General features: G+C 41.4%; 7 protein-coding genes and 2 non-coding genes across 21 annotated transcripts; 3 read left to right on the top strand and 6 right to left on the bottom strand.

Moving 5' to 3' along the window:
* Nucleotides 1–10801: 10801 nt before the first annotated feature.
* On the bottom strand, nucleotides 10802–31517 carry PRPF3 (pre-mRNA processing factor 3). 3 transcript variants are annotated; one of them, XM_054575279.1, is made up of 16 exons: nucleotides 31393–31517; nucleotides 29058–29244; nucleotides 28294–28424; nucleotides 26138–26284; nucleotides 24515–24598; nucleotides 24104–24324; nucleotides 23178–23484; nucleotides 22394–22560; nucleotides 21380–21459; nucleotides 19561–19704; nucleotides 18355–18454; nucleotides 18069–18182; nucleotides 16957–17075; nucleotides 15907–15990; nucleotides 14574–14665; nucleotides 10802–11282 (listed from the first exon to the last, which is right to left on the bottom strand). In XM_054575279.1, exons 2-16 carry the CDS (start codon nucleotides 29200–29202, stop codon nucleotides 11136–11138), a joined length of 2082 nt encoding a protein of 693 aa, XP_054431254.1. In that variant the 5' UTR covers nucleotides 29203–29244; nucleotides 31393–31517; the 3' UTR covers nucleotides 10802–11135. The 3 variants fall into 3 exon arrangements, with proteins under 3 accessions (XP_054431254.1, XP_054431256.1, XP_054431260.1); XM_054575281.1 differs by having other exon boundaries at nucleotides 14574–14635; XM_054575285.1 differs by lacking the exons at nucleotides 29058–29244; nucleotides 31393–31517 and adding an exon at nucleotides 26925–27020 and having other exon boundaries at nucleotides 28294–28381.
* An 8121-nt stretch (nucleotides 31518–39638) lies between these two features.
* Nucleotides 39639–50373, bottom strand: MRPS21 (mitochondrial ribosomal protein S21). 3 transcript variants are annotated; one of them, XM_054575261.1, is made up of 3 exons: nucleotides 50316–50373; nucleotides 49756–49870; nucleotides 39639–39940 (listed from the first exon to the last, which is right to left on the bottom strand). In XM_054575261.1, the coding sequence occupies exons 2-3, from the start codon at nucleotides 49836–49838 to the stop codon at nucleotides 39760–39762; spliced, it is 264 nt and encodes an 87-aa protein (XP_054431236.1). In that variant the 5' UTR covers nucleotides 49839–49870; nucleotides 50316–50373; the 3' UTR covers nucleotides 39639–39759. The 3 variants fall into 3 exon arrangements, with proteins under 3 accessions (XP_054431236.1, XP_054431252.1, XP_054431244.1); XM_054575277.1 differs by lacking the exon at nucleotides 50316–50373 and adding an exon at nucleotides 50193–50285; XM_054575269.1 differs by lacking the exon at nucleotides 50316–50373 and adding an exon at nucleotides 50077–50214.
* A 3925-nt stretch (nucleotides 50374–54298) lies between these two features.
* On the bottom strand, nucleotides 54299–58645 carry CIART (circadian associated repressor of transcription). 3 transcript variants are annotated; one of them, XM_054575026.1, is made up of 6 exons: nucleotides 58576–58645; nucleotides 57572–57996; nucleotides 57335–57410; nucleotides 57036–57114; nucleotides 56828–56939; nucleotides 54299–54923 (listed from the first exon to the last, which is right to left on the bottom strand). In XM_054575026.1, the coding sequence occupies exons 2-6, from the start codon at nucleotides 57935–57937 to the stop codon at nucleotides 54399–54401; spliced, it is 1158 nt and encodes a 385-aa protein (XP_054431001.1). In that variant the 5' UTR covers nucleotides 57938–57996; nucleotides 58576–58645; the 3' UTR covers nucleotides 54299–54398. The 3 variants fall into 3 exon arrangements, with proteins under 3 accessions (XP_054431001.1, XP_054430993.1, XP_054431010.1); XM_054575018.1 differs by having other exon boundaries at nucleotides 58522–58644; XM_054575035.1 differs by lacking the exon at nucleotides 58576–58645 and adding an exon at nucleotides 58522–58571 and having other exon boundaries at nucleotides 57572–57743.
* Nucleotides 58646–60258: 1613 nt separating this feature from the next.
* On the bottom strand, nucleotides 60259–71322 carry CUNH1orf54 (chromosome unknown C1orf54 homolog). 3 transcript variants are annotated; one of them, XM_054574988.1, is made up of 7 exons: nucleotides 70778–71322; nucleotides 68081–68145; nucleotides 64606–64689; nucleotides 64179–64237; nucleotides 63369–63521; nucleotides 61010–61111; nucleotides 60259–60315 (listed from the first exon to the last, which is right to left on the bottom strand). In XM_054574988.1, the coding sequence occupies exons 1-6, from the start codon at nucleotides 70795–70797 to the stop codon at nucleotides 61013–61015; spliced, it is 480 nt and encodes a 159-aa protein (XP_054430963.1). In that variant the 5' UTR covers nucleotides 70798–71322; the 3' UTR covers nucleotides 60259–60315; nucleotides 61010–61012. The 3 variants fall into 3 exon arrangements, with proteins under 3 accessions (XP_054430963.1, XP_054430972.1, XP_054430980.1); XM_054574997.1 differs by having other exon boundaries at nucleotides 61010–61108; XM_054575005.1 differs by lacking the exon at nucleotides 70778–71322 and adding an exon at nucleotides 68576–68629.
* Nucleotides 71323–71679: 357 nt separating this feature from the next.
* APH1A (aph-1 homolog A, gamma-secretase subunit) lies at nucleotides 71680–75519 on the top strand. The gene is made up of 7 exons (XM_054575258.1): nucleotides 71680–72009; nucleotides 72569–72739; nucleotides 72907–72980; nucleotides 73214–73336; nucleotides 73490–73617; nucleotides 74041–74164; nucleotides 74490–75519. The coding sequence occupies exons 1-7, from the start codon at nucleotides 71897–71899 to the stop codon at nucleotides 74552–74554; spliced, it is 798 nt and encodes a 265-aa protein (XP_054431233.1). The 5' UTR covers nucleotides 71680–71896; the 3' UTR covers nucleotides 74555–75519.
* Nucleotides 75520–75797: 278 nt separating this feature from the next.
* On the bottom strand, nucleotides 75798–82247 carry CA14 (carbonic anhydrase 14). Of its 3 annotated transcripts, none has more exons than XM_054575237.1 (11): nucleotides 81671–82247; nucleotides 79448–79468; nucleotides 78336–78396; nucleotides 77811–77953; nucleotides 77467–77562; nucleotides 77222–77288; nucleotides 76871–77028; nucleotides 76660–76777; nucleotides 76399–76419; nucleotides 76191–76275; nucleotides 75798–76081 (listed from the first exon to the last, which is right to left on the bottom strand). In XM_054575237.1, exons 2-11 carry the CDS (start codon nucleotides 79451–79453, stop codon nucleotides 76018–76020), a joined length of 819 nt encoding a protein of 272 aa, XP_054431212.1. In that variant the 5' UTR covers nucleotides 79454–79468; nucleotides 81671–82247; the 3' UTR covers nucleotides 75798–76017. The 3 variants fall into 3 exon arrangements, with proteins under 3 accessions (XP_054431212.1, XP_054431194.1, XP_054431202.1); XM_054575219.1 differs by having other exon boundaries at nucleotides 78336–78515; nucleotides 81671–82246; XM_054575227.1 differs by lacking the exon at nucleotides 81671–82247 and having other exon boundaries at nucleotides 79373–79468.
* On the top strand, nucleotides 81635–119704 carry ANP32E (acidic nuclear phosphoprotein 32 family member E). 3 transcript variants are annotated; one of them, XM_054575256.1, is made up of 7 exons: nucleotides 81635–81748; nucleotides 107704–107853; nucleotides 108758–108880; nucleotides 110891–111056; nucleotides 112124–112290; nucleotides 116492–116561; nucleotides 117460–119704. In XM_054575256.1, exons 2-7 carry the CDS (start codon nucleotides 107794–107796, stop codon nucleotides 117528–117530), a joined length of 657 nt encoding a protein of 218 aa, XP_054431231.1. In that variant the 5' UTR covers nucleotides 81635–81748; nucleotides 107704–107793; the 3' UTR covers nucleotides 117531–119704. The 3 variants fall into 3 exon arrangements, with proteins under 3 accessions (XP_054431231.1, XP_054431232.1, XP_054431222.1); XM_054575247.1 differs by lacking the exon at nucleotides 81635–81748 and adding an exon at nucleotides 104661–105030; XM_054575257.1 differs by lacking the exons at nucleotides 81635–81748; nucleotides 110891–111056; nucleotides 116492–116561; nucleotides 117460–119704 and adding an exon at nucleotides 104650–105030 and having other exon boundaries at nucleotides 112124–112273.
* Nucleotides 102534–102640, top strand: LOC129072041 (U6 spliceosomal RNA). The gene has a single exon (XR_008529331.1). It is a non-coding gene; the product is annotated as a U6 spliceosomal RNA (small nuclear RNA).
* A 3481-nt stretch (nucleotides 119705–123185) lies between the features above and the next one.
* LOC129072047 (small nucleolar RNA SNORA81) lies at nucleotides 123186–123336 on the bottom strand. Its single transcript, XR_008529333.1, has one exon. It is a non-coding gene; the product is annotated as a small nucleolar RNA SNORA81 (small nucleolar RNA).
* Between the last annotated feature and the right edge of the window lie 1911 nt (nucleotides 123337–125247).

The following is a 125247-nucleotide window of genomic DNA, read 5'->3' as shown; positions in this document are numbered from 1 at the left end:
TGGCATTAAATATGTGATTCTGGGTTCATGAGAGAGGTTTAGTTAGAAGATATCAATTTAAGGATTTTCAGTATAGAGATGATCTTTAAAGCCATGAGATGGATGAGGTTGCCCAGGAAGTGAGTATAGGTAGAAAAAAAGTCCAAGGACAGACATATCAAGAGCAACTTGAAAAGGAGTAACATTGAAAGGAGAACCCAGAGAATAATGCCTTGAAAGCCAAGTAATGAAAATTTGTCGAGAAGAAAGGAGTAATCAATTGTCAGGTGTTGCTGTGTAAATTGTGTAACATGAGGAATGACCATTGGATTTGACAACCAGGTGGCTATTGGGGGTGTTTGACATGGGCTGCTTCCAGAAAGTGAAGTGATCAAAGAGAGTTCCAGAGAGAATTGGCGTAATGGAGATATCACACATATACAATTCTTTCACGAAATAAAATGGGAAACCTGTGCACCCCACCCCACCTTTGCACCCCCTCCTGTGCGCCCTCCACACATGTGTACCCCACCGAATCTGTGCACCCACCCACGTGGTCTTTTCCCAGTCCTAGGAAGAAAAAGAAAGAAAATGGGAACAGAGAAATGGAGCTGAAGCTGGAGGGAGGAAATGTGAGATCAAAGGATCATTTCTTTTTCTAAGGTGGAAATTAATTGCATCTGATGTAAATGATACATTGGGGGAAAATACTGATAAAGGACAGAAATGGGACAATTTATGGATTCATTTCCTTGAGAAGGTAGGAGAGGTTAGGGTCAAGTGATAGACCCACAGACATTTCCTTTCTTGCAACAGCAAGGTAGAGAATCTAGGTAAAGATTTAGGTGGCTTGGTAGATTTGCTGGTGAAAATGTGCAGAAATTCTCTCCAGTTGCTTCTCTTTTCTCAGTGAAATATGTAGGCCCTATAGAAGGTGCTGAGGAAGAACCCTCTTAAAAGACACCAATGATCCATTAATTGCCAATTCTAGTGCACTGATTACAGACTTAACTTTTACTTTTCTATTCCATAGTGTGACGTTAAGAGCAAGACATGTAGAACCAGACTGTTCAGATTCAGGCTCTGCCACTTGCTAGCACCAACTTCAAGTAAATTTCATAATCTCTCAGTGGTTCTAGAATTATTAAATGAGTTAATGCATGCAGAGTGCTTATTTAGAAGTAGAGTCTGACTTAGTAAAGGCTGAACGATGTCAGTTATTATTACATTTCAAACTTAAAATTAATTTCCCTTTGCTTCTGTTAAGCACAAAATCCTTAATCAGTTTCCACTAAATTAATGGTTCCTTTCTCTGCCCATTGCTTGTTTTCTCACCCCTTGTGTTTGCCAAAGTTTCATTTTTAGCCCTTCTCTTTCTCCTCATTCTGTCCCAAAGATTAAATTTATCACCTACATTCAGATTTATTTAAGTTGGGTATCCTAGTTACCTTTGATTCCATAACTTCCATCTAGTTATCAGATCCCATAGACATCTACCCAGAAATCTCTTGCATAAATTCCCTTCTTTCCATTCCCATTGCCTTCTACCTACTTAATGTTCTCATTACCATTCTAATGAACTGAATGTTAACAGCATCACAATCAGTTTCCCGGTCTATCTCTTCAGCTTATATACCATTACCAGATTAATCTCCTAGTTCTCCTCCACTCAGAACAACAACAGCAACAACAACAATAAACAACACACACACACACACACACACACACACACACACACACACACACACACACACACACACACACGTTCATCCTTACCTGCCAAGTGAAGTAAAAGCTCTGGCTTTTAAGATCCTCCACAACGGTGATGATCTAACTTCCCAGTATTGTCTTGAATGCCTCCCAACTGTAGTTCCTTGGACACTAACCTGTTGTTTTCCTTAAGTATATTCTGTAATTTTCTATTTATAATTAATTCTGTTCTTTCTGCCTAAAATGTTCTCTTCTATTGTCAAAATTCTACCCATCTTTTAAGCACTACCTTAAATTGCCTCTTTCATGCAAACTTCTCTGATCATTCCAAGTGGATGGAATTTCTCTTTTGTACAATAGCATCTTCTGCCCTGCATAAAATTATTTGCATTCTCTTCTTACCTCCAGGAATATTGCATTGAATAACATGTAAAAGCACCTTAAAACTGTACATCGTTAAACACTGTTAATTATTACTTATCTAAAAATAGTTATTGGGTACCGATAGTCCATTGTTCAAGATACTTTTTAAGTATATTTTATTGATTATGCTATTACAGTTGTCCCAGTTTTTCCCCCATTGACCCTCTCTGCCCGGTACCCCGCTTCCCTCCAGCAATCCCTGCCTTAGTTCATGTCCATGGGTCATGAGAGAATATTTCTAAAAATTCTTTAAGGTATGCCATATACAGGGAGGAAAAATCTATCCAATTACTTTATAGTCACATTAAAATAGAACACAATAAAAATTCCCAGACTCTTGTCCATGTCCGTGCATCATTCATACATGTTCTTTGTCTAGTCCGTGGGAATTGATTGTGGGAGTGGGGGGAGGGATGGGCGGAGGAGGACAAAGGAGAAAAAATTGGGACAACTGTAATAGAATAACAATAAAAGAATGACAAAAAATAAAAGCAAACAAAGAAAACAAAACAATTATCTCTCTTGATCATCTCATCTTATTTTATTCTCCATTGTAAATTACAAATGACTTTTAAACTTCTTTCCAGAATTCTCCAGAGGACAAATAACTGCCACTAACTAAAGATTTCATCCATATTTTGAAGTAGATTATAAAAGAAATTACTATTTTAAGTGACAACAGAATTCCAAGACAGGAACTGTCTTGACACTAACATTTATTTGAGAGCACATCTCTTTCTACCACCTTACTTCACAAACGAAGCAGCACATACAGGGGCTTAAGTGTTTGGGCTCTAGTGAGACAAACCTGGGTTCAAATCAGCTCCACCACTTACTAACCATAACCATGGGGAAAATTACTTACTCTAAGCCTTAGACTTCTTGCCTCTTAAATCTACTTTTCCTGTAAAACAGCAATGCTTATTGAATACGATGCTCAATATAGTATGGGGTCAAGAAAATTAAAAAACAACAAAAACCACTTTGAGGTACAGTGAGATGAAAGATTGCTCAAGACAGGTGTAAGTCTCATTGTGAATACTTTATAATGAACAATAGTACAGTCATGTCCTGCTCAAGGATGTTTTGGTCAAAGATGAATTGCATATATGATAGTGGGCCCAAAAGATTATCATAGAGCTGAAAAATTCCTATTGCCTCGTGATGCCATAACCAACATAATGTCATAGTGCAGAAGCATTACTTATTTGCTTATGGTGATGTTGGTGTAAACAAACCTACTGTGCACATATAATTACATACAGTCCATAATACTTGATAATGATAATAAATGACTGTGTAACTGCTTCATGAATTTACTACACTATATTTTTAATTATTATTTTAGAGTGTATTCTTTCTACTTATTAAAAAGGAAGTTTGAAGACCAGGAAAGGGAGAGCAGGGTCTGGGTGAAGGTGGACCAATGGGGGAAGGAGGGACATCTGCAATAGTGTCAGCAATAAAAAAAAAATTTGCTGTACAACTGTGCTGGTGTGCTGGCAGCAGCCTCACACATCTCATGTTTACTGAGTCTCTTGATTGCATCATTTTATCTTGTGCTTAATTTAATCTCATGTTCATCATGGCCCCTAAACGTACACAATCCATGGCTAATGTTCCCCATAAGAAGCCACACTGAGTAATTAACCTAGAGACAAAATTAAAAGTGATTAAGGACTACAAACGCAGAAAATCAGTGATGGTTTTTGCTCACCAGTCAGGCATGTCCTGTTTCACCATAGCGATGATCTTGAAGAACAAGAACAAAGTGATGGAAGATATTGAAGGATCTGCTTCATTGAAGGCAATGAGACTAACAAAACTTCAAGAAGGGCCTATATTAGACATGGAGAAACTTCTAATGGCCTGGATTAAAGACCAGACACAGTTTATGCCTTTAGCACCATGACCGTCACAGCCAAAGCAAAAAGTTTATTTGCAATGTTGAAAGAAAAAACTAAGCCCAGTTATGATGTTAACTTTACTGCTAGCTCTGGGTTATTTAAAGGATTCAAGAATCATTATTCATTAGTGTGAAAGTGAGCAGTGAGTCTGTGAGTGCTGATGTGAAGGCAGCTGAAGAGTATTTTTAAACTCTAGATAAGCTGATGGTGGAGGAAATTTACTTGCCGGAGAGGGTATTCAGTATGGATAAAACCTCCCAATTCCGGAAATGGAGGCCAAGTCAATGTCAGGTTTCAAAGCTTTTTTTAAAAATCTTGTTTTAATTAAATTTTTTCAATGACAGTTCACATTCAATATTTTTTATTTATTGACTATTTTAAACAATTTTTATTTTTATTTATTTTTAGAGCAAAGGAAAGGGAGGGAGAAAAAGAGGAAAAGAAACATAGATATGGTAGAGAAACATCATTGATGGGTTGCCTCTCACACATCCCCAACTAGGGACTTGGCCAGCAACCCAGGCATGTGCCCTGACGAGGAATCAAACCAGTGACCCTTTGGTTTGCAGGACAATGCCTAACCCACTGAGCCACACAAGTCAGGGCTGTTTACTGATTTTAGAGGGAAAAAGAGGAGGGGAGTGGAGAGAGAGAAAGAGATTGAGACATCCATTTTTTGTTCTACTCATTTGTGCCTTCACTGGTTGATTCTTGTATGTGCCCTAACCAGGTTTCAAATCCTCAATTTTGGCACATCGGGACAATGCTGTAACCAACTGAGCTACCCAGCCAGGGCCCTAACTGGGGCTTTTCATTTGAAGACTGTTATTAGTGAGTATGAACACGTGGTACTTTGGCCACATTTTCTGTTTCACGTAGTTCACAAAGTGAAATACCTGGCCAGGGCTACATTCAGTATTATTTTGTATTACAGTCAAACATCAGTTATTGGATGTTTCCCATCTTGAATAATTTAGTTCTTGATCAATTTGTTCATGGGAGAAATGTATCAATTGCTGAACAAAAGTTTGGTTCTCCACCAAACTGCCCTTTCATGTGGATAACTGCATGATCTGTCACCTGTATAATTCGGTTTTTGGACAAATCACTTCTCAAACAGCCTTTCAGAATGAATTGAGTTTGAGAACCGAGGTCCCACTGTAGTTTCAGGTGTACAGCATAGTGGTTGGACAATCATGTACTTTATAAAGTTTTCCCCCAGTGTCTCCAGTACCCAACTGCCACTATGCATACTTATTACACTATTCTTGACTATATTTTCTACATGTTATTTTCCATTTCCATGGCTATTTTATAACTACCAATCTGTAATCCTCAATCCCTTTACCTTTTTTGCCCAGTCGCCAAATCCCTCTCCCCTCTGGCAACCATCAGTCCGTTCTCTGCATATATGGGTCTGTTTCTGTTTTGTTTGTTTATATTTTTTAAATTTCACATACAAGTGAAATCATATGGTATTTGTCTTTCTCTGATTGGCTTATTTCACTTAACGTAATACCTTCTAGGTCTATCCATGCTATGGTAAATGATAAAGTTTCATTCTTTTCTATGGCTGTTTATTATTCATATTTTTTTATTTTTTTCTTCTTCTTAAAGAAGATCTTTAACATTTCTTGTAATGCTGGTTTGGTGGTAATTAACTCATTTAGCTTTTTCTTGTCTGGAAAGCTCTGTTTCTCCTTCAGTTTTAAATGCTAACCTTGCTGGGTAAAGTAGTCTTGGTTGTACATCCTTACTTTTTATCACTTTGAATATTTCATGCCAATTCCTTCTGGCCTGAAATGTTTGTGTTGGGAAATCAGCTGAGAGTCTTGTGGAAGCTCCCCTGTAGGTAACTAACTGTCTTTCTCTTGCTGCTTTTAAGATTCTCTCTTTGTCTTTAACATTTGCCATTTTAATTTTGGTGTGTCTTGGTGTGCACCTCTTTGGGTTTATCTTGTTTGGGGCTCTCTGAACTTCCAGGTCTTGTGTGTCTTTTTTCTTTACCAGGATAGGGAATTGTTCAGCCATTATGTCTTCAAATAGGTTCTAAATCCCTTCCTCTTTTCTTCTCCTTGTAGTACCACTATGATGCGATGTTGTTTAGCTTCATGTTGTCCCAAAGGTCCCTTAAACTATTCTCATTTTTTAAAATCCTTTTCTCTTTTTGCTGCTCTAATGGGGTGTTTTCTGCTATCTTGTCTTCCAAATCACTGATTCGATCCTTTTACTCATCATTCAATCTACTCCTTATTCCTTCTAGTGTATTCCTCATTTCAGATTTTGTATTCTTTATTTCTGACTGGCTCTTTTTAATGGTTTCTATGTCCTCCTCTTTCATGCTGCTGAAGTTCTCTCTAAGTTCCTTGAGCACCATTATAACCACTGTTTTGAACTCTGTGTCTGGTAGTTTGCTCACCTGCTTTGCATTTAGTTCTTTTTCTGGAGATTTCATCTGTTCTTTAACTTGGGACCTGTTTCTTTGTCTCCACATTTTGCTTCTCTATGTTTGTTTCCATGTATTAGGTAAAGCTTCTACCTCTCCCAGACTTAATAGAATAGCCGTTGGTAGTAGGTGGCCTGTAGGGCACAGCCTTCCCAAGTACCTGAGCTTTGCATTCCAGGTGCACCCCTGTATGGGCTGTGTGCACAGTTCTGTGGTAGTTGAGCCTTGCTTGTTGTTAGCATCACTGGCAGGGAACGACCCCCAGGCCCATTGACTGTGAGGACCAGCTGTGACTACAGTGGAGGAGCTGCTGTGCAGGAGTTGAACCTATGGAGCAGGACTTGCTTCAGTGGGCTTTGGTGCTCACTGAGTCTGCCCCTTAAGTATCACTTGTGGAGGTGGTAGCGTTATAATCTGGTGTATTTGAAGCTGTCCACTGGGTGCACTGGCTCTTGGGCCTCCCAGTAAGTTTAAGATAAGCTGCTGCCTGTGCCCTGCCTCACGCCACCTGGCACAAGCTACAGAATGATCTGCATATAGCTGCTGCTTGTGTTGGGCCTGGAGATGCCCAGAGAGGCCAAGCTGAGAACCTAGGCCAGCTGCTGCTAGTGCTGGGCCTGGGGTCACTTAGCAAGATGTACAGGGTACACAGAGGCCAGATGCTGCTTTTTTGAGAAATATTAGGAAAGTTCAAAGCATGAGGCAACAGGACATTTGTATGGAAAAGCCACTGGATGTGACTTGGGTGCGCCCACAGGTTGGGTGGAGCAGAGTCTTGGAATCTCCAGGGTGAAGCAAACAGAGTTAGCTAGGTTGATGGAGACTCAGGTATGGCACCCACCTGTGGCTCTGTTGGGGGAGAGCTCAGAGAGGGAACAATGGCCTCTGCCAGAGCTTCTGTTTGGAAGAAAGCTGCCCCTCCAGTTGTTGCCCTGATGCCAGACAACTCAGTTCCTCCTGGTATGTGCCTGCTGCCTTGTGACCTGCTTCCCCTGTGCTGGAGATTAGACCAAGTGAGCCTGAATAAGTGTGTGTGCAGGCCCTTTAAGAGGAACCCTAGGACTCTAGCAGCCCCAGTGGTTTTTGCAGCCAGAAGTAATGGAGACTTCTCTTCCCAGCTCTGCAACCCTGGGCTGGGGGTCCTGGTGTGGGGCTGGGACCCCTCACTCCTCAGGGTGTACTTCCACAGTCTAGCTATTTCTCCTGATTTTTATCTGCTACATGTGGATGTGGGACCAGCTCATTCAGTATCTCTACCCCCCTTACCAGTCTTGTCTCAATGTATCTTCTTTATATCCTTAGTTGTATAACTTCTGTTCAGCTATATTCAGTTCTGAATAATTTTTCTAGTTTAGTTGTAATTTTGATGTAGCTGTGGGAGGTTCTGAGTACCATGCTTACCTATGTGCCATCTTGACTGGAACCCCTTAGGTTTCAAGGCTTTTAATGATAGGGTATGTTTTGCTTGGAGGAAATGTTTTGAGCTATAAATTAAAACCATTTATGACCTGGCAGAGTGAGAACCCAAGAGCCTTCAAGCATATTAATACACACACACTGTCATCATAGAAGTCGTGGACGACACAACCCCTCTTCCAAGATGCCCTCCTGAATTGCTATGCCAGCAAAATGGGGAAATACCAGTTGGAGAATAATATACCTTTCAAGATTTTGCTTATTGTTGATAATGCTCCCAAAAATCCTCCTTTTACTGGTGATTTTCATCCCAATAGCAAAGTGCTGGTTCTCCCTCCAAACACCATCTCTTTGACCCAACCAGTGAATCAAGGAGTTTACAACAGCTTTTAAGGCCTACTACTGGAGGAGGAGCTTTTCCCAGGCTATTGCTGCAACTCAGGAAGAGACTGAGAAGACACTAATGCAGTCCTGGAAGGATTACATCTATGACTGCATTGAGAACTTTGCTTGGGTGTGGGGTGATGTTACCAAGGAGTGTTGTGAATAGCATCCTTAAGAAGACAATAAACAAGTTCACTTATCCCTGTCAAGGCTGTTGGTTGAGCATTGTCCTGCAAGGAGAAAGGTTCCTGGTTTGATTCCTGGTCAGGGCACATGCCTGGGTTGCAAGACTGCTCCCTGGTTGGGGCGCCTGTGAGAGGAAACTGATCGACGTTTCTCTCACACATCAGTATTTTTTTTCCCTTTCTTCCTCTCTCCATTTCCCCACCCCCTTCTCTAAAAACAAATAAAATGTGTTAAAAAAAAAAGTTAACCTATGATGTCAAAGTGCAAAGGATGAGGTTACAAAAATCAACAGTACTATGGTTTAAACAGTAAACAACTTTAACCTGGGTATGGATGAGGATGACCTCGAGGAGCTCCTAGAGGTGATTCCTGAGTAATTGGCTAATGAGTTTTTGGAAGTTCAAAAACACAGACCCCAACATCAAAAAGTTTTTATGGAGAGGCATATTCACGGTGCATTATCTGTTCACAAGCAAATCTATGGTAGGAAAACAACAACAAAAAACAAAAACAAAAACAAAAAAACCCCAAGCAAACCATCATGGACAAATTTCTAAAAAGAGTGACACCTCAAGAAGAGCCTTGGACAGGTCCTTCAGGAGGCATTTCAGAAGGCAGTTACCATGGACAGATGATGGCTCCATGCGTTATTGCCCCTGAAGATGCGCCAGGGGGAAAAGATGTGGAGGTGGAAGACAGCAATACCTAGGCTAATGTGTTGTTTTTATCCTAGTTTTTAACAAAAGTTTAAAAAGTCACAGTAATTTAAAAAATAGAAAAAGGCTTATAGAATAAGGATATAAAGAAAATTTTTGTACAGCTGTACAATGTCTTAAGCTGTTGTTACAAGGCAAAGTTTTTAAGAATTTGTTTATAAAGCAAAAGTTACAGTAAGCTAAGGTTTATTATTGAAGAAAAAATTAATGTAGTCTGTGTGTATTTATAGTCTACAATATGGTACACTAATGTCCTAGGCCTTAACATTCACTTACCACTCGACTCACCCAGAGCAATTTCCATTGATGCAAAGTACCTTTTAATATTTTTATACCCTATTTTTACTGTACTTTTTGTTTAGAGACAGATACTCAAGTACTTACTATTGTATACGTTTCCTATAGTATTCAGTATAGTAACATGCTATACAGGTTTGTAGCCTGTGTGAAGGCTGTATCATGTAGATTTGTGTTAAGTGCTGTGATGTTGAGCGACTAAATCACCTAATGACCCAATTCTCAGAACACATCCCTATCATTAAGCAATATGATTGTAACCTGGCTTTTCCAGAGTTCACCCTGCACCAGAAATTAGTAACTTCACCTGCCTGGGTTATAGTTTGCATATATTGCTTACATAATTTTGCTCGTTTTCCTTAAGCTCTTTTGTACTCGCTCGTCTTTTCCTACCTCTTTTATCCTAGTGCTCCCTACTATTGCCTTAAAATTGGAACTCTAACCAGCACCTCAAAGATAAAAGGGTTAATCTTATAACAGAATGTTTTAACTTCTGGTGAAGTACCCAACAGTACTTTCTAGTAAGCTCCAACTACCAGTTACTGTGAGCTCTAAGGGCTACTGGTTCGATTCATTTGTGCCATTTCCTCAATAGGCAACATGAAATACATAGGTATGGTAAGAATTCGACTTTAATGGATACTTACTGACTCGAATACTCCTAAACCAGAAACATTAAATATTTAAACAGAATATCTAGATTCTTGTAGGGGAGGAGGTTGGGGGAACAAAGCCTACATGATGTCTTTTAGAAAAGGATTAAAAAAAAAAAAATCATTAAAGTGAGGAAATAGGCTAAATTCCTATTCTACTTTACAAACTGACCCGTAACATCCTCCTTGGATTTTCCGTGTCCACTTCACCTACAACATTCTCATATATGCACCCATTTGAGGAACTGAGTTCTTGTTAGGAATGCTTAGCCCTGGCTGGTGTGGCTCAGTGGATTGAGTACTGGCCTGCACACCACAGGGTCACCGGTTCAATGCCCAGTCAGGCACACGCCTGGGTTGCAGGACTGCTCCCTGGTTGGGGGCGCTTGAGAGGCAAGCACATATTGATGTTCTCTCCCTCTTTCCCCTCTATAAAACCTTTAAAAACAAACAAAAAACCCACTTAGCCAGGTAAAGAGGTAATCTACCTACCTCCTGATTCTATATATTGAAAGCTGAGAGATGGACACTCGTCTGTTCCCCCCTCACCCACTTAACACCTCTTTTCTGCTTCAGTCTGCTCCAGGAAAACGGTTTCATCACTCTTGTTCCAAGATGAGGTCAGAAAATTTCCATTACACTTCAAAAATACATACCCATTCATTCTTCCATCCATTCACATATACATAAACATCAATGACTTAATTTGCTTTTTCCACAGCAATTGCTAGAAGTCTGGAGAAAAGATCACCTGAAGACCCAAAACTCCAATACCTATGAGTGTGTGAAAAATACCATACAAACTTTAAAAATAACTCTTTAATCATATGCACATAAGGGGAGTAAAGGGCAGCACCAGGCTGACAGGGGAAGGGAGCACTGTGTTCTCCCTTTGTCCCGATGTCGGCTTGGCATAGTTCTGAGATCACACACACAAGTGGGCAGGGTTGGGAAGTAGAATAGGGAGAGAACTGAAGAAACATAGGCAAGAGGGTGGAGGCAAGGGCTTGCAGTAGTCTCAGTCGGTGCACTCCAACACAGATTCACTTAGGGCAAGGTCCCAGTAGTGCTCAGCCCCGTGCTTTTTGAAATGCTCCCGAGCCATGTTTTCTGTAGGGCACTGTTTGAACTTCATATCCCCAAAGCTCCGGTCTTTGGCTGTACCCTGGGAAAGAGACAAAATATGTAGTAAAAGCACCGCAATTTCTAGTTTAAATCAGATATAGTGGTGATTTAACAGGTGTGCTGTGCCTCAAGAATTTTTAAAACATGCAATACCTGACCTGTCAGGGGCACTGACCTTTTTTCCTCAGATTGTCAAATTAAAAAAAAAATGACAATAGTCAACAACAAAACAATAGTCATCCAGAATGAATCAAAATTATATTTCTTTTTGTCAGACCAGCACAAAATATATTTTTTGGTGTGCTGCAGAGTTTCAGTAATTAGTTTATGTGACCATGAGGTGAAATAAATGGAAAATCACTGAGATACAGTTTTCTTTTATAAAACTGAATAATGCCTGTGTAGCAATGAGCTTAACTGAAAGTGATTTTATGGTGAAAGCAATTCTTTTTTTCCTTTTTAAATTTTATTTATTTTTAGAAAGAGGGGAAGGGAGGGAGAAAGAGAGGGAAAGAAACATTGATGTGAGAGAGAAATATCAATCAGTTGCTTCTCCTACGTGTCCCAACCAGGAACCGAATTTGCAATCCAGGCACGTGCCCTGACTAGAAATTGAACAGGCGACCTTTCGGCTTGCAAGCTGATTCAATTCACCGAGCCACACCATCCAGAGCTGGTAAGCGCAATTAGAATCTCCACCTCCTTGGATGTGTGAGTTTTCATGAATTTATGCATAAGGATTTTTTTCTTTTGACTGAATGGAGAATGAGGGTTCTGTGGCCTAGTGACTGGGTGGAAGAGCAAGTCAAGAAGGACTATGGAGGGTGAGATGGAATGAACTTGTCTCCCACGAGGCCCCAAGGACTAGTATTTGGGCTTTTCAAGAGAAAGGCATTAGAGAATCAGAGGTTGAAAGGACTCTTTTCACAAAACTTAGTGAGACCCTATGTACAAGGAGGCGGCTTGGGCCTAGTGATAAAGAACAATAAAGGGACAACGGGGAGGGGAAAGGAGGAGCCAGGGGGCTACCTCCAGAGAACTATAATAGAAAAAGATACAATAACTGGGTGGAAGCATATTTTCACCAAAGGCACCAACAGCAATGACAGTCATAAAATGCTACCTCAAGTCTTTCAGGGATCAGATTCCAATAAGGAGACTGAAACAGAACTCAGCTTGTTTCTGAACCTGAGGATGCAATTCTTGAGGACACTCAGAGATAAATGGAAGAGAATTTGAAAGAGATGAAGAGACTCAGATATTAAATATGCAGGTGGGAACTTCCGAGACCAATAAATAGGTATTATGGTTATTACAACTGAATATTGATGCATAAATTAGAGGAATACAGGATGAGACAGAAAGCTGCATGTAAAAGTTAGTAGCAGTTACCCATAAAGTGTGATCTTAAAGAATCAGGGAGCCCTCACGGGTGTGGCTCAGTGGACTGAGTGCTGGTCTGTGGACCAAAAGGCTGCCGGTTTGATTCCCGGTCAGGGCACATGCCTGGGTTCTGGGTCAGGTTCCAAATTAGGGGCATGCAAGAGGCAACCAATTGATATTTCTCTTGCATATTGATGTTTCTCACCCTCTCTTTCTCCTTCCCTTCCCCTCTATCCAAAAACAAATAAATAAAATCTTAAAAAAAAAAAAAAAAAAAAAAAATCAGGGAATCAAAAGAGATTTCAGTGCTTCTTTTTGTTGTTAGAATTCATTTTAATAAGCATTCACTACCTTTTTTTTTAAATATTCACTTGTTTATTGATTTTAGAGAGAGAGGAAGGGAGAAAGGCAAAGAGAAACATCAACATGAGAGAGAAACATCAATCAGCTGCCTCTTGTATAAGCCCCAACCATATGTACGAGATTGAACCTGCAGCCTAGGTATGAGCCCTGACTGGGAATCCAACCCACCTTTTGGTGCACGGGATGATGTTTCAACTGAGCTACCCAGCCAGGACAGCATTTACTACTTTTGTAATGATGTAATACTTTTATAATAAAGAACTAGTTACTAAATACTAGCACATTAAAAAAATAGAAGATACATATGAACACAAGAGAATATAAAATGAAAACAATAAACACAAAGGTAAAAAACACTTACAATGTATAAAGTATATTTTGGAGTGGAAATAAAAAGATTACTGTACTATATCAGGATAAGTTACTGAGAAAAGAAACTTTTCATGCTTCCTTGAGAAACACTTATTCACAAATTGGCCTGGATAAGCCTATTAATTCATTCATTCATTCTTCAGAACCAATGCTGGTTCACTAAGATTTCAGGGATGAAAGAACTGTATAACCACAAAAAAAGTTCCATTTGAAGAGTGATTTAATTACTTTTATTAAGTATCATTATATAATAATCTAATTAGGTTCTCAAACAAATAACCTTTGCCCTGGCCAGCATGGTTCAGTTGGTTGGAGCACTGTTCAATAAACCAAAAGGTGGTGGGTTGATTCCTGGCCAGGGCTCATGCCTAGGTTGTGGGTTCAGTCCCTGGTTGGTCCAGGTATGAGAGGCATCTGATCAATGTTTCTCTCTCACATCAATGTTTCTCTCCTTCTCTCCTGTCCCCCCCACCAAAATCAATTAGCATGATCTCCAGTGAGGGGGAAACCCCCCCCCCCAAAAACCAACTCTCTGACAACAGGGAGGTAAAGTTATAACCACATTTTATAGGCAAAAACAATAGTACTGAATTTTAAGTACCTTGTCCAGTTACGTAGCTAACTAGTGGTACTGACCAGACTCACAACTTCATATTCTTAAATTTAGTACTATACCCAAAGAAAAACCCAACAATTAATTTCCCTATTTACAAGCCTGATCTATGACTATGAAATAACTCAGCTGAGAATTTGTAACCTTGCCATTGGTTTTCCAAACTCTTCTCCAGATAGCAGATACTAACATACTTACCGAGTTAAAATATAATGACAAGAATTTGCTGCCAAACATTTAACAGTGAATTCTGGGCAAGGGTAGGGGGCCACAAATTACTTAAGAGATCAGTCATTATTTAATTTTACCATTCCATTGCTCCATTTGAATAGTCTGAACAATCAGGAATTAGCTGAAGTTTTGCTTCACAGTTTAGTAATGAATCACCGTGCTGGCCCTGGCCAGTGTGGCTCAGCTGGTTGAGCATCAACCCATGAACCAAAAAGTGTGCTGGTTTGATTCCTGGTCAGGGCACATGCCTGGGTTGTGCACTTGGTCCCCCTCGGCGCACATGTGAGAGGCACCAATCGATGTTCTTCCCCCTCTTCCTCCCTTCCCCTCTCTCTATAGGAAAAAAAAAAAAAAAAAGGAATTACCTACCTCCCAGACTAGTACACATTTGTTGGTTTTCTTCACAGCTTCCTCATCGGATTCCTCGTCATCTGGAAAAGACAATATAGCTAAATCTTGCTCTAGATTTAGAATAGAGACCAAAATTTAGGTTCTAAACAAACAGTATTCAAGTCTACCAAAATTCTTTTAAATATCGTCACTCTTTACCATGTATTGGGATCAAATGTCTTGTTACTCTTTACCCCAAATTAGACTGGAAGTTTACATAGGCAGGGAAATTAATTCAACAAACATTTATTGAACACCTAGTATGTGTCAAGAGCTGTGCTGGGTACTGGGAGTAAGTAGATAAATAAAAGACAAGCCACCAAAATAAAACTTGTCCTAAGCACTTTGGGAACAAGGCTTCAGATGCCAAACGATAAGAGTCCATTTTCAAGGATGTTTTAGTCTAATGGAGGAGGGTAGATCTACCAAATGAAAATAGGAACACTTGTGAAACAAAATACAGGCCAACTGTAAAAAACATACTACTTTGTAAGGTTATAAATACTTTAAGATAAACCAAGAAGTGTAACAGGGCAAAAGTGAGGTTAAAAAAATCTCTCCCTGGCTAGTGTAGCTCAGTGGATTTAGCGCCGGCCTGTGAACCAAAGGGTTGCCGGTTCAATTTCCAGTCCAGGGAACATGCCTGGGTAGGGGGCCGGGTTCCCAGTAGGGTAAGCATGAGGCAAATGCATATTGATGTTTCTTTCCCTCTCTTTCTCCCTCCCTTCCCCTCTCTAAAAATAAATAAATAAAATCTTTAAAGAAAAAAAGTCTCTCTGTATATGTTAAATTCTAAAAGATATTTTCATTTCAAAGAGAAGAACGAATATTGATGGAAGAATGACAGCCAAGAGGATGTCAAATATATATATTTGATAAGATAAAGTTGGGCAAAAGAATGAAAAGTACATTTTCTTGAACAAAGCAGAAAGCTTTTTTTAAAATCTCAAAACCTTCTTTTGCCTTCAACTCTTTTAAAAAATGTTTATCAAAAAGTAATGCAATGTACATGAGTGCATAGTGTGCTGAATATTCACAAACTAAATACTCTCATGTAATTAGTAGCCAGATCCAGGGTGGACAGAGAAACTTGTAGAAAACCTGAAAAAATAGGCAGAAAAATAACTAACGCTCATGCACTTGATCATATAATAAATACTGTATGAATGTCTAGCATGCTCATAATTCAAATGGGTCTTTCTAAAATTTCTGAACATTATCCAGTGTTAGCAGAATGTCAGAGGTAGGGAATAGATGAATGTACAGAATACCACCCCCAACTCCCACTCAATCCCCTCTAACCCCCATTCACCATCTCCCTTTGTGTTAGATGTCTGTTCATCCCACTTTATCCGATGCAGCATAAGACGCTTAAATTTCTTCTGGGACTTGGGGCCTGGAAACAGAAAAGGAGAATTTTGCCAGGGTTGTGGAAGATGGTGGTGTGTAGCAAGAACCTGTGAGCTCATTAATGCTCAGACATTAATATGGTAGTTGAAGCAATCCCAGGAACCATAGCTTAGGTCCTTTTACTCCAATAAACATGGAAACAGAGGCCCAGAATGTTATGAGTTCTGTCTGGACAAAGCCCAGCCATTGTTAACATGATGAGAAGGGTCTGCGCAGTAACAATGTAACTTAGCAGCCAAGGAAAGTGAACTGGAATGCACACGTGCGAACAATGACAACTTCACTGCGCTAGTCAGTGGGAGTGGCAGACGCCACTGAGTGGGCAGGTGTACTGTACGGCTGTCACATTCAAAATGACTGAGTGAGTAGAGCAACGAATCTACATCAAATTTTGCGTTAAGCTTGAACATTCCTCCATGGAAGCTAGTCAGATGATTCAGAAGGCTGCAGCTATGGGCAGCTGGTGATTGGCAACTTCATCACAATATGCCCGCTCTTGCACCACATCTTGTGCAGTTTTTTTGGTGAAGCATCAAATAACCCAGGTGACTCAGACCCCCTGCAGCTCAGACCTGGCAGGCACCCTGTGACTTTTGGCTTTTCCTAAAACTAAAACCACCTTTGAAAGGGAAGAGATTTCAGACAGACAGAGATTCAGGAAAACACTATGGGGCAGCTAATGGTGACTGGGAGAACTGTGTGAGTTCCCAATGTGCCTGCTTTAAGTGGACTGAGGCATCGCTGTCCTGTGTACAGAGCGTTTTGTATCTTGTATCTTCTTCAATAAGTGTTTCTATTTTTCATATTACATGGCTGGATACCTTTTGGACAGACCTTGTACACCCAGGTATGGTTCTAAAATACTGCCTTTTCCTCCTTTCTCCCACCATGCTAATGACTTCAAGGCCTAGAGTTGCCTGGGGACAACCTCCCTCAATTTTTTCAGACTCACCCCCTTCCACTACTACCACGTTGACATCCTTGTGCAGTACCACCACCCCTGTCAGGTACAGTTGCCCAGCATTGGCCTCAATCTTGAACTTCTTGGCTGGATTGCTCAAATTTCGAACTCTGGAGAAGGGAAAGTTTAGTTATGGCTTTCATTTAGCATCAGAAGCTGCCTGAATGGAATGACACATAAATAGATGAATCCAAAATGATTTTCTCTCTAGAAAAAAAGATCTTTGGAGTAAGCAAATGTACTGATGCTTAAAGGCAGAACTGATGAGTTCAGAAGTATTTACACTGTCTTACACCTCTTCCAAGTCTAGCACTTGGACACTTTACAACAAATAGCAGGTAATTAAAATTTACCCAAGAATGAAAGAAAGGTATTTACCATCATCCAAAAATACTTAATTGTTCTTGCCAGTATAAAAATCAACATTCTTTACCCTTATATGCTTAGAATGTAGTTACAATGCTATCCGTAAAAAATTCCTAGGATACATGAAAAACTGTTAGAAGCAATCACCCTAAAGCATCTAAAGCATCAAAAAATAAGAAGGGAGCTTCCCTTTAAGTGCCCTTTTGTATTGTCAGAATTTTTTTTATCTTAATAAGGATTCACTACTTTTATAATAAGTGTACCACTATTTATAATTAAGAACTAGTTATTAAACATGAACTTGTTTTAACATAAGAGAATGAAAACATTAAATCAACACAAAAGTAAGTGTATAAAGTGCAATTCGGAGCAGGACTAAGGATTACTGCAGTTCATCAGGAGAAATAAGGTACTTTATGCTTCAAAAAGCATAAATGATCCTTAGTTCACATCTTGGCCTGAACAAGTATACTCGATGAATCGTTTGTTCATTTGTTCATTCATTCATTCATTCATTCTTCAGAACGATTATGGGTTCACTAAGAAGACCTCAGAGACATAAGAGTCTCATCATTGTAGAAGATTCATTAATTCCTTCTTCACACTAGGGTTATTTAAAGAGATTAGGGGCTGATGATGTTAGAGGTATGCTTTTGAACCACAGTAATTCTGCCTCAAGAACTCAGAAAATGTTTTGATATTTTGAAGGGAAAAGTTGGCCTAGTTTGGACACCTACCTATATACAGATATGTGTACCCCCTGTGAAATGTCTTCTTTAAGTTTTTTAATTTTCTTGACCTTTCTCTGTTCTGCTGTAAGTTTTCGGGCAGCGTTGGCCTCTTCATGCGCTCTGTCGTGACAGGAAGGACATCCACAAGTGAGAAAGGCATTGAAGATCAGAGGCAGGGCTGAGGGAAAGAGAGAGCAACGGAGGACTCTCCCCTCCCTTCAAATATGGATCCCCCAGAAGAGTCTGGGAAAGATACTTGCCCTGGGTTTCCACCCAATCCCATGGCACTTACTTCTGCCTTTTTGCCATCTGAGCTCTGACATGGGCTTCTACCTTCGTGGGGTCTTGAACAGCTTCTGTTCCTAATACTCGCATCAAATTAGAAATTCTTACTGCAGCGGAGAGAAGGAAGAAATCAGTCTCTGAAATTGCTTCTCCAGCTGGGATAACCTATCTTCTCTTCTCTACCAATTCATATTGTTTACCTATTTCAACTCTGCTCAAAACTCACCTCTTCCAAAAGCTCCTACCTTGAAAAGCCCATAGAGTTTTAACTCAACATTAGTGGCAATTCACACAATTAATCTAAATAGTTGGTATGCATTTATTTACATTACTTGAAAATTTTATGAAAGACAAGGAACTTATATTTTTTAAGTGTTCTTGTTTTATATTAAAAAAACTGTTTTTAATCCCCACCTGAGGATATTTATTGATTTTAGAGAGAGGAAGGGGGTGGGGGAGAAAGAGAAACAGTGATTGGTTACCTCCTCTAAATGCCCTGACTGGGAATAAAACCCACAACTTTTTGGTGTACAGGAGGATGCTCCAACTGAATGAGTCACCCAGCGAGGGCTATTTTCCTTTTTATTTTCAAAATTTTAAATTGAAATTATTGGGGTTACATAGCTCAATAAAATTATATAGGTTTCAAGTGTACAATTCTACATCATCTGCACACTGTCCTGTGTGCTCACCATCGGAAGTCTAGTCTCCTGTCACCATTTGTCCCCCATTGACCCTCTTCCACTCAGGGAACTTAATTTCTTTGGTATTTTTATTCTGATGAAAGCATTTAGTTGAAAGATCCTATACATAACAGGGCTAACTCAAAATATTACTGAATGACAATGGAAACTATAAGTGAGGTTTCTTTTTAACTGTATTTTCATTCTTCAAATATTAAGAATTACGCATAAGCCACTCTCTGCGAATAATGCTACTGTCTTCATAAACTTCAAGACTATTATTCTTCCAGGAAGATCAGTGTGTTATGTGATCAATAATGCTTAAAATAAACCTTAATTACCTCCACAATGAATACATTGATCTTTTTTAATAAGGAGAGTAAAAAATTTAGGAAAGGAAAAAAAAACCAACAACCCCCCAATATACAATTCTTAGAAACAGAAAGCACCCAAGTACAGACAGATGCTGAAGTTCCTCTAGAATTACAAAGATCAACAGGCCACTCTTTCATCCCTCTTAAAACATGTACCTTTGGGTTCCGGAGGAGGCATTAGGCCCAGCCTGACTTTCTCTTGTAGCTCCTTCTGTGCTTCCCTCCTTGTTTGCCTTCGAAGTTTCTTCTGTTCCTTCTTGGTAAGATACACCCCCAGAGTAACTGGTGTGTCATTGTCGACTGTTAATCACAGAAATGAGCAATAAGCATATTAGAGGAATGCAGATGTTGTATCAATCACATTGAAAGAATCTTTAATTGTTTTGGTTATTTTTAGGTTGTGATAGTGGTAGTAATGTTTATTTTTGAAAAGCAGTCTATCTTTCATGAGTAGTGTTCTAACTTGATTTTCTTTAAACAACTGAACCCTTTATCAACTGAAATGTGGCAAATCCAGAAAACAAAATTAGAGCTCCTCTGGTCTTTCTGCTTGTGGATTTTCGGGGGGGGGGGGGTTCGGTATCTAGAATCCTATTTGGATCTTACCTCCTGACCCATAATGTTTCTATGTAATACAATTTGAAAACCACTGGCTAAGATGATAAAATTTATAATTTCAGAGCTACAGGAAATGAAAAAGATCACCTGGACCCCCAAAGCAGGTTTACATAACTTTTTAAAACAAACACTCCCCTCTGCCCAAACATTCTTCTAATGATTCACAATGACGACAGCTAAGTAGATTCTGGTTAAGTAAAATTCAATGATTATTATACCTTGTACTAGCTCAAGATCTCAACCTATTTTTCTGAAGTTACTAGAGATACTAGCAAGCAAATTTACTAACTGAGGTATTATCTCCTCTGTTCATCCCAAACCTGATGAAAACACTGAAGTCTTTTATGATGCACATAACTCTTAAAGAAGGCTTTTCAGTTAATATTATCTGTACATGAGAAAATTCTGTGTCCTAAGTGATTTACCCAAGGGATTCACCTAGTTAAAAACACAGCCTATCTCTTTTGGCTGTGCTAATAGACTGTTTTTTATTAAGATGGGGGGAAAGTATTTTTTATATGTATATTTAAAGATTTTATTTATTATTTTTAGAGAGAGCAGAAGGGAGGTAGAAAGAAAGGGAGAGAAACATCGATGTGAGAGAGAAACATTGATCAGCTGACTCTCATATGTGCCCCAATTGGGGACCCAGCTGGTGACTTTTCATTTTGTGGAATGACACCCAATCTATTGAGCCACGTGGGTCAGGGCTGAGCAAACAGACTTTTGCTTCAAAAACAATAGGGAAAGAGAAGACTATAGACAAAGAAGACATAAGGGCAGGAATTTAGAGGTGATATACAAGACTGGAATTGGGAATCAACACTATGGCAAAAGCCCAACTTGGACCAGACATCAATGAGGTCTACTTTAGATTAGGCCTCAATGCTCTACAGCTGCACTGTCCAATACTGTGGTCACTAGTCACACATACTATTTAAATGTAAATTAATTAAAATTAACTAAAATTAGTCCTACTGGTCTAACTCAATGGGCTAGGCGTTGTCTTGCAAACTCAAAGGTCTTGTATTCCTAGTCAGGGCACATGCCTGGGTTGCGGGCCAGGTCCCTGGTTAAAGGTGTGCGAGAGGCAACCAATCGATGTTTCTCTCCCTCTCCTTCTCTCTCCCTTCCCCTCTTTCTAAAACTAAATAAACAGAAACTTTTGTTTTTAAAAAACTGAATAAAATTAAAAATTCAGTCCCTTAGTTGTATTAGTGCAAGTCAGTTTTCAAGTGCTCAAGAGTCCCAAGTGGACAGTGGCTACTCTATAGACAGTGCAGACAAAGGACAGGTCCATTATCACATTATCTACTGGATAATGTTTCTGTGGAGCCCTGACTAATCGATATATTACCTGGAGGGTTGAGCTGGGCTGGATGTTCAACAAGATTTGTGATTCCAAAATAATCCTCTCTCTTGGGATTTTGCTCTGTACTAAAATTGGAGGAAGAAGAGAAAACAGAGTATGTGGGTAGAGATGATTCCAAGAGAGGTGTCAGAAACACAGTGAAAAAATCCATTCTTTTTAATGCACTCAAGCACTTTTTAGTATCTGCATATCTATAATATGTAATTATATTACACAGGATTTTCAAGATAAGAAAACTCAGTCCCACTAAGGTTAGATAACTCTCCGCACCAGATATTTGCAATCTTTTTTCTGCTCTGACACCATTGATGGATATATCACATTCTCTCATTAGTAACAATAATTTCCTAGGAGAATGGGTAACAAAGGAAGGGTAAGAAAGGCTGAGACACACTCTCCTAAAAGCCATGTATCAGAATGATAGAGCAGATATAATTAATCCTCTTCTAATGTTTCCCTTTTATTTTTAAATTAAATTCATTGGGGTGACATTAGTTAGTAAGATTATATAGGTTTCAAGTGTACATCTCCATGATACATGATCTGCATACTGCACTGTCTGTCCACCACCCAAAGTCAAATCCTGTTACCATATATTTGGCCCCCTTTATCCTTTTCCAAGCATTTCTTATATGTTTTACCATTCTTTCTCCCATTGACTAAGGATCTTGTTCTATTCTAGAACTAGATCTTTAAGAAACATAAATACCTATTTTAAGTAACAAAAGAATGTAAAAAGACAACTATGGTAAAAACAAATAATGTAAAACAAAAGCAAATAATTTATAGATCTGCTTTTAAATTATTTGTGTCTATTCCTCCCATATTAACCCCAAAACACTAAAAATAACCCATACAACATATTCTTTACAAATATATGAGCTTGTATACAGTTACCTATTTCTCTTGGATTTTAAGAGTTAACTTAATGCTTCAATATCATTCATCTCTCCCATTAAAACTCTGGTCTTATTAAAAGAAATTAACTAACAAACTCACAGGTCAAAGCCATTGGGGATGATATAAGAATCCCACCACTCAATTTCAGGAATATCCCCTTCTTTTAACTCCTTCTTAGGAGCAATGAGGGCCAGCCTAGTTGATGCGTGGATGCCTGTTTTTCGAGCTGCCTGTGAGATTTCTGCCTGCAGCTTCTCCAGTTGAGCCTAAAGACAAGATAAACGAAGATCAGAAGGTAACTTGGAGTCACACAAAGCATGTAAGTAGTAGAATCCCAAATTTTAAAATATTCCCTTGTTGAACTCTTTACCTCTAATGAACTAGTTCATAATGGCTGAATGCTTAGGAAAAAAGCCATTCATTTTTTATCCTTTACTTAGTTGATTTATGCACATCTCACCGTCATCTCTCTCTCTTCACCCTACAGTGCCTGCCTGCAGCAAATATGCACAAATGAAATTTTATGAAAACCTCATTCTGAGAGGATGAAAACGAGAAGGCAAAAGTCCCTGAATATAGTCAATCTAACTTTCATGGTCAGAGGATTGTCTGCAGTAAATTTTCACATCAGGATAGCTTTCATCAATCATCCAAAGGGTTCTTAATTGTCTCCTCCCACTGCTATTTGGATGTGGAGAATTTTCAAACTCAATTTTATTTCTACCTAAGTAGAATGTAATTAAAGAAACAAATGAGCTAAAATTCAAGTCTAATTGCCTAAAACACAGAGAACTGAGTTGACAGTATTTTAGGACTGTATTCAATTTCCTCTGTCACCTTCCTAACATCTTTGAAGTTCTAGGTTATATTCTAGGCCAGATACCTTTGTCCGTAATCGTTGGGCAATCTTCTCAAATTTGCCCTTGTCATGGAATTTAAAAGTGCGTCTCTGTCGCTGGGAGGGGGCAATTGAGACTCGGGGATCAAAATAGGTATTGGACTCCATGTCTTCTGATGGCTTTTCTTTAAGCTGTTGCTTGAATTGTTCCCTCTTTACAGCACGAATATTGGCCTTCAGAGTAGGCATGCGGTGTGTCAGCTCAATCTCCTTGCCTGTTGCATCTACAGTGCGACCCTGCTCGTCGAGAATCAGTGGTGTAGGTTTAGTTTGATCTTTTAACTCCACCTTCCTGAAAAATAGTCCACAAAGAAATAAATTGCATATGGAACAATAAGACAAACAAAAAACAAGCAGAAAATAAAACAAATCAAAATCCATCTATGTTAGGATGATGCTCAACCAAGCGAGCCACATTGGTCAGGGCCTTACCTAATGGGGTTTAATGGATAGAGCTGAGTTAAAAACCAGGACACCTGATCCTATTCCTAGCTTCAGGATTAGATGAATAATCTTAACCTCAGTCCTACCAATATAAAAAGAATATAAACTCTGCAATAAGGAAGCCAAGGGAATACATTAAATTGATATTTATTCAGCATATGTAAGAAATAAGTAACTGTAAGAAATGATTTAGGTTCCTTGGACAAAAAGGATCAATAACATTCAAAGAAGCCCTGGCTGGGTAGCTCAGTTTGTTAGAGCGTCATCCTGATACACCAAGGTGGCGGGTTTGATTCCCAGTCAGGGCACACGAATGAATACATAAGTGTAACAACAAACTGATGTTTCTCTCCCTCTCCCCACTACCTTCCTCTCTCTTTAAAACCAATTTTTAAAAAATTGTGCTCACTTAGAAAAAAAAAAGCCTTCAAAGGTATTTATTGCTTCTCAAGCTTCAAGATACTCACGGGGGAGCAATGCCCATGGCATGAAGATTGGCCAGCCCCACCATGTTGGCATTGCCAATGAGCCCTGGCTTTAGTGCCAGCTGGGCTTGGATGCGGGCTTGCAGTTCAGCTGCTTTCCTTGCCTTCTCAATGGCATCATTCATGAAAGTGGCGGCCTGGGAAGGCTGAATAGTGTTGCCAATTGGAAGTCGCTCTGGTTGAGAGGAAGAAGGAGTCTTTGGCTGTGACACAGAGAAAAAGAAATCAAAATTAGATGGATTAGGCAGACGGACAGGCACACACACTCACACAGAATAGTAGACTGTGGAATGGAGCATGCAGTCACTTTTGGACTCTCATTTGAAAGTATGGCAAGAAATTCTGTGCTAAAGATTGTTTTTTTTTTTTTTCAGAGTAATTTGGGTACAATACCTGAGGTGTGGGGGGACTGATGAAGCTCAGTTGTTTTTTCCTCTCCTCAATTTGTCGTGTTGCTGCCTCCATCATCTGTTTGATCTGTTCTCAGGGGTGGGGGAGAGTTGAAAAATTATTAATGTCTTTTTTATTTCTCCCAAACAGGTTCCTAAATCCTAAAGGCTTTCAGGACTAGAGAGCGAAATTTTTTTGAATGACTACATCATATTATACCTGTATCATCAGTTAGGAAATTTAGTAAAGATAAAGCTACACACCTGAGCACCGAAATTTTTCAACCCATCTTCCCAAAGCAGGACTGGCATGTTAGGTAGTAACACAGCTTGATGACTAAGACTCTGGAGTCAGAGAGACTTGAGTTTGAATTTTAACTCTGACACTTAATGCCTGTGTGACCTTGGACATATTTAATCCTTAAACTTCCAAGAGTCTAAAAGGGGTAAAAATAGTAGTATCTACCTAGCAAAGGTTATTGTGGGCATTTAAATAATACATGCAACATTCCTAACAGAACCCACACAAATCACTATGTCTTAAAAAAAAAAAAATTATGTTATCGATCTCTGAATTCCTAGTTTGGATAACCAGAGACAATACAAAGACCTGCTTCACAGTTTCTGTAAACCCCTTCTATCTACAGAAGTTCAGGGTGATAAGCTTTGAGGATATGATCACATAACTCTTCTCAAATTTTCCAAGAGAACTGGTGTCAAGGGGCTCCAAGATATTTTTTAAAGTTTATTTTTAACCTTTTCTGAGTAGGTGATAGATTTATATAGTTCAATATGTTAAAAGTTCAAAAGTGTATATATAGTGAATTCTTCCACCTCCTTCTCTATTAAAAAAATAATGATCAATTTCTTTCCTTTCAGAAATATAAGCAAACCCATCCACCCAAACACACATACACACACATACACTCACACACTCTGAAAGAGAGAGAGAGAGAGAGAGAGACACACACACAGAGAGACACCTCTTCCCCCCAAGAACAGATACTGCTTATGTGGAAGCAAAATTGTTTAACAGTGCCCATTTTTTTAAAAACCAGATAATTCCTATTAAAAAAAATACAAAGTCAACTTGAGGTTAAGTGGATGAAACCTTCTCTGAATTTTGTGGAAATTCCTCTACCATCAAGCTGAGCTCTGATTATTTCAATAATTTTCTCAATGACCCTACGAGGTATATAACTGGGCAAATGAAGTATGTAACACACCTTGCTTGCCACGTAATAGGTATTCAGTAAATGCCATTTCATTAACCTTCAACTCGAATACTCCTGGTTAACCCAAGGAATGATGAAACATAAAACAGGAAATAAAAGTTCCCCAGTACTGCCCTGGCTGGTGTGGCTCAGTGGACTGAGTGGCTGGCCTGCGAAACAAAGGGTAGCTGGTTTGATTCCCAGTCAGAGCACATGGCTAGGTTGCAGGCCAGGTCCCCAGCAGGGGGCGTGAGAAAAGCAACCACACACTGATGTTTCTCTCCCTCTCTTCCCCTCTCTAAAAATAAATAAATAAAATCAAAAAAAAAAAAAAAAGGTTCCCCAGTATTACAGCAAGCATCTCTTGCTTCTTCAACCCACAAAATCACTATTTCCAGTTTTTGATTACTAACCTGGAGTTTAGTCAGCATGCCAGGGCTCTCTGAAGGAGGCCCAGGGATCACTTCTGGCTCCTCTTCCACCTCCTCAAAACGTGGTATCCGTCGCTTCTTTACTCCTGATGATTCCTTGGAGATCTCAGAGTCATCACCAAAAACTTCCTAAGGGAACCCAAGATGAAAGAAGAGTTGTATCCCTGCCCATGGGAGAAGAGAAGAATCATCCTAGTTCCTATCAGCATGTTGTGGCATTTCCCAGAGTCTTCTAGACCCTCCACCAAATGGACCATCTCACCCAACTTCATCATTCTCCCACTCCAGTCAAGCAAATTTCATCCCCATAGCCTTATAAATGTGCCCATTTCACAGTCTTTGCAAATGCTACTGCCCGCATGTGTAATGATCTCCCTCAGCTTTTCCACAACCCCTATTCTAAATCCTGCCTAAAACTCACCTCCTCCAGGAAGTTTTCCTCATTAATAATCTCATCCCACTTTGATCAAACTGTTGTTTTGCCTCCACTTTAGCACTTAATAGTTTGGTTCATACTATTATGAATATATATGTAAAATACATTCTATTTGCCAGGTGTTAAGTCTTTCATTGTTAGTACTGTCTCCCAACTACAGTCTAAGCTCTTCCAGGACAGGGGCTTTCTCTTTCTTCTTCTGTATTCCCCAATAATACTTCCTTCTTATCAAACAATGGGAACTCAAATATGTTGACTAATTTGCAAGGTGAATTTAACAGGACCAAGAATGGCCAACTGGAAGGGACAATGGGAAAAAGCAAATGTACACACCGGTGGTAGGCTTTGGGTGACATCCCCTCTTCACTAGGAGGGCTCGTGTTTTGCAAGGACATATCCTCGGCCAGGGGCGAGCGCTTCCTGGAACTCCTACAGTTCAAGAAAAAGGACTCTCCCATAATATATTGTGTGGGGTGGGGACTTGAATGGACCAAAATGGGACCCATATCCCAAGGCTATCTAGATACCTCCTTCAAGAAACCATTTTTTATTTATCCCACCCCATCTAGTCACTTCATTCACAGCATGCCCTCAGCACTTATACAGCACCATGCCCTGTCAAAACTGATCTTCTTTCTACAGACTGGTGTATATTGTGGATCAAGTATTCCCCTTTAAACATAATAAAATTCAACAAAAGTTTACACTCAACCCTAAAATTTACATGAAATTACTATTCAGATTTTATAATTTGTGACTATATTCTGTTGTGTTCCCCCACCCCCAATCCTTAAATTGCAAAATATTTTAAGGCAAGGACTATCTCTCATTCCTCTGATCACCTTCCAATGCCCTAAACACAAAGAACACATGAATATTTATTTCTCTTGGTTCCATAGCCTGGTCAGATAACAAGACATTGCTTATTCACCCTTTGTGCCTCAGGAAAAGCAATGGGATAGCCAAGGTATCAAAAGCACTTTGGAAGGTTTGATGGCAGTCACAGAAAAGGTATTTTTAAGAGAGAGAGAGAGAGAGACAGAGAGACAGAGAGAAAAAAGGTTGACAGATCAGCTATGATATTGCAAATACTCCCAGGCCATGACCAATCAGCAATCGCAGAATAAAAAGTAAAGTAGGTAAGGGAGTAATAACGGTCCACTTAAGTACTCTACTTATAGGGCCAGATGACCAGCAATATGCTATATAGAAAAATGGCAGCTCTCCAGGCATATGCTAGATAGTAACTGTTGTTAGGTATCGCTCTGCAAGGCCACTGCAGAGAAACCTCTATAAAAGAGCAACAATGAGGTCTACAGCTCAGGTAGCAGTGCAGTCACATTCTGAAGCAATCTATTAGGTGTCAAGTAAATCAAAACACAACATCTTAGATCAATCAGTTTGTAGGTAGTAGTAAAGGGGACGAAAAAAGAGACACGAGGAACAAGAGAACCCAAAGTCCTAACTGTATATGAAAAAACCCCCAAAACTATCAGTTATTTCCTTGGACTGTTTCTACACATGAACTTAGGTAGTTCATTACCATAAACTGGTGATAATACAAGTACATTTCATCCCCTCTGCTTTAAGGTCTAAGTACCTCTCTTGATAGTGGATATCAAAGTGTGAGCCAGGTAAGCTCAGCAACTTTGTTACCATTCGAAACACTCCCAAGTTCATCAGATAGTTAACGGTAACCTACCTTTAGCTCTCGTTTTCTGCTCCTGTCACTGCTAGACTTGGAATGTCTAGAACTTCGCCCTTCCTCCACAGCCTCAAAAAGTTTGTCCACAAATCGGAGAGTAGAATCATCAAGAAAAGGTTTCAGATGGTCTGACAGGAAAATAAGAGGAGGCAGGGTTGAAAAGGTAAGAGTACTTCAGTCCACTACCAAGCATATAACAAACACCAACACTGGAAATTTATCCCTGGGGGAAGGGAAATGTTTTCTTAAGGTTGTTTTTTTGTTTTTTGTTTTAATAGGATTCCCATAAATTCTCTTACACTGAATGATTTTACCCTGTGAGGTAAAAATACAGTTATAATTTTTTTTAGAGAAGTAGCAGCATAGCCAGAGCAAACTTTGAGATTAAAAATCTCCCTAACTCTTCCCAACTAACGCATTGTAGGAGATGACTATTAGTAAAATCTGTCTCCCTCAACTTTTTCATGTATTTTATAACAACTTCTATATGTTCAGATGTCAACTTGAATCTGAATGTACTCATCTTACTCTAACATATTTCCTAAGTAAATATAACTTAGGTAACAGTATGGTGATCAACAGCAGTCAGTCTGAAATTCGAACTGTCAAATTAAAAAATTAAAGAGCAAAATTACTTATTCGGGGTATTTTCAGTATAATGCAAGAAAAACTAAAATGTAGCTTGACCCTTTTGGGAAAATTCAAAGCAATGTTTGGGGTCATCCTACGAGGTAAGTCAAAAGATTCAGAAAGGTACATACCAGCTGCTTTCTTCTTGTCCATGCCCTTCCCCACACAGTTCAGTGCTGCTGTGACCACTGTTGGCTCTGAGAAGCCCAGTACCCTCTTCACTGTCTTTTCTACCCATGGTTTCAGCTCATCCAGCTCCCTCTTGGACAGTGCCATTCTTCAGGAAAAGGACAGATCAAATGGGATTCAATACTGCACCTAAAAAGGAATCAGGAAAGACTTAAGTTAGAGGACAGAAAGAGACCAAAGTGGTTAGTACATCAGGAATGTCTTCCCCACCCCTATTCTCAATCCTTAGCCAAGTTCCTCCACTTCATTTCAAGCCCAATCCTTTCCTAAAACCCATACTTCACAGCAGAAAGAACTACATTACACTTGATTTTTAACCCTAACTCAGAATAGGTCAATGAAATCTGTGGAATAAACAAACCTTGAAAATAATCTAGTCTGAGAAAGAGTTCTATTTTTTTTTTTGATCTTGTCATATCAACAAGGACTGGCAAACTTATAACCTGAAAACAAAACTTAAAAAAGTTCACCTAGAGGCCATCTTTTCTATTCCTCCTACTTCCCAGCAGGCATTCCTTAACTCAGTCTTGACCTACAGGTTTCCTTTCTTTTAAGGGATGCAAATAAGAGAGATCAGTTATTCTATATTAAAGCTCATAATCCTTAAGACTATTCTGTCACATTTCTCTGAAGTCATATTCATCCCAGTGAGAATTCTGTACCCAGATAATTCTTTCTCCCTCAGGGTCTAGGTTAATTGACCTGATACAAGTAATCCCTCAGCTCAGAAAAGAATACTCTCATTTTGGATGGTCTCTCTCTTTGCCTTTCACCTTTATTTTCCTACTTTTTAGCTTAGCAGAGAAAACACTTCCATAAAGAACTCTCTATAGCTCCTTAATTTGTTATTTAATGCAAGTTATTATAATTCTTAAACATTATTCAAATTTACATTTTGATCTCCTACCCGTATCTCCAAACTCCTCATGAGCATAGAGAAAATTTATTTCCCCGATTTTCTCCACAATACCTACAAGTCAATAAACTGCATTGACCTCAATTTCCAAGCTAACCTCCTCCCAGCAGTGCCACATATCAGGGTTTGATCTGCGAGTCAAGCCTTCAAGATGTTTTAAGGCATCTTTTCTCCCAAAAGATTCAGTATGATTAACTTCTACATTCTTGGCAGGTTTATCCTTGTTAGGACCTGCTGCTAAACAATGTATTTAATTTTAGTATAACCGCATGAAGCTAGTAAGGTAATGAAACAAGGAAAGACTTTATGCCTCAGTGACACAGTATATGAACAGTTCTATGGTGACTCTATTCATCCATCAGGAGATAGCAGTATAATCTATCAATCTTTACATATTTAATGTGCACCGCTCAAAAGAAACATATTCAGGTACCACCGAGAGTGAAGAAAGAGCTCACACTGAACAGTTACAACACTGAGCTCTACTATTTAGCAGCCTTTGGGCAAGTGATTACTCTGCAACTCAGTTTACTCATCTTACAAAATGAGGGCAACTGCCATACCTACATTGTACTCAATTCATTCAATAAATATTTATTGTGTAATTACTAAGTGTCAAGCAGCATGCTGGGCGCTGAGCATACATACAGCAGCGAACCAAACAGACAAGAATCCTCATTTGAACAGGGCTTATATTCCCGTAGAATTAAATCACAGGCAAGTAAGTGTAAGCAATTTGAAAAGTTCAAAGCAATTAAGTTAGGTGCTGCTCTATTAGATGAAATGTGTGTTCAAGCACTATACGAACAGATGTATTCGAGTTCAACCCAATACTCCAAAAAGTAATGTGCAAATTAAACAGGCAGTGGGCAAAAATCAAAGTTTCAAACACTGACCAGCTTTGTCACTAACCAAATGCTGAACAATAACTGCGTGGGGCGGGTGTGTGTGTGTGCTATGGTGTGGAAAGGAAGGCAGTATGATCTCTGAATGAGCTAGTAGCAGAATCCAATCTTCTGAATTTCCTTATTCCCTGTGCTCCTTCACTACAACCTGAGTTACCTCCCTGAAGCCCCCATTCTTCTCTTTTTGCTCTTTCCGTATCTCCGACCGGCCCCTACCCCACCATGTTCTACCCAAACTCCTCATCTCTGCGCCGGTCTCCCCACCCCGTCCCCTTCCCGCCCCCGCCCTTTTCCTCTCAATAATCTCATTTCAACCCGTTCTCCCGCGGAACCTTATTCTTCTCTCAGCTGCCTTCCCACTGAACCTTCCTGCTTCGGTCCTCCTCTTGGACTGAGCCCTAGCCCCAGGCGCCCGAACCCGAGGATACCCTCTCTGGGCCCGGGGCCACTACTCACCTCACAAACTTCAGCCCCTGAGACGGAGCCCGAACGTTACACCGGAACCGGAAACCTTCCGACCGCCCTACGGCCTGCCGTCGCTACCGCCACCACCATCGCCGCTTCCACGCAGCGGTCCTCCGACACGTGACGGGGAAGGCCGGCCCGCCGACTCGCGCAGCCGCAGTAGCCACTTTCCTGGAGGCGCAGCGCATGCGTAGTGGAGTCATGAAGTTGCACGATACAAGTTCCCGCCAGCTTCGTTTTCCCCAGCTGAATCCATTAAATAGATTATTGCAAAGTAATTGTGGACTGAAGCAGAAATTGGGCTGCTTGCAGTGTGTAGAATAAGTGCGCAAAAGTTACGCTAGAAACTTTAAAGTCGAAGGTGAACGGCGCCTTTCTGGTAGAAACTCAACCCTCCGAAAGAGTCGACAGCATCAGCATTAGCCACGTCTCCTTAACTTTTCTCCCCTAGTTAACAGTGCCAGAGACCAACCACCCGAAAAAGAACCCCAACAAACCCAATATGGGACTTTGAAGATAGCAGCTCCCCCTGCCGCGCCTTTTATTATTTCATTCATTAACTGACGGAGCAAATAAATATTTATTGACTGCCTACTAGCATGTGCCAGGAACCCTCCGAGAGTCGATGATTTTTAATGATTAAGTGAGAGCATTGGCTTTAAAGCCCGACTGCTTCGATTCGTATCCCGGTTCTCCCACTCATTAGGCAAATTACTTTAGCCCTCTGTTTCATCACCTGTAAAAAAAAAAATCCATCTCATGAGCCTGCTGTGAGGACAAAGTGACTGAGAGTAATGCACTTAAAATAATGCTGCTCAGGGTTCAATAAAACTACATGATATATAAGATGTCCAATTGCCTACATAAATGTATGGTAGACATCTCTATTATAGGTATGTTATATATTACTTATATATGCTATATAGACATGACCATTTACACAATGAAAATTAAACTCAATTCTATACCCTCTCCCCTTAAAAAAAAAAAAAAAAAAGACACCCCCGCTCCCAATACAATCTTGCTCATTCTAAGTTAATGGCAAATCTATTCTTACAGTTATGCAGGCCAATAATCTTGGAGTCATCCTGGATTCCTCTGTACCATTGGCCCTTCTTTCAAAATGTATACAGAAACTCTTCTGTTTCTCACCACCTCCATTTAAATCACTTTCATGCTTGGATTATTTTAGTAGTCTCCTAACTGCTTTCTCTTGCTTCCACTTTGTCCCGCTTTAGTCTCATTACATGAACATAATTTCCTAGTACTAGTAGACAGGTACTGCTATAGTGATCATGTTAACACATCAGAAAAGCCATATTACTTCCGTGCTCAAAACCATCCTCTCTGGCTTTATATTATCACCAAGTAAAATGATCTCCAAGATGTGCCCTCCTCCATTACCTCTGTAGTCTCATTTACTGCTACTCTTTTCTTCACTCATTCGGCTCCAGAATCATGACCCCTTATTGTTCCTTGGACATGCAAATAATGCCAAGCTCAAGGCCTTTCCACTTGTTGCTTTCTGCCTAGATTGCTTTTCACCTGGATATCTATATGATTTGGTCCCTCATCTCCTTCAGACTTTTATTCAAATGTAACTGCAGTGATACCTTTCCTATTTAATTCTGAAGCCTGTTTGGCACTCTTGAGTCCCCCAATATTTTTTTTTCCTTTTTCCATAGTCCTTATTACCACCTATTGTACTAAGTAATTTATTCCATTTACTGCAAATCATCTGACTCCCTCTGTTATAACATTGCCATTAATATATCTTAAGTGTTTACAATAGCATTTGGCACAATTAAATAAACATTTGTTGAATTAAAGACTGAATCTTTTCTTGCAGTGGATCTTAGAGGCCTCACAGCCTGTTGAAGTCTGGTTTTTAACTAAAGTATGGAAATTCTTTAAGGGCAGGAATTATATCATGTTGTCTGTGTACCTCCAGGACTTAGGATAGTGTCAGATATAATAAAGGCTCAATAAATGATAAATGAGTAAGACTTTTGAGACTCTTCCTCATTCTATCAGTAAGTCTGTATTTTTCTCTTTCTTCGTAGTAAGGCTCTAAACCTTACCTGACCCTTTAAACTAGTGATTATGAAAAGCATGTGTGTGGGCAAAGTATACTTGGAATAAGCATATCCAACATTATGATATAATTTCATTGGTAGGAAATGACAAAATATTCCTTTATATCAGATTACAAACTATAGAAACTAAAATTCCAAGATGTCTTTTTATTTTCTAGGGAGGTTTTTAGAATTTCCCAGGGAGCACACAATTGTTGTATGTAAAGATTAGTTTTTATGAAGTTTGAGAAATACATACCAAAACTACCTTCCCTGATCATTGTGCAGTAGACATGAGGGAGTAAAGCCTGGCTTTGAGGAACAAATGGAGGGAGCTTGAGTATGGCGCTCAAGCTATTCATGCCTTAGTTTCCTCATTGTATCTACAACTCCTAACACGAATGTCTCACTTAATATTCACTCAAGAGTCCGCTGAATGGGTCAGTGAGTTCCAACTCCGCAGAGTTGTAAGCTTTTTTGTTTTAGTGCTTTTAACCATCTGGGTTCAATTCCCCAGAGGGAAATGTGTTTCCAAGAACTGATTTTATTTCCAATATTTGGAATTGGATGGGTTTAAGTCCTTAGTCTCCCAGTTACTTTGTGATTCCTTCAAATAGTTAATTTTGAGGTTGTTTCCAAAATCATAAAATGAGAAGAATCTCTACTTCAAGAGTATTGTGAGGATTAAATGTTACACATTTAGTATGTCACTGGAATACAGATAGACATATAGACCAATAGAATGGAATTGAGAGCCCAGAAATAAGACTCACATATATGGACAGTTGATTACTGATAAGGATGCCAAGGCCATTCAATGGGGAAAGGACAGTATGTTCAACAAATGGCCCAGACAAAACTGGATGTCCACATGCATAAGAATGAAGATGGATCCCTCCCTCACATCACACACAGAAATTGATGCAAATTGGATCAACGACCTAAACTTAAAAGCAAAAACTATAAAACCCTCAGAAGAAAATGTAGAGGAAAACCCTGATGATGCTGAATTTGGCAATAATTTCTTGGATATGATACCAATGGCAGAAGCAATAAAAAAATAGATAAATTGGACTTAATAAAAATTTAAAACTTTTGTGCATCAAATGACACCATCAAGAGAGTAAAAAGACAATCCACAGAATGAGAGAATATATTTGCAAGTCATGTATCTGATAAAGGATTACTGTCCAGAATATATTTTTAAAAAAACTCTTACAACTCAGCAGCAAAAACAACCCAATTCAAAGGAATAATAGGCCAAGTACTTGAATGCACACTTCTCCAATATGGCCAATAAATATTTTAAAAGATGCTTAACACTGTCAGTCCTCAGGGAAGTGCAAATCAAGACCATAAGAAGATATTACATCACATTAGGATTACTACTATTTTTAAAAAAACAACAGAATATAAAAGAGCTAGTGAGGATATGGAAAAATTGGAACGCTGTGCACTGTTAGAATGTAAAATAGTGCAGGTGCTATGGGAGTCAGTATGGTAGTTTCTAAAAAAAAAAAATACAATTACCATATGATCCAGCAATTCTCCTTCTGGGTATAAACCTGGGAGAATTGAAAGTAGAGGAGTCTCAAAGAGATATGATCCATGTTCAGAGCAGCATTATTCACAATACATAAAAGGTGGAAGCAACCCAAGTGTCCACTGACAGATGAATAAGTAAACAAAATGTAGTGTATGTACACAATAGAATAGTATTCATTCAAAGGAATGAATTTCTGATACATGCTACGACATGGATAAGCCTTGAAAATATGCTAAGTGAAATAAGCCAGACACAAAAGGGCAAATATTGTATGATTCCACATATGTGAGGAATCTAGAATTGACAAATAGAGACAGAAAGAGTAGAGGCTACCAGGGGCTGCAGAGAGAAGGGGTAGAGAATTATTGCTCAATGATTAGAGTTTGTGTCAGGTGATAGAAAAATTTTGGAAATATAGTTGTGATAAGCATGCAGTATTGCGCATACACTTAATGCCACTGAATTTTACACTTAAAAATGGTATGCCCTGGCTGGGTATCTCAGTTGGTTAGAGCATTGTCGCAATCCACCAAGGGTGTAGGTTCAATCCCCAGTCAGGGCACACACAAGAATCAACTAGTGAATGCATAAATGGAACAACATATCAATGTTTCTGTCTTGTCTTTCCTCTCTTTAAAAAAAAAAAAAAGTTAAAATGGTAAACTTCATGTTTTTTATATTTTTTTTTAATTAAAAAAAATTTAGTGCCTGGTGCATAGTAAGGCTCAATAGGTCACTGCTATTGTCATATATTCCTTGAAGAAATCCCTATCTATTGAGCACAGAAATGCTGGACATTATCCTAAGCACTAGGAATATAGTGGTAAAAAAGACAAAGACTCAAGCCTCCAGACAACTGCAAATGTAATGGGGGAAGAAAGACGAAGAAGAAATAAATCACAACAGATTATAGAAATAAACTATTATTACAGAAGTAAACATACAAAGGTAAACTCAAGACACAAAAAGAGTAAACAAAACAAGTACACAAACAAAACCCCCAAACACTCACAGAGGCAAACAGTTTGGTGGCTACCAGGAGGGAAGTAGGTTGGGGAGGGCGAGACAGGCAAAGGGGGTCAACTGTGTGGTGATGGATGGAAACTAGACTTTTGGCAGTGAGCATGATGCAGTATATACAGATGTTGAATTATAATGCTGCACTCCTGAAACTCACGTTTAAACAAATGTTACTGCAATTTTTTTTTAAAAAAGACACAATAAAGATAATACAGGAAGGATGGCTGGTAAAGGGATCAGGGAAGGCAGCTCAGGGAATATCCAAACTGAGAGCTGGTGTAAAGGCAAGGAGAGAAAACATGTTCTATCATCCAGAAATGCATTTAGGGGACAAATGGCTAGAGAGAAAAGCATGTCTCAATCTTGAAGGGCCTTAAAATGCCATGCTAAGTGGTTTGGACTTCATCCTGAAAGCAATAGGAACCAATTACCAACATAAGCAGGAAAGAAGATCAAGATTGCACTTTAGAACAATCGTTCTGGCCAAAATGTAGAAGGGCTGGAGGCAGGCAATTCTAGTGCAAAATGGCTACATGGCTGTTGCAGTAATCCCGAAGACTTACGACTCTAGCTGGGACCAGGGGTGTGGCAGTCAATCACTGAGACAGCCAGAAGGGGTTAAATGGAGGCTGGTGATGATTGAGTGAGAAGGAATCAATCATCAGGTTTCTGGCTGACACAACTGGGGGATTATTTTGTTAACATTTACTGAGTTCTATGTGCCAGACACTATGCTAGTTACTTGACAGGCTTTAACTCAGTTACAAACCTGTAGATACAGTTATGCTCATTTTACAGGACAAACAAGTTTATGTTAAATAATTTGCCAAGAACATGACTGAATCAGATCTTTCTGACTTGAGTAAAAACTATAAATGTAGGTAGCTGGCACATATAATGGAAGCTCCAATATTCTCCTTTCCCTTCAATTACTTACTTATATTTACCACATCACAACATTATTACTTTACCTTGCTAGTATACAGTGAGTTATTCTTTTCTATTTTCAGTGAACGTATAGACAAACTCTCATTTTGTACTTAGTGTACTTCGGAAAACTTTATTTTTTTATTTTAACTTTTTAAAGATTTTTATTTCTAGATAGAGGGGAAGCAAGGGAGAAAAGAGAGGGAAACATCAATGTGTGAGAGAGACATCAATCAGTTGCCTCTTGCACGCCCCCAACTGGGAACCTGGCCCACAACCCAGGCATGTGTTCTTGACTGGGAACCAATGTGGTGACCTTTCAGTTCGCAGGCCGGCACCCAGTCCCCTGAGTCATACCAGCCAGGGCTCACTTCTGAAAACTTTGAAGTACAATGTCAAAGTTACTCAACAGTCCCAATTTTAAGGGATACCTGTTCCCAGAACACTAAACGTTTTAAGATCCTTAAACCAGGATTGGAACAGGCCTGCCAGAGGCAATCCAGTGAATGGCTAAAAGATGTCACAGGTGCCTAAGATCAGAGTAGGAAGTATTGTATCTCTCACCCATTAAGTGGGTGATTAACAAACTGTCCTCTCCTGAACCCAAGGCAGAGATAAAAGGATGAGGGCAATCCCCTTGTCATATGACCAAGAGTCGTCTTCTGACTTCCCAGACCAGGAAGTGGAAGGTCTTTCTTCCGGCCACGACAGGACAAGCGGACTAGAATTTCAGCCAGCCAGTTACCCTCTTTACACAGGTGGCCTCTCGGACTAGCTGCTAAAGCCCATCACTGGCCCCTGATATGTGGGACATTGACAATGGTCAGGACTGGAGATTAAGACAAACATGGGATAATTTCAGAACAAATTAAATTCTAGGTCTTAGCCACACCTTAGCATTTTGGAAGGGGTTTCTAAGCAACTCTAACCCCAGAGGAATTCTGCCAAATACCAGGCCTGGTGCTGCCACCACAAACATACCCTACCATTCTGGCAAGGGTCAGGCTTTCATTCCTCAATTGCAGGAGCAATTGGCACAGGACACCATGGTGTGGCTCAGAATCATAGAAAAACGACGTATTAAAAACCAGATTGAGAGATTGAAAGATGATTCATAAGTATCAACATCTAATTTGTTAACTTATTAAAACAAGGTTGTACAAAGGCGACAAAGCTGAAGACTATCTGTATACAGAATTTCTCCAACTACAATGTAAGTTTCCAGAGAGCCAGGACCAGATCTCAGCTCTTTCTATGCAGCGCCCTATGACATGCTTTCCTCAGCATATGGCTGGCAAGTCGAAGACAGAGGATCAAGCCCTGAGAGGCAAGGAACAATGGTTCCAGGCTATCTTCTGGCAGGCCTGCTTACTCATTAAGTGTGGTATTTGTGAAAGGGAGAAATTAAGGCCAGTAATCCGGAGCCATGCTACTACACCACAAGGGGGCAATGTTTGAACACTAGCAATCTTGAGAGGTAGGGGGCTTGGCCCTCTGCTTCTTTTTTACTTCTTGTTTACACACCATGGCCGAAGGGTCGCAGCCAGGTTGAGATGAGGTGAGCTAGCAGCTGCTGCTGACCCTCTGTCTTCTCCCACAGTGCATGGCACCGACTCTCCTTGCATCAGCAGTGTAGCTGTCTGGGGAACAGCACCAGAGAAAACATGCCACAGGGGAGGAGGCAGAGCACCTGGTCTTCCCAGTGGTCAGACGCCCCCAGTGGTTACTCACAGACCCAGGAATGCCTGTTGGGGAGTAGGGGTCGTGGTGGGGTCTCCACCTGGAACCTCTTTTGGGGTGTCTATAGAGCATCTGAATCACCTGCAGGGCTTTAAAAAATATATTACTGGGCTCCAACCCCACTTTCTAATTCATACAGTCTAAAGTACAGTTTCAGAATTTGCATTTCCAAAAATTTTCTCAGGTTATGTGGATGCTGCAGATCTGGAAACCACACTTTGAAGAACTGCTGCTGTAGGTATTTCTGGCTCTGTCCCCTTCCATTCCTCAACACTAGCCTGTTCCCTTTCCTACCATCTCTCCATTAGCCTCCATTAGGAAAACTAAAAGAGGGAAAGCAAGAGTGAATGTTGAGAGATGTCTTAAGGGTTCCTTTGGGCAAGGATTCCAGCACTTCAGTCTGCTTGATGGGTGTTTCAGAAGCAGAATTTATTCCAAACACATACACGCTTCCTTTCCTTCTTTTACCCAACAGTTGGTGGGCAGTTCGTTAGAACTCATTAAGTTCATTAACAGATGCTTTTCCAATAAGATCCTTTGTGTTTCATAAAACTTGGGTAGGAAATGGTACATATATTCCACCACATTTTGGAAAATTTCCTCATCTCTCCTAGACCACTTTCAAAAGTTTATTATAGTAAAATATACATAAGGTCTACCATTTTAACCATCTGAGTGTACAATTCAGTGGCATTAAGTACATTCACAGTTTTGCAACGATGCAACTACCACCCATCTCCAGAACTTCTTCATCTTCCCAAATTCAAACTCTGTACCCATTCATCAGTAATTCCCCATTCCTCCCTCCCAACCAGCCCTTGGCAACCACCACTCTACTCCTAGACTACTTTTTGATTCCGTTTCTCTGCCACTTAATAAAAGAGAGGGTCCACTGCTGACTAATGGGATCGTTTCTACATATGCAGGCCTTCTTATATATGTGATTGAGTTTATTTGCAAGAAATGGCAAGAGAAAATGGGGTTGCAGAAAGAAAACTTGGAGACACAACTGGATAGAGGTTTTCCTACTGGGCCTACTATCCACAGGCCTCAGCAGCCCTGCCAAGGATCCGGCCGATTCTTTCGCATCAAGAAGTTGATCTTGCGTGTCATTTCCATGTTATAGATCCTCCGGCAGGTTTCATAGCTCTCCCTCTGTCGGCGGCGGCAGGGCTTCTCGTAGTACCGGCGTCGCTTGATGTCCTCAATGAGCCCGTCCATGGCGAGGATTCTGTATTAAGGCAGGTAATGAAGTTACAAGTTTGGACTCATTATTATTCCTTTCCTATGTTATAGATGGCCAGAAGTCAACTGACCAAACAATGATGTCTGTAAAAATTAGGGTGTGAAGTGGTGGCAATAGAGCATTAACTGCCTACTTATAGAGGCCCCCAATAAGAATTCTGGGGGAATAAAAAGCAGTAAATTATGCAGTCCTTGCTGTTGGGGAATTTATAGTCGAGGTCATGTTCTCAACCTTTTTTCTACCACAGCGCGCCAGAGGGAAAAGACAGTCCTGCAAGGACGGTGGCTCCATATGGCAGTGATTCTCAACCAAGGGGTAATTTCAGAGTCTTCGCACGGGGTGAGTCATTGTAGTAGCAAAAAAAAGAAAATCAGTGGGGGTATTCCTACTTGATGTTTAGTGGAGAATATAGTTCCACAATTATTGTGTTTAAAAATTGACATAGCTGAAGTCAGTAGGTCTGAGAAATCTCTGGGTCTACTTAATATAGGGAAAGAAGAGACTCATCACATCTGTGATACAAATGGGAACATTAAAATAACAGCCTCACCTATCAGTTTTCCACGTTCCACATGTTCCAACCTACCACTTCGCTGACTACTCCCTGAACACACTCTTATACCAAGTCTTTACTCACGCTGCTTCCTGTGCCCTAGAATGCCACCTTTGACCCCCAGCTGCCAAACTTTGGACTGAAATTTTCATCTTTTTCATGCCAAATGCAGATGTTACCTCTCCACAAAGCTTTCTCATCTTCTTTAATTAGATAAAACCATTTACTTTATTGTAGACCTATTTAGCAATTATTACATTCTGGTCTTCCATTATTTACTTATATAAACATTTCCCTCATTAGACTGAAAATCCCCAAAGGCAGAAACCACACTTTATTCATCTTTAAGTGTCCATAAAACTGAGCTCTGTTTTTTTTCTGACCCCCTACCCCCCTGGCCAGTTCCGTGCAATGCAGCTTCTCCTGTTGGGTTTATAACGCACCTAACTCAAGCTCACCTCTTTGTTTTGTTTTGTTTTGAAGATTTTATTTATTTTTTAGAGAGAGGGAGAAGGAGGGAGAAAGAGGGAGAGAAACAGCAATGTGTGAGAGAGACATTGGTTGCCTCTTTTGCACGCCCCCTACTGGGGACCTGGCCTGCAATCCCAGGCATGTGCCCTAACTGGGAATCAAACCAGTGACCTTTCAGTTCGTAGGCTGGTTCTCAGTCCACTGAGCCATGCCATCCAGGGCTCACCTTTGTTTTTCCTAAGCCAAGAAGACATGGGGGCTAATTCTATAATCTAATCCCTAGATTCCTGAGAGCTCTGGCTCCAATGTAATTTGTCTCTCTTTCTCATTATCAGTTGACCCTGAGGAGATCGCAGGCACCTGCTACTGCTGCCCTCCATTCCTGGCATTGTTTAGGTGGCCCCATTCCTGCTTTCCCCGCCCTTTCATTACAAGTAAAAAGGCATAAACACAATTGGATATAAGGAGGTTGAGATGTGGCTATTATAATTGGAAGAAGGCGGACACAGGAAGAAGTTATTAAGAGAAACCAGCAGCTACTTCTGCCCAGTAGGAAACCCTATTTACTGCTGCTATGTTATATTACAGAGCCCAAGATAACAACAGATTGAATGTGGACTTGAAAAGATTTGAACTTTGGGTAAATTACACATGTGAATAGACATGGGAACCACTGTACCAATGGGATCCTCTCCCAGACTCTTGCTGTTTAATATCAAGAATTGTTTGTAGGCTATTAGAGAATCATATTTGTAAAAGTCAGTTTGTCTAGGTTTTAGTGGCAGAGAGATGACAGTCTAGGGAATTGCTGGGAGGAAACTCCCAGGAGAAGGAGAAGCAGATAATTTGGGTTCTGATGGAAACATTGTCATGCCCAGAAGTCATGTGGGCCCAACACTGGTCTTTCAATAGAGAAGTCACTAAAGACCAAAAGACTCAGTATCTTGGCCGATAACGGGTCTCCTTTGCTGGCTTTCTTCCTCAATTTACCCTTAAATATTGGCACCCTTTCAGATTCTGACTATAAACCATGTCGTTTCTGATTATCCGTGATCTTACCCGCAACCAGTGAGCCTCAACCATGATGCACAATGGAACCACCCCACACATGGCTTTTAAAATGTACTGATGCCTAGGGCCCATTCTTCAGAGATTCTGACTGACCCGTCTAGAGCGGTGCTATGCCCTGGAAATGTTTTAAAAGACCCCCAAATAATTCTAATGTAGAGGCACAACTGAGAACTGATCCAGCACTCCTAAATCTCTATCTCTAACCCCAATCTTACCTGAGAGCTAGATTATTTCCAATTGTCATAAAACCTACAAAAAGCAAATGTATTGTCTCCTCCTAAAATCTATTCCTCCTCTTCTACACCCTGTTAATGGTATCAGCGGTTACTCAAGTTAAAAATCAGTATAATCCTGGACTAGGAGTTCCCCTTTATCTTCTACATCCACAGGATGTTACCATATCCTATAAATTTTGTATCTTGAAATGGTTTAGATCTCGTCCTTCTCTCCTTTCCTATGGCCATAGCTCTAATTATGGTCTTTATTACCTTGTACCTGGAGTACTGAAATAATCACCTAACTGATCATTTAATCAAAAAGTATTTATTAAATCCCAGTTCTGTACCAGACACTGCATTAAATGCTAAAGACAAAAAAACTTAAGACATGGTTCCCTAACTCTGAGGTCTAGTAGAGGAGACAGTTATACAAGAATTACAAGAATGTGATACGTGCAAAGATAAGGGAAACATTGCTATAGACGCACACAGGAGAATCATTTAAACTGGACCTGAGAATGAGAAGGTGGCTATGAAGCCTTCCTAAACTTATTTGAATTGTGAAGGGTAAGTAGGTTGCCCTATTTCCATTCTCCTTCTCCACACCAATTATTGTCCTAAAACATAAACTGGATCATGTCACTCTGATGCTAAAAAATCTTTCCCAATATACAAAATAGTCTAAGCCAGTGGTTCCCAATCTTGTCTGCACATTACAATCACTTGGGGATCTTTTAAAAATTCCACCCCGTAGGCCACCCTCCAGATATATTCAATCACGAGGGGAGAGGAACACAGTGATTCCAATGTGCAGGTAAATCTGAGAACCACTAGTGTGAGCCTGAAGCCCTGAGCAATTGAGCTTCACCCTATTTCTCTAGCTTTATCTTTTAATAACTTGTCCCATAAAGCCTATGTTCTAGTCACACGGAACTAGGTGCAGCTCTCCAAACATACTGTATATCAACTTTTTACCTTTGCTCAAGATGTTCTCTTTATTTGGAATTTCATTCCTATATTTTTTCTGTTTTATGAAATCCTATTGATACTTTGAAGGCCCAAATCAGTAGTTTCGTCTATAAACTCGTCTAGGTGAAATTAATCACTCCTTCCCTCTGTTCCAAAGCACAGTGGTTCTCAATCATTATCATGTAGCAAAGGAAAACTTGTCAAAACACAGACTGCCGGGCACCTCCAGTTTCTGATTCCATAGATCTAGGGTGAAGCCCAACAACAGGCATTTCTAACAGTTCCCCGGTGCTGCTGACAGTCCCGGGGTAGCCAATACCCCGGAGAGCACTCTGTTGATGCCTCTTTTAAAGTATTACTCAGACAGTGCTGTATTTAACCGTGTTTTTTGTTATTGTTGTTTTAAATCTCCCTTACTGGGTTGAGTGCTTAAGGTTAGAGATTAAGCTTTTATCAGTAAATATATGGCAAAAATGAATCCTCTAGGTGACTGACAAATGCCCACAGAGCAAGGGATTAAGTGACTTTATAACAGACAACAGTTCTTGGGAATATTGGCTCAGAGAGCCACAATATTACTTTTATTAAGATGGCACATTAGATTTTAGATAGCATTTTTCACTCCCATGATCTTAATTACAAGACTCTGAAATTGATTAAGTATGTAATGTCACTTCTTTAAAGATTAGGAACCTGAAGTTCAGGGAGGCTGACCTGCCCAAGACCCCAAAATGAAGCTAGAAATAGAATTCAGGTTTTCTAGTGCTGTGCTCCACAAAGTATTCTGCTTCTCAAACAAAATCCACTGAGGTTCAGAAGACATATTACAGCAGTGCTCGTGGGCAAAGGAGACAATGAGGAAAAAGAGCTGGGCGAGGCTCCTTCATCAGAGGAAAGATACGGAAGCCAAGAAGACATGGCTCACTCAGGAAAAGGTTTAATCCAAACATCTAAGCATTTAGCTCTGTCTAGACCTCTTTTACTACTGTTTAATGAAATCCACATTTTGGCTAGACACTAGTCTATTAGAGAAAAAAAAACAGAAAAAAGTCCCTAAAAGAAAAAAAAATGTATATATAATATAAAAGGACAAGGAGAGTGACTGAATTTGAGGAGTGACTTTAAAAAGAACAGAGACCCCTGGATGTGCCTTCACCTAGGAAGGGGATCCTACTGGAGTGACAAAGACGATTTAAAAGCAGAATGAAAGAAAACTGCAAAGGGAGGAGGGAGTTTAGACACATACTCAGGTATCCTACTGGAGTTTCAAAAGGGATTTGAAACAGAAGTGATCATCTTACCAGTAATGCTTGTGTGGTGAGGCAAAAAAAAAAAAAACACCCCAAAACAAAAAAACAACAAAAAACAAGACAAGAAAGAAGTAACAGAAGAATAAAAGAGTGGAGGAGGGAAAAGAATGAAAAGATTGGTGACCCCTAATGTAAGTATGGGGTTGCTAATGGTGTTCCCTGGATGGTTCTAACTTATTCCTAAACACAGACCAAATAAATTCCAAGATTCCAGACAGAGATTCCCTCCCCTACTCTGCACTTTCTAGTTATCCTAAAAAGCACAGATTATCTTCCAATGCTCCACAATTCCTATGGCAGAGGCATCTACTCAACTCATTTTTAATAAAAAGGATACAGGAAGAGTTGTGTAGAACTCATGAAGTAAATAGAGAGGGTGTTAACTAATGATGTTTTTGCTTCTAAAGGTAATTCAAGGACTAGAAGACCAGAAGACCAAGAGCTTTGGTGTAAACAGATCAGCCATGAGTTCAGGTGCCTGGTAACGTAACACTAAAGGTGAAATCAGCTGCCAGTTTCAGTGAAATTCAACAGATTATGTAAAGGGAGCCGGGGGAGGTTGGAGGTGGCAGACTCACATGTCAGTGTGGCTAGCCTATGTCATGAGCAGGACTCGCCTACCAGAAATAAAAGGGGTCATCTGGGCACTGGTCCGATGTGCTTGCCTTTCCTTGCTTGGGGCCGGCCAATCATGCAGGGCTTCCTAGCAGCCCTCACTCTCTATCTCCTCATCCCAGGGCACCAATCAGGGCCCTCGGTTATATAACAAACATTTTGTGGTGATCTCACTGGGCAGACACATAGGCTGATTTCTTTGTAAGACTGCCTCTGCCCTCCAAACATGCTAAAGTTTTAACCACCTCCCTCTCCTCTCATTTGTTCTCTGTCTACTATTGTAATTAGATCACGGAACATATAATTTATTTTAAACTACCAACTGTCAGAAAGCTGAGGGAGATAAGAACCCTGGTATGTAATAGATATATACAGAAAAGGTGGCCAGAGAGAGGGAAAAGCAGAGAAAACAAGTGAAGAAGCATGCATCAGAAAATACTGTGTCTGACAGACAGCAAGCCTGGGACACACCAAGACCAGCTTGCCCATATCTGCATGCATAAAGGTCCTTGCCTAGAAAAGTATTCTAACAGCAAAACAATATAGATTAAAATATCATTTTATTCCTGAAGTTAAAATACAACTTAGGGGATATACATCTAATACTTCAAGATGAAAAGGAATAGAAATGCAGCTTCCTAAAACCTAAATTGACAAAATAAGGATTCCCCCCACAGATAATAAAAATCACTGCCACACTTGCCCAAAGCTGGCTCCTTCCAACCATGTGCCCTTCCTGCACTGCTTCCCTAGGTAATCCCAGCCACAAAGTTCAGCTTTTCCAACTCGTAAGGAAGCCGAAAAGACATCATCACATGTCAGGACCTGAGTCTCTGAGACTTGAATTTCTTCATTTATTTTTCTGCCTAACCACTCCTCTTCTTCCTGATTAAATTCTTTTTAAGCATTGTAAACAGGTTTTCCCCAAACCTATTCCTACATTGGTGTTTTAATCCCTGAAGTGAAGAAAAAGCAATGCCACGTTTCGTAACTACGATAACTGACAGAGTGCCCAGGGTACTTACCATCCAGAGACAAAAGTCTCTGAATAAACTTGATGCATCTACCTGGAGCAGCAATTTTAACGTGAGTGGGGGTGAGGATGCTAGCCCTAAAAGAGATGTAATGGCAACCAATCTTTTAAAAACCACCTAAAATTTTATTTAAAAAAAAGAGACAGAGAGAGAGAGACTTCGAACACATTCCATGTAGTTTTTGCTTGTGGAGGCAGAAGTCCCATACAGGCATATCAGAGATATTGCAGGTTCGGTTCAAGATCACTGGAATAAAGTGAATATTGCAGTAATGCTAGTTGTAATCTTTTTGCTGGTTGGTGGGGGTGGGGGTCTTGCCTTGATTTGTTAAAAAAAAAAACCAACAACAAAACCCAACACCTACAAAAACAAAATGAAGTGCAATAAAACAAGGTATGCCTGTGGTTCCTTCATTCTCTGCTGTTAAGGATCCTTCAGTGGAAAGGTTTGACAAACACTAAAGCAAAGGACTGACAGAGATAAAAGGAACATTTACATTCGTTAAGTAAGTATTTACTAAGAGCTTTCTATGTGCCAGACACTTTGGTAAGTGCAAAGGATATCAAATGAAAAAGCACGGGTCTCCCTCCTTAAGAAGCCTATCACAATCCTGGCTGAATGTTAAAATCTCATGGGACATTTTTAAAAATGCTGCTGGTTAGATGCCACTATCCAGAGACTCTAATTTAGTCTCATGTTGTGCCCTGGCAGCAAAAATTTTTTTAAAAGGTTCCCAGGTTATTCTAATTGGCAGCCAGGGTTGAAAACCACATGATGTTGCAGTGACCAATCTCTTGCTGTTTCTGACTACAATAGACCCTTAAAAGAAGTATGGGGCTGCTGTTTAACAAAAAGGAGAAAGGACGAAAGAAACAAATTGAGAGATATTTGAAAAGAGCCTAAGAACAAGGGCTGAGATAGTGCCAGGCCAGGTTAGATGGCAAAAGGTATCCAAACAAAGGAGCCTCACCTTCTGCCATTTATTTATTCTTTCCTCACCTACCACCCACCTAGGATCAGGAAGGATTTTCAGATAAGAGGAGAAAAAAAAAACCAAAACCACCCAACAGAAAAAGCAAAACCCTATAGCTCCTCCAGGCAGGAAATTAGAAATACCTTGTTTTCCAGGTTTTAAATTTTTTTAAGTGGAAATGGGGGATGAGAGAGAGTGCATACAGAGGAAATCGATACTGTTATTTTAAAGTGAGATTATGAGAATAAATAGGAGGAGCCTTGGTTGAAAAGTTATCACTGTCTATACAGAAACGCTATTTAATACCAATAGCAAAACAAATCCTCATGACAAAATAAAGCTGAATTATTTTCTAATTTTCTCATCTCTAGGTCACCTTGAGCATAACTTGATGATCAAGGAGGACAGAGGAAAAACCACTACAGCAAACTCTCAATCTCTCAAAATAAACAAACTGCCCACAAAGCCAAACTAAAACGGTAAAAACTTCCTTAAAATAGGTTCCAAATTATAATAGCTAACACATAATGTCTACTATGTGCCAAACACTGTTCTAAGCACCTTAATTATAAGAAATGAATCCTCACATCAGCCCTGTGAGGGTACTATAAAGCTCCACTTTACAGATGAAAAAACTGAGGCAGAGAGACATTAAGTAGCTTACTATAGATCATGAAGCTAGTGAGTGGCAGAGCTGGGATCTGAACCAGGGAGTCGGCTTCAGAGTCTGTGCTCTTAACCTCATTTATATGAAAAAACTATTTTCAGCTGTGGCTTGGCCAAAAGTACTGAAGTTGCAGCTACCTTCTTGATTTTTAAGAAATGGTGTAGTAAGTACAATAACACTGCAACACAAATTATTTCTGGTTTTTGTCAAAGTAACTAATTGCCTAATGACAAACTTCTTGCTTTTGTGTTATTTGCACTTCAGGAATAGAGGACGTGAGGGATGCTACAGCTGAGACTTTGAAATCTGTTTTACCATAACTAACAGCTCCCGTTTGCCATTCCTCAATAATACAAACATCTCAATCACCCTGACTAGAAGGCCCACCAAAATATATCACACAGAGAAAGACTTACAGAGAGAAGTCAGAAAAAAGGTGGAGTAATCTGCAAGACTTCCTTTCCCCAAATTTAGTATTTCATCTCACTACCTAATTCACTACAGAGTCAGTAAGACTCATTTTTTGCTTTCAATTAGGGGCAGCAAAAAGTCATTAAACACCACAACCCTCTCACAGACATGCCACTAGAAGGAATAAAATAGTAGAGGTGGGAATAAGCAGCAAGAGAAAAAAATGAAAGAGGGTATCTTACCACCAGGTAGGTAGGTACTTGATTACCTTCCCTTTCAACATAAATGGTAACACAGAGGGAACAGCTTCTGCCTGAGGAAACAACTGGCACGCACAGACACAGAATGAGGAAATAGGGCTGATCCAACACCAGATTCGTTTTTAAAAGACACACAAGCCATCCTGAGCCAGCAACTGCTTTTCATTAATACAGCTTCTGACAACATCTTTGCCCTCATGTACTATGGTTTTCTGCCATCCAGCCAATCACACCTAGAACTTTTTGTTTTGCTAAGAACTAGGTTCTCTCCCATTTACCCTCTCAGTCCCCAAGAACCCCACCAATGTTTAAACCCAGTCAAGTTAAGGATTCCCAATTGGAAAATGACTGCCATAGGTCTCTCTTATTTCCAGAGAAACTAGTAAATAATCTAGTAACATAGAGCAAAGAACACTGCTCTAGAAAGATGGGTTTTACACTCCTCTCCATCATTCAATAATTGTGTGACCAAGAAATTTAATTTCATCTTCCTAGACCTCCCTTACCAGTAAAATATAGCTACCACCTTACTGGCATTAAGGTAGAGGGCCGCCTCATAAAATCTCTTAAGATCTCTTTCATCAATTCTTTGATAATTCAACTCAACAAGAATTTGTTTCTCCAAGCTCTGTTTCACACAGGAGAGAGAAAATAATGAATGAGCCATGCCATAAAGTCTAAATCCTTATAGCCACGGGAAGGCTAAGGAACAACTTACTTGAGAAACAACAGTAGTAAGGCATTCCTCAGCAGGGTCATTTCAATATAGCTCCTCCACTCCAGCCAGTACACTTCCATCGCTACGTTTCTGCTTATGTAAGTAACCTTCCTCTAAACCTACAACGTCCTTCATCTCTTGCTTCTCCAAGATCTGAAATCTGAATTCATCTTTCCCATTATCTTTGTCCCATACCGACCCCTGGGTCAGTTTTCTATGCATCCGTGTACAATGTTCCTGCTGCGTTGGTAACTTTATAACTTGATTTTCCCTTTAGTTCTATTTGAGGTCTTGGATAGAATTCAGGTTCACCACCAAAGGAATGACTGCTGATGAATAACTTCATACAGTTAGGTTTTTCAGAACTTCATTTCGAAGACAGTAAACTGAGGGGTGGATAAGTTTCAAGACTACGAACACCTGGGCGTGCCGCTGGTTTTACAACAATGTGTGGCAGGGGAGGGGAGAGAACCACCACCGCACTTCTCAAGAGAGTGATCTAAACATGATTCTGGTCCCTTAACAGTTACCTGTTTAGGGTCCTGTATGCACCATCCACGTTCCCTTCCTGCACCATCACAGTCCTGGCAATGAACTTCAGATGTTTTGCCATGACCTTGGAATTAAGTCTTCACTCTGTAGGACCTGAAGGATGATGGAGAACAGGGAGAGAAAATATAGAGACCAGGTCAGAAAAAGAAACAGAATACACGCTCTATCGCATATTCAGTTTCTGGATATGCAACGTGCTCAAGAATAAGACAGGGGCACGTGCAAGTACTCATAGCCTACAAATCGCACGCGAATCGTTATCAAGACTCCCTCGTTCTTTTTGCCAATACGAGCCCTACCGTAGAGAAGCAAAGAGACGGTAGCAGGCTGTCACCACGGGGACTGACGTGGGCGAGCACGAGAGGATCAGAACGCGCTGCAGAGACCTCCCCACCCCGACCCCATGACTGCTCACAGCTCCAGGAGGGTTGAGGTGGGAGTTGGGAACCGAGTCTGTCTCAAGGGGGACAACTGAGCGCAAACGTGCCCTCCGGCTGTACCGGCCTTCCTTTCCCCACCCCCGGCAACAGTTCCTCACCCGGCGCCCGCCCGACCCAGACGTAGCTGAGCCCGCTCGCAACCGGAACCGGAAATACGTAATCCTCTCGCCCGTCAAGGAAACCAGGACTGAAAGGAGAAAAACTACGCGGAAACCATGGCAACGTTCTTCCAGGCCCGGTGGACTGCCTCTCCAGCCGTCTCCACCAGACCCCACCCCCCAGACTCCACATCTGACAAAATACTCGTTGCCTTAAATTCCCTGCAGACAATTTCTTCACCATCTCGGGGTTGTTGTCCTAAGGCTCCTGAGATCGGCCCGATTTTATACCCCCTAATCCTATAAAGTCTTTTATAGATATTTAAGCCATTTCTTCTTTCGGAAGGAAAATGAATTAAATAGGCGAAGCTCCCAGGGCATGCTTCCTGTTTTCTCGTCGCAAAGAACACGGATTCTTTGAGGTCTGCTCTCCGGATGAAAACAGCGTCACACCCCCCATCTGTCTAAAAACTAAGGAAAAGAAGCAAAATGAACATATCTTGAGTTTCCTATAACATCATCTTTCAGCTGCGTCACTAAAGAAATGGGAAACACCTGCAGGGCTTAAAATGGAAGACTCTTTTATGTCATTTTGCCTCCTAGTGAGACCTAGAGAAATATATATTTTTTTCTTTCTCACTATGGAAACAGCTTTCCTTTTATTCCTATGTCACTTCTACATATCCATTTATGGTTATTCACATAAGTTCACATCGGGTGGCTACTGGGAAATAGTAAAGAATGGCTCAAAAGAAGAAAGAGGTCCCAGCCAGGTACTTGTGCAATAAGGTTCTTTGAGTACCTCCTCTATGAAAGCGTGCGTACCACACACACATGCATCTTCATCAGTTTTACTGATTATTTCGGAATAAGCCAGGCTCAAAATAGCATAATAGAGCTAGACTGGGACATCATTATGCTTAGCAACAAAGTTTTATTGAATGCCTACTCTGTCCCAGGTACAGTTGATAACATCCAGAGCCCCTTGGACCACCAGAAGACAGTATGTAGACATAAAAGATAAGTAATACAAGGTAGCATATGATAAATGGAAAATAAGTTATATAGCCTACAGCGTAATGTGGTGGAAAAGCACTGGAATAGAAGCCAGATCTGGAGTCTGTCCAAATTCTGATGTGAGGCATATGACCTCAAACAAGTCACTTAAACAAGCAGTCTGCAAATTACTGCCTACAAGTCAAATCCACCATTGTTTTTGTAAATAAACCTTTATTGGAATATAGCTGTGCTCATTTGTTTATATATTATGTATGGCTGCTTTGGGCTACAGTGGCAGAGTTGGATAGTTGCATCAGAGATGCATGGCCCACAATGCCTAAAATATTTACTACCTGGCTCTTGCTGATCCCTGACTTAAACTCCCAGTCTATTTCCTAATCTGTAAAATGGGACTAATATCAGCCCTCAATCACACAAAATTTGTCATGGGTATCAAGTGGGATAAAATATAAAAATACTTGAAAGAAAGGAAGAGAAAAGTAATTTTTGAGGGTCTACTATATACCATACATTGTACTAGTCATTTTATGTACTTGATCTCATTTTATGGGCCAAAGCCTGACCTACATATATCATGTTTAATGGAGAGAATAACTGGAAGAATTTGAGTTAATCATTGGAAGAACGGTAGGGTTTAGTTGACAGAACCAGGAAAGACTGGGCAAAGTGAAGAGCATGAATGTGAGTTCAGAGGCAAAAAGGCTTACAGTTTTCAGGAACAAACAAGAAAACTGGAACAGAAGGATCATGCAGGGGAGCATAGGGATCTTGACTAAAGGTTTTAGGCTTTTAAAGCACTGGTGAGCCATTGAAGATGTGAATAGGGAATGACATGCATAGCACTATTCTAGGAAAATTTATCTGGTTATCAGTGGTAAGGGATTCGAGGTAAGGAAAACTATCACTACAGTCACTTTTGACCAGAGAGGTGGCAATGGAATGAATGGGAAGAAATGAATTTTAAGATATTCCAAATACAGAATAAAAAGGATTTGGTGCCTGAATGACACCAAATTTAAAGCCTAGCTATCAGAAAAAGTGATGGTACCATCGACAGCACTAACAGGAGAAAAAAAGAACATAAAAGGGCAGAACAGAACACCTTTAAAGGAAAGATAATTTTGAGTGGTGCGCACTGGAAAAAGCATGAGACTATAAACCAACCATTCTGTACTAACGTGTTCTTGCACAGGACACCTAAGTTTCCTCATGTATAAAATGAAGGAGTTGGACCAGATATAAATGGTACCTCCTGGCTCTAAAATGCTGAAATTTTCAATAAGGGTTAAGTGTTGGTAACATGTAAATAGAACTCTCTAGCAGGAAGTTAAGACATTCAGTATGTCATCTCAGGGGAAAGACTGTGACTGGAGATGAAGTTTTTACAGTCTTCTAAAATTGAGGCAATAATTAAAGCCATGAAAGAAGATGAAGACTTTAGGTGAAAGAATGTTGTCAGAGAAGAGTCACTGTGTGAGCCTAGGGGAACACCCACACTCTGGAGTGGGCAGAAATGGGGCCATTACGAGTTTATAGGAGTTGTTGCCAGACAGGTAAGAGGAGAATTTGGCTGGTGTGCTGTCATGGGATCTAAGGGAGGAGAGTTTCAGTAGGCAGCATCAAGAGTGTCAGGTGATAGCGAGAGCATGAAGTACGTAGTTTTTGTAAAGGCTCCCTGGACCTCTCTATTGATTGGGTGGTAACTACACTATAATACTCTAATTCTGTGAGCTCATTAGTGACTTGGGAGGGTGTAGCAGAGTGAGAAAGTGGAGGCTAGGCTGCAAGAGGTTAAAGACAGGGGTTAAAAGGAGTCAGAAAGAGTACAGACTACTCTGCCAAGAATTACGGAGAAAAAAACGAGAGAGGGCAATCAGGCTCAAGAGTGGTTTTCAAGACGGGGGCACCTAATCAAACCTGTAGGATAAATAAGTAATAAATAATTCAGTAACAAATTGAAGTTACAAGAGGAAGAGGGGATAAGTGATGTAGAAGTGAGAGTAACCAGAAGTACAAAGGGAGAGGTTTGCCTTAGAAAGGAGGTCATGTTCTCTGAAATAAAAGGTAACAATTATTCAGTGAACAGAGGACTTGAAACATAGGGGAAAGGTATATAACTAGCTGTGAGAAACATGCTCAGTAGCCAATAAACAATAACTAAAATGACTGCATAGCCTCATATACTGCCAAGACTTAGAATTGGGGAGGATATGGTTTTGGTGGAAAGTGAGACAAATCACAAAGAGTGCTATATGGAGAAGAGTAGATACAGGTAAATTCATAGACCTAACTTTTGCCACTTTCTAACAGTGGGTAGGCAGCCTTCCTTACTCCAACATACAAAGGTTGGAAAAAGTATGCTGACACTTGTTTGTAATAAATACAGTAATACAGTAACAATTTAGCAGCTGCAGCTTTTTAGGCTGAGGCCCATTTTGTGCGGGGACTCCCCATTGTAACAGTTCTAGGGCACCCCTTCCTCTTCAAAACTGGCAACCACAGTGCCTGCTCTGGCTCTTGTATCCCACCTCTGATGGCAGATTATATATGCATTTATCCACAGTATTAACAGTTCCCATTAAGGCAAAGAGCTATCGCAAAGCAGAAGAACCTGCTAGTCTGGGCCAGCCGGATGACTACACCAGTGAGAGACACAAAGGGAAATGTACTAGTCTCTGAGCCTGAATGACAAACACCGTCAGCTCAGCCCTGTAACTGTCTCAAGGGTGTTCCCTAGGAAGATAGCAGCAGAGTCCCTCTCCCTCTCCCACAGGACTTCTGTTGTTCCATCCAGACCTCTAACTTGGTGAAGCTCAATTTCACAAAACTTCCCATCCTTTCTTCTTTTCTGCAGCTCAGAGGATAAATGTGGGTATTTGAAACAGAAGTTTTCAATTTCCCCCCAATCAGCAAAGTGTTTAAATATAAAATTTCTTTAATCAGAAAGGATTTCTATTCCTTCAACACAAATGCACACATTGAAAGTTAAATATATATATACACACATACACATATATAGACATGTATTTACACAAATTAGAAATCACAGTCTCAAGTCCTAGATTAGGGGTTGAGAGGATGGACATCAGGAGTAACTAGAGGATGGCTTCTCATCTGCTCTAGGTGTCCCACAGTTGTCTCTCTGTCCATGCTGGGTAGATCACGAAGGGATAGGGTACAGCTCCAGTCTGATGGCAAGGTTACTGGTAAACTGTGGCAACGAGGTCCCTCTCCAGATATTTTCTTAGGATAACCAGGGATGCCAGGAGATGCTGTAGTAGGTGGAACTGGAGTGTTCGGGGCAGAGTGGGTGAAGGGCTGCTCTCTATGCTGGAGAAAAAGGATGACACCAACGCCGGTTCCAGTGCCTAAAGGACCATGGCTAAAGGAGATGGTACTTGGGGAACTGAGAGGAGGGTTGCAAATTGGAGTGGTGTGGATCCAAGTGAGGTTCATAGGTGGCAATTCAGTGAGATGCCAAGGCTGCTTTGGTTTCAGTACTAAATGTCCTAGCTGTGTCTGGTCCATCTTTTCCACAGGACGTGCTAGAGAAGAAGTAGCTGGATAACTGTGGTGGCTTGGAAAATGCTAGGGATGAAGAGAAAAGAGAAAAGAAATTATGAGAAAGTTTTCAGATTAACTCTACACATTGCTCAAAACTTTGCTTTCCTTGGGACCTGTTTGCAAAGCAAACATACCTTGTCTTATGCAACAGATAATTTCCTGCCAGATCATAATTAAGTAACAGTTTTAGTAACCAAATTATACTTTCATTTATTCAACAAATACCTGAAGGCCCACTAAGTACTACATACTACATTGGGCCCTGGATATTAAGACATATACAAAAACAAAACAGTCCCATGGGTTGTACTGCTTATAATTCATTTTAGAATTTCTTTTAATTGGAATCATTTTCCAATTTCTGTATTTTAAATTCTAATTTCCTATTTGAATGCTTTACAAAGTATAAGTTAATATGCAGGCAAGATCTGCATGCTTTTTTAAATTTTTTTTAAAATACAATTTACATTCAATACTATTTTGTATTAGTTTCAAGTGCACAGTATAGTGGGCAGACAATCATATACTTTACAAAGCGGCCCGCCCATATTTCCAGTACCCCCCTGGCACCATAGTTATTACAATACCATTGACTATCTTTCCTATGCTGTACTTTACATTCCCATGACTATTTCATAACTGCCAACGTTAATCCCTGTACATCTTAATCCCTTCACCGTTTTCATCCAGTCCTCCAACCCTCTCCCCTTTGGCAACCATCAGTCAGTTCTCTGTATCTAAGAGCCTGTTTCTATTTTGTTTGCTTATTTCTTTTGTTCTTTAGGGTAGGCATATGAGTGAAATCATATGGTATTTGCCGTTCTCTGACTTATTTCACTTAGCATGATACTCTGGACAACATCCATGCTGTCATAAACGGTAAGGTTTCATTCTATTCCTCCTGCTTATTTTTAATTGTTATGTGAAGTTTTTTAAAAAACAGATTTTAGAGAGGGAGAAAATGAGAGAGAGAAACATCAATTTGTTGTTCCACTTATTTATGCATTCATTGGTTGATTCCTGTTATGTGCCCTGACTGAGGAGCAACCTTGGTGTATAGAGCCAACTGAACTACCTGGCCAGAGCACTTCCTGCCCCCCCCACCCCAAACCATTAATTTTTTAAAAAGAATTTGAGAGAGAAATACTGATCTGTTGTTCCACTTATTCATGCATTTATTGGTTGACTCCTGCATGTGCCCTGACTGGGGACTCGAACCAGCAACCCTTTGTGTAGTGGGATGATAATCCAACCAACTGAGCCACCTGGCCAGGGCCCCTGTTTATTTTTAAACCAATTATTCTCAGAGTGGTAACTGTGGTTGATTGAAAACAAGGACTATCTATTATCTATAGGAAACTTTCTCCTCCCTATCATTTGAGTGCCCCTTAAATACCCGTAATATGAAGGCCCAGAAAATAGGTCACTTTCATACTAGGTCTGAGCTCTATCATCCAACACTCCCCCATGGGTGCCCCACAGCTGTCTTCCTCTCTCCCAGTGATGTACTTCTTACTTTTGATGACCAGTCCATAAACCCATGCTTCCACAGGGTCTGGTACAAGGATACTTGGGCAGGAGTAAAAAGGAGAAGGAACACATATCAGGGGCAGCAGAGGAGCAAGAATTTGCAGAAGGAAGCTGAAGCGTCTTCCTGCATGAATCATGTGTCCAAGTAAAAAGCTTTCTCTATCTATGCAGAAAGCAGATTAAACTGCTACATGGAATTCTTTGTAGTGATAGAGCCAAAAAAAATATCTAAGAATCAAGACAATAAAGGAAGTTTCATCTTTCCCTTCCCTGAAAAGAAACTTGTTGAAAAGATGAAAAGACTCAGAAGGAAATGAAAGAGGGAGCCCATTCTTAAACGTATACTTCATTTCCTTGGTTATTCTCCCATCTCTCCTTGAGATTTTTTAAGTTCTTACCTTGGTCAGCTGGTGCCTGCTACTACCCAGTGATGACTTCTCAGCAGCTATGTGAGGAAACCAAGTCTTTAACATTCCTTCTACCTGTAGCAGGGTTCCCAGATAACGCTCTCTGTACAAAAGACATTAAAAAAAAATTAAGTGTGACAAAAGCAAGATGACAGGATTGACGATATCTCTTTTTTTATGAGGAACCAAGAGAACTTACCCCATCTGTGGCTTCTGCAAGACACCTACGATACGCTGGATCCTGTCCATTGCCACACTCTGCTGAAAACTGCTCAATCCTGGGTTCAGGGAGTGAGAAAGAGATCAAGGACTGAAATTCAAGAATTTACTCTGATAAAGGACAGAGGGAGGTTAAAACGGATTCCCACAAAGAAATTAAGTGACAGAATTAAAAAAAAAAATCCAAGACCCAAACAAAGACTTAAGAGAAATACACATTTAAAACATATTTTGAGAGAGGAACCTAGCTCAGATGAATGCAACTAATCAAATAATTACCTCTTTCAAAGCGGCCCATCTTCAGCCCATTCAGCAGGTCTGTGAGAGGACGTATGAATCCCTGGAGCTCTTTACACTGTAGGAAAACAGGTCAAAGGCTATAAGATGACCAAGCATTGCCCGCACTACTACCGTTTTCTTGCAGCTTCAAATCTGAGGGCCAATACTATCCTCACAGGGTCCTTATCAGCCAGCAGGGTACTCCAGTAGCGTCTTCTTTCCCCGGCTTTCTCTTACCTTCTGGGCAAAGAGCAGGTCTCCTTCTGTGGTACAACCATGGATGTTTAGACTGGAATCCAATTGACGATCTCTTGATCTTTTGACCCCAGAGCCCGCCATAGGAGAAGCTAAGCCTCGCTGTTCCGAGTGCGATGCTGTGTCTTGATTACTGGAAGCCTTGGGTCGTTGCCTGCAGCGAATAGGACCCGGGCTGGGCCGAGAACCTCCCCTCTGCCCAACAGTGTCTGGCCGGGGGCCACGGGCCCCTTTGTCCTCCCCGTCACTATCGGAGGGGAAGCCCAAGTCACTGTTCCCTGATGAGGTGGAAAAAGAGGAAGGGAGCGAGGAGGAAGAACAGGAAGAAACGCTAGACGGGGAATCCATAGGTTCGGACGCAGGGGCTGGAGAGCAGCTCCTGGAGTACTCAAAGATCGGACCTGCAACTGAAGAGCAAAGCGAAGGAGTTGGAAACCAGCGCCTGAGAATTAGGAAACGGACTGGGAGACTGGGGTGCACTGTACGGGGTATCTCTTCTCTCTCCCCCCCAAATTACCTGTCTCAGGCAAAATAGAAAAGCCATCTCCCCCGCCTCCATTAAGAACCCGGGCTGCCTCTCTGCTTCCGCAGAGCAGCTCTTGGCCTGACAGACTCCCGCTCCATCTTCCCTCACTTCAGAGTAAATACCTGACTTAACACCTACCCCAGTCTGGTCCTTTGTTCGCCTGATCCCACAGCAAGCCTCTCCATCTGAGGTCGCACCACCCGCGAGCGTTAAATCTCCGGCACCGGAACCCACCTAGTGACTCCGCAGGAACCGCCTCCCTTAGAGACCCCTGGTCACCCCCACCCCGCAACACACACACCGCCTCCTCCAAGTCTTTCTAATTAGGATCCCTCCTCCGTACTCTTTTGGGTCCCTCTGCCACCTGATACGATCGCTCCGAATACCAAGAGGGCCCTAAACTCACTCTCTCCGGGGCTGATCCCACGCACACCGCCGCAAGTCCTTCGGTTCTCCTCACCTGTGTGGCTCGGCTCGGACCAGGCTCTCTCCAGCTTCTCACACTCTACCGGTCTCAGCCCCCAACCTCCGCCTCGCTCCCTGTGGGTCCCGCCCCTTCCCCCTCCCAAACACGTGCAGCTCCGCACGTGCCTTCCCCTGCGTACACAGACCTCGCCCCCTCATTGGCCGTCTAGCCACTGGCACGTGACTGTAGCTGCTGAAGTTCATATCCCATTTGCTACAGGGTATAGGGGCTCGGCCAATAAAGAGGCATTCAGGTGGCGATTGGCTGGAAGGGCAGCATTCCGTGCTCCGCCCCTACATGCGGCTCGCGGAGAGGACCCGGTGATGAGAAAGGAGGAGGATGGAGAAAGAGTGGAAAAGAAGGGAGGGGAGGAAAAAGGCGGAACTCGTGACCTTAAATAGGATGGTGGTGCGCCGGAAACGCTTGGTTTTGGTGTGCCAACTGGTTGTGTGACCTAAGGCGCGAGCCTCGAGATATGGGGCTCCTTACTCCTTGCGAGTCGGCCCTTCTGTTCCCTCTTTGAGCGCCTCCGCTCACGGGTGCAGCACGTGGAACCATCAGCGACTTGCTTCTGCAACGTGTGTTAGAATGGAGGCGTGCTACTGTGTATCCTCACCCCTCTTGGCGGCCCAGCCCTCGTGATTCCTTGGTCTCTGTTTCACCGTACCCTCCTCTTTCTCCTACCAGTTGGGTGCCTCCGGCCCTGCTGGGCGAGGAGGGTGGGGACTGCTGCCGAGAACATCGCGTCCTCTCCCGGGCTCCCGCTGGGGCGGCTCCTTCAGCCCTTTCCTTACATAACCCGCCGTGCACGTTACCAGCTCAGATGCCAGCCCGCCACGACACTAGAGGTCAAAGCTGAACTCGATTGTTCCAGACTTTTCCACCCGGGTTCCTCGGGCTCTGCGCCCTGAATTCTGTGATTCCTAGTAAAGGAACGGAGTGGGGGAGGTCCCTTATCTTGTAGATTATGTGTTTGTTCAGCTTCAGTTTCATTTGTTCCCTGGAGGGATTCGAAAGGCTTTGAAGGCGGGAAGGTGACAAGTCCAGAGTTTTACTATTTGCTACCCCTCGCAGTATTGATATCGTACAGTGAAAAGGTGATGGGGCTCATGGACTGTAGGCTGATTGAGGCTGTGACATAGAAAAGACCGCAAGGGGGCAGCCCGGTTCTGATTAGGGTCTCGAGGAGAGAGGGAGAAAGAAATAATAAACAAACAAACAAATAAAGTATATCCCTGACTGCCCTAATTAGTAACAGGAAAAAGCATGTTGTTTGCGAGTGGGGGTGTTGGGGTGGAGAATGGAGGAGGGTGTGAATTTTTAAAATCTATTTTAAGTAGATTTTGATATTTTACATACGTTTAACAATGTGCTTATTTTATAAAAAGAAAAGCGCTTTGAGTAAATTTCAACTCCCCCCAAACACAGTTTTAACACCATATATAATAAAATAAAGCAATAGATTTAGAAGGAATTATGGGTTGTGAACGAATCTGTTTTCTGTGGGTGGTCTCCATTCTTCCCAAAACCCAACTCCCTTTAATATTATTGTCACCTAACTCCCTTTCTTAATCTACTCATCCCACCCCCATATCCTCGTGCTCTCTTGAGTGTTACCGCTTTAGAACAGACTCACGAAGTAGAAAGTAACCAAATTATTTCATTTATTTATTTTATCTTCCAATTTCCTCTTCCCAAGTCCCCATCCAACAAGTCATAGCAGCCTTCTCTTTCCTAAGAAAGCAAAGAAAGGGAAAAAACAACCACCACCAGGTTCAGGGGACTTAGGGAACCCCCCTGGCCCTGCCACCCTCCACCTTTGTGAAGACTCCTTGGATTTCTTGTTTTGAGCTAGATTTCTCCATGACATCTCCTGGAAGGTGTGTCCCCTCCTTTTTTCATCCCTTTCTTCTGCTAAAGCTCTGCACTGCCTCTTAGTTATTTAGAATACCAGCTTAAGTTCCTTCCTTGTAATACAGATTTCTATTCCCTACTCCTTTCCCCCAACCACCTCTCCCCTACTTTATGGATCTGCCAGCACTTTCTGCCTCTGAACTTTGCCTCCAGACTCTGCCAGGTTAGAGGGCCCCTCCCATTTTGCCCTCTGGCACTTGCCATGCCTTAAACTGCCTTCAAGCTGGAACCACATTTAGTTCCTCAAGGCAGAACGGGAACCTGGAGAGGTTTCTTCTCCATTCCACCCGCTTCTGTTCTAGGAAGTCCTGAAATCCTCCCAGTTCAGAAAAAGTAATGACCTTTATTACTAAAGTCTTTGCCTTGATGTTTCCTAAGGTAGGGAATAAGATTTTTCTAAATGTGACCCCTCTTCTTTTAAGCATCTGAGAATGGACCAGGCTGGAAAAACTAGCTAGACATAGTGATAAAAACTGCTTCATGGACTCCCCAAGGCTAGTGGCTGTACTCTCACCTTCTACATGAAATACATCCACCCCTGAAGAAGGGCCCAGAACAGGAGGAGGGTAACAGGACTCTGCAGACTGGATACAGCATTGTTCATATCTGGACTCTGCTAAAATACAAATGTCACCCCACAGTAGGACAGCATTATCCATCCTACTGCCCCTTCCCCTTCTGGAAAGATAACCATCTGTTTATACTAACCTTTGTCTCCCTTCCCTCTGAGTGTAGAGGAAGATCAGCCTTCCTCCCCATCACTATAAATAATCCTTCCCTCTGAGACTTTAAGCCATTCCTGACCACGCTAGGGAGGCCCAACTCGATTTAATATGTATTTTTTATTTGTTAGGTACTGGTCACTGTGCTGCATGTTACAGGAGGCATATATAAATATGATTAAGACATGGCTCCTACTCAAGGAATTTATAATATAAAGGGAGTCTACTATATACTTTAAAATATTTGTCTGTCCTTGTTGTCAATCATCAGTTTTCCATTTCTACTGACTCCTCTCATCTGTGTTCAACTATATTCATGCTGCACTTTGGTCCTGTTGCCTTTTTTTTTTCATTGCCAGATTTCACAAATGGTTGGTCTATACTCTTCCACTTCTTTACAATGTACTCTCTAATTCCACGAAATCTAGCTTTTGCTCCAACCACTCACTTAAAACTGCTTTTTGGGGGGTTTATGAATAACCTCCTCCTTGGTCTCTTGGCAGCTTTTCATTGATTATATTAAAGTTTCTCTTCTAGACTTTCTAATACAAACTTGGCTAATTTCCTTGGCTGATTCCTCTTTCTCCTTCTACAGGCACAGGCACTGGTCTTTGGTCATCTGTGTGCACAGGCTCTCCTGAGCTCACCTACTTTCATAAATGTGACTTGCTACTTAGAACTGCAGTCCTGGCCTCATTCTGCTACTTTCAGGATGGCCAATACCAAATTTATAACCACTTCTAAACTACTCTGACCTCTCACTTACCACCTTGGTCAACCATTTCCCCAGACATCCATGTTTAAAACTTTGTAAGTTATTTTTTTTTTTAAGATTTTATTTATTTATTTTTAGAGAGGGGAAGAGAGGGGGAAAAAGAGGGAGAGAAACATCAATGTGTGGTTGAATTTCACACACCCTCTGCTGGGGACCTGGCCTGCAACCCAGGCATGTGCCCTACACTGGGAATTGAACTGGCGACCCTTTGTTTCGCAGGCTGGTGCTCAATCCACTGAGCCACACCAGCTAGGGCATAAAACTTATAAGTTATTTTAATTTCCTCCTCATTTAGTGCTTATATGAAATTATCACTGAAACAAGGTTTTTTTTTTTTTTCAAAATATTTCTTTTTTTTTCTTTTCATTCAAAATGCCACCATCCTAGTCCAGGCCTTTAATGGATTGTTTTGAGAATGATGCAAATCTCAAGAATCTCTCTTTATTCCATTGCATCCTGTGTACAACCATACAAATTTTTTTTCTGAAGTAATGCTTTAATTGTGTCTTTACCACCCTGAAGAACTTACTAGGCTCCCTATTTCTTGTAAGTCCAAACTTCAGCATGATGCTTCAGATTCTCTATAATTTTGCCATATCTTCCCATATGTGAAATTACTAAGCAAATATTAAGAGTCTTGTGAATTTTTTCCTTAATTTCCCACTAATCCTTTCCATATACCCTCTCCTTCAGTCATAGCTCATCCACAAAACATGCCAAGCTTGTTATGTCCCCGTCATCAATGCAGCTCTTTCATTCTTGGAATAACTATTCTTCCTAATTGCTTTCATCTTTTTATGACATTCCATCAATCAAAAGTTCACCTATTCTTCTAAGTGTATCTCAAGCACAATCACTTTCTAAAAGTCTTCCAGACAACTCCTGTACTGATCTCTTTCCTTCCACTGCCTAAAGCACTTGTCTATGTCATATGTGCTGAAATTTGTATGTAATTTAACATTGTTATAAACCTTTTCATTTAGTTCTAAATGTTTTGTAAGTGTAAACTTTTATAAATTTTATAAAATACTTTGAGGGCGATAACAACATCATGGATTTGTTTTTCATCATCATCAGCATCCTTAGCTGCTTTATGCATGGGTTACATACACATAGGTTACATGCATTACATATTGAACTGAAATTTAACTGCACACATCTTCCCAGGGTTCTGTATACAGGGTTAGTATTAAATCTCAGTGAAAGAAATGATGGTCAAGCTGAGATGAATGCCTGCATTGCAATACTAGTTATTTGGTTCCCCTATCCGCCAAAGCTCAGTGCTTCCAATCCTTCCTCTGTTCCATGTCACCAGCCCTGGGGTATCCAGGATAAGGGATGTCTCATCTCCCTCCAACCTCCCCCAATTAACTCACTGGTTTCGTTGTCACTGGTTTCATTGTCACTGGTTTCGTTGTCATTGGTTCCATTGTCACTGGTTTCACTATTGGCCTCTGGCGGTCTGTGTGTTCTGTTTCATGACTAATGGTAGTCTCTTCTGCTTTCATTACTTCTGTATCCAACCTGTTCTGCTCTCAGAAGGATTAGGAAACAAAGAGTTATCACAGTTTCCATCCAACATCCTCATAGATTCTCTAGAGTTCTTCTCTCCTTCACCTCTCCTGGCTCCTCTCCCACCCTTCCTGCCTGCTCTCCAAGACTTAAGCTCAGGGACCCTCCCTCCCTTACATTTGCATGGATTGTGTACCCATCCCATTTACCAACTCCCTTGACTCAAGGACTACCCTTCCTTCTCAGTGTCTTAACCTACTGGGTTCTGGCTTCATTCTTTCTCCAGCTATAACAGGTCTGTTTCATGCCCACTACCCAGTTTCACTTTACCTAACTCATTTAAACAAATTTTTTTAATTTATTGATTTTAGAGAAAGAGTGGAAAAGAGGGAGTAGGGTGGGGGGAGAGAGAAAGAAAGAGAGAGAGAGGGAGAGGGAGAGAGAGAGAAACGGATTTGTTTTTCTACTATTAATGCATTCACTGGTTGATTCTGGTATGTGTCCTAACAGAGGATTGAACCTGAAACCTTGGCATATTGGGACAACAGTCTAACCAACTTAGCTACCCCTCCAGGGCCCAAATTCATTTTTATGTCTACTAATGATTTACATTTCAACATTGCCCAGTTTCTTTTTCACTGTTACCTATCCTGATCCTTTTAGATATCACTCACCAGCCTCTCCTCTGACTCAAATATGGAGTAATCAAAAGTGAAATTTGCACCAAAGTCATCTGGGGAGGAGAAAATAATTAGTAATAACTAAAAAGAAAGGTAGTACTACACCTAGAAATGAGAAGAGGAAGAAATTGCTCAGAACACTTCAACTTGCTCAAGTTGTAAAATTTACTGTTATAATCTAATACTAATGAACTTTAATGTGGAAAAATATTTGTGAATGTGTATGCATTTACAATCTAATATCTAAAATAAAGAACTGAAAATTACTACCTTGAGAAGTAACATCATGAGCCTTGTTAGTCTTTGCTCATAGCAAACCTTCTCTCTGACCCAGTTCCCCTGTTGCAAAGGAGAAGGCAAACTGTGTCTACCACAAACCTCTCTGCATCCTGCTAAGGGTCAGAGCGTTATACATACTCACCATAATTGGGGGTGACTGTGTAATAATAGATCACCTGATAATAATCATCCTCTTCCAGTCCTCCTTCATCTTCATACTCTTGTCCTATGAGGACAAGGACTAGAGGTCAGGGGGCATCGGAACTTCTTAGCAACAAAAGGACACCTGAGGTTGACCTCGGCTCTATCAATTTCCTTTCTCTCTGCCTCACTTCCAAGGGTCAGACTATCTTTCTATCTATGCACCTCTAAACTCTTCTCAGTCATCTGGGCTCCATATCTGTGATGAGGCTTGTTACTCTATGCCCTTTCAATCCAATCCAGGAACTCCCAGAACAGAAAATAGGTCCCTTCACATACTGTAAAACCAAAACAATAACTAAATTTAAGAAAAACAGGAAGCGTGCCCCGACCGGTGTGGCTCAGCGGATTGGGTGTCATCCTGCAAACTACAAGGCACATGCCTGGGTTGTAGGCCAGGGTCACCAGCTGGGGTGTGCGAGGGGCACCCGACCTCGATGGTTTCTCTCCCTCTTTCTCCCTCCCTTCTCCTCTCTCTAAAAATAAATAAACAAGTCTTTATTTAAAAAAAGGAAAAAAAGGTAGGAAGCAGAGAGAGAGAGAGAGACCAGAACTTAAGAAACTGAAATTACTATTTGTCATGTTCCAGGCTATACTGCATTTATGAGAGTTCTCTAATCAGTGTCTCTCACAAATAATGAACACACACACTGTTAGGCTTTGGATTTGTATTGTAGTTCTAGTTTCACTATTAACTAGCAGAATAACTCTGAACAATCCATTTAACATCTGCTTTTTTTTTTTTTTAATGAGTCAGCTGAACCAAATGACCCATCTGTGTTCATTTTTCTTCCTTCCCTGGACTGAAAATATGTGGCTTTGACATGACTAGATCAAGAACTGTAGGCCTCCTGCTAAAACTCCTCTCTAAGCTCCTTGAAGGCTCTCCCTTAACCACAAGGAATGACACAAGAATCTGGAAGAAAAGGAAACAATAAGAGCACCTGGCAGACTTCTGGCCAAGATGGAGGTGTACGTAAATATGCTTGGCCTCCTTGCACAACTAAAAGAAGGACAACAACAAATTTAAAAACAAAAAACAATCAGAACTGTCAGAAAATCAAACTGTATGGAAGTCTGATAACCAAGGAACTAAAGAAGAAACATTCGTCCAGACTGGTAGGAGGGGTGGAGCCATCCCCTCAGCCAGGGTGGAGACAACGTGTGGCAAGGTAGCAGCTGGAGGACCAGGTGGGAAAGGCAGTGGCTGGGGGACCGGGTGGTCCCACAATTGCATGTGGATAAGCCAGAAGGAGCAGCTGGGGAGTCTGACAGATGGTGCAACCCAGGGTTCCAGTGCAGGGAAAGAAAGCATTAAAACCTCTGGAGGTAAAAACCTGCGGGAGGTTGTAGTAGCAGAAGAAACTGCCAGTTTCACAGGAGAGTTCATTGGAGAGACCCACGGGGTCCTAAAATGTACACAAACCCACCCACCTGAGAAGGGCTCAATTTGCTGTGGTTAGTGGGGAAGTGACTGAAAAGTGGGGTGAGAGCTGAGCAAGTAGCATTGGTCCCTCTCTGACCCCTGCCCCCACATACAGCACCACAGTGCATCAAAGTGGGTTGCCCCACCCTGGCAAATACCTAAGGCTCTGCCCCTTGTAACAGGTGCATCGAGACAAAGAAATATGGCCCAAATGAAAGACCAGATCAAAACTCCTGAAAAAGAACTAAGCAATGAGAAGATAGCCAACCTGTCAGGTGCATAGTTTAAAACACCAGTAATCACAGAAATGATTGAGTACAGATTCAAAATAGAGGAAGTGAAGGCTATACAAAGTGAAATGAAGAAAAATATACAGGGAACCAACAGTGGAGGGAAGGAAACTGGGACTCAAGTCAATGATTTGGAACAAAAGGAAGAAATAAACATTCAACCAGAACAGAATGAAGAAACAAGAATTCAAAAATATGAGGGAAAGCTTAGGAACCTCTGGGACAACTTTAAATGTTTCAACATCCGAATCATAAGGGTGCCAGAAGAAGAGGAGGAGCAAGAAACTGAAAACTCATTTGCAAAACTAATGAAGGAGAACTTCCCCAATCTGGCCAAGGGAACACACTCCCAGGAGATCCAGGAGGCTCAGAGTCCCAAAGAATTGGGACCCAAGGAAGCACACACCAAGGCACATCATAATTAAATTACCCAAGATTAAAGATAAGGAGAGAATCTTAAAAGCAGCAAGAGAAAACAAGACAATCACCTACAAAGGCATTCCTGTAAGACTATCAGCTGAGTTCTCAAAAGAAACGTTGCAGGCAAGAAGAGGCTGGCAAGAAGTATTCAAAGTCACAAAAGGCAAGGAGCTACAGCCAAAATTACTCTATCTAGCAAAGCTACCATTCAGAGTGGAAGGGCAGATAAAGTGCTTCCCAGATAAGGTCAAGTTAAAGGAGTTCATCATCACCAAGCCCTTATTATATGAAATGTTAAAGGAACTTATCTAAGAAAAAGAAGATGATCAAAACTATGTACAGTAAAATGACAAAAAACTCCTAACTATCAACAACTGAACCTTAGAAACAAACAAACAAACAAACAAACAAAACCAAACAAACTGAGCAAACAACTAGAACAGGGACAGAATCACGGAGATGGAGATCACATGGAGGGTTATTAGCAGGGAGAGAGATGGGGGAGAATGGGGGAAAAGGTACAGGGAATGAGAAGCATAATTGGTAGGTACGAAATAGACAGGGGGAGGTTAAGAATAGTATAGGAAATGGAGAAGCCAAAGAACTTACATGTACGACCCATGGAGATGAACTAAGGGTGGAGGGAATGCTGGTAGGAGGGAGGATGCAGGGGGGAGGGGGGAAAGGGGAGGAAAAAAATGGGACAGCTGTAATAGCATAGTCAATATAATATACTTAAAAACAAAAAAAGCACCTAGCAGACTGGCAACAAAAAAGGGAAAGGGCCAAGCTACTTTTCAGATTCTGTCCCTGTAGGCACCCAGTTCTTCACTACCCTAAAAGTCACCCTAACTTGTATCTCTTTACTAATACAAGATTTTTTTCCTCCAACATTCTCAGAAAGAAGATATGCTGGCTTCCCTCACTAGTTTCAGACTGCTTCACTTTCAGAGTCCCCGTCTCTCCTTCGCTTTCACATTAGTTCCTCTCCTCTGGTTCGACTCTGGTGATGGAGAGCTGAGTTCCCTCTTGTTAGGACCTCCCCAGTTCTGGGGCTCCATCCCCATCAGCTATCTCTTCTTTGACAGGACTCTGCTTTCCTCCCCCTCTCCCAGCTCTATTTCCTAGATTCCCCCCAACCCCAACACTGGGCTGTAGCACAGATGAGAGACCGTTATCACTCCCCATCGAATTGCATCTCTCCCCCTCTCCTCATTTTTTCTCCCGCTCTATTTATGATAGAAAACCTGGCATTAAAACTTGGAGTGAAGTGAACTTACCCAGGATAAGTGGCACCGCAAGGATGGCTACAAAGAGGACATCCATTCTGAATACTGCACTATTACTGTGAAAGTAAAAAAAGGAAATTACAGCGTTTCCCACATAATTTACCCCGCCTCTGGCCTGCCTCCGGTCCACCTCTGGCCCTCCTCCAAAGCAGGGAAGAAATTGCAGCAACTTTTCTCTCAGAGGTTGGAATTCCTACTTGCTAACTAACTCTTCAGAGCATCAGTTATTACGGTGTTATCCTCATTGAGAGCTGCGCATATTAAGAGAAGCAAAGTGGGTTTCGATGGGAACATGTTCATTGAGCTCCCCCAGCCTAGATTAGATCCATTCGGGATTCCTGCTGCCACTGAAGAAAACAACAACAAAACAACCCCCACCCTCACTACTAAGAAGCTTCTCTTAGTAAGCCCTCTCCCCTCATTCTCCTTCCCTCTCTCTCAGTCCTCACAAAATGCTCACCTTCCCTCTCACTGTCCCTAACTTACCATCACCATCCACAGTTGCCCCTCTCTCAGGCTTAATCAAAATCAGTCCTTTTCTTTTTTCTTTTCTTTTCCTTTCCTTTCCTTTCCTTTCCTTTCCTTTCCTTTCCTTTCCTTTCCTTTCCTTTTCTTTCCTTCCTTCCTTTCCCTCTCTCCCTTCTTTCCTCCTTTCTGATTTTATTTATTTATTTTTACAGAGACAGGGAGGGGGGAAGAGGGAGAGAAACATGGATTGCTTCAACCTGGGACTGAATCTGCAACTCAAGCATGTGCCCTGACCCAGAACAGAACTGGTGACCTTTGGCTCTGTGGGATGATGCCCAATCAACTGAGCCACACCAGTCAGGGCCCAATCTCTTTCTTCATAGTTGATATGTTCTGAGGAAGGAATGAGCATTTTCTGGACTGAAAATCATCCCTCTTTTCTGCCTGTCTGGGACTGTGAAGTATGGGAGCAATGTCAACGTCATTGTCTGATTCTAAAAGCACCTGCTACATTGTTTTTGATAAAAAAAAAATCTCTTAGACAAAGTCAGTTATTTCCTCTCTGGTAAGTACTGACCTCACCTCACCTCTTTCTCAACTTCCTGGATACAGGATAGAAGAAGGAAGAAAGCAGATAGTCTCTTTCCCTGCGGTAGGTGCCACATCTCTTCCCCTTTCAGTTACTTGGAGTATTCCCTTCATTCCAGCCTACAAAGGTAGAGTCATCTTATTCTTCTCTCTACTTTTGTATTTCCCATTTTCATTGAATTAGATTCAGAAACATTTAGTGACATACATGCTAGGCACAAAGTGCTAGGCCAAGTCTGATAGGCAGTTCAGGATTTACAGGCACAAGAATAAGAAGAGAATACAGTGTTGTGTTTTATTTAAGGGAGGTAATAAGTATCTTTCAACATCTACTGTGAGCCAGGCACTATGCAAGTCTGTGGAACCACCCAGGAACCAGATAGGTTTGGTGCCATCAGGAGATACTGTGGTAACAGCTCAAAGGAGGCAGGAAGAGTTGTCTTATATCCATCTTTCCTGATTTGGCTCAGAAGCAAGACACACTAGAGTCCTGAGCACTGGCCAGGATGCTCCCACCCTCTCAACCATATTGGGAGAGGACTTGCTTGGTGACTTTCCATGTAAATATAAACAATCTATTCTTTCAGTTCCTTTACAGAATTTCCTGAAGAAAAAAAAAGTAAAATACTTATGCGGCTATGTATGCATTAAAACATAAATCACTTCCAGGAAGGAAAGGAAGCCTGGTTCTCTTTGAACAACGTCTATAGTTTTTCGGTACTTTGATTACTGTCTTAAAAACAGTATTCCAGATTTCCTCACTTTCTCATCCTGGTACTTTTGCCTAAATATCCTCCCTAAGGACTAACCCCACACCCATCCAAAGGAAGGTACAATATCTCCTCTCCTAGTCTTTCTTAACACTCTAATATACAACCCCTGCATTTCCCCCCAGCCTGAGATAAAGACAGGACTGAGGTTCATTTCAGGAAAGAGAGGAAGTAGGACATGAAAGGAACTGAGTGACTTTGTTGGGGGGGGGGGCGCGTCATTTTCCTTCAATCTCACCATTCTAATTGCTTTTTACAGCTTTAACTCTGAATCCCCTATAATCTCCTTCCTAATGTTGCTCTCCAAGCTCCTCTTTCTTCTCTCTGACTCTCGTCATTACAGACGAAGGCTTCATAAATGATATACTACACTGTATTGCATGTTTCTTATACTAGCCTGTTCAAAGAGTTCCTACTTTTAAGTTTAACCTTCATCTCTTAGGCAGTAGCTCTAGCCCATTTCCTCTCATTCAAATAAGAACAATACCCATGCCTGTCTCTCTGCAACGTCTATCCTGTTCTTTCTTTGTATTTGTCTTTTAGGTTCCAACAGGATCTTCCCCCCTCTGCAGCAATTCAAGTTGAGATAGGATTGCTACCACTTTGTCACAAGCGTATTCTCGTGACGTAGTCTTTTCTATAAGTCAGCCAGGCAACTGCTTGGCTAACTGCCTGCTGAGCAGCCCCACGCCAAGGAATAGGCAAGAGTCTCACACACGATAACTATGCTAATCACACAGCTTTTATTGAATGTAGGTTCACTCAAAGTAGAACATCAACACACATTAATATCCTTCTCACACTCTAACAATCTAAGAGAAATATAACATACACACACAGCAATCAATAGGGGTTAACAAACCTGAATCCCAGAGTCTCCATCTGCAGGTCCAGGAGAGAGCACGGTGGGCAAGGGAGTTGTCAGCGTCTTGTAAGGAAGAATCTCTGGAGTCAGGTGGGCAGCAGGGCAGGTGAAGTCCTCAGTCCAGGAGGGCACAGCCTCTGGTGGCCAATGCCAGAAGAGATCAGCGTGGCGTGGAGCCGCACTCTGGTGTGTGGAGCTTGCTGTCTCAGCAGCAGTCTGGAACTTGCCTCCGTTATATGTTGAAAGTGGTGTGTACTCCACCCTTCTGGGACTTTTTGATAAATATCGGGGCATCCTCGATGCCAAGTTGGGAATTTGCCCAGGAGCCTATCTACAGTTGGTCTTGCTCTGCAGACAGGGCTACTCTGACCACATGTGCAGGTATCTTAAGTGTGTCTCCTTGCCAGAGGTGTCTGCGCTGACCACGTGGACAGTTATGTCTCCTTGCCAGATGTGTTTACTCTGACTTAGGTAATTTTCCTCTTGAAACAAAGTGTCATGGCTGACAGCCGTTTTAGTTGACAAAAGTGACTCCACTTTGTTTTATGTGCTTTATGATATCTTAATTGGACCTATGCCATTTTATTGGTCCTGCTCTCCACATTTCTCCACAAAATAAGGAAAGGAAATCACCGCTAAGGACCAACGGAACTCAGAAACCCGTGCCCAGCACAGGCTCACCCCAGGCCCATTCCAGGAACACTCCAGGCCAATTCCCTTGAGCGTGCCTGACCCACTCCGAGCACCGAGGTTGAGGCAGGAGGACTACAACTCCCAGGCAGCCGTGCCTCCCCGCCCCCCACGTCTCCGCAGCCCCGCCCCTCCTATTTCCCATTGGCCATGGGAGTGGGGGTGGGGAATTAGGTGGGAGGTGGCCACAGGGCTGCGGCAGGGGTTTTGCCCTCCTCGGCTTCCGTAGAGGAAGTCGCGCGGACTTGTACTTGGGGTTTGGGTGCTCCCCCCTTCCCCTTCCCCGGGGTCCGGGGGTGACAGTGCACCGCGCCCCTTACGGGGTCGCGTCGCCCCCCCACAACGACTCTCTAGCTGGGGCGCTCTTCCCATCCGCCTCCCTTGGCCAGGCCTCTCCCCCCGCCCGCCTGCCCAAGCTGCCAAGCAATGGGGGCCGCAGTGTTTTTCGGATGCACTTTTGTCGCTTTCGGCCCGGCCTTTGCGCTTTTCTTGATCACTGTGGCCGGGGACCCGCTTCGTGTCATCATCCTGGTCGCAGGGTGAGTAGGGGTCGGGAAGACTTAAGAGGGCGCCGAAGAGAGAAATCCGGAAGGGAGTGGAGGAACTGGGGCGATTCTGGGAGTCTGAGTTGGAGGAGAAAAGTCGGATGTGAAGACTGGAAAGGGTTGAGTCAGTCGGGGGTTTAGGTGATTTCCCATTTTCCGAGGTTGGTTTCCGCCTTCCAGGGATCGCACAGATTCCTTCTATACTTCTTCCGGCGACGTCAGAGGAGGGCCCAAGGCCAAGACTCGGGAGGGGGCTCTGGTGACTTCGGGCGGCCTTAAGGGAGGATCCAGGAATGGATACCTCGTCCTACTGTGCTCGTACACTTGACTGTCATTGCTCTGCAGACTCTTCAATCAATTTCTACGATATCCCCTGCGTTCGGAACCCTATAGATTCCCTTGGTGGAAACACCTACCTAATCTACTCCTTGTCTCCCTGACCATCCGGAAGTTTAACTTCCACTTTTTATGCTGCAGCCTTGGTTGATTCCTTTCCTTGATTTGTGCGGCTTCCCCTACCCTTGCCTGTCTAATCGCCCCTGTTTTTCCTCAGGGCATTTTTCTGGCTGGTGTCTCTGCTCCTGGCCTCTGTGGTCTGGTTCATCTTGGTCCATGTAACCGACCCATCAGATGCCCGGCTCCAGTATGGCCTCTTGATTTTTGGTGCTGCGGTCTCCGTCCTTCTACAGGAGGTGTTCCGCTTTGCCTACTACAAGCTGCTTAAGTAAGAAGATGGATGTTCTGGAGGGGAGAAAATGCGCTATGAAAAGTGGGGCAGCCCCTGGGTGGTGGTTTGGAAAAGGAGGCACTAAGGGAGGATATAGGAGGGAAAGGAGTATTTCTGCTTTCCCTCATGTTTCCCCTACCCTACCTCACCCCACCTCACCCCAGGAAGGCAGATGAGGGGTTAGCATCGCTGAGTGAGGACGGAAGATCACCCATCTCCATCCGCCAGATGGCCTATGGTGAGCCGAGGGAGAGGGACTGGAGGAGGGTGCTGGACACCCGCCTCTCCCAGGGAAGTCTGTAAACATCTGCATATTCTAACAGCTGCTTGTTTCCTTCATATCTGACTTCCAAGGAGAGGTGGTCTGGAGGGAGAGTAGGTGTGGGGGAATTGTTACTGGGAATGGGGAGGAATCATTGGTAATCAGGTTATCGTGATCTCTGACATTGATCAGACCCTCCCTCCCTCCAGTTTCTGGTCTTTCCTTCGGTATCATCAGTGGTGTCTTCTCTGTTATCAATATTTTGGCTGATGCACTTGGGCCAGGTGTGGTTGGGATCCATGGAGATTCACCCTATTACTTCCTGACCTCAGGTAAGATCCACTTTCTATCTTGCCTTTGTGCCCTACTGCTCCCTGGCCCTGATCTTATTTATTGGCCTGCCCTGGGAGACTTCTGTGGCTGGACATCTTAGGAGGCTGGGAGAAGGTGAGGGATTTATTTCTTCCCCATTGTCCTCCCTGCAGCTTTTCTGACAGCAGCCATCATCCTGCTCCATACCTTTTGGGGAGTTGTGTTCTTCGATGCCTGTGAGAGGAGACGGTACTGGACTTTGGGCCTGGTGGTTGGGAGTCACCTACTGACATCAGGACTGGTGAGTAGGGGACAGGGGCCTGAGTCAGAAAAGAGTTTAATGGTGAATTTGATGGAGGGGAAATAGATCTTCACTTCTTAACATTTTAAGACTTACTGTGGGAGAAGGCAGAAAGGTGAGTCTTTAGAGGTCTCTCACTTCAGCATCAATTGTGTAACCTTCTGTGGGGATGGTCTGGGAAGGAGCCGGAATGGATTGGTCAAACTGCAATGCAGGTGGCCTGAGGTGAGCACGCGTGGCAGACACCTCTGAGGAAGTTGAAAATCAGAGATCCCTTTAACCTCAAGATATTGGTGCTCTGAAGGAAAAGACTTGGGGATTCGAGTGAGAAAGCTGGGGGAGGTTTGGGTCAAAGGCCCAGAGCACATGGGGATTAGGCAGAGGGAGAATCTAACCTCTTTTTTACTGTACTCCTATCTCCAGACATTCCTGAACCCATGGTACGAGGCCAGCCTGCTGCCCATCTATGCAGTCACTGTTTCCATGGGGCTCTGGGCCTTCATTACAGCTGGAGGCTCCCTCCGAAGTATCCAGCGCAGCCTCTCGTGTAAGGACTGACTACTTGGACTGATCACCTGACAGACCCCACGTGTCTGCCCACTGCCCATGACTGAGCCCAGCCCCAGCCAGGGTCCATTGCTCACCATTCTGTCTCCTCGTCGGTCTGTCCCACCACCTTCAGGGTTTTGTTTTGTCCACCGGTGACCTTTAGGCTTTACCAGGAGCAGCCTGGGTTCAGCCAGTCAGTGACTGGTGGGTTTGAATCTGCACTTATCCCCACCATCTGGGGACCCCCTTGCTCCCCAGGACTTTCCATGTGTCAGTGCTCTGCTTTCACCCTGCCCAAGACTCACCTCCCTTCCCCTCTGCAGGCCGACGGCAGGAGGACAGTCAGGTGATGGTGTATTCTGCCCTGCGCATCCCACCCGAGGATTGAGGGAACCTGGGGGGGGACCCCTGTGCCTGGGGTGCTCCCTGATCTCCTCGCTCTGTATTTCTCCATCTCCAGTTCTGGACAGTGCAGGTTGCCAAGAAAAGGGGCCTAGCTTAGCCATTGCCATGAAGATGAAATTAATGGAGATTCAAGGGTAGATGAGCTCTGAGTTTCCCAATATTCCCTCCCCAGACTGGACATCTTGGTCTTTTTATTTGGTCTTTTTCTCAGGTCCGAGGGGAACCATTTTTGGTGTGTTAAAGACCCAAAACTGCCTTTTTCTTTTCTTTGTTTCTTTCTTTTTCTTTCTTTCTTTCTAAGAAGAGGAGGGAGGAGATGTGTTGGACTTCTAACCTCCTTGGACTATATTTTCCCCTCCTGACATTGCTCCTTATGCTTGAGCTCCTATCTGTCCCCCTTCCCCACTGTCCTAGGCCTTGAGAGAAAGGAAGTGCATGTTTGGGAACTGGTATAACTGGAACTGATGTTTTAAGCTCCCTGACCACCAGCATCCCTCCTCTCCCCAAGGCGAAGTGGAGGGTGCTGTGGTGAGCTGGCCACTCTAGCGCTGCAGTGCCACTGGAGGAGTCCGCCTACCATGACATCGCAGGGAAAGAGGGCAGATTTTTTTTTCTAGTTTTTAATTGTGTGTGTGTGGGGGGGTGAGGTGGGGAAGTTTTCTATAAACTGTATCATTTTCTGCTGAGGATGGCATGTCCCATCCTTTTATTCAAGGTGATTGTGATTTTGACTAATAAAAAGGACTTTATAATTGTAGGGGAATGTGCCTTTTAAGGAAGGGGATTACATGTTAGTTGAGATTTCTGTCCTTGCGTCTCTTTTCCAACCTTCTTCCTAATTTGGCACCTCTGATCCCTCCCTAGCTGAGGTTTGGTGCAAGGGCAGAAATCTGGACTGGTGGTGTACCATGTGAGAAACTTTGGGCTAAGCATTTTCCAGGGTTTCCTCTTCCAGGACTGGAGTAAAAGAAGTTACTCATCCATTCTCTTTCCCTGTCCTTTGCCCACCTCTGCCACCCGCGGGATTAAGGAACTCTCCCACTCTCAAAAGCCCCAAAGGCAAAGCCAGATGTGGGTCAGAAACTTTAATTTCCAAATATATTGGGCAAAAATACAACCCCCCCACAAAGCAACCCTGTTTCCTAAGGGAATATCTTGCCCACATCTAGGCAAAGCGACATAAAGGAGAGGGGGTGGGGGACTTTGAGGCACATACAATTAAGCACAGTCTGTATTATCAATGGAGAGGAGTCTCCTGATCTCCTACGTGTTTTGAGAGACCGAAGGCTTGGCTGTTCTTCGTTGAATGAGAACCTGTCCATGACCAGAGGAAGGAGAGGTGTCTGCCTGCTACATCTACCGGGTTTGCGGCCAGTCTCTGCACGCAGTTCTGGAAGCTCCCTGACAGGTGTGATGGGAAGGCATCCATGATGTCTGAGACAGAGTCTATGCCTCAGTGACTCTTGCTGAGGTGAAGGCCACACTCTTTTGGTTTCCCAGTACCTTCTTCCTGGAAGGGGGAATCGTTCATGGACATTACTGGTGGTGGTATCTGAGAAGTGGAATAGGAGAATGCTTTTCAGTAGAAGGGACTAGAGGAATGGGAAGTGGGACCTCACCGAATCTTCCTAGCGATGAGATAAACAGCTAGCAGAAGGCAGAGACAGCCAACCAAGATTCCCACTCCCAGGCTGAGCATTTCACCTGGGGGCGGGAGAGAGGGACGGTGTCAGCCTAGGACTAATGTGGCCATTGAACCCTCCCCTTGCTCACCGAGGAGCCACCGCCCCCCTGCCTCCCCTGCAAACTTGGGTAGGGCTGTCTCACCTGTGGTATACGAGGATTCCGCTGTAAGGGAAGAAAAGGTGGGTCAGTGGCACTTCAGACCCCCACCCTAGTTGGGAGCAGTACACTGCCTCTTTACCTGGGGAAGTCACTTGGCTACTCAGGGCTGGGGGCTGGTTCCCAGTCCAAGCGAGTTCCAGAAACCCTTACCCTCAGCCTTCTTTTCCTTCCGAGGAGCTTCCTGGTTCCTGCTGTTGAGGCCCCCAGTTTCCCATCCCCTTTTCTCGAGCCTTGTATAGTTACCTTGGATGAAAGAAGCAAAGACTGTCCGCTGATTGAGAGGCTGTGGGGCTCGGTAGTTCTGTACCAGGAGCTGAGAGGTCTCCTCTGCAGAGAACAATGTCTCCTGAAGCTTTTCCAGCTAGGAGAGTGGGATTAGAGAAGTGTCACTTAGGAGTGGGAAAGGGTCTGGGTTACAACTACATCTCTGCTGCCTCACCTGTCCACCACTCACCTGTTCCATTGAAATCTGTGCCCTTCTCCTGAAGACTGTCCAGAGCACACTCTGGTAGCACGGGGGCGTGGTGAGCGAGCCATTGTAGCGGAAGAAGTGCGCCAGCATGGTGGGCAGCAGCTCTCTCACGTTGAAGGGAGGCACTAAGGTATTCTGATCTAGGGGAGGACAGACCAGGGTCACCTTCCTCGTTGTGCCCTGGCTCACCTAGACGGGGTTCCCAGAAGCGATACTCCTACCCCTAACTTACTCCCTCATCCCAGGCCTCTTAGTCTTTTTTTTTTTTTTTTTTTTGGATGTTTCCCTGAAGTCTGACCTGACTTCGTTCCAAGATAGATTTTTAGGGCTCACCTTTATATCTGATTTCGTGCAAGTGACTCAGAATGTGTTCATAAGCCGGGTTCTTAGTCTCACCCACCTGGAAGGGAAGGAAAGCAAAAGTCTGGTGTGAGTCCATGTTTGGAGTTAGACATTTATGTGAAGAATAAGTGGTCAGTGGTTGCTGACTCGCCTTGGGAGGGAGACCAACAACAGACATGGGCATGAGGGAAGCAGAGGGAGTGAAGAGAGGCCTAGCAGGAAGTGGGGGCACTAACCTCAATGAGGATGCCCAAGACGGCCAAGCCCTGAGGCATCTGAGCAGCATCACTCAAGCTGTTATAGGTATCAGAATCGTAGTGTACAATGTGGAGCTGAGGGGAGAGGGCACTGAATCATTCAGCGTTTCTCCGTCCTCTCCCACAGGCTTTGACCCTAGCCGCCGCCGCTGCCGCCACCACCACCACCACCACCACCACCACCACCGTCAGCATGCCCTAAATCTGTCCCACAGGATTGGCATTATCCTCCAAATACAATTTTTCCCAGTTTCCAGATCCTCCTTTTCCCTAGCACCAACCATGCCTGTCAGTGTCGTAGACTAAGCCTTGCTCCCTGGTACCTCTGCAGCGGTGGCTTCACTGTTGATCTGGTGCTCTGACCCCTTCGGGGATCCTTTCTGCCCCCAGTGCAGGTGGAGCTGGGCAGCTACGTATTTCCGGGGAAGTCCCTCCAGATGCAGGGTAGGGGGCAGAGAGAGTTGCACTGTGAGGAAAAGGGAGCCAGCTAAGGTTGGTGGAGGGCTGTGGACACATCCCCACCCCTGGGTTGCCACCAATTCTTGGGAGACTTGGCCAGCATTTTCAGTCTCCCTCCACCGATAGCATCCAGTTCTTCCTGCAGGCCACTGCTTTTCTAGCACATTTTTCTCAGTGAAGATCAAGTCACTGCTATTATACTAATCTACCCGTAGAGCTTGGTTATAGACATTGAGCTCCCGCTCTTGGCTACAGAAGGCTCATCCCCATCTCACATCTCCAGATTTATAGAGGGAGCCTTGTCAGAATTCAGAAGTTAGAACCTTTCTTCCCCCAACCTGTAAGGCTGCAACGGAAGTTTTCACCTCCTTAGAGCCTGGGCATTTTACCTGTGTGGCCATTATTGCGCAGCTCCAAGGGCTCGGTGCCAGGCTGGTCATATCCGTGGGGCTGCAGAGGGAGCAACTCCGGGTCAAAAGTCACACTGTCTGTCTGGATATTGATGGGGGACTGGGCATTGCTTCCACACTCAGGGTAAGAGTCTGGCCAATGGTGTTGACCATGTGGGCCTGGTGGGGGTTACCACAGACATTTGTCCTGCCCTCTAGCCCCAGCCACCCTTCAGCAATCCCCCACCAAGCTATACATCTGGGTGGAAGAGGAGAAGTGACTTTTCCTTCTGTCCCATGTGAGACCCCAGCTGTGTGTGGCTGGGTGAGGTAGGAGTCCCTGCCAGACCTGACGCTTCTGTTCCCTCCAGCTACCCCGAGGCAGTGATGATTCCCCAGCTTTCCTGATACATGGGGGACAGTGGCATTTACTTACCTGTAGTTTGAGGACAAGAAAGCTGAATGAGAAGAAGAGGGGCTAGAAAGAATGCCTGCATACCCAGCAAGGGGGGACTAGAACAGGAGCCATAAAACTGGGGAAATACAATGATCCTAGAGAGGTAGGGTCACAGAGGGGCCCCCTGCTAAGTGGTATTCAGATCTGCTGACTTTCTCTCTCTTGCTTTTCACCTTCACCCTGGACCTTGTATTGACTCTGGAATTCAGTTAAGTTATTAGTCAGAAGTTCAAAGGAATTGAGTTCCACCTCCACCAGGATCACAAACTATCCTGCCAGCTTCTTCTTCACCGTTGATCTTAAATTCTGTCCCAATTCCAGATGCAGGTTGGGGGCAGAATTGATTAGAATAGAAAGAGAGAGAGGAGGTGAACTGGTAGTTAAGCTCCTGGGTCATTTTCCCCACCCAATTTCCTTTCCACTCCAACTCCCTCATCCCACAAACTGAGGACGTAACTGGCTTTTCTGCTGAGTCAGGAGGTGTGGGATTTGATGGTCTGGGAGTCACACACACAAAGTCTAGGGCATGGGAAGGTGGAGAAGGGAAGGAGCTAGGGCAAGAAGCTAAAGGAAACCATACAACATAAATCTTCCTGCCAGGTGAGGAGGTCCCAGTGTGAAAGGGGTGTAGATAGGCCTTGGGTTCAGCTCTCACCCTCATATGTCCAGTGGTGACCTGCAAAGCAGAGTAATCTGAGTTACAGCCAGTGCAGCCTGGGGCAGGGCCCTCCTTTGGGCACTGTGCGCCGCCCCACCTCCCACTTCTGCTTTCCCCTCCCTGTGCTCCAGCACTTCCCAAAGGAAGCCTTGAAACTGGACACCTCGGTGGAAAGGTCGGGGGTCTATTTAAAATCACCAGCCTGACTGTGCTTGTGATTGCTGGGTAAAGGGGGAGGAGATATGAAAAGAGATAAAGCCTGGAGACTAAAATTAACCTGAATCCAAATGTGCAGTCTGCCCAGCCCTCACTTTTCTCCAGCCTGTGCCAAAGCCACCTAACTCTTAGAAGGTTGGGGGTGAGGTGAGGGTGTGGGCAGAGGGTTTGGAGGAAAGGAATGAACAAGGGAGGGGAAAGAAGTTCAGAGTTGGGGGCAGTGCTGATGAGGGATGAAGGGCGATTATGCCTTTGCTTTGAAGCACTGCAGGAATCAGGGCACTGAGCTGGAAATGATCACTTAACTTCCTCCCTTGGTTCCTCCCTGTGGTCCCAGTAATTTTAAGGGAAGAGTTCCCCATCACCAGAGCCTCTGCTCCCTAGATTCCCAGATGGCTAGGAAAGGTGGGAGTCAGGCCAGGGGCCACTCTACGTTGCGGGTGGTGGGTGGGCACAAGCAGCCCGGCTGGCAAGGGCAGGATGAAAGTGAAGCATTGTGTGTGGAAAAGAGAGCTGCCAGCTGGGTCACATGCCGGACTCTCGTGCAGCCCGGCCTGGGGCTGAAGGGCAGGGGTCTGCTAGCCCAGCCCTCACCCAGGACCAAACTACTTCAAAGTTTACTCAAATCACTGGAAAGTTTGGAGAAACATCCTAAATTCCTTCCTCTCTCTCTCTCTCTCATTCTCTTAAATTTCTTAGACTTCCAAGATATCGTTGATCTCAATCTTGGGCTCTTGCACTAGTCCAGTGATTTTCAAACGTTTTCGTCTCATGGCACACATAAACTAATGACTGAAATTCTGCGGCACCCCCCAAAATTACATTTTTTGCCGATGTGACCAAAAAAATAGGTATAATTTGATTCATTCACACCGACACCATTGTAATGTTGGCTATTGTTATTTTTTTCTTATTTGATAATCTAAGGGAAAAGAGGTCAGTGCCCCTGACTAAATAGTCAGGTATTGCATGTTTTAAAATTTTTTTGCAGCTCGCCAGTTGAAAACCACTGCACTAGCCCATCCCTTGGTTCAGACAACGGTGAAAAGCAGCCCAAGGCGGGGCTGGAGGCAGCCTCTCGTTCAGCAGGGCAGTGGGGCAGCCCAACAACTTGAATCCCTGGTTCTGTGGAGGGACAGCCGTGCCCTTCCCCTAACCAAATCCTCAACACACTAATTCTGCGTCTCTTCCTGGGGACTCTTTCCCTCCTTTTTTCTTTTTCCTCAGAGGCAAGTTGCAGCCCTCCATGTGGCTCCCCTGTCATCCTCTCTGTGTCCCACTTCTGCTCTCCAGACAACCCCTCTCACCCTGTTCTTCCAACAAATCTTAATTAGATACCTACTGTGTGCTGGATACCGCACAAGGCACAGGGAACATAAAAATGAGGGATGCGGCCCTGGGAATGCTCCGGAAGCACCTCAGCCTGTTCTCCCAAGAGTCCCTCCTCATCTCCTGGGACCTCCTGAAAGTCCCTTGTAAATTATAAGGGGTCTGACAGCATTGACTGTTATTGCTATTGTTTTCAGGGAAAAACTGGGAAATTAGTCATTCCATAGACTCAAAGGGAAACTTGGCCATGGTCATAGTTAGAACAGCGGCAGAGGGTATGCATCTCCATGCCATCAGTCCTTTATTGTCTCCCTCCAGGGCTCTTTGGCTTCCTGACTGGAGGAGTTAGTAAATAAAGAGGGCCAGCAGGGCTGCCTGGGACGAGGGCAGTGGGGGAAAGAGCTCTGGAGAGAATCTGGAGCTTGCACAGAGATTCTGGAGCGTGTGCTTGCGTCCTGGCGCACCACCCCACCCTCACCCGCCCCAGCTTTGCCCCATCCTCACTAACAGTAAGGCTGGAAAGGCAAAGCGAAGAGAAGGAAAGTGGTCTCCTCCGCACCCCTCTGCTCTTCTGTCCTGTAGGCTTCCTTTTACACTCCGCCCCCCACCACCTTAAGCTTGCATAACGACATGTGGATAATCAGCACAGAAACACAGACATTCAGATACACCTACCCCCGAATGCAGCCATGATCCAAATCACCTCCAGCAGGAGCGTGAGGAACATCATGGTATCCTCAGAAGGAGAACAAGGTACTGGGGTTTTGGAGACTAGAGGACTGGGGCAGAGAAAGAGAGGGAGGGAAGGAGAATCCTGAAGTTGAATGTATTTATCTCTTTTTCTCTTGCTGTCTTCGTGTCTCTGTGCGCTTCTAGGGTAGCTGGTTTTCAGTAGGGTATTGTGGGTTTTGGGGTCTCCAGGACAAATCTTGCTGCTTTCTCTTTTATCTCCCTCTGCAGTCTTCACTCTACTTGCTGGCCAAGGACTTCACAATTGACTCCTGCTTTTAAGGTGGCTCTGGACGGGTGTACGTGGGGCGGGGGGGCTGCCTGGGTTGCAGGCCAACAGCTCCTTAAATAGCCAATTAGGTATGCAGGATGGCCCCGCTCAGAGCCCCAGCACGCAGCGGGCTTCACAGGAGCCCTGGCCCTGGCTCAGGAGCCCAGCTGGGGTGAGCTCTTCCTTCCTCTGCCTTTCACACAGACACTGTTCAGACGGGTGTCCCCTGGAGCGGGAGGGGCAGGGAAGGAGGGCTTTGGGGTCCAATCCAGCCTGCTCAGAGGGACACTGGGTTCTCATTCCCTCGCTGGCTTTTCTGAGGAACAACTCTCCAGGTGGTTTGGGGCAGGTGGTGGGAGGACCTGTTCCCAATCTCCTGCAGAATTTGAGCTGCTGTGGAATAGGAAGAGTCCAGAGTTCGGAGTCAGGGAATGAGGAGTTGGGAGAGTCAGGGTAGGAAGTCAAGGACTAAAACCTGGGTTGTGGAAAATAAAGGAGAGGCAAGGCGAAGAGAACTTGTCAGAGCGCCTGTCACCACCCCCTTCCCACGGTGAGGCCTGGTCCACGTGCCTGTGTGGCCTTGGTGGGGGGATGGTTTTGTTTGTTGTATAAAGACCATTTGTGTGTCCAGCGGGGGAGGGGCTGCAGCAGCACCATGGAGAGACAGCGGCTCCAACTGCCAGACCCAGCCACCTCCCTCCCCAGGGAGTCCAGATCTAGGGCGGCTTTTGTCACTGAAAAGGACACTAACCCCTGGCAGGGAGGCCAGGGCAGGAGGAGAGATGGGGAAACCTTAGAAACAATCACTACCATCATCCAAAAAAAAAAAAAAAAAAAAGGCGGGCTCCAGAGAAAGACGGCGGAGGGCGGGACGGGGGACGGGGCGGGGGTGGGGGGGGGAGACTGACCATGTGATCCAATTGGAAGAGGGGCCTGGGGTCTTCCCTTCTGCCCAACAAAGGGCTGAGCAGGACATGTGGGACTAAGAAACCTGCCACCAGGGAGCTGGGCGAGCTGGGCTGTGTCAGGAATGTGGACTGCTGCTTGCTACCCCACGGGACTCGAAATCCCGATCGGAATGTACATCCTAAATCCCTCGTTAGGGAATGTGAAACTCACAGACAATTTCAAACCAGACATCGAAACCTTTCTCCTCCCTATTCTAACCAGTCACCAGCAAGGAGGATGCTCCCCATTTGAGCTCCCTCTGCCCTCCTTGCTCCTGCTAAATAGCAATAAATAGCCAAAACAAAGAGAGCAGAAGCTAAATATGGGAGAGGGATAACAGCCAAATGAACAGAATAATGCATGTGCAGGATTATGGACGCCTGCAGAGTCAGGAGCCCGCCATGCCTTCCTGTGATTGATCTGTGAAGCCAAGCCACTTTGCAGATATCATTTCCTTTTTAATTTTCATCACCCTCTGAATTTTTCCCTTACTGGCAAGTTTCTTGTTTTGTTTTAAACCTCACCCAAGGACATGACTATTGACTTTAGAGAGATGGGAAGGGAGGGAAGAGAGAAACATCGATTGGTTGCCTCTGGTACAACCCCTACCAGAGACAGAACTGCAACCTAGGCATGTGCCCTGACCAGGAATGGAACCCGTGACCTTTCAATTTACTGAACGACACTCCAACCAACTGAGCCACACAGACCAGGGCCCTTAGAGGAAAGTTTTGTTTTGATGTTCCCCCAAAGTCTCCACCCATTCCATCTAAGAAAAATAAATAGTAAAGAGTAAATTAGACTTCCTTGAATGGGGATAGTTATCAGAGGAACAGGGAGAAAAAAACAGAGAAGAAATAAAGAAAAGAAAAGAAAGCAAGCAGAGACATCTTGTGTATGATACAAAAAAAGAAAGAGAGAGAGGGAAGGAAGGAAGGAAAGAAGGAAGGAAGGAAGGAAGGAAGGAAGGAAGGAAGGAAGGAAGGAAGGAAGGAAGGAAGAAGGAAAGAAAGAAAGAAAGAGAAAGAAAAGAAAAGAAAAGAAAGAGCATGAAGAGAATGACCTCCGAGTCCCGGAGAGAGCCTGGGGCTGCGAGTCACCCTCTCCCGGCAGGTGGTGTATCTTGCCAGGCGCCACCTCCTGGTTGTCTGTGAACTTTCTAATTTTTAAAATGGTAATTTAAAATGTTTTGTGTGTGATTCCTTTTGGGAAGTGTTTCACCTCTGGTGGGCTATGGGACTCTTGTATACACAATTGAACATTGTTTCACAAAGATGTCTTAGCCCTAACTCAGCACTTTCCCACTTCCGACTGCACAGCTCCTCTCGACCCTCGTGTTTCTCAAAAGAACAAAGGCCCTGGTTTCTAGGAGAGAGAGAGAGAGAGACAAAGCTAAGTCCTCTAGAGGCTTGCCTTTATTTTCATCTTTGGCTCCACTATGGATATTTCTGGTGTCATCAGGTTGATAGGTGTTCAGGGGAGCATTATATGTTCCAAAAAAAAAAAAAAAAAGGAAAGAAAGAAAGAAGAGAAAGCCTCTCCCCACCTCCCCTTTAGCTGATACTCAAACTCTGGCACCTTTGCTTTTATTCCTACTTCTCCCTCTCCGGCCCTTGCCTGCCTTCCTCGGGGTTGGCTAAAACCCTGCAAAAATCAAGGCGCTCCACTGCCTTCTGGCGCCATCTCCTGTCCTTTCAAAGGTAGTGAAATGTGAACAGGTCAAAATCAAAAGTGTCCAAGTATGGTGACTTTTTGGTTTGTTTGTTTTTTTCATAAAAGGGTCTTTTTGAAAGGATATTTAAACTCACTTAATATCCCAAATAGTCTAAAACACCTTACAGGAAACCACCAAGTTCTCTGAGTTTGTATGGGGAATATAATATATGAGTTCAGTGAGGAAGGGAGACAGATCAAAAGGAAAGAAGAATGGTCAGTACAGGAACTTACTCAAGCAGTACAAGTGATAACTAATAGCTGAGGAGAGAGAATCAATGAGCACACAGGATTAGATGGGATTCAGTTTCTTAAAAGTGCAATCAACTTTGTTCCATGAAGTAATATAGACCCAGAGATAGTCTAACTTGGCAGGTAATCACATTTATTATAACATGCTTGTCTTCTAACACATTGGTACTGAAGTCCCTTAAGTGAACACAAAAGCTTCCAGGAATTAAAGTCAAAGTAAGGCCCTTGCAGGAGGGGGTGGTCAGAACTCTTTGGATCACTTTCTTCATTTTCCATTTCACATTGCAGGACTAATGCAGTATGAGACTGTTGTAGACAGAGGACAGGTACAAATTTGTGGTCTGAAATGTTGCAACTTTAACTAAAAAGGAGTAATTTTGTGTCATGCATTGATTCCATGCCCAGAGCACTGCCTGGTACATAAATATTTGCTGATTGAATGAATGAATCTAGTCATTGGGACATTTATTTACTTTCTTTCTACCTTTGGTATTTTGCAGAATTTTAAACCAGAAGGGTCCTCAGGCATCATTCCAACTTCCTTGCTTACCTTGTAAAGACTGAGTTTTGAGGGATTTGGGGGATTTTCCCATGGTTTGTTATAGAGTTGCTAAGCTGAACCAGAGAAAGGACACAGGTGCCACTGAACTTTCTCCTGCAGCACTGCTTCTCAAACGTCACTGTGCCTGAGTCATCTGGAAATCTTAAAATACAGATTTCTGGGGCTTTCCTTTCCACAGCCTCTGATTTTATAGGTCTGGGGTATGTCCAGAGATTTGCACTTTTAAGGTGATGCTGAAGCTATTGGTCTGAGGGACCACAAGAGAATAACTGCCCTACATCAACTGGAGGAGCAGAGGCAGTAAGGGGTTTGCCATTCTTTGCAGCGATTCCAGACACCTGGCCTTGTTCTTTGCAATCACTTTTGTAGACTTAGCAACAATACCTTCTTTAGTTACAAACATGTATGGTGTACTTCTAGGTGCTAGGCACCATGCCAGACCCTAGAAATAAAAAATGAGTAAGACATACTCCCTGCCCTCAGGAACTTCTCAGTTTCTTAGTGGGTGCAGGTACCTTACCCAATTACTGGAATACAATGGCAAGGAGTTCTAAACAGTGGTAGAGCAAAGGGTTTATGGGAACAAAGGCAGGTGGACAATTAGCAGTGAGATTTTCTTTACCTAATCTTTCCACAGGATGGGAGCATAACCAGGTTCTATAGTTATGTGTAAGAACATAAAAATTGCCACTCCAAGGAAGGCAGACTGATGCTTCACTGTCTTTGAGGATGACACCAGATTTGACATCAAAACAGGATTCTCCTTAATATAGTTAATAAAGTGCTTCCTGTGCAAGGAAGAAAGGAAAAGGATATCATGGTGCTCTGGAACTAATTTCTTGCTTCATCTGCTCTGGTGGCTGCCTCCTTCTACCTACCTTCTCCCTTTTCTTCTTATTCCCTGCCATTCATCTAACTCAAATGGTGGTTGCTTACCAACTCACGCAAAAGACATTAACACTTCTACCACTAACCTTCGATGGCTTAAAGATTTAAAGAATATTTTTTTCTTTGTTTTTGAAAAAAATGTATGTCTGAGTTGTTGTAGAAATAGAAATTAGAAGATACACCAAACTCTTGTGATGATGGGTAGCTTATTACTGGTTTAAATCATCTCCCAAATAGTAAGTCTGTTCTCAGATCAGACTGTGACACATGATTTGGATTTCTCTGAAACCTTATTTCATTGACATTTTGCTCTCAAGATACCTATACATTTTTCTAAAGGATATGAGTCTTGAAAGGTAAAGGGACTTGGCTGAGGTCTCATAGAAATATTAATAGAACAGGGAATCAGGCACTGACCAACCCCTCATCCAAAACATGTTAAAATACTTAAAAAACAACAACTTTTAAAGAAAATAGAGGGCATCTCTGGCTCAGTTAATTCCCTGTAGTAGTTGAGGAGGAACTGCTCTGAGGAGGAAATCCAAATACAAAAACTAATAAACCTTTCTTTTAAGCTTCAAGTAATTTCTAAGGCAACATCTGCAACAACGAAATACAATTATTAATGAGCTCATAGACGCTGCATTCTCCCCATTGTTTTCCCATGTAACTTGCTTGTTGTTTCATGAATTATATATATTTTATTTAAGTAGCACTGTCATAGGTTGGTTATAAATCCATGTACTTTGGGAAGAATTGATCTTTTCGCTCCTTTTTAAAAACAATAAAAAAGAAACAGTTCTTGGAGTTCGGAGAACAGTCAATAATGTCAGATCTTGGCAGTGGCTTGTCACTTTTCCTCTTAATTATAAATTTTAAATTATAGAAGTAATACCTGATTATGGCAAATAGAAAATTTCAAAAAAATCACTCGAAATTTTCACAATTAAAAATAAGCACTATTAACATTCTAATATCTTACAAGCTTTTTTCTATGATGCTACATCTAAATGCATATATTTTGTGTGTATAAATATTGTATTTTTTAATAAAAATAGGACAATACTATGTGCATAATTGGCCTATAACCCTTTTATCTAACACTGTTTTGTGAACATTGTTCTATGTCAAAAACATAAATCCATGTCATCAAACTGCATAGTATTATATAGTAGTAACCTGATGTATTTAACCAGTCCTCTGCCTTTGGATTTTTATGGGTTTTTCCCCACCAGTTTTTACTTATGACAAACAATACTTCAGTTAGAATATTCTTGTTCATATATATTTGCACACTTGTCCAGCTGTTTCTTAGAAGTAGAATTGCAAGAGGGTATATACTTAAAAAAAAACAGCCTTCTAACTGAAAAAAAAGTTCAAATTCATTCCTTTTTTAAAATCAAGTTTATGGGGGTATGACTTACCTACAGTAAAATTTACCTTTTTTAGTGTACATTTCTATGAATTTTGATAAATACATACAGTCATGTGACCACCATCACAATCTAGACGAAGAGGGGTTCCCCCCTCCCTGCACCCTCCCCACCATAATTCCCCCGGCCTCTTCCTAGTCAGCTTCTCTTCCCACACTCATCCTTTGGTCATGACTGAGCTGTTTTCTGACTCTATAATTTTGTCTTTTCCAGAATGTCATATATATTATATTGTACATACAATATGTGGTCTTTTGAGCCTGGCTTCTTTCAGTTTGCATTCGTTCATTTGTTGCATATCAAAACTGGTTTCATTTTGTTGCTGAGTTTTTTCATTATATAGATGTACCAAGGTTTATTTGTCCACTTACCAACTGAAGAACATGTGGGTTGTTTCTAGTTTTTGGCATCCATGAATAAAACCACCATAAACCTACAATTACAGGTTTTTTGAGTGAACTTAGGTTTTTTTGTTGATCTTGAGTAAATACCTAGTAGCTGGGTTGTATGGTCAGTATATGTTTAACTTTGTAAAAATCTGCCAAACTGTTTTTCATAGCGGTCGTATGCTGTTCATTCCCATCAGCATGAGAGCTCCAGTTTCTCCAGCACTTGATATTGATAGTTACAAAAAAAAAAAAAAAAAAAAAGAAGAAGAAGAAGAAGAAAGAAAGAAAGAAAGAAAAAAGTAGCCATTCTAATAGGCCTGTAGTGAAACTCTCTTTTGTTTTTAATTTGAGATGTGCCTCTTTTTAGGGTTTTTGCTCCATTTATTGCCACGTTGTCCTCCATAAATGTTATACTCTTTCAGTAGTATAGACATGAGTTGTTGTCTTTTCTCCTTTCTTTGGAGAGATAAACAGAGGACCCTACAATTGGTGTTCCACAACAAGGCAGAAATTCAGTATTTTTCTTTCCCTCATGACCTTTTATCTATCACACAGAAATATCAATAAAATTAATTTGTATCATGGTTAAGTTTTCATACAATGAATCCCATCTTCTTGTGGATTTTTCAGTATAAAGTGAGAGATATGTTCATTTGGGGGAAATTTAGGCTTAAAGATGAGTAAAGTCTGCATTAATGAATATAGTGAGTTCTTTAAGGACACAGAGAGTCTTAAAAACAGCAAGAGAAAGGTAGAGAGTTACCTACAAAGAAGTTCTATATGACTATCAGCTGATTTCTCAAAAGAAACCTTGTAGGGGAAAAGGGGCTGGCGAGAAGTATTCAAAGTAATGAAAAGCAAAGACCTACATCCAAGATTACTTTATCAGGCAATGCTATCATTTAGGATAAAAGGGCAGATAAAGTGCTTCCCAGATAAGGTCAAGTTAAAGGAGTTCATCATCACCAAGCCCTTATTACATGAAATGTTAAAGGGACTTATCTAAGAAAAAAAAGATCAAAACTATAAACAGTAAAATGACAACAAACTCACAACTATCAACAACTGAACCTTGAAAACAAAAACAAAACAAAAACTAAGCAAACAGCTAGAACAGGAACAGAATCACAGAAATGGTATGGAGGGTTTTCAGCAGGGAGAAGGAGGAGGGGAGAATGGGAGAAAGAGTACAGGGAATAAGAAGCATGATTGGTAGGTACAAAATAGAGAGGGGGAGGTTAGGAATAGTATAGGAAATAGAGAAGCCAAAGAACTTACATGTATGACCCATGGGCATGAACATAGAGGGGGAACGCTGGAGGGAATGGAGTTACTGGGTGGAGGTGGATAAAGGGGAGAAAAAATATGAGACAACTGTCATAGCATAATCAATAAAACATACTTTAAAAAATTTAAAAAAACTTCTTTATTTTTATTGACATTGGTTAATAAAATTATATAGGTTTCAGGTGTACTGTTCTATAAAACATCATCTGTGTAATGTGTTGGGCGTTCACCCGAAGTCAGTTGTCCTCCGGCAACCATTTATCACCCCCTCCCCTCTTCTGTTTCTCCCCACCCCCTTAACCTCTGGTAATCACCATACTGTTGTCTTTATGAGTTTTTTTAATCCCTTCACTTTTTTCACCTAGCCCCATAACACCCCCCTCTCTGACAGTTGTCAGTCTGTTCTCTGTATCTAGGAGTCCATTTCTATTTTGTTTGTTAATTTACTTGGAGTTCAGATACAAATGAAATTATGTGGTGTTTGTCTTTCTCTCACTGGCTTATTTCACTTAGCATAATACTCCTCAGGTCCATCTATTCTGTCACAAAAGGTAAGATTTCCTTCTTTTTGACTGGTGGGTATTTTTTCACTGTATAAATGTACCACAGCTTTTTTATCTACTTATCTACTGATGGGCACATGGGCTGCTTCCAGATCTTGCTTGTTGCAAATAATGCTACAGTAACCATGGGGGTGCATCCCTGACCAGTGTGGCTCAGCTGGGTTGGGCATTGTCCTGTAAAGTGAAAGGTCACCAGTTCAGTCCCTGGTCAGGGCATGTGCCTGGGTTGCAGATTGTCCAGTCGGGGTGCTTTCAATTGATGTTTCTCTCACATCAATGTTTCTCTCCCTCTCTTCCTCCCTTACCCTTTCTCTAAATATAAATACATAAAATTTTAATTAAAAAAATAAATAAACACAGGGGTGCATATATTCATTTGAATTAGTGTTTGGGTTTCTTTGGATATATTTCCAGAAGTAGAATTGCTGGATCATAAGGCAGATCCATATTTAATTTTTTGCACCAGTCTGCCTTCCCATCAACAGCACATGAGGGTTTCCTTTGCTCTACATCTTAGCCAGCACTTGATTTATTGATGATACTTATTCTGACAGGTGTGAAGTGGTAGCTCATTGTGGTTTTAATTTGCATTTCTTGGATGATTAGTGACATTGAGCACCTTTTCATATGTTTATTGGCTATCTGTATGTCCTCTTTGGAGAAGGTCTATTCAGGTCCTTTGCCCATCTTTTAATGGATTGTTTGTTTTTTTTTTGATGTTAAGTTATTTATAAATTTTGAATATTAACCCCTAAGATGTATCATAGGTTAATATGTTCTCCCATTCAGGGGGTTGTCTTTTTATTTTGTTGATGGTTTCCTTTGCTGTGCAAAAACTTTTTAGTTTTATGTAGTGCCATTTGTTTATGTTATCTTTTGTTTCCCTTGCCTGAGGAGATATATCTGAAAAAATATTGCTATGAGAAATATCTGAGATTTTACTGCCTATGTTTTCTTCTAGGATTTTTATGTTTTTAAAAAATATTTTATTTATTCATTTTTAAAGGGAGGGGTAGGGAGGGAAGAAGAGAGGAAGAGAAACATCAATGTGTGGTTGCCTCTCACGCGCTCCCCACTGGGGACCTGGCCCACAAGCCAGGCATGTGCCTTAGACTGGTTTGCCAGACAGCCCTCATTCACTGAGCCACACCCATCAGGGTGGGTTTTTATAGTTTTGAGACTTACATTTAATTCTTTAATTCATTTTGAGTTTATTCTTCTGTATGGTGTGAGGTGATCTAATTTCATTTTTTTTTGTACATAATTGTCCAATTTTTCTAACACCATTTATTGAATAGATTGTATTTACTCCACTATATATTCTCGCCTTCTTTGTCACATATCAATTGACCAGAAAGGTGTGTGTTTATCTCTGGGCTCTCTATTCTCTTCAGTTGGTCTATGTGTCTGTTTTTAATGCCAGTGCCTGCTGTTTTGATAACTATGGCCTTGTAGTATTGTCTGATACCAGGTAGCATAATTCCTCTAACTTTGTTCTTCTTTCTCAAGAATGCTGTGGTTATTCAGAGTCTGGTCGTTCCATAAAATATTTTTGGAATGTTTGTTCTAGTTCTGTGAAATACGTCATTGGTATCTTGATAGGAATTGCATTGAATTGATAAATCACTTTAGGTAATATGGACTTTTTATTTATTTATTTATTTATTTATTTATTGTTTTAAAATTTGTTGTCTTTCAGTTGCACAAGAAGGCAAAGTGTATCTACCTACGCTTCCATCTTGACCAAGGGTGTCTAATTTCCCCTTTAATGTATACTTATACCTTTATTATTTTTAAAATATATTTTATTGATTATGTTATTACAGTTATCCCATTTTTTTTTCTTCCCTTTATTCCCCTCTACCCTCCACCGCCCCTCCCCCCAGCATTCTCCCCTCTCCTTAGTTCATGTCCATGGATCATACATATAAGTTCCTTGGCTTCTTCATTTCCTATACTATTCTTAACCTCCCCCTGCCTATTTTGTTCCTACTATTTATGCTGTTTATTCCCTGTAGCTTTTCCCCTATTCTTCTCCCTCCCTCTCCCCTCTGATTTCCATTTCTATGATTCTGTTCCTGTTCTAGTTGTTTGCTTAGTTTGCTTTTGTTTTTGTTTTTGTTTTGGGTTCAGTTGTTGATAGTTGTGAGTTTGTTGTCATTCTACTGTTCACAGTTTTTGATCTTCTTCTTTTTCTTAGATAAGTCTCTTTAATATTTCACATAATAAGGGCTTGGTGATGAGGAACTCCTTTAACTTGACCTTATCTGGGAAGCACTTTATCTGCCCCTCCATTCTAAATGATAGCTTTGCTGGATACAGTAATCTTAAATGCAGGTCCTTGTCTTTCATGACTTTGAATACTTCTCGCTAGCCCCTTCTCGCCTGCAAGGTTTCTTTTGAGGAATCAGCTGATAGTCTTATGGGAACTCCTTTGTAGGTAACTGTCTCCTTTTCTCTTGCTGCTTTTAACATTCTCTCCTTATCTTTAATCTTGGGTAATTTAATTACGATGTGAGTTGGTGTATGCTTCTCTGGGTCCCAATTCTTTGGGATTCTCTGAGCTTCCTGGACTTCCTGGAAGTCTTTTTCCTTGGCCAGATTGGGAAAGTTCTCCTTCATTATTTTTACAAATAAGTTTTCAGTTTCTTGCTCTTCCTCTTCTGGCAATGTTCAGATGTTGGAACGTTTAAAGTTGTCCCAGAGTTTCCTAAGCCTCTCCTCATCTTTTTGTATTCTTGTTTCTTCTTTTTGTTCTGGTTGAATGTTTATCTCTTTCTTCTGCTCCCAATCATTGATTTGAGTCCTGGTTTCCTTCCCTTTACTGTTGATTCCCTGTATACTTTGTTTCACTTTACATAACCTTCACTTTTTCCTCCATTTTGTAACCACACTTAACCAATTCTGTGAGCATCCAGATTACCAGTGTTTTGAATTGCGTATCTGATAGTTTGGCTGTCTGTTTATTGCTTAGTTGTATTTTTGGAACTTTGATCTGTTCTTTCATTTGGGCCATATTTCTTTGTCCTCAGTGTACCTGTTATGCTGGAAGGGGCAGAGCCTTAGGTATTTGCCAGGACGGGGCAAACCAGGTGGCTGCATTGTAACGCTGTGTGTGGGGGAGGGGTCCGGGAGGGAACGATACCACTTGCTTGGCTCTCAGCCTGCTTTCAGTCATTTCCCCCGCTACCCACAAGCAAATTGGGCCCTTCTGGTGCTGATTCCCAGGTGAGTGAGTTTGTGTACATTCTAAGAACCCGTGGGTCTCTGCAACGGACTCTCCTGTGAGACTGGGAGTTTTTCCTGCTGCCACAACTCCCAGAGGTTTTTACCTATAGACGTTTTGGGGCTTTCTTTTCCCACACTGGAGCCCTGGATTGTGCAGTGTGTCTCGCTCCCCAGCTGTTTCTCCCAGTTTATCTGCACGCAAATGTGGGACCACCCAATTCCCCAGCCACTGCCTTGCTGCTGGTCCTCTGCTTCCTGGCTGCTCATCTCCACCCCTCCTTCTGGTCTGGATTAATGTATCTTCTTTAGCTCCTTGGTTGTCGGACTTCCATACGTTTCGATTTTCTGGCAGTTCTGGTTATTTTTTGTTTTTAAATTTGTTGTCCTTCTTTTGGTTGTGCCAGGAGGCAAAGTGTATCTACCTACGGCTCCATCTTGGCCGGATATTTATATAATTGTTGTTCAAGAACAGTTGTCTCCACTTTCCCGCTACCACTTTCCCCTGCCCCACCCTCCCTCAATCCTACCCCCTTTTGAGTCTGTCCATGGGTTCTTTATACATGTTCCTTCATGACCCTTCCTCTTCTTTCCCCCATTATCCCCCTCCTCTCTCACCTCTGGTTACTGCTGGCTTGTTCTTTATTTCAATGTCTCTGGTTATATTTTGCTCACTTGTTTTGTTGATTAGGTTCCATATATAGGTGAGATCATATGATATTTGTCTTTCACCACCTGGCTTATTTCATTTAGCAAAATTCTCTCCAGTTCTATCCATGCTGTCTTGAAGGGTAGGAGCTCCTTTTTTTTCTGCTGTGTAGTATTCCATTGTGGAAAAGTACCGTAGTATTTTGATCCACTCATTTACTAATGGGCACTTGGCTATTGTAAATTGTGCTGCTATGAACATTGGGGTACATAGGTTCTTTTGAATTGGTGTTCCAGGATTCTTTGTGTATAACCCCAGCAGTGGAATTGCTGGGTCAAAAGGCAGTTCCATTTTTAGTTTTTTGAGGAAATTCCAGTATGGACATTTTAATGATGTTAGTTCTTCCTATCCATGAACATGCTATAAATTTTCACTTATTTGTACCTTCTTCAATTTCTTTCTTCAGTGTCATTAATTTTCTGAATAGAGGTCTTTTGCGCTCTTGGTTAAATTTACTCCTAGGTGGGTTTTATTTTTTAATGCAATTGTAAATGGCATTGTTTTCTTAGTTTCCATTCTGACAGTTCATTAGTGGTATATAAAAATGCACCTGATTTCTGGATATTTATTTTGTATCCTGCTACTTTACTGAACTCATTTATCAGTTCTAATGGTTTTTTGGTGGAATCTTTAGTATTCTCTATTTACAGTATCATGTCATCTGCAAATGACAATTTTGCTTCTTCCTTTCCATTCTGGAGACCTTTTATTTCTTCTTCTTGTCTGATTACTATGGCTAGGATTTCCAGTACTATGTTGAATTAGATGGTGAAAGAAGACATCCCTGACTTATTCTTGATTTAAAGGGAACACTCGTAGTTTTTCCCTATTGAGTGTGATGTTGGCTGTGAGTTTGTCATATATGACCTTTATTATGTTGAAGTATGCTCCTAGTCCCACTTTTCTGAGAGTTTTTATCATAAATGGGTGCCAGTTTTATCACTTTTTTTCTACATCTATTGGTATAATCGTATGATTTTTATCCTTTATTTTGTTTATGTGGTATATCATGTTTATTGATTTACAGATTTTGCACCCCATTTTGGCTTTCTCTTTGTATTCATTTCAGTGTAGTAGGTAGATCTGCTCTGCTTACCAATCTTATAGAGAGGTCTTATGTAGTAGGTGTCCAGTAGGACCCAGCAGAGCAGTTTCCTTGACAACCTGAGCTGGGTGCTCCAGGAATGTTCCTTGTGTGGATTATGTGAGCTTTCCTGTTGTAATTGAGTCTTGATTGCTATTGGCCCAGTTGTATGTGGGAAGGACCCTCAGGCTGGTTGACTATAAGGATCAACCCCAACCACAGTGTATGAGCTGCTGTGCAGGCATGGACCACAGAAAGTGGATTTCACCTCAGCAGAGTCTGGTGTCTGCTGAGATCTCTCTTTGGATATGCCACTTGTGAAGCTAAATTGGAGTCTGCTCTCATGTTGTCTGAAGCTGGCTACTTAGGTATGTCCTGGTACTTCTTGGGAGGGACTATGCTGCAAGTCAATGTTAGATGCCATTTGTGGCTGGCCCTGGGCAACCTGTTGGGAGCTACAAAGTGATCCATAGTGTGCTGCTGTCTCTGCTGGGCCTCGGTGTATGTGAGAAGGGCCAAGTTGCACCATAAGACTAGTTTCCACCAGCACCAAGCTGGGGGCAGGTCAACAAGAGGCCCAAGGTACCTGGAGATCTGCCTCCACCTGCTGGCTGCCTCTTAGGCTCAGTCACTGAAAGAGCCTCTGCTGGTACTGCAGTTGGCATGAGGTAGACTCTCAGTGAGTTACCAAGTAGGGGCAAGTGGTGTTCACCAGACTGATACAGGTTCAAACTCAGTGCCTGTGCTGGGTCTGAGACCACTCAGCAAAAGTCCCAGGGTATACCAAGTTTAGCTGTCCCCTCTGGGATCTTGCAGACCTTTATGGTAGGGCAGGGTCTCAGGGAATTGTCAGGGTGAGGCAAGCAGTGTTTATCAGGCCCAAAGAGACCAATATTTGGCCATGTGAAGGGAAGGCTCTGCACTGGTCAGCTGTGCAAAGGAAAAATGGCCCCTGCCCTAGAGCCACGCAACTTAGTTTGTCCCAGATTCTGCTGGGAGCCAGATCTCAGCAGGTTTGGGGCTGCCTAGAGTTGGGAGGGTGCGGCTGCTGGGAGACTAGAGATTGGAGCTAGTGGATCTCTGGTGACAGGGAGGAAACAGTCATGTTCACAGGAAAGTGGGGGTAATGGCCACCACCCCAAAGCCACACAACTCAGTCACTGACACCTCCTCAATCTGCCCAGACCTCTACATCCTGGCTCAGGCAGCAGACTCCTCAGCAAGTTGCAAGGTTTGGAAGCAAGGTGGAGCTGTTGCATTCCCTCAGGCTGATGCCATAAGGAGGGTAGGGCCCCACCCAAGAAAGATTGCATCTCAGGTATGGGATAATGACAGTGCAGGAATCCTGGTGGCTGTTCCTTCAGCTCTTTCCTCAGAGCCACAAATTCCAGTCTCTCCTTACATGACTCTAGTTTTGCTCTTGTGGAGCCTAGGGTGAGTGACTGTGAATGAGATTTTATCGGTTGGCCCTTTAAAAGGGTGTCTGTATCTCTAGAAGACTCCTGTCTTTCTGGCAGAAGAATCCCCGCTGATTTTCACAGCCAGATATTATGTACGTGCCTCTTTCTGGTTCTGGTGCCCTGGGCTGAGGAGTCTTGTGTGGGCTTGAGACCTTTTGTTCCTCAGAGGGAACCTTCACAGCTGAGATATCCTTCTGGAATCTCAGCTACCTCTAATGGGAGTGGGGCCAGCCCTTTTTGCGTCTCCATCCTTCCTACCAGTTTTGATGTGGCTTCTTCTGTAAATCCTTGGTTATAAGACTTTTGTTCTGCTAGTCTTCAGTTGATTATTCAGGTTGATTGGTCTATATTTTTGTTGTAATTCCAATTTGGTCCTGGGAGGAGATGAGTGTACCTTCTACCTACTCTGCTACAATCTTGAATCTCTTCCTCATATTATTTTTTTTGGATAATTTTGTCTTATGTGTTTTCTTTCTCTAAAATTCTTGTTAATTGTACTTTGAATCTTCTAGACTGATTTCTAATATCTTTACTTTTTTCTTCTATTTTCCATCTATCTGCCTTTTGTTCTACTTTCAGGAGATTTTTCTCAACTTTCTTTGTCACTTCTTAGACTGAATTAAGTTCTGCATTCATATTTTAATTTTTATAAGTTCTCTCTTCTGTGAATATTCTTTTATAACATTTTTAAAAACCCTCGTGAATGCATTATCTTTTATGATATTAACAGGCTTTATTTTAAAAAGTTTATTCTGCTTCCTTCCCATCTCTGTTTCCCCTGATTTCTTTTTTAAAAGTTTTAATTGTTATTTTTTAAAAAAAATTATGTATTGGTTTTGGGTGTACAGCTTAGTGGTCCTCTGAGTTCTTTTTTTCCCCAGTTTTCTTTGTTTTTTATTTTTATTATTTTGGTTCTGCTTCTAGATGAAAGAACTTTTTAAAATATTTGATGATCCTTACCTATCCATTCACATTTAAGAGTGAAGCACTTAAAAGATGTAATCATATATGGAAGCTTGTTGACTGATACATTGCACAGTGAGGGAAATAGAAGAGGTATCTGGCCAGTTTACACCATTTTGTCAATATTTCTGGACTTCTTTCTTAGACTGGTCCATTTGTTAGAGAGGAAGTCTCTAACTTTTTACCTGAAGATACACTCAATTGTAAGGTTAATGGAGGAGAGAATGAGGCTGGTTTGGGAGAATTCTCACTGTTTGAAATACAGATTTTTTCACTTTTCTCTGCCAGTTTTCATCACACCTAATCTGGCCTTAGTTTTGCCTGGGGTCTCTGAGTTTAAAGTACTTTATTTGATCTCCGTAGGTCAGAGTTGGGAAGGGATTTTACCTGCTTTCAATATGATCTTCAACCAATTCTTTTGTTTTAGCTCTAGCCTCCTTCTCATCTGCAAGGATTCTTAATGCTTCCAAATTCATAATCCTTGTGGGCTTCTACAATGTAAATCAGCTGGTCTCTCAATCTCCTACAAGCAGTTAGATTTCAACTTTCTCTTCTCTGCTAAGACAATTACCTCTAGTTTTTTGGGTTTCTTAAGGGGATCCTAATAATGGCATTCCTTCTTTGTGCAAGGGTTCTTAGCTAGCGATAAGTAAACTAAAAAGTAAATATGGACATAAGCATATCACTGTATTACTATTAGATGCCAGGTTGGAGGATGCAGCTTAGTGTGAGAGTCAATGAACCTGCTCACTGTCTCCCAAAATCAAGCAGCCTGGGCGGGGGAGACTTCAGTGAGAAGGAGCAAGGATTAATGTGTATTCTTATAAACAGGTTCCCTTTCCTAAGAGCAAGGAGAATGAAGTGGAATGGATCACAACACAGGGTGGATGAGTAAAAGTCTGAGAGGGGTCTGGTTATACTAATTGGTCCTTTTCACAAGAAGGAAAACTGAAGTAAGGAAGAAGCATTTCTGAACTACATGGTTCATCAGCTTACAGATTCCAAAATTTTGTTGAGCTCTCTCATTAGCTGTCTTCTCTTTGCTCAATCTCTTTATCCTTTTGTGTTTAGATCTGAAATTTTTTTTTATTGAGATATAATTGACATAGAACATCATACTAATTTTAGGTATACAACATAATGATTAGATATTTGTATATATAGTGAAATGTTCAGTATTATGTCTAGTTAACATATATCACCACACATAGTTTCAAATCTGGGTTTAGGTCTTGTTCTTTCAAAGACATTTTAGTAAGATTTGGGAAGATATGGAAACAAAGTATATTAAGTTTTTTATGTTTAGCCAGAGGTTTCAAGTTATTTTTTTAAAGTCATCTCGTAATTGAAGTTACAAATTTCTTTCTTTTTTTTAATCCTCACCCAAAGATATGTTTATTGACTTTAGGAAGAAATAGGAAGGGAGAGAGAGAAAGAGAGAGAGATGGATGTGAGAGAAAAACATCAATCAGTTGTCTCCTGTACGTGCCCAGTCCAAGGATGGAACCTGCAACCCAGGCCATGTGCCATGACCAGGAATTGAACCTGCAACTTTTTGGTGTATGGGACAACACTCCAAGCAACTCAGCCACTTGGCCAGGGCAAGGTTACAAATTCCTTTCAAGGCAATTATTTATTATCTGTGCTGAGGAATACAATGATGCAATAATCCTTAGAATGCAAAAATCTCTAAATCATTTCTATTTGATACTGCAATATGGATTTCTAGGAGATTTACTCTTCTGATATTGTTTGACTTTGGCTAACGTTAGAACTAGCTTGCACTCTATCGGCACACAAAAAGGTGACTCAAATTGGAAAATCTCAACCTAGAATTCTAAATTTTTTAGATTTTCACAGAATTTCATATTCACATAGCAATAATCAAAGGTTTACTGTAACAATATTTATGCTTCCTTTTTCACCATTACTTATCCCTACAGAGAAAAGGATCCCAAATTAAAGAAAAAAATGAGATTGGAAGAAACCTGGAAAATGTAGGGTAATTTAATTATTTTATAGTATTCATGGTGCCAATCAAAACCTATTCTTAAAAATATCTGATAATATCTTCAACTATGGTTTAATAAAATGATTAAGTTTTATTTGTTATCCTGGAGTGTTTATATCTCAACAGGGATCATACTATCGCATATCTATTTGTGGCATTTTGGGCATCAGTAGGGTGTAAGAATGATATTTTAGGGAGCAGGCATATTAAACGCACATGACTTAAACAGCATTATAGTGCTCACTTGGAAAAGGATTTGAACTTTGCCCAGAGGAACTGGGTTTGAGATTTATCTTCACAATTAATAATCATAGGACCTTGGACATACTCTTGTTTTAGTTATCTATTGCTAAGAAATCACCTAAAAACTGCATGCTTTTTTAACTTAAGATTTGAAATTAGGCCAGGGCATGGCCAAATGGCTTGTCTCTGCTCCACTTGGTGTTGGCATGCTTGACAAGGGCTGGAGGACCCAAGATGACTTCACTCATGAGCCTGGGGCCTCTGTTAGGGTAGCTGGGGCAGCTGGGGGATGTCTGGACTCTCTCTTCCTTCATAGTTGCTCACCTTCTGGGGCTTGTCTCTCTACATGGCCTCTCTCTCCAGCAAGGTAGTTGGACTTGTTCCCATGAGAACTAGCTCTTGGGACAGCGAAAACAGAAAATGCCAGAAGGGCTAGGCCCAGAACTGGCACAGTGTCATTTCTATCACGCTTTATTGATGAACGCAAAGCCTAGCCCAAATTCAAGGGGAGGGGAAGTAGATTCCACATCCTGATGGGAGTACCCATGTGTGCGTGGGCGTGGGAGAAATTGTTGGTCGTCATCTTTGGAGACAGTTTACCCTGCCACTTACCTCAGTAAACTTCAGTTTTTTCCCCTTTGGAATGGTAACTCACCTCTGGTAGATATAAATATAAAAATATAGGTATACATCCCTTAACTCTAAGGCTCTATTCAAATATAACAACGTTCCTTGCCTGGGAGGGTGTTGACATAGAAGGTTTCCAGAATATTAGCACAATGGGCATGTAGAATTGTTGGTGTAATCTGAGTACTGAATATCCGTCGTGGCACTAAGGGGAGCAGTAGTGACCTGTTGGATGGTTTTCTGGGACAGGATTTCTCAGAGGTATGGGTAGGAATAACTTCTGGTGGTTCCAAATCACTCTGAATTTGAGAGAGAACGCACTGGCATTAGCTGCACTGGCTTAGTTTTATCTTGAGACTGAAAATTAACTAGTTTGGAAAAGGGAAAGTTAAAAAAGTTAAGAGGAAGAACAGTCTGTTGTTATCCTTCACTGCTACTCCGTTGCCTGTTCCTCAAGAAGGCATCAACCAAACTATTTATTTCCTAGTGGGAGTATGAATTTAAACTGCCACCTGAGAGTAATTTGAGACATAATCAATTGCTAAATGTGTGTTGAGTACCCACTGTGTGCTCAACACTCTGCCAAAGCCTGTGAGTAATGCCAGAGAAAGCCACGTTGCTGACTTGGTTTCTCTCCAGAAATTCCAATGTGGTTGGGTGAACCAGAACCACATGACATATAAGAGATGTAGCAAGGCAACATGGGATAAACGCTGGATAAACAGAACATTTATGAAGTCCTAAGAAAATCGTAGAAAGTAAAATCCTTTTGGTTAAGGTAGAAGAACAGCATAAGGAACACTAGAAAGAGCAGAATATCACCTGTACAGAGCAAAAGGGCACTAGTGAGGCTTGGTCAGAAAAAATATGTTCCAATTACTACTGCTGCATAACAACACTAAATTTAGAAGTTTAAAACAATAATGATCATTTTATTATCTATGGTTTCTGTGGGACAGGAATTTGAGGAGGACTCAGCTGGATGGTTCGTGCTCAGGATTTCTTATGTGCTCGCAATCAGACAGTGGCTGGGGCTGGAAAAGTTGGGGGCTGGGTGGGTACCTCTCACTTTCTTCATGTAGGCTCAAGGTGTCTCCATGTGGTCTCTCCTATAGGTTAATTTGGGCTTCCTCAGAGGGTAGGTATTTGGAGAGAAGGCCATTGCCTCATGTAGGGTTCTCCAGGAAGCAGACTCTGAGATGGCAATAGCATTCAGAATATTTATTGGGAATGATACTGGTCTCAGGAGAAGGGAGCAGGATCAAGCAGTGGGAGAAACTGAATGGCAGCGCAGGGGTGCTTGGGAGCTGGGATGAATGACCTTTAAAGTTTGTTTAAGTCAGGGCAAAGGGCTGGCTGGACCTTTGTACATTTGCATTAAGGGAGGTATAACTTTGGGCAAGGCAGTTTTCTTCAGGGCTGACAGCTGAAGATCATCTTCCAGCAGTACTTTCAGCACTGGCGGGGAATAGGTGCTTCATTCCTGAAGGAAAATCGGGGTGGTGCGTTGCAGGGTTTATCACAGCCCTCACAGATCTGTGGCTTTCAGTCGAGGCCCTCTTGTAACGACCTGGCCCTGAGGAAGGGGGATAAGTACTCCGACCTCACTCTTCTCCACTCTGCTAATTGCCCACAGGCCAAACTCTGGGTGTTTTAAAGCACAGAGCAGGATGGAGAAGGGCGAAGCGCGCCTCTGAAGGGGCAACAGAAGATACTCAGCAACAGCAGATGAGTTTAGTTTTTTGAACACTAAAGACAGGATGAGTTAACTAATATCATATCTTATTGTTGGATTAAAGGGCATGCTCTGAATCACCCTCTTACTCATCCCTCTCCTTGCTCCTTTGCTTTCATCCACATCCTAGTTACTTACCCTCACTCACTCTCCATTCTACCATTTAAACTCTGCCTCATTACTTCTGCTTAAGACATGTTCTAGTTTATGAGTTTGGCTTTTCCCCTGATCACATTTCATTCTTTCATCCACTTAGCATCCTACTCCCATCTCCTAGCCTGATAATGTTCTTCATTCAACTTCTTTCCAAGCACCTTTCTTTCTCTGCACCAGCCCTACGAGGAATCTTTTCTCCCCTAGCACCTTAATTATCCTGGCTTCTTGATTAAGACTGTAAAGAGGTAAGTTTCAAGGTATTGAGGTAATGCAGGTAACAGATGACAGAAGTGGTCGCTTCGGCAGCACATAGACTAAAATTGGAACGATACAGAGAAGATTAGCACGGCCTCTGCACAAGAAGGACACGCAAATTTGTGAAGTGTTCCATATTATTTTTCATTTATAAAGAAAAAAAATGACACGAGGGTGGGGACAATGGATATGGGGAGAAGGCTCACTTTGGTGGATTCCTGTCTAGGTTGACTATGGTGTACTCTTTTTTTAAGTTTGTTTTATTTTTTTCAATTACAGTTTACATTTAGTTATTTTGTATTAGTTTCAGGTGTACAGCATAGTGATTAAACAATGGTATTTTACAAAGTGTTCCGCTGATGTTTCTAGTATCCACCTCACAGCATGAATAATTATTGCAATATTATTGACTATATTTCCTATGCTGTAATTTACATCCCATGACTCTTTTGTAACTACCAATTTGTACTTCTTAATCCCTTCACCTTTTCACCCAGTCTCCCAAACTCTTCTTCCCTCAGTCAACTACCCCTCTATTCTCTATGAGTTTGTTTCTATTTTGTGTGTTCAGCTATCACTTATATGTTGGTGACTCCTAAACCTGAACTCCTTTCCTGAATTCTCTTTGGGATTCTGAACCAGAGTACCAGACTTGGCAGTGCCTGGTGGGATCTGAGCACAAGACCTCTAGAGCTGGTATGAAAATGTGCTTTCAGATTTTGTTTGCTCTTTCCCCACCGCTTCCCTTGGTGTTTAACTCTTCCTTGAATTGTTCCTCAGTTCATTGGGGTTCAGTTTTCATATCATCCTGGCTTCCTTTAGCCTCATTAAAATAAGCAAATAAGCAAACTTAACTAACTCCAAGTTGCCCCCCTAGAGTTGTCACTTCACATAAGAAGCTCTCCCTCTCTGCCTGTTCTCACTTTCCCAAATTTCCCTTTCAGGGAATTCAAAGGAAACACTTAGCAAGGAAAAGACAATCGTTATTTTGTCTTTCTTCAAAGTCGTTAACATGCCAAATACCAAATATTTCCATTTAAAATGTAAGCCTATTTGAAAATTGTGTCTCAGTATGGGGGAAGGCGGTGGGGTGGTGAAGTGATGAGGCATCGCTTGGGAAATCTCAGGTCTTGAACCTGATATCTTAAAATAGCAAACTCAGCTCTGAGAGGGGTTGGACTAATTCACCCCCTTTTTCCCTAAATTGTACTCAATTTCTTTGGGTATTTATCCTGAGAATTGTGTAGGGAAATGAAAAGGACAGAATTTAAGCAAGAGCTAAGGAAAATTAGACTTGCAAGACGAATTTTCAAAAAAAATCATTCTTATCCCGCTCTTTTCTATCCCACGCTGACCGACTTTTAAAAGCACATTTTTACCTGCCGATTTCCGTGGAAACCAACCAAAAGAAGGATGGCAATACCATTTCTATGTGAATTAAATGTCTGGTTTTCATTAGGCCAACACTGTTTTTCCTACAAGGCCTTAGTGTTTAATAAACAACAACCTCAGTAACAGTTCCTACAGGGTAGTTTAATTTAAAGGTGCCTAACTTATATACTTCACCCAACTGCTTTCAAAATCCGTCAGTCCTTCATGGTGGAAGTTAAAATATCATCTTTACCCTGGCCCTGGTTCTGCATCAGGAGCCTGACCCCGGCAGGGCAGTGCCACGAAGTCACGCTTTTTATGTGATGTGCATGTTGCTGTGCACCTTGCCTGCAAAGCAGGACCCGTGCTTTAAAACCGCCAAGAGCCCGTGCGTGCCGTGTCTTGAATTGCCAGGCTCGCAACTTGGGCACCTAAGCAGGATGCTTTTTTTCTCCCTTTAACGCTAAAAACATAAAGGAAAAAAAAGCCCTAAACAAATCCTATAGGCATTAAAACCGCCCGAGAACCTAGGGAAAGCGTGCCAACCACACAAAGAAAGTAGGGGGGCTATTGGGATTCAAAATAATTTCCCCGGGACGAACATCCTCCTGGACCTATCGGAGTTAACTGCGCGCTTGGTCGTAGCTAATAGACACGGTATTTCTGGTTCAGGTCCGCCCTCAAGACTGATAGATATTTGTGCAGTCCAATGGAATCATGCGATGTTAGAAAAGTAACCAATACATTTGGGAGGTGGGTGGAGTGTAGGCCAGGGGGTTGGCGGTGCCGTGTCATGGAGGCTCAGTCTCTCAGCAGCCATTGAAGGGGAAGGAACTGCGGGTGTGTATGTGTGTGTGTGCATGTGAGTGCGCGCGCGAGTGTGTGGACAAGGAGGTGTTGGCAGCCGAGTTAGAGTCCCAACTCCTTGGACTCCATTTGCTATTCTCTTCTTCCTTCCCCACACCTATCTGGTGGTGGTGGTGGGCGTTTATATTTGCGTTTCTTTTCATTCATTTCCAAATCTTTTACAATTTGAGGGTTGGGGGTAGTGGGAAAGGCAGGAAAGGGTAACCGAGGAGAGTAGTAGCAGAAGAGCAGGAGGAGGACATGGAGATGAAGAAGAGGATTAACCTGGAGTTAAGGAACAGAGCCCCGGAGGAGGTGAGATGACTCAGCCCCCTCCCCTTCCCCATCAGCCCAGTATTCGGAGGATCGGGTTTCGGGGGGCCTCGGTGGGTGTGTGGGGAAGGGTCATGAATTAACCCCCACCTGGGATTGGGGGAAATATTTAATTTGAAGTTTTAAATCATTAAAATCTTTTACTTAAGATGGCGAAGGGTTTAAGTTTCTAGGGGGGGGGGTTTGCGTGTGCATGGGGGGCTTATTCCCTTTCTCCTTTCTTCGAGTCAGGCGTCCTGGCCTTGTGGGGGCGGGAAGCAGGGTGTTGGGGCTGGTCAGCTCTCGAAGGTCCCCCTCCTGGAGGCGGGCGGCGTGGGCGCGACCCCTCAAGTCCCACTCGACCCTGCCACAGCCATCGTCGCCTGAGAACTTAGTCCAACTTTTCTTCAGTGCTGCCAACTCTTTTTTTTTTTTTTGGAGTGGGGGTGCCCCCGGCCTCAAGGACCCTGGGCGTCCGAGGTCGTCGTGCCGGGCCTGGGCTGGGGTCTCTTGCGCAGTTGGCGACCACCCGCTGCCGGTGGCGCCCACTCCCCCGGGGAAGCGGCGCGCGTCGACCGCGGCAGGCAGAATCTGGGTCAGCGGCCGATTCTCCGGCCGCGGGTAAGTTTTGGGGACTCGTCGTTGTAATTGGAGGCGGGAAGGGGACTCAAGGAGTAATCCCCCCGCGGTGTAACTATATTCGTCTTGTGGTGGCCGCAACTCCGAATTTGATCCCTCGAGGCAGTTTCACAAAACTCAACAAATGGGTCGTTGGGGTTTTGTGCTTTAAAGATGGGTTCGGCGAAACTAAATGATGCGCGCTCGCCGCTGTCGCCTTAGTTAAAGAGACGTGTTGGGAGGGGCCACGCGAGGCGTCGTTGCGGTCAACTTTTGGAGGGTCAGGCGGGAGGCGTTTCTGCTTCCTTTCCGAAGGTGCCTCTGGCTTCATCCAGCCCTTGCCGCCCCGGGCGGAGGCACTGGGGAACGCGGTTTGAGAGGTGACCCCTTTTTTGCGTAGAGAGTCCCCGCCCCTTGTGGGGTTTCCCGTCTGGCGGAGCTGCAGGTCGCCAGAGCGGGCCTGGGACCAGCGAGGAACCTCACACTTCTGATCTCAGAGGAAAGCATCGAGAGTCTTGCTCTCTGCAGCCTCTGAGATAAATCCAAGAATTGGGATATAGGGACATAATTTTTTCAGCAGAGGGGAGGCGGTGCTTGTGCGTACCAGCATAAAGGATAAGTAGGGTCTCTGGTGGTGGCATGCAGAGTGGGAACCCAAGATCTTTATGTACTTAAAAAAAAAAAAAGGTTTTTTCCTCTGAAATTGGCAGGTGGCAGGAAGGAGGAAACAGCCACTATTATCTCAGAAAGAACTGGAAGTTTTCTAGGGGATTCAGAAAAAACAAAATCAAACTTAAAAAGCTGTCTCTCAGGTACACACCGTTAGAATGCTTTTTTCTGTCTTGGGACGGGAGAGTGGATTCCCCGCCCCCACCACCTCCATTCTTTTACCTACCCTATCGTAGTGATTTCCTTTCCAGTTTTGGCGAGTGCCGGATGTAGCCTTTTTGCAGCGTCTCCTTCCTCCCCTATGGTGTAATAACGGTCTCTTGTATTTGCATAGTTTTTTTTTTTTACAGTTTACAAAGGACTTTTCCTCTTTGCTATTTACTCCTTTAGACAAACTGGTAAGATGGATTGTATTAGCGTAGTCTCAGGACCGTGCAGTTATTTACTCAAGTGGAAGAACTGGTTTTCTGACACCAAATCTAGTGGCCCTCACCTCTGTCAGCTAGACTAGGAGTCAGGAGACTTAGAGTTGAGGCGTAGTGCTACCCCATTCTGTGTGACATGTGGCTTCCTCATCTCTAAACAGATCATGATGCATTTTCTGCTCACTGACGTAATTATGTAGAAGTCATTTTCAAATAGAGAAGGTGGCATACTTTGTTGCTAATTTTGAGCTCTCAAAATACTTCAAACATATTGGGAATGGACAGTTCAGGTCGCTTGCTTCCCCCTTAAGATTAGGTCCATTTAGGCACACATAAGAAAGTTTTGTTATACAACTCTTACCTAATAGAGGATCCAGCTGCTACCCACCCCATCCCGAGAATGGAGAGAAGGTCACAAAAATGCTACTAAAATGGCAGAGAGAAATAACATTTTGTCAAGGATGTATTGTACTGGGTGATATTGTTTGGCCTTGATATTAGAACAAATAACATCCGAAAGCTGGGCTGTCTCAGAAGGAGCTTTCTAACATTTCTTCATGGAGGGTAACAAGGTATTTCTGAGTTATGGTGGCATTTATCAACCAAAGAGAAGGGGGTTTAAACTGAAAAAGTGAATAAAACAGCGTCCTTTCTTCTCTCCACTGTTTTAGAGCAGCTCACTTGCATCCTTTTCCCGTAACCTTGGTGTCCCCTCACTGCATAAATATGTGCCCTGATGTTGAGAGTTCTCATCATAGTCAGAAACAAGTGTCACATGGGACCTTTATCAAAGTTTTTTTTTAATGTATCAGTGATTTGAAGCAGGCATTAAACTTCTTAGTCCACACTTAAATTTGAAAGATTAATTGGTGATTTTAATATTTACATTTCAAGAGTGTCAGCACCTCAGATGTTTTGCTAAACAGACTGCAAACTATAGAATCATTCTTGTTCTCTCTTACAGGTGACACAGTTAGTCCTTGATAATTGCCATTGTGTCAATGGGGAAATTGAGGGCCTGAATGATACTTTTAAAAAACTAGAGTTTCTGAGTATGGTTAATGTGGAACTAAGTTCACTGGCCAAGCTTCCCAACTTAAATAAACTTCGAAAGGTAAGTTGACCAAATCATGATGAGAGCATCATGATTTGAATGCCAACAGCTCTTTCTAGTTTTTGGCCAAATAGAATGACCATTCTGCCCTTTAATGAGAGGGTTCTAAGTTTCTAGAGGTAAGCAAAAAGGTTATGTAAGATTTTGGAATCAGTTCTAGTATTTTTTTTAGAAATTTAAATTTAATAATGAAATTGCTTTATGGCATGAATTTGAACTTAACACCTACCAAATGTTTTTCTCTGAAACATTAACTCCAACTATTAAACAATTGGGACCAACCCTACCTTAAAAGCCATTATACAGACAGTCCCCAACTTACAGTGGTTTGATTTTGAACTTTCTGACTTTATGATGGTGTGAAAGCCATATGCATTCAGTAGAAACTGCACTACAAATTTTGAATTTTGATCTGTTGCTGAGCTAGCAATAGGCTATACAATACTCAGGATGCTGGGCAGTGGCAGTGAGCTACAGCTCCCAGATGAGATCATAGGGGTAAACAACTGATATTCTGCATTGTATTTAATTGTGATAAATGATTTTACCCAACTGTAGGCTAATGCAAGTGTTCTGAGTATGCAATAGGCTAGGCTAGGCTATGATGTTTGGTAGGTTAGGTGTATTAAGTGCATTTTTGTCTTGAGATATTTTCAGCTTATGGTGGTGGGTTTAACGGTGGTGGGTTAACCTGGATGTAACCCCATCGTAAGTAGAGCAGCCATCTGTTCTAATATACTATTTGGTGGCTGCAGGTGGAATTTGGAAATTAATTACTTGTGACAGTCTTGAAGCCAGAGACAATGACAAATGTTTTTCTTCTTCAGATTGATATATTTTAAAAGTCTTTGATGTGTCATAAGTCATCACCCCTCTTTGTTTTCTTCCCATGTTGAATATATAGTTGGAACTTAGTAACAATAGAATTTCTGGAGGCTTGGAAGTGCTGGCAGAGAAATGTCCTAATCTTACCCACCTCAATCTGAGTGGAAACAAAATCAAAGATGTCAGTGCACTAGAAGCTCTGGTAAGTGGAAAGCTTTGTCTCTGGGCTTGCTTTTCTTGGTTGAGATTTGCATATACACACACACACACACACACACACACACACACATACACACACACACACACACATATATATTTTTTAAAAGATTTTATTTATTTTTTTGGAGAGGGGGAAGGGAAGAAAAAAGAGAGGGAGAGAAATATCAATCGCTTGCCTCTGGCATGCCCCTATCTGGGGACTTGGCCCGTGGCCCAGGCATGTGTCCTGACCAGGAATTAAACTGGCAACCTTTTGATTTACAGGCTGGCGCTCAACCCACCGAGCCACACCAGCCAGGGCTATATATATATTTTTTTAGCAGAAACAAAAATATTGCTCATTTATTTAGACATTTTTGTTTCTCATTAGTAAAATACAAGAATATAAATAAGGAGGTTAAAAGGCATACAAGGGATACCGTGCTGGAAGGGGAAAAAGTAAAAGGAGGTAGAAATGTAAAATAAAGTTTTAATTTAATGAGTCCCTCTCAAATGAGACACCAATGTTAGAAGACTATTGGAAACACTGAAAAATTTCAGATGATTTCTAATTACCAAAAAAATACATTTTATATTCATAGTACTTTGAATAACAATTGTCATTGATAGCATCTGTCAGAATAAAAATGGAAATTAATACATACCAGAAACTTTTATCGCTGCTTATTGTGAAAATTATTGATAAAACTGACTAAATATTTGTCTGTGTATTTAGACAGATATTTTAAAATCAGAGGAGAGGTTATCCTATTTATTATTTCACTGTTATGAAACTTCTGAATTTCTTGTGTTGCGATTTAGATCAGTGATTTTCAACATTTTTCATTTCATACACACATTAATTACTAAAATTCTGCACACCAAAGAAATATTTTTTGCTGATCTAACAAAATAATAGGTATAATTTTGATTAATTTACAAAAAAAAATAGTAATTACCTATCCTTTTTGCTCCAAGTGACTTTTTAAAAAAAATTAGGTGCCTATACTTGCATATAAGGATTTCTGGTAGCAAGAATTAACCAATCAGATGCAAACTTATGTGATGTGACTAATAAGATACAACTTTATTATATGACCTATATATTTATGGTTCAAGACAGAGCATTCCCACAGGATGGCTATTGTGGTGTTGGCTGTTGTCATTTTTTTCTGTTGATAATCTAGGGGAAAAGAGGTCAGTGCCTCTGACTAAATAGTCAGGTATTGCATGTTCTAAAAATTCTTGCAGCTCACCATTTGAAAATCACTGATCGAGGTGGTTAAGGCTTTCTTTTCCTTTCACATTCAGATAATTTTTTTAAATGGTGAGAAATTTATTTTATTATCAACTTCAGGAGTTGAATATCTGGTCTGAAAATTTCTAGTATTTTCTTAAATTCTATTCCATTTCCTTCCTTCTTGATGATTTTTTAAAAAATCCTCACTCCTATGTGCCCTGACTGGGGATCAAACCTGAAACTTTTTGGTGCATGGGACAACACTCTATAATCAACTGAGCTACCCGGCCAGGGCCTTCTTGATGATTTTTTGAGTTATTTCATTACTTAATTATTTGTTTCTTGGTATGAGGAAATGAAAAGGAGATGAAGTATAACTGTGAAAATGTTGCTTTGATTTTTAAAAAGCTTGTGAAGAGGTTGAAATTCTGGAAAGTAAGTTTGTAGATACAAAGTAAATATGTTATTGTTGTTTTCTATTTATGCATAGATTGTGTCAACAAGATATACTGAGTGCCTACTATAAGTAAGGCGCCAAGCCAGGTGCTGGAGACACAGCATTGAACACAGCAAAGTTCCTACTTCTGTAGAGTTTTGCATGCCAGGGCCTCAGTAAGAGAATTGGCTGTGCGTGATATCATAACCTTTCGTTATAAACTTCTAAAGATCCAAAACCATTCTCCTGATTTCAAGTATATATTTTCTGTTTTATGAATTGAAAAGAAATAACATGATATTTTGAATCTTGAATGTTTTAACTTTCTACTTTTCCAGCAAAATCTTAAAAATTTGAAAAGTCTTGACTTGTTTAACTGTGAGATCACCACCCTGGAAGATTATAGAGAGAGTGTTTTTGAACTGCTGCAGCAAATCACATACTTAGATGGATTTGATCAGGAGGACAATGAAGCACCAGACTCGGGAGCAGAGGATGACGAGGGTAATCTTTCGTAATACTCATAAATGTGTCACAATTACAGACTCCACTTTGGCTATGGAAATTACATTGGGCATGGATATTTAGGTGGAGAAAAGGAAAGATGTTTGTAAGACAAGAAACTTTAAAGGACCTACTGCCCTAGTTCTGTATTTCTTCTTTAAGATTTCTGATAGCTTTCAGGGAGTTTAATGATTATTATACCAGGCTCCATGAAATTTTGTGTCTGTATAAACCACCTAGTAAAAGGGGCAACTTTTATTTATTATTTATTTACCTTTTCATTTATCCCTTTGTCTTTTTATTGTTAAGTTTTTTTGCAACTTTTAAAACAGTACCTAAAAAAAAACATTCATCACAGTTTTATCTATAATTGCCACAAAGTACAAACAACCCACATCCATCAACTGAGAAATGGAAAAACAAAATACGGTATATCTATACAGTAGAATAATATTCAGCCATAAAAATGAATGAAGTGCTGATACCTGAGTGAACTTTGTAAACATTCTACTAAGTTAAAGAAGCCAGACACATTTATATTGAAATGTCCAGAGTAGGCAAATTCACAGAGACGCAAAGTAGCATTAGCGGTAACCAGGGCAGGGGGAGAGAAGAATGGTGAGTGAGTGCTAATGGATTTGGGGGTGATGGAAATGTTCTAGAATTAGATGATGAATATATTTTTGGATAAATGGGTTGTTACTAGTAATGACACACTTTGTTACTATTACTCGAAAAGGATTTGATAGATAAACAATGTTATAAAACGATAGAATGATGGACAAGTAAGTTTTGAAGTGTCCACAAAATAAAACACACTTCAGTACATGTAATGCTTTGAAGAAAATCTTTACATTGTATAATTTTCAGCATTTAGAGACCGTATTTCTCATATAGTAAATATGGGTGTTATAAAAGGGACATTTTAAAAAATAAAATCACCCTGAGATACTTCCTACCTTTGACTTAAAAGTTTGAAGTGATTGGGGCAAGGGTTAAAAAGATCAATATTATTATTAAGAAACATTTGCCCAGCCATTTGTTCATCTCTTAAAATACTTTTAAAGATGGAGATGAAGATGATGAAGAGGAAGATGAAGCTGGTCCAACTGAAGGATATGAGGAAGAGGAGGAGGAAGAAGAGGAGGATGAGGATGAAGATGAAGCAGGCTCAGAATTGGGAGAGGGAGAAGAGGAAGTGGGCCTCTCATACTTAATGAGAGAGGAAATTCAGGTGAACAGACCCTTTTACATGCACTGAAAATTAATTATTTAAGAATAGGACTAAGTACTATAAAAAGGAAGGTGTGTAAAAATCTGAGCTACTTCTAACTTGTGGGGTGCACATCTCTGCTCACCTGTAATTTTTTCCCCAGTTCGGACTATGTCAACATAATCATAAACACTGTTGATATTACCTCCCAGATATCTCAGATCTGTACTGCCCTCAGAGGCATGGTGGAAACATTTTACAAATGTTTCTGACCTTCAGTTTCTGCATTTAGAAAATGTAGATTATACCTGCCTCGCAGGATTGTTTTAAGGACTGAACAAAATAATACATGTAAAGTATCTAGTTGCTGGTACATTGTAGACATTCAAGAAGACTTTTCTCTCCTCTAATTATTTCTTCCCTGTGCTTTTGTCTTAGCTTCCAAATGCCCTCTCTGAACACAGCATCACCACTAAGGTGTAACCTTTGCAGTGCTAGCCTGTGTAGTGTCAATGCAAATGTGATCTTATCACTGGCCTGCTTGAAACCCTTTGATGTTTTGCCCTGTTGCTACTGAGACACACAACAGGCTAGCCCCTGCTTCCTTCTCTGGCTGTATCTCCCTCAGTACCAAATTAAATTATTACATGGAGCTATTTCTTACCTTTCTGTCTGTATATACTGTGATTATTCTATTAATAGAGAGTAAACAATGTATACAATGCATTGTTTATCTGAAATGACTTTGTACCCATGCCCTCCGATGAACTTTCTTTTTTATGAGGTAAACATAAATATGTGAAGCATGTAAAGTGCACTGATTTTATGTACAAGTCCTTGAAATTTTACATACGTTTATACTTGTGTAACTTACACACAAATCGTGCCTCAAGAACTCTTATCTTTAAAAACTCAGCCCTGGAGTTGCCTCATTATTGAAGTTTTTTATAATTTTTCATACACAGTCACTCCTTTCTCTGTTACTTTTGAATCTTGATAGGCTTCTAAAACCTGTAGACACTTTTGTAAAAACTTACTTATTTGGCCACTTTCTGCTAGATGGTAAGAACCTTAGGGGTAGGGAGGGCCATTCATCTTTGTGTCTCAGCAGTTGATTGGGACTTAGGGGGCTCACAGGGAATGTCAGTTGACTTGAACAAATGATCTTTCAACTTTTGGGAGTTTGGATAAATGATTTTCTCTTAATGTTAAATTATTGAGTTTTGTTTTCATAATTTATAATTTAAAAGAAGTTTTATTATTACAAATAATATCTTATTTAGATTAGAAATTATTAGTATTCTCATTTGTTTTCCTAATGACTTTTACATTGGTTAGGTAGATGATATCACTGATTAATGATAATTTTTCTCTGATACCATTTTAAATATAAAACTAGTGTGGGAAAAAATAGGACTCAAACTTATTTGGAGGCTTAGTGAGTTAGGAGGTATACCATCTTGAAGAATAGAACTTTTAAATTCTATTCATAGAGAAGGTCAACATGTTCAATTTACATTAGCATACACATTGATTATTTTTCCAAGTTTTAATTTGTAAAATGATGAACCTGTTATGTTTGTCTTTGATTTTTTATTTTTTCTGCCAATAATTCCTAAGTCTATATAGTATTAAGTAACTTAAAAATGACCTTCAACTAATTGCAGATGTTTATTGAATATTGGGAAATATTAACTAAAAATTACATGGTCAAGTACAGAGCAAAAATCTAACATAATACATACAACATTAAGTCAAAGTACTACCTTGGTAGCAGGGACTAGAAGTTTTCAATGATGATGAGATAATTTGAATGTTTAAGATGAAGTCTTGGTTTTAGAAACTAAGAGCCTTTGGAAGTGTCAGAGACTATTAAATTTACAAAGAAATTAGAAGGGAATAGAAATTTGATTAGCTATCTCTTGTTTGAGTCTTTTTTCTATTTCAGCTGCTCTTCAGAGGTAGGGAATCAATATGTATAAAGAAGGACTTCATGTAGATATAGTATATTTCATCAAAATTGGGGAAGGGGGCTTTAGAAGAATTGGGAATTGTAGTGATTTTGTACTAGTAGAGTACAAATGAGAAAACATTTTATTTCCTACTAATTAGGAAGAGACCAGAGTCTTTACAGAGCAAGTTTCTGGTAGATGATTTTTTTAAAAAAAGCTTAAAAACATGAATCAACGAATCTAATCATATTGTGTTTAAAACAAAATCCAGAGAAATAATTAGCTTTTTAGACTTGGGCTTTTTTAAATCATCAAGGAATAAATATGATTAGTATCTGAAGTGTTTTTAAAAAAATGGTAAATATTTAAGTATCCTCATTTATCATTCTTTACAGATTTAAGATGTTTAAAATGTTTCATTTCTCCCTTCCTTCCTTCCTTCCTTCCTTCCTTCCTTCCTTCCTTCCTTCCTTCCTTCCCTCCTTCCCTCACCCTTTCCCTCCTTTCTGCTCTCTTTTTTACTCCCTTCTCTTCCTTTCTTTTATTTTTGTCTTTAGTTTAGGCTATGTATTCTCCTGATTTTTATTGTGGTTGCTTTTCATACTCTTTGGTAACCCATATTCCTTCTGTTCCTTATAGCTTGGTAGCTCTGATATGGAATGCTTTATAGTTTTTCTGTTAGCTAAATGCTGGAGAATTAGGTTCTGTTGAATATATCTAGACACAAATGGGCCTGCGGATACTGTGAAAAGCATGGGTTGTCCAAGTTTCCCTAACTATTTGCCAATTAAAGTCTTTTTAAGGAGCAATAAACTTTTATGGGGTTGGAGGGGAGACCCTAGATTGGTTCCATTTTTTTAATATACAGTAGAACTCAGCCATTTGGAACATAGCTAAGAACAAGGCAATAAGTATAAAAGGTCTATGAGTAACCAAAATAAAAGCAACAAAAGATATTTTCTTTGTAGGACAAGTATTCAAGCTGTTATTCTAAACCTATTTTCTCTTTTATATTCAATCTTCTGGTAAGCTTGTTGATCTATTTTTCTGAACCCATCGCAAATTAAAGTTGAAATAGTAACTGACTGCAAAAGACAAGGCATAAAAACTAGGAAAAGATACAACTCTAAGTAGAAGCCAGGGTCATTTTTAAAAATGGGAAAACCATCCTACATATATTAATAGGCTCTGAGGGAATTGGCATATACTAATTAGTATAATGTTCATGACCAAAATGGTGACTATGATAATTCAAGAAGGTTTGTGAGATTTAGCAGAAAATGGTAGAAGAGTGTGCAATGCACTTTGAAGATTTGTATCCAATTGGCTAAAGTAAAAAAAAAAAAATGGTGATAATGTTTTAAGGCTATGTTTATTTTTTTATTTTTAGATTCATTTCTTTTTTAAAGATTTTATTTATTTTTAGAGAGGGGAAGGGAGGTAGAAAGAGAGGCTGAGAGAAATACTGATGTGTGGTTGCCTCTCATGCACCCCCTACTGGGGACCTGGCCAGCAACCCAGACCTGGGCTCTGACTGGGAATGGAACCAGTGACCCTTTGATTTGCAGGCCAGCTCTCAGTCCACTGAGCCACACCAGCTAGAGCTCAAGGGCTATGTTTAAATCTTAGCTATCCAGAACAATTCCTTCCACAAGAGTTATAGATCAAGTTTATTGTGATTTTAATTGATGTTTGCTATTTTGATATGTAGTTTTTTAAATGTAGAAGGAATTTACAGATCTTTCTAGACAAATACTTTCTTTTATTGATTGGAAAATTGAGGTCCAGAGAGATTGACTTGTTCAACACATGTACTGGGGTCAGGATTCAGGTAATTCCTACCATAATGTATAAAATCAAAGACACTGTCTTTGAAAGACAGAAGACTCCCATTATAGTAGGCACTGAGCACATTTGGACATTTAAATTAATTAAAATTCAATAAAATGATAAATCCAGCTCATTTACACTTGTCACATTTTAAATGTTCAGTAGGCACTTGTGGCTAGTGGTTCCTGGATTGGACAGCACAGATATTGTACATTTCCATTGTTGCAGTGTTTTGAACATGCTGATCTAAAACAGCTTGTTTTCATAAAGAAACTAGATCTGGTTGGGTTTTTAAAATGATTGTGTACATAAGTTACACAGAGGTAATCAGAACAGAGAGTAACCATAGTTTTTTTTGCTATTATTGGAGTGTATTATTGTCAAACTAAAAATCTGTGTCATGGCTCATTTATTCTTAAACTGAGTATTTGAATTTCAAGGATGAAGAAGATGATGATGACTATGTTGAAGAAGGGGAAGAAGAAGAAGAGGAAGAAGAGGAAGAAGAGGGTGAGTTTTGTTAGCCATACAAATATTCTAAAATTGCCCTGGCCTGGTGGCTCAGTTTTATGGAGCATAGTCCCATACACGAAAAGGTCATGAGTTCAGTTCCCCATCAGGGCACATGCCTAGATTGCTGGTTCCATATCTGGTCGGGGTGCGTACAGGAGGCAACTCTGATCAATGTTTCTCTCTCACATTGATGTTTCTCTGTGTCTCATTCCCTTCCTCTCTCTCTAAAATCAGTGAACATATCCTCAGGTGAGGATTAAGAAATATATATTTTATAATTAAACCTATTCATTGACTTTAAAGTATGAGTCTATAATTCAAAATTATTACTAATCTCTTTGATTTTAGCAACATATCACAGAATAGCCTTGAAAGGTATAAAACCTTTTTTAAGGTAATTTTCTCAGGGTATTCATTAATTCCAATTAAAAAACAGATCATAACATTTATTGGAGATAATGGATCTTTGAGCTCAATTTATTATTTGTTTAGGGTCTTACATTTTGGACAGAGTGAAGCCTTCACTAGAGGGGAAGAACAGTTGAACTCAATAATGCTCTTTTTAGATTTTCTCTCTGGTACGCTTTACCTAGGCCTTTCAAAATACATTTCAAAATTTACTAGTATTTCCATTAATATCAAGCCATTAGTTTTGTGATCTGTACTTCAGGATTTGGCCACAAGGGTGCATAGGAAGCTGTCATTATTTATGGATTTTGGTCTGTTACGTCTGTTCAATACACTGAAATTGAAAAGAAATTCACAGAGGAAACTTAACCTAAAATTTTGTTATGCTGTTAACTTTTCACTAAGATAGGTTAAAAACTTTGTAACTTAAAAAAATCTGTTCATTAAAATTAAGTATTTTATACTTTTCATTTCACTCTTACTTTAGAAGAAGAAAGTCTTCGAGGGGAAAAGCGGAAACGAGATGCTGAAGATGATGGAGAGGAAGAAGATGACTAGATCATTCTAAGACCAGATTTCCTAAATTCCTGGGTGTGCAATAGAGTGATCATATCTTCCTTGTTGCTTCATGTATAATAACTATCCCTACAGAAGATAATGTGTAACTTTTTATAGGAAAAGTGTGGTTTTACTATTTTTGCCTTATCATTCCAAATAAGACTTACTTATGTTAACGATCATATTGTATGTAGAGAAAAATTTTCATTGACCCCATTGTGAAATTCCCTACCAGTTTATTTAGAATCTTAATTTTTCTAATATAAGCTCACTGTATTAGTCATTTTAGCCCCTAATTAAAACATGATGGCTTTTACACAGGTATAGTATAGTGCATTTCATTAATAAAGTTTTAAAGTTATTTATGAATTAACTGAAATCCCAGTCAGCTGGAATATGAAATAAAAATAGTCTCTTAGATGAGTTTGTTATCTTTTTAGAGGTGACCTAGAGAACTTTGGTTTGAAAGCAATGACTTTTTTTTGTTTAAGGGTTTTTGGGTACGTATTTGTCACATGAGTCACTTGGAAAGAGGAGCAGAATAGTAAAGGTTCTATTCAACAATATAGGTCATGGATTTTGGGGAGGCTTCTGAAACCTTTTAAGCCAGGTGACTAATACGATTTTATTTCTGAAGGAAAATTGCTTATAGTAAGTTCAGAGATGTGCAGGTAAGCCCTTTGTTCTTCAAGCCGAATGAAGATCATGACATGCTAACGGTTGTTTGTTTGTGTTTAAGTGTGCATTTTTCATTTTCCTTTTGGTAATTCCTTTATGATCACCTTCTTTTCCTGTTTCGCTCTTCTCCCTCTAATCCAAAAAAAAAAAAAAAAAAAAAAAAAATTGGGATACATATGAATACCCAGGAAAACCTTTGGTCTTATATCTCAACTACCTTTTCGGACCTGTCTCAGTTTTAAACAAGCTAAGTGGAACTGACTGTTTTCTGAGATACGAATATTATTATCAATGCAGTTTGAGGCAACAGACTGCTTACTGGAAATCTTTCTTGGTTGACAAGATGTACAGACTGTGTAGTAGGATAAAGAAAGAAAAGAAGCAGAGGGGCTTTTGGAAGCAGCAATAGTGTACCTCAAAAGTCAGAATAATTGCCTGTTGATAATGAACAAGACATTCAAGCCAAAATTTTAAGTTAGCTTCCCAAAGGACTTAGCTACCACTCTGCAAGTATTTCTAATTTTTCTGAATGGAACCTTTAATTATTTCTATAGTTTTAACAATGACCAGATACAGCATTTGATTGAAATATATTAGGCAGTGGGAAAAATATTTGCAATTTAATCTATATTAAAATTAAGATTTGTTTTCAAGTGTATGTCCATTAAAAGTAGAAAAATATTTGGGAAAAGTGCGAGTGTGTGTTTTCTTATATGGCTACTAATTATAACATGAGTAGACAAGTACATCTTTTTGTTGTGGAGGCTTCATGTTCAAGGTGATTGCTTTTTTAATCTTGGCTCTTTAAATTTTTTCCCCCTTTGTTTTGAATATTTGTAAGTTTTTTTAAGTTAGTGTCAGCAAATTAATTGAAGTTATACTTTCATACTCGGACACATTTAAATTACTTGAGTATAGCACTGTTGTTTTTTTTTTAGTTTAAAAATGTATGACTTGGGGTTTTAAAGTAAAAATTAGAAAGTAATTTGTGGATAAATTTAAAAAAGTTGCACAACGGACTGAAATAAAACTCTTGAGATAAGTTTAGTTGGGGGATTCGAATATCCAAATAGCTATTATTTTACTCCTTTTTAACAATTGTAATGCCCTGTTTAAGTCCCAAAGACTTCTCATTACCTAGTATGCCAGAGTACAAAATAATTATTTTTAAAATTAAATCTATATATTGACTTTCTTATCAATCATCTTATTGTGCAATCAAAATTAGATTTCTTTGGTTTGAAAACAACACTTAGGAGCCTCCAAATAACTTTTTAAGACTTATTTAGCTTTGTGGGTGATATTTTCATGCAAATAAGTAAGGGTGGGTTTTATATTTTGTAGAAGTTTTTGGTCCTATTTTAATGCTCTTTGTATGGCAGTATGTATATAGTGTGTTAAATTCCTCAAAACTCTCCGTAAAAATCTTTGAAGTTAATACTTTTGTGCAACTGTGTTTTGAATAAAGCCATGACAGTGTTAAAACAAACAAAAAATGCAGTACTCCTGATTATTGTTTCTGACCCGTCTTTTTCTGTGACTGCTGTACCTTAAAAAGTTTTTGGAACTGAATTGCTTCAAATAAATTGAAGATTTGTTGTTAATGATTAGTTTCAGTTTATGACATTCACTTTTGAACACACCATTAGGGACATTGGAAATCTTTTTTTAAAAAAACTAAGAAATAGCTTGAAAGTTAACTCTGGGATGTGATATGAGACATTACAATTTAATAGTTGAATTCATGATCTGCCTTATTTTTTTTTCCAAGAAGCAGAAAAAATTCTGGATTTCCTTAATTTTCCTTTTGGAGTTGCAAACTGAGCCAGTCCTTTCTGTATTTTGGTTTGAAGTAATAACTTTATTACCTACATTTGAACAAACAGTAATCTATAGTTAAGTGATTATAAACCTATCATACATCGTTTCCTAAAATGAGTTCAAATTCTTTATTCAGAACCCTTAGATAATCTCAATACAAACATACATATTTTTTGCATGTTTCCTTCGAGTAAATCAAACCTGAACCAAACAATGTTTTTTTCTGTTCTCTTTTGGTTTTCTTGTGCTAATTGGTTTTTAAAATGTTTCATTTGTAGGCAAGTCTGGAATGTATTAGATCAAGGCACAAGTATAATGTTAATATTTTTTGATTGCTTTACAGTTTAATATTGAAAAGGTATTTTAATTATGCAACTTTGCTTCCTGAGAGATGGGAAATATTGACTACAGGAATTGTTTATGGAAATTAGTAGAGTATATTTTTGGTTTACATCTTTAAACAATTTAAAGCCTTTTCCTTCTTGGTTAAAGAAAATGGTAGAACTACTAAAGTTTCTGGTGGAGGTGTTAGGTAATGAAGCAATTCTCTGAGAGATTGTAATTCAAAACACTGAAATATTGTTTATTCCTTGTTCTATATTTTAAAGAGAGGCTTTAGAACATAGGACATTTATTTTCCCAACTGCTGAAAATTTCTGCTGTTTCTAGGACTGGATGTAATCATATTCTGCAGCCGTTGCTTAATAATACCATTACATTGTGTTCCTTTCTCATGTATTAATCAGCCTAAGATTTGAGAACCTCGCTTGTATAATTTGTTCCCAGGCCGCTACTTGTGTTACTAGTTTATTGGACAACCCTAACTTGAAGGTGAACAGGTTATACCACAAAGTGGAAATTACAAAATGAGTGGATCTCCAGGAGAATCTATAAAAAGACTATATACTGTGAAATACTTATATTTTGTACAAATCTAAGTAACTTTTTTGGGTGGTAAGACCCTGAAGTAGGGTTATCCTATAATATCAATTCTGATTAAAAAAGAAAAAAAGCAAGTATGACTTTACATTTTATGAATGTTTACTAATAATTTAAATTTTTGTTAAGGCATCATTTGGACCTGGTTACTTACGAAATAGACACATCTACATTAATGGTCAATAGTGACACAGACCACTAAATAGGCACACAGTGCTGGTGAAAACAACCTATTCGGGTCGTTCAAAAAGTTACTTTGACAATGTAAATACTTCCCTATTTCTCTGGTTCTGTTAAATAGACTGCACCGTCTTGTAGATGAATGCCATGTATGTGCTTTCCACTTTAGCTGTGACTTACAGATTCAGTCCACTTTGAGGCATTTTCTCTCGAGTCCTCTGTTTTGACGTGGAGACACCAGCAACAGGCTCAGTGGAGCTCAGTGTCATTTAAATTGACAGCTGTGACTGAGGAATTCTAGTAGAAAAATCTTTATGTGTAATGGAAGGAATAGCAGTCAAAACAATGAAACCTAACCACCCACAGCAGCAGCAGAGGAAACTAGCGTCTGCGAGGGAAGCAGCAATTACCATCACAGTGCAAATTGGCAGAGAAGCCAGTCAAAGTTCAATGGGCTTTTAGCTGTGCATACACTCCCTTCTCTGCCTTCTTGACATTCTGAGTTAAGAATGAACTCAGTTTTGCACTATTGAGGATTCATATTTGTATGAAATAAGTGAGATCTTTCTGAATAGGATTCCAGGTGAGGGGGCTTATTTTATTTATTTTTACCAAGCTATCTATATTGGGCTATGTGGTGGGAAATTCCCTTTTTAATTGTTTTGACATATTTGGCATTTTATCCTTTTGCAGTATTGTTTGCTTCCCCATTGCCAAAGTTCCTAGACTGTAGCCCTCGGCCCTTGGATTAGAACTCTACAATTAAGCCTCATCCATTTCACTTTTACCCCATTTCCTTCTCACGTCAAGGACTCCAACCTTAAGATTTAGTTTCTTTAAGTCCTTTTTTTCTGTCATACGGCTCTGGGCCGAACCAACCGCATCATGCAGGTAACCTTATCCTACCGTCATTTTTTCAGATTATTGATAGGACTGAATAAACAGATCGGGAGATTTTATATAAATGCTTAAATTGGAATAAAGCGCTCTTCTGGGATTTGTTTTATGAGGTAAATTGTGTGTCCTAGTCCTATGGGACACTTGCCACTTTAAGTTTTTATCTGACTTTTCCAAAATCCTCAACTCCTGAGGAAGAAAGCAGTTTTCCCTTCCTTAGAGAACTGTTTCTACAGCAGAGCGCACTCCAGATTCTGGAGTCTCAAGCGGTAGTATCTGAACGTCTTGGGAAGACAGCAACAGGACTGCAAATGGGAGAAACGACCATGGAGGAAAATAAACAGCCCCGACTGGCGTACCCGGCGCGCAGAGTGAAAGGTCGCCAGTTCCATTCCCGGTCAGGGCACATGCCTCGGGTGCAGGTTCTGTCCCAGCTGGGGCGAGGACAGGCAATCAACCTCTCTCACCCTCGTTTCTCATCGACGTTTCTCACCCTTTCTCCTTCCCTTCTCTCTGTAAAAAATAAATAAAATCTTTAAAAAATAAAAATAAAAAGCACCAGTTGGGCACGTTCCCCTAATTAAAAAAAAGTTATCTGTGACCTTGGCCAAATTATTCAGCTTCTCAGAATGTTTGTTCTCTCCGCCATTTTGACCGGAAGTCACCTCGTTTGCCCCTAATTTGATTCGGGGGACATATAGCAAAAGGTCTGCCAAACCAGATTCTTAGATTCAAGAGCGGAGTCGAGAAGCAAGGAGAGTAAGAAGAGGTCAGGCCTGCGGACAAACGCAGGCGAACCGAATTGCCCCGCAACAGCGCTTCCTGAAACGCCTGGGATTGGGCCAGAAAAGCTGCAACCCCGGTCACGTGCTCTCGTCCCCGCTTCCCCCTCCTCCCGCCGGCCTCAGATCAGCGAGGGCTGGCGCGCGCCCTCAAGTTGCGGTTCGAGAGTTGCGCAAGCGCGGTGTGAGGGGACCCGTTGCCCGGGGGGTCTGGCGCGTACGGTCGGCAGAAGGCGCCCTCGGTCTTCTCTCCGCTTCTCGCCCTCTCCGGCCAGCTAACGCACACTGAAACTCGTCTGTCAGGGCCTTGGGACCTTTTCTTCACTCACTCTGTTTTTTTTTTTTTTTTTCCCTAAAGATATGTTGCACCAAATCTTAAGACAAAGGACACTGGATATTAAGAAAGAGGTCCACCCCAGCCTTTACAATCTGGTGCATTTCTTTTCTTCTTGTGTGTACTCGCTTCACCCACTCTAAAACATTTTAAACTCTCGCTTAACGATTTAGAACTTGTTTTCTTTTTAATTTAATTCTAAATATTGCATTATTCTTAGTTTCACATTCATGAATACCATCCAATTTAGCATCTAGGAGCGGCAGTGTATACCTTTTCCAAGACAAGTGGAAATGTCTTTGGCCCGAGGCCACTTAGCTTTTCCCTGTTGTTTGTCCCGGTTCCAGTTCAGGATTGCACTTTGGTGACCTTTGTTTCTTGTCTGTAGCCTGCTCTTCTGTGTCTTTGCTATTGCCTCTCTTAAAGCCAGAATCAACTCGGTATCCAGGGACTAATCAATTCTGTAAAATACATAGGGCAGCCATCTACCCAGGGGGAAGCATTGAAAAATGATATGCAGCCCACATGTAAAATGATAAGAGCTTTAACATATATAGGATCCTTCCTCCTTTCCTTCCTTCCTTCCCCCACCCCCACCTTCCCCCCCACCCCCCACCAAAGAAAGAATGGTTTCATTGTGGAAATTTTGTAAAGTTCAGCTTGCAGATTTAGGATTATTTTCTTCTTTTAGTTAGGGCAACTGAATTTGTAGTTTGTTAGAAGTATCTCAAATTATTAAAGAAAAACTGTCATCAAATTACACTTTTTACTGAAATCAGTAAGTCATCTTTTAAAGAATATTTGCTTCATTTTGTCTTTGACACCAGAAAGGTTTCTTTGGAGCTATGGAAGGTGGAGAAGACAATTGAATTTTTGTGTAAACAATTTTTAGAAAGATATTAAAGCATGCGTTCATGTTTCTATAGAATTAGCAAGTGTAAGTATTTAAATTCAGTGGAACTAATGTCAGTAGTTTCTCAGGCATTTTCAATGGCTTTTACAAAGCAGCCACAAAATCAGATAAAACGAAGGTCATTTTTCTTCATTTAAAATAAAAGATGAGAACATACCTATATTTTAAGAAGCCAAGATTTTCTGTGGGATAACGTCATTTTTTAGAGAAGGATTTTCCTTTTAATAGAGTAAGTGTTTACAGTTCTTATTCTTCTTATATTGAGGGATTGTGTGTCTTCAGCATTGTTTTGATCCTGCCACAGTATTCAAAAATAATTATTTGCAAGAGAAGTTGATAGTGAATTTTTTACAACCTGCAGGACATGAGAAGCCACTTGCTGAGAAAGGGGTTATTGCCATCTGGTCTGTTATGAGTCCAAAGTGTTATACTAATCCTATGATAAACATCCTTTACTGTGACATCTATTTTCCCCTCCACCACTATTCTGTATCAGTCTCGTGGTTGCTGTTGGAATTCAAGGACAAACAAGAGGTCATATAATTGTAGGCCATTGCGTAGTGATGAAATAAGAATTTTGTGATCTGTTTCTAAGGCTCTGTCCTTGATAATAAAATACAGTGTGCTATATGGTTATGAGTTTTCACTCCATAATATTAGTTATTTTTCATTACTTTTAGTTCACATGACTGAAAATTACTTTCTTACAGGTTTTTCTGTGTACCATCTTTACAAGTCATTTGCAATTAACAGATGAAGAAGAAACAGTGGAGAGGTTATGTACAAATCCTTTTCAAAAGTAAGGAGGTGTATAGCTGTGACCAAAGCCATAAAATTTGGAAGAGCATTCATTTAATAGACTTTTTAATACCTTTGTTTAAGACACCTAAGTGCTAGGAAAACGAAGATTAACAATACTCAATTGTATCCCTTGAAGAACACAGTCTAAACATGAGATTATGAGCCAAGAGAGACATGACGGGGAGGTAGACAGCTTGCACTTGGGAATCTCAGAGGTGCCAGAATCTTGATTTGCTCACTTCAGTGAAGGTCTCATATTCTGTTTAGGAAAGCTTGATTATGTTAGTGCAAAGTTGATCAATTTCTGAGGGACAGACTTGTGCCTGTCTAAATCAGCTGTGTCAATTTATTAGTTTATAGGGAGACTGTATA

The sequence above is a fragment of the Pteronotus mesoamericanus genome, unplaced genomic scaffold, assembly GCF_021234165.1.
Source record: "Pteronotus mesoamericanus isolate MK-2021 breed Mesoamerican mustached bat unplaced genomic scaffold, CSHL_Meso_final contig_1108, whole genome shotgun sequence".
Taxonomy (NCBI): domain Eukaryota; kingdom Metazoa; phylum Chordata; class Mammalia; order Chiroptera; family Mormoopidae; genus Pteronotus; species Pteronotus mesoamericanus.
The sequence above is the reverse complement of the archived record's forward strand: the minus strand, read 5'-3'. Positions and strand labels throughout refer to the sequence as shown.

Bases quoted from the DNA above. Each gene is read 5' to 3' on its own strand.
- PRPF3 (XM_054575279.1), bottom strand. From the start codon at position 29,202: ATGGCACTGTCCAAGAGGGAGCTGGATGAGCTGAAACCATGGGTAGAA. The intron at 26,285-28,293 runs GTAGGTTACCGT...GGGTTCCCTTAG, and splicing joins GCAGAAAACGAGAGCTAAAG to GAAGTTTTTGGTGATGACTC. The intron at 11,283-14,573 runs GTAGGTAATTCC...TCTCTTTCCCAG, and splicing joins AATGTGTACTAGTCTGGGAG to GGTACAGCCAAAGACCGGAG.
- MRPS21 (XM_054575261.1), bottom strand. From the start codon at position 49,838: ATGGCAAAACATCTGAAGTTCATTGCCAGGACTGTGATGGTGCAGGAA. The intron at 39,941-49,755 runs GTAACTGTTAAG...GCCTTAATACAG, and splicing joins GCATACAGGACCCTAAACAG to AATCCTCGCCATGGACGGGC.
- CIART (XM_054575026.1), bottom strand. From the start codon at position 57,937: ATGGATTCCCCGTCTAGCGTTTCTTCCTGTTCTTCCTCCTCGCTCCCT. The intron at 56,940-57,035 runs GTAAGTTCTCTT...TCTTTTGTACAG, and splicing joins TTGCAGAAGCCACAGATGGG to AGAGCGTTATCTGGGAACCC. The intron at 54,924-56,827 runs GTAAGAACTTAA...CTTCATCCCTAG, and splicing joins GCAGGCACCAGCTGACCAAG to CATTTTCCAAGCCACCACAG.
- CUNH1orf54 (XM_054574988.1), bottom strand. From the start codon at position 70,797: ATGGAGACTCTGGGATTCAG. The intron at 64,690-68,080 runs GTAAGTTCACTT...TTGTCCTCATAG, and splicing joins TGCGGTGCCACTTATCCTGG to GACAAGAGTATGAAGATGAA. The intron at 64,238-64,605 runs GTGAGTATGTAT...TCTCCTCCCCAG, and splicing joins CACAGTCACCCCCAATTATG to ATGACTTTGGTGCAAATTTC.
- APH1A (XM_054575258.1), top strand. From the start codon at position 71,897: ATGGGGGCCGCAGTGTTTTTCGGATGCACTTTTGTCGCTTTCGGCCCG. The intron at 73,618-74,040 runs GTGAGTAGGGGA...TCCTATCTCCAG, and splicing joins ACCTACTGACATCAGGACTG to ACATTCCTGAACCCATGGTA. The intron at 74,165-74,489 runs GTAAGGACTGAC...TCCCCTCTGCAG, and splicing joins TATCCAGCGCAGCCTCTCGT to GCCGACGGCAGGAGGACAGT.
- CA14 (XM_054575219.1), bottom strand. From the start codon at position 81,725: ATGATGTTCCTCACGCTCCTGCTGGAGGTGATTTGGATCATGGCTGCA. The intron at 79,469-81,670 runs GTAGGTGTATCT...TCTGCTTTGCAG, and splicing joins GATCATGGCTGCATTCGGGG to GTCACCACTGGACATATGAG. The intron at 76,420-76,659 runs GTAACTATACAA...CTTCCCTTACAG, and splicing joins CTTTGCTTCTTTCATCCAAG to CGGAATCCTCGTATACCACA.
- ANP32E (XM_054575247.1), top strand. From the start codon at position 104,977: ATGGAGATGAAGAAGAGGATTAACCTGGAGTTAAGGAACAGAGCCCCG. The intron at 108,881-110,890 runs GTAAGTGGAAAG...CTACTTTTCCAG, and splicing joins TCAGTGCACTAGAAGCTCTG to CAAAATCTTAAAAATTTGAA. The intron at 116,562-117,459 runs GTGAGTTTTGTT...CTCTTACTTTAG, and splicing joins GGAAGAAGAGGAAGAAGAGG to AAGAAGAAAGTCTTCGAGGG.